The sequence below is a fragment of the Nannobrachium achirus genome, assembly GCF_963921795.1.
Source record: "Nannobrachium achirus genome assembly, chromosome: 2".
Taxonomy (NCBI): Eukaryota; Metazoa; Chordata; class Actinopteri; order Myctophiformes; family Myctophidae; genus Nannobrachium; species Nannobrachium achirus.
Window position 1 is genome coordinate 19725351 of NC_137811.1, and position 134769 is coordinate 19860119.

The 134769-nt window shown below is 43.9% G+C and overlaps 1 protein-coding gene across 1 annotated transcript; it reads left to right on the forward strand.

Moving 5' to 3' along the window:
* Window positions 1-28192: 28192 nt before the first annotated feature.
* phactr4b (phosphatase and actin regulator 4b) lies at window positions 28193-91472 on the forward strand. Its single transcript, XM_080740398.1, has 16 exons — window positions 28193-28288; window positions 45821-46003; window positions 49392-49472; window positions 51359-51693; window positions 52014-52398; window positions 62520-62927; window positions 68115-68246; window positions 71653-72214; window positions 74780-75020; window positions 77060-77186; window positions 79917-80109; window positions 81546-81601; window positions 85887-85948; window positions 88934-89071; window positions 90246-90322; window positions 91280-91472. Exons 1-16 carry the CDS (start codon window positions 28216-28218, stop codon window positions 91293-91295), a joined length of 3069 nt encoding a protein of 1022 aa, XP_080596524.1. The 5' UTR covers window positions 28193-28215; the 3' UTR covers window positions 91296-91472.
* The last annotated feature ends 43297 nt before the right edge of the window (window positions 91473-134769 follow it).

Sequence of the window (134769 nt, forward strand, 5' to 3'; positions counted from 1 at the left end):
CCAGCCGTCTCAGGCTGCTGAGTCTTTGGTAGAAGATTCTGCGTTGTGTTACACATGTCGTGAAACTGGCTTCTATTTTGCCCTTTGGTGTTTGCTGAAAGTGTGACACTTTAGTTGGCGTGTTTCTGTTTTAGGAACAGCTCAAAAGCGCTTGGCAGGCTAACGCCTAATTCAGTGGTTCGTTCTCAAACCGTTTATTTTCTGAGGACCTCGCATAACTCTGAGAGTGTGTGAAATGGAACCAAATGGACCCCGCCGCAAGGGTCCATTTGCTTCCGCTTGTCCACTCTCAGAGTTACATACTTGTACGAGTCCATTTGGAACCCCCTCAAGGAACCGTGAGGGGTCCCTGGACCGCACTCTGAGAACCACTGGCCTAATTTGATTCATGCTCAGTCACACAGCAGTGTCGCTCTCCGAGAATACTAGATTTCTTTGTCTTCAACACAGTATGAATTAGGTTCAAGAAGAAGAAGAGTGGAGATAACACTTTCTTTCCTCCACTACAGCACGTTGGAGGCTGTTTGTGTCCCCAAAACCTTCCAAGTGAAGAGGCGGGCTGTTATTTAAAGATGGCACACAAGAAACAAGCCAAGCTGCTCCCATTTCCGCTCTCCGTCGTAATTGAATCATCGCTAGTTGAGTGCGCCAGTGTGTGTGTGTGTGTGTGTGTGTGTGTGTGTGTGTGTGTGTGTGTGTGTGTGTGTGTGTGTGTGTGTGTGTGTGTGTGTGTGTGTGTGTGTGTGTGTGTGTGTGTGTTGCACTGCCCGTCCACACGCTACTAAGATTATACGGTGGGATCTACAGAGCGGTCTGCAAAGGGCCACTTTTGTGTACCTTGATTGTTGCTCTCAGGCTTCCTATTCCTGGTAGGTGATGTGCTGGTGTTTGGGATGTTTGTGGGGTGTGTGGGAACATCATGGCATAGCAGCACTGGCTTGGGGGTGGGGGGGGGGAGGACAAGGACATCCCACAATCACAGGCATGTATCTATCTACTGTACTTAATGTATGTTATATAGCTGCCATCTGTGAGAAGGACGCTGGTTTTGTAAACCACTTCCGCCCTATATATCGTCACTGTCGGGAAGAAACCTTGTATCTCCAAGTTTCAAATGTGTACGTTTTTTTCACGAAGTAAAGCCCTGCTTCATCAGACAAGGCCGTCGCACAAAAGTAGTGAAAACAGCAGATCTTCTACCAGAGTTTCGATTTTTTTTGGACGATCATAGTCATCTCTGTTTGCTGGAAACCTAATTTTGTCCAAAACTTTTCGGGAAATAAATGAATCTAAAAGTTAGAATATGGAGATGAGAGGTTTCTGCAGCTACGATATCCTTCATTGCAGTGTCTTTTTCTTTCTTCTTCTGTGTTCGCCGTGTCTCCTGAATGGCCGCTTGGTGCTGTGTGAGGTGACATTGCATAGCTCTGCTGTTGGAGCAGCGACTGGCTGCCAAAGGCCTCTAAAATATATACATTTTGTTTTTACATCATATCGTGATCGATTGGGGACTTTTTTCTTCTTAATTTTTAAGATTTGTTTTGGGGCTTTTATGCCTTTATTGGACAGTAGACTGACAGCAAATGGGGGGAGAGACGGGGAGTGACATGCGGCAAAGGTCGTCCGGATCGGGAATCAAACCGGCGACGCCACCAGGCATCCATGCCTATATGGCAATGCCTAAGTGGTCCTCCACCTGCACAGTCGGGCGGAAAGGTCTTTCTTTTACGTGGATGGATGCAGCCAGTACTCAAATGTTTTACTTAAAGGTCGTATGACATATAACTTTTATTTTATTTTTAGGCTTTTTTTTTTCAATACTAAGTTACAAGTAGTGCAAAATGTTTGAACATAGCAGATCTACAAGCTCACAACGCGACGTGATGCAACACGTAGTGAGCTTGTAGATCGTCTATTTTCAAATAGCCAACGTATAAAATAAGGCTAAAGTGGTTCATGTATGTTTTATAATATTATAATTGACCAAGTAAAAGTAAAGTAAGAAGAAGTAAAAGTATTGGAAATTGGAAATATTCAAGTAAAGTCCAATTCCCTCAAAATTGTAGTCAAGTACAATTTTGAGGGAAACAGATATTGTATAAGATCAGAACTCGTGGCCGGGGGTTGATCGGTGATCATTTCAAGCGACAAAAAAGTATCAAGAGTAGACCTAGGCCTATAAAATCCTTTTAAAATGTTATATCTTGCTCAAATTAATCATTACATCATTGCGCGAAACTAGGTCAGATCAATAATTAGCGCATCAGTCCCAGCTGGCGGTCGCTACAACAGCTGACTGGAGTAAAACACATTTTCAAAAACGTTTGTCTGGATGACTAGGTATTAAGTCAGATATTGCATCTGAAAGGGGCAGTGGTTCTTACTTTACACCTCTGGATGCAGCTGATCTGACATGTCGGAACCCAGGCACAGGGAACAAGGGGTTAACAATGGAAACAGGAACTAGGCCATAAAGATCCTTTTTTCTTTTTCTCTTTTTTTGTTCACGGGCAGCACTGTGACCATGACAGACAGGTAGCAGAGGAAGACACACAGACTGCCATCAATCAATTTTTCGTTGCAATGGCAGATTGGTCTGGCTATGCGAGGCTATAGCACACTGGCAGAAGTGTGAGAGAGAGGATTTTTATATCTCTACGTTATAACCTTTTTCGTAAATGAACGCCCTACTTGTTCATAGTACAGTGTCACACGAAAGTATCAACAGTAGCAGATCTACAAGCTCGAAACAATAGACTTACAATAGCCAGATAATACATCAACATCAATACATCAAAGAAAAAAACTTGGGTAGACCAAGCAACTATTCAGTAAAAATAAAAATAAAAATAAATAAAAAATAAAATATCCAAGTTACGTGTACGGTCATTGAGGGTAGGCAAGTTAAGTGCTATGGGCTAAGGTGGACTCTGAAGAGGTGAGTCTTCAGACCACGGCGGAAGCTAGGGAGTGAGTCTGCCTTTCTTAGTGCAACAGGGAGTTTATTCCACAATTTGGGGGCCAGGAGGGCAAAGAGTCTAGGACGTGTGGATCATTGTCCTGGATCGTGGATCGTTGTCCCTTGTAGATCTAATACTTTTTATACTTTAGAAATTTGCATCTTGTAAAGTAACAGTTTTGGACATATGAGGTCTCCACCCGACAGAGCTGGCATGAGAAGATTTGTGTAAAAAAAAAAATAATAATAAAAAAAAAAAAAAGAAGAAAGAGAAAAGAAAAGGATTTATCATTTTCTAAAGATCTTTTCAGTTTTTTTCTTTTTCGAGAATAGCCGATCTACGAGCCTCGGTTAAAGTCGTTAAACTGATTGTGATGCTGATGGTATAGTAGTAATTCTGCTAGGGTGGGAGGAGGACCCCCTGCAATCCCTTCAAGGACCCATGCTGGGGGTCCCCAGCCCCCACTCTGAGAACCACTTGCCTTGTTTTGAATCATAATATGTTTACGACACGCGGTGCTGCTGCATGCGAGTGTCATGCATGCATATGAAGCCATCATGGGTGAGTTGGAAGAAACAGGCTTAAGACTCTCAGTATGGGCTAGTATGCACATTCCTGCTCTCTCATCACCCCACCCTGCTAAATCAATTCAACTCTTGAGTGTTTAAGCAGCAATCTGGAACTTATTTTAACGACTAAAGCGTTATTTTAATCAATCTGCAATGGTAGAGTAGAGGATGTTAATACAATATATGGCAAATGGTAAATGGTGCATTTATATAGTGCCTTTATCCAAGGTGCTTTCCATAGATAGTGCATTACATTCACCCATTCACACACACATTCATGCACCGATGACGGAGGAAACCATGCAAGGCACCAACCTGCTCACCGGGAGCAATTAGGGGTTCAGAGTCTTGCTCAAGGACTCTTTGATACTAACTTTGACTCTGGGGGAGCCCGGGATCGAACTGGGAACCCTTCGGGAACCGCCAGTGTTCCAATGGCGGTTTCTCTAACCCTGAGCCACTGCCGCCCCACTATATAACCAGTATATTCTGTATACAGTGGTTGGAGACTATGGAGAGGTGGTCTCCATACTATTTCTTTGAGACCCTGGTTTCGGGTAGGAGGAGGACGCCTACTGCTTAATGAGTGGTACTACCTGAAGCTCATAAGCCCAACATCTCCCCCTGGTCAAAGCAGGGGCGTCAGTTGGGTATGGCAGGGGTATGCAGCTGCCATACCCTGGGTCCAGGGGGGAAGATAAAAGTTAGTTCTAAATATGAATCCATGAATGTCTCTTTGTCTATCTGTGCTGGTTATTATGTTGTTAAATTACAGTACACAAGGTATTATAATTATATTCTCCACACTTGTATTCTCCCCAGCTTGACAAAATGGTATATTCCCAGGTTCCGCAGGTCAGCTGCACAGGTGCAATGCATTATTATTGTTAATTGTGGCACGTTTACTTACATGCTAAGTTTAGCTGCACTTGAAAAACCATTCCAGACTGCCATATCCAGCCCAAGAAACCGTAGAAACCTGTGTAAAAAAACTGACAAAAGTCGTTTTCTTTTTTTATTTTATTTTCAGACATTGTGAAAATTGCCAATCTACATGCTCACAACGCCTCTTGTGAGCATGTAGATCGGCTATTTTCACAATAGAACCGTGTTATCCAAAATGTAATGCCTCTTTTCCATGAGGACTCCCATTTTTGCCATACCCTAACTTTTGCTGAACTGACGCCACTGGGTCAAAGTAGGATTCCCTCTTTGTTGAGGAGTGGTAAATGTTTGGTTTGCAATTATGCGAAAGACCCGGATTCGAAATCCCTGGGTGTTCTTTTCTATTTCTATGTTGGATTCATGTTTATTTTCAGACGTTTAACCACTTAAACCCTCACTACTTCATAAACTTGACCTTTGGCTTTGTACTTGGTCTGCTCTCCCCCCCAACCCCCCTCCACCAAATCTCTTCGCCGCAAATAGCAGTTCTAAAGCTCACAACGCTCACTCATGTTGTGAGCTTGTAGATCTGCTATTTTTGGTGAATGTGTTTTCGGTGAACCCCAAGGATGCTAGGGGTTCGTGTCGTTAGGGTTGGTTGCTTTGCTGATTTTACACTTGGTTGCATGGTGAAAATAGACGATCTACAAGCTTGTAGACTATTTTTGGAGCACAACCAAAGACTACTTGTCTTTTAGTTCTACTGGATCCCTTCTCCACTTGTCCCTCCCTAACATTTTAGTCTGTTTTTATTTTTTTTTTACAAAATAGTACAGTAGATACATGTAGTCTATCATAGCGTAGTTTTTTTTTCATTTTCATTTAGTTTTTCTCAGTGAAAATAATATAGTCGACAAATATCTTTGTCTTAGAGGAGGAAATCAACACTGATTCCATGCAAAACATGTTTCTGCCTCTTCCTTAAGGAGGAGAAGCAGAGAGAGTAGAGTAGAGTAGCAGTGGTTCCTTTTTCATGTCAAGGACCCCCAAAATTGACACTTATTAGCCTGCGGACTCCCATTTGAAAAGATATGTCAGGGACCCCCATAAGAGAAAACCTTTACGGCTCTGGTAGTGATTCTCAACCATTTTAATTTCAAGGACCCCCAGTTTGGCATGAATTAGGCTACGGGCCCCTATTCAATGACATTTCTATCTCTGGGACCTCAAAATTCATAATTTTACAGGTCCATTTGGTTCCATTTGTACTCTCTCAGAGTTAAATTAACTGGACTTTACGGGTCCATTCGGTTCCATTTGTACACTTTCAGAGTTGCAGACTCATAACGGTCCATTTAGCTGGGGGCCCCCTGGAACTCCCACAAGGACCCCTGGGGGTCCTCAGACCCCACTTTGAGAACCATTGGAGTAGAGTAGAGTGAGTCCCTCAGTCAGCCAACAGGCCTGTGGCAGCCTGGCCTGCAGCTATGGGCGGGAGTGTAAGAAACTTCATCTCCAACCACACGCACATCTGCAACCTCTCAGTGGTCTTTGGCTCCATGCTAAACTCTGTCGTCTCTGGTCTGCGTGCTACACAAATACTTGGATGATGTTCTTTGCTTTATAGAATGCCTTCTTTAAGAACTCTCTCTCTCTCTCTCTCTCTCTGCTCTGCAAAACACGGCTCTGTTTTCCACTTCCACGGTTTAAAATCCTCAGAGTTCACATCCGTTTCTTTGCTGAGTGTCGGGCAGAAACCTTGTATCTCTATATTCTTACTGTACCTACGTAAATTAATGCCCTACTCCTTCATCATACTCACACAGAAGTAGCGAAAAAAATTGCACCTGTGCGCATGGTATCAAACACGACACGCTACATTATCTCCTTGTATGGGCCGTTCTGTTCGTAAGCTGATGTTGGTCTCTGCTCTGCGTACTTTCTATGAGGTTAGTCTTGTGTGACTGCACCTGTTGGTACTGCATACATAGGGACAGTAGTGTTGGTATTGCATACATAGAGACAGTAGCGTTGATATTGCATACATTGGGACAGTAGCGTTGATATTGCATACATAGGGACAGTAGTGTTGATATTGCATACATAGGGACAGTAGTGTTGATATTGCATACATAGGGACAGTAGTGTTGATATTGCATACATAGGGACAGTAGTGTTGGCAATTGGCATTGCATACATAGGGACAGTAATGTTGGTATTGCATACATAGGGACAGTATAGTGTTGGTATTGCATACATATGGACAGTAATGTTGGTATTGCATAGGGACAGTATAGTGTTGGTATTGCATACATAGGGACAGTATAGTGTTGGTATTGCATACATATGGACAGTATAGTGTTGGTATTGCATACATATGGACAGTAATGTTGGTATTGCATAGGGACAGTATAGTGTTGGTATTGCATACATAGGGACAGTATAGTGTTGGTATTGCATACATAGGGACGGTAGTGTTGATATTGCATACATAGGGACAGTAGCGTTGATATTGCATACGTAGGGACAGTAGTGTTGATATTGCATACATAGGGACAGTAGCGTTGATATTGCATACGTAGGGACAGTAGTGTTGGTATTGCATACATAGGGACAGTATAGTGTTGGTATTGCATACATATGGACAGTAATGTTGGTATTGCATAGGGACAGTATAGTGTTGGTATTGCATACATAGGGACAGTATAGTGTTGGTATCTTATATATACATTCCTCCTATTGCCGCATCCCACTTCCAAGCCCATTAACGCCCCCTTTACATCGACTTCAACTCATAGGTAGTCGTTGTCTAGGACGTAAGGAATACAGCCCCTAACCCTATGCCGTCCGCTCATTCGCTAAGCACGAGAGAGAGGAGGCAACAGGGGAGGGGGGGCGGGCAAGCGAGAGAGAGAGAGAGTGAAATTTGACACCACTGTGTTTGCATGTGCAGCTGCTGCTGCTGCCTCCACAAGTGAGTGCAGAGCACGGCAGCAGAGTCCCCGCTACAAGACAAGCATCAATGATCAAATATAGAGCAGTCCTGCCTGAGCACCCGGAGGGCGCGAAGTCCTAGGAATGGAGCGGCGGCGCAGCCGCCGCGAATTTCTAGTTGCATACATATGGACAGTATAGTGTTGGTATTGCATACATATGGACAGTAATGTTGGTATTGCATAGGGACAGTATAGTGTTGGTATTGCATACATAGGGACAGTATAGTGTTGGTATTGCATACATAGGGACAGTAGTGTTGATATTGCATACATAGGGACAGTAGCGTTGATATTGCATACGTACGGACAGTAGTGTTGATATTGCATACATAGGGACAGTAGCGTTGATATTGCATACGTAGGGACAGTAGTGTTGGTATTGCATACATAGGGACAGTATAGTGTTGGTATTGCATACATAGGGACAGTATAGTGTTGGTATTGCATACATAGGGACAGTAGCGTTGATATTGCATACATAGGGACAGTAGCGTTGATATTGCATACATAGGGACAGTAATGTTGGTATTGCATACATAGGGACAGTAGCGTTGATATTGCATACGTAGGGACAGTAGCGTTGATATTGCATACATAGGGACAGTAGCATTGATATTGCATACATAGAGACAGTAGCGTTGATATTGCATACGTAGGGACAGTAGCGTTGATATTGCATACATATGGACAGTAATGTTGGTATTGCATACATAGGGACAGTATAGTGTTGGTACTGCATACATAGGGACAGTATAGTGTCGGTACTGCATACATAGGGACATAGAGACATACACACAAAGTAAAACGTACAGTAAGAGCGGTTAGCACCGCTCAAAAAATAGCCGATCTACACGTCGCTCACAAGTGGAAGTGGTTCAGTGTGTCTGTGGGTTTGTGTGTTTGGTTTGAATCCAATTAAAAGTATTAACAATAGCTTGTGACTAAATGATAACTATAGATTCATCACAGGTTCGTTATTTCTTTTCCATTTCCTGAAAAGTAAGCGTTTTGGACATACAAGGTTTCCAGTTCCACCCAACGGCGGTGATTTGTGGACTCTGTCTGAGGTTGTAGAAAACTGCGACCGAATTGGACCCACAAAGGTCCATTTGGTTGCATGTGGACACGCTCTGAGTCACGTTAACACCCAGGCTGGATTTGAACCGCGTGGGAGAGTTCTTGGTCTCAGGGAAAGTATTTTTCTTTTTCTTTTTAAAGGACATTTAATAGTAGAGTTTAGTTGTTTTTAGGGACATGTTTTGGTTGATGAGACCATGATGATGTGTCATCATCCATGGACAACTTCTGCTTCTTCTGACTGGGAAGCTCACCTTTGACCTTTGGCAGTAATTATGATGTGTGTAGAAAGAGGAACAACCATGACAGGACAATGTGTGCATGTGAGGAATGATGTTCCTCACTCTGTGTGTGTTTGATAGTCTTTTGATATCAGTGTATCCTGCTGATGTCGTAACCACACTGTGATCATGTCTATTACCCATTTAGGCCTAGAATTATTGAATGCTTTAACCAGTGACAAAATAGCAGATATACAAGCTCACAGCGCGGCACCGAGTGCCGCGCTGCGAGCTTGTAGATCTGCTATTTTTGGAAAATGTGTGCAAATCTTTGAATATATGTATTTTAAAAGCGAACGTTTGAAACTCAAACTTTGCTTCTGGGTGGTCCCTGGAACTAATTATTTTGAGATGGGGGTCCGTGGCCAAATAAATATCATTTTGGGGGTCCTTCACATGAAAAAGTTTGAGAACCACTGACATAGTAGTCTCTCAAGAACAGACTAACTGAGCTATAGTTGAAGTGAAAAGGACCTTTTCTTTGATGATGGCTGGCCAGATTGCTGACATAGAAACATAGGTTTTTCAAAAAACCTTAGAAGGATTCAAAAGACACTTATAGAATCAGGTCAAAATTCAAATTTTCACGATTTTTCAAAAATAGCAGATCTACAAGCTCGCAGCGCGGCACTCGGTGCCGCGCTGTGAGCTTGTAGATCTGCTGTTTTTCAATAGTTAATGCATAAAATAATGATACACAATAATGTGTACCCGTTCTAAATGGGTTAACCATGCATATACTCTTTGATTGATATGATATGATATAGTACTTTATTGTCAGTTCACACTGAAATTTGTCTTACGACACAGCAGTCATGTATTCAAAACATATATACAAACATTTGTAACACATCAAGGCATACGTGACACGCTGAGTCGCGGTGCAGCCCCTGTACCAGCGCACCAAACTTTTTGGGATTGCGTGTGTATGTATAAGCCAATAGCCATGCACAGTCCAGCATTATAACGTAACTATCTTCTCTTACAAAGGGCCTAATTCCAGGCCCACATTCAGAGCCGCAGACCGAGCCACAGTCATAGGTAGTAGACGGTACACGGTCAACGGTAGGCCTCGCCGTTTATTGGCTTGGAACCGACTCATTTCGCTGCTCACATTTACCTCAGCGTATGTAGCCTGTGTGTGTGTGTGTGTTTGTTAGCTGGGAGGAATGTGATTTGACGGGCGGGCCATAACTCATTGAAGACATTAATATGTAAAGACGTGCATGCTGACAATCGTCCCTCCCATAGACTGACAAGGCAGCGGCTACGGAAACAATTTCTGTTCATAGGAGATGAGATGTCGGCCGTGGCTTGTGACTGGCTGAACCGGAGGTAGGCCAGCACAACAAACTGGCACCACTGTGCGGGGAGGATGAACGGGACGTCGGGGGGAGGTGGGGAGTAGCTGAAGTTGAAGTAGTTGAAGTTGATTGACACAGGCACCTGTCAGTCATTCTGAATTTCTGACCTCATGAATTATTAAGTAGAGTTAACGTGCGTCATCGCGCATGACGTTTTTGTTTAGGGGCTGTAATTGTCTTGTTATAATACACAAACACAGGAATCTTTCCACTTCTTTTGCCATCTACTGTTAGGTATGGCCATATTATCGGTACAGATATTCAATTTTTCATTTCACTACGTCTTTAAGCTAGCTGACCCCCTCCCACCTCCTCTCCCCCCAGTGCTTCATTGTGCAGGGATTTGGCCCTCGGGATAAAGGACTTCTTAATGTGTCTGTGCTAACACTTCTGTGATAGAAAGCTATCAGTGAATGTGCTCCTCAGTGAGGGCAGTGCTGTGTGCAGTGGGTGACTGGCATCAACCAGTACGGATATACTGTCTGTAGCCAAAGTCCTGTTCTAAGGGCTTTGCCACTGCAGGCCTTGTGTATTTAGTTTCTGCATAGTGCAATAGTGCATCCTACTGTGCAGGGTGTGTATCGTCACTGTCGGCCAGACACCTCGTATCTCGTAAGTTTCAAATTTGTATGTTTCTTCGTAAAGTGATGCCCTGCTTCGTCATACAAGACTGTCGCACAAAACTAGTGAAAATAGCAGATCTACAAGCACACAACGCCTCGCACCGCGAGGCGTTGTGTGCTTGTAGATCTTCTATTTTCACTAGTTTAAATCATTTTTAAAAGGATAAATAGAACAGTTTTGGACATACAAGGTTTCCACCCGACAACAACGATAAATACTGTATTACTGTTGTATACTATCGTTCTTTGTTGATGCTGTGTTTCTGTTGTGATGCTCTCTCTCTCTTCTATTGACTCACTGCTGCATTAGACAACTTTTTTTTCCCCACGTTTTTTTTGTACTTGTTTGTATGCCTGACCACAGCAGAAATCCACTTTTACACTGTCATGGTCAGTGGGCTCTGTAATAGACTGCACGGGGTGATGTAAGGCAAGCAGGGGGAAGTGGGCAACACACAGACAGGGGTCATCAATACAGTATGTCCATCCATACACGGACAAACGTGTCTGTGGCAAGCCTTGTCCTTGTATGTGGCTAGGGCTGTCACAATTATTACATAATCGTCTAATCGTGATTTTTTTTGACATAATCGTGATTATTTTTCATAATCGTCATAATCGTTTCCATGTTGGAAAATGTTCTTATATTTAAAAAAAAAAAAAGTCAAAAATAGTGGAAATAGCAGATCTACAAGCTCACAACGCGTCGCATCGCAACGCGTTGTGAGCTTGTAGATCGGCTATTTCCACTATCAATGTTCTTTTAAGTGTAAAGTTGTAAAATATGTCAGTAATTTCTTTGTATTTTTAGGTTATGTGTCATATCTACCATGTGCAACTTCAAAGCCTACAAGCCAAACAGAAATATAATTGTCAACAACAAAAACTCAATTAAATCGTCAATCGCAATTATTTGAGTGACAATTAATCGTCATGTAAAATGTCATAATCGTGACAGCCCTATATGTGGCAAATGTCTGATTTTGTTGCGACCGTCAGGTCGCAGTTATCAAAACCTCCACCGTCTGTCAGTCTGTCTGTCTGTCTGTCTGTCTGTCTGTCTGTCTGTCGGTCACGTCACGTCACACTTTTCCCCTACTCATATCTCCGCCACCGTTGCCCCTATCCATGCCAAACTTCTGCACACACACTCCTTGGCTGCCAAACCACAACCTCCGCCCCTTATTTCTCACATGCCCCTCTTCTAGCGCCACCATGAGGCAGATTTTTGCAAAACTCATTTTTGGACACTGCTTCAACAGATTTTGCCCTAAAATCACGCAAAGCGGTACACAGTATGTCTAGAGTCCTGTCATCAACATGGATCTGTCCCAATTTTTCAAACACATACATGTGACCTGACGGTCGCTTTACTGGTTTATACATATTTTCTTGTTTTGTTCGTAATATTCAATTACTGAATGGCAAGTCTCCAGGTTTTCTTCAGAATATGTCTGACACTGATTTACTATGACATACTGTAGTACAGTGGTTTCCCAAAACGTTTTATTTCATTTTCAAGGACCACCATAAACTGTGTTATTATGTAGAACTCTAAAGGTCATTCAGGGCCCAGGCTCTTCATGTGTTTCTAGTTATTGTCTGCTCATTTGCATGTCCATGGAACAAAATAGAATTAAAAAGGAAGCCAGCATGGCGATGATACCACGGGTGAACCTCTTTCCCAGGTGTTTCGCCCAGGCGGACAGCATTTTGAGGTTATAATTTCTTTGAGGTTAGGGTTAAGGTTAGGGTTAGGCATAGTGTTTGTGAGGCTTGGGTTGGGTTGGAGTTAGGTTTAGGCATAGTTTCAGTGAAGTTAAATGTTAGGGTTTAGACCATTGGTCTTCAACAGGGGGTCCTCAGAGTTAGTACAGGGGGTCCTCCAAATCTTTGAGTGATAGAAGGTTTTCTCCTTTTTACCCTGAACCCTAGTGTCCATATTCTGAGAACTGTTGCCAAATATAGCAGATCTACAAGCTCGTTGTGAGCTTGTAGATCGTCTATTTTCGGCAAAGAGGTTTGGTGTAGAGGGGAAAAAAGCAGACTAAGTACAGAGTAAAAGGTTTATTAGGTAATGGTAATCAAGTGGTTAAAATATCTGAAAAACACAAATTGACATGAATCCAAAATACACTGATCATTAGACGCAATCAAGGCGAAACACCATGACACCGTCATGTGTTGCAGTGAGTGTTGTCCTGGCTCAACAGTATAACATCAGGGCAGGAAATGTATCCTGATGTATGTATAGTCAATAGGCTCTCTCACAGACCGCAGAGCATCACCTGACTGACATGAGGAGGTGCTAATGCCAGTGGTATGTAAAGTTAAAGTACTGTACTTTTGAGGATTTATTACCTTAGCTCTACAGTATATACATTTCGGCCATTTGAGAATAGCCGGTCTACAAGCTCACAATGCATTGGGAGCTTGTAGCTCTGCTATTTTCAAAAGACTTTTATACATTTTATAGTGTTTTGGTACTTTAAGTTTTTTACGCCAATACTTTTGTACTTTTACGCAAGCAATTTTTTAAATTCCAGACTTTTACTTGTAGCAAAGCATTTCTACATTGCAGTATTGATACTTAATACTTGAAGATGTGAGTACTTTTTTCCACCACTGGCTATTGCTGCTGTTAGCCAGAGCTACAACCAACCAACCAACCGCACTCTGATTGCTTTACAAATAAACTGAAAGCTGAGATGATATTCAAGCTCATAATACATTATAGGCATACTGCACTCTTTACTGGGAAGGAAGTCCTGAGCCATGTGCTACTCCATATTAACAACTTGGGTGCCAAACTCGTTCAGTAACGAGTTAAGGCCACTAGGGGTCACCCTGCCAAAAGGAGTTGTCTCCTTCCTGAACGAGACAACAAGGGGTTAACTGGTACAGCTCTACGTGCATGCTGCGTGCCCTGTGAATGACCCTAGTCCATACGTCACCCCGTAGCTCAGAGAGAGAGAGAGAAAATGGCTCGAGCTGGTTGCATTGATTTCCATTCTAGGCTGAAACTTAAAAAGGGCTTTATCTATGAATAAGGTGCAAAGAACGCCAGGGAAGCAGAGATCTGATTGTTTTCACGGCGACACTTTACGGCGATGGTCGGCCGCGGTATGGATTTTAGTTTCGCGAGCGTTTGTAAACAAATGGATTTTCTTCCTCAATCGTCAGTGGACACCCACGTGCACACGCACAAAGCTTCCGAGGCTCTTCAAAATAAAGCGTGAGTGAACGGCGGCAGCAGCAACAGCTAGAAATGTTAGAAACCTTAGCATCCCATGTGTTAAGGCAGGGGATATGGACAAAAACTAAATGAAATATGAATATACAGCATTTGACCAGATTCTTCGATAATATGATAATACCAATTTATTGTTATATATAATCTTTCTTTCAAGCATCTTCAGTGAGCTTGTAGATCAGTTAGTTTCGTTATTCTTGAACATTATAGCGCATAAGTGATTAAAACAAGGAAAAGACATATTCGTCATCATATTACAATATCCAAAATCCATCTCGATCTATACATAAATCCATACAGGAATGTCTAAATAAAATGAAATAAAAGCTATGAGGGACATAAAGACAAACACTGTTCCATATGGCCGACTCCTTTGGTGACACAACATAAATGTACAGTAGCTCTATGGTCTTATCTCTCTAAAAAACAGAAGTTATTTACAGAAACCGGAAGTTAAAGCGTACCTGGAACCTTGTTAGAATAGTCTGTTGGTTGTTGTGTGCATACAGACGTCACTGGGATCCCAGGAGTTTGTTATTTAGTTATGTCGGGCACAAACCTCTTATCTCTATATTCTTCTTGATCACACTACAGCGTCACACAAAAGCATCAAAAGTATCAGATCTGCAAGGTCTGCGAGGTGGTGCCATAGTTTTATACTTTTTTCTGTTTTGTATGTGTCTATGGAGTTAACTCATTGATTGCCGAGGCCTGAGTATTCAACTATCCCTAACCCTAACCCTAACCCTCATTTATAAAATGTGTAAAAAAAAAAAGAAACGCTGAAAAAAAGGTGCCATTGTGCCAAAAATAAAGTGCTTCCTGTCTGCCAATGCCAATAAAGCTCTGTTGAATTGAATTGATAAGCACAGAGGAACATGTTGTCCCGCCCCCCAAACAAGAATATCCGGAAGCACTGTCTTTGGGTCACTTAGGAAAGGCTGATCGGCGATCCGATTCTTTTATATAAATTTAATCAAATTACATTATAGGGTTTCAACTGCTTTTTCTCAGGATTCTCGGGTTGGGGCAGTAACTGATTTAAGCTTCTTGTAGATATCTTTTGATTTGAACCCTGAAAAGCAACAGTTTGGACATTTGCGGTTTACACCCGACAGAGACGATTTAGTATATTCTACTCCAGGCTTCAGCCTGGCTTTTATGTTCTTGCTATACCGTATATCATGTTATATTTATTGATGGAGCACGAGGAGCTTATCAACGGTGCATAAAATCACAGTTTGGGCTTAACAGCCTTGTAAACAGATGATGCGTGCATGCAGCAGCCAAGGTGCGTTCTGCTGTATAAACAAACACGCTGTCTGGATTGATGGCCTTGGTTCCCCATAGATCATTCCAGGGTGTGATGACACACAGCATTCACTGTAGGGGGAAAACGGTTCACAGCCTAATTAGTTGATAGAACATTTATTGCATTTTTGTAATTGAATAATCGTTTTTTGTTGATGTGCAGTGTACCGTACGTATGTGTGACTTCTTATTTTTTCTTATGTTTTTGACAGCTGGATAAACAATACTAGGCCATTTCAGGCTTTTCTGTTTGGGTTCACGTTAAACATGTGAGTGATCAGTATTTATTGATTGATTGATTGATTGATTGAAGACTTTATTAGAAGTTTGCATAGAAAAAGGTACAGTTTCATGACGGTACAGTTCACTGGTACAAGGCCAACTAAAAGGAGATCCTAGAAAAGACTAAGCTTATTTCCATAGGAAACCGTTGAAGTATCTCATATAACATTGAATGACAGACGGATAGAACACAGTACTATGCAGTAGATATAGTAAAAAAAAGAAGAAAGTAAATAAAAATAAAATAAACAGTGCAAAACATATATACAGTAGGTAATACAAAGAAGGGTCAGGGGAGGCTGGGCTAGGTTTGTTATTGCCAGTTGCGAATGGCTGCCGCCTGTAAGTGATTTTTCAGTTATACCTATTATTACCTATTATATTAATATTATCATTTAATGATTTACTACTTAATTTCACATTCATTTCCTGGTCCACTGAGTTAGGGTGTTTGTAGAAAAGGTTCTGGCAGTAGCCTTTCAATGAGCCAGTTGAACTCCCAGTCAACTCCAGCATTGCAGCCAGTCTGAAACCTCATATCCATATTAAAACTTTTCTTCTTTTCTATTTTAAAGTTTTTTTTTGAAATGTCTGGAACACTTCAGTCAAGTTTGTCCTGTCTCAGTGTGCTGCTGACCCCACACTCCATGTGGAACTCCTCAACAAGCGTAGCTTTAGTTCAGTGCAGTCCCATATTTACCCACTAGATCATACATGGGCAACTGGCGGCCCGGGGGCCACATGCTGCCCCCACCTTCACTTAATGTGGCCTGCAGGTTAATACTGGAATACCGATATATATTATTGATTTCAGCTGTTACAATTCCAAACATGACCTGCTTCAGTCTATATTAGCTTAATGACTAGTATTAAAATGTGTTTTTTTTATGTCCAATGTATTTATTTGTATTTAAGTTCATAAAGTTAACATGAGTATATAACTAAATGTGTTTAAAATTAATTCAAAATCTTACATTTCAGGATTCCAATTAAAAAATAACAAAAAATAATTCAGGATTCCAATTCAAACGAAGCAAAAATAGCCGATCTACTGCGATGCGTTTTGAGCTTGTAGATCTGCTATTTTTGCTTCTTTTGCATGAGATACTAGAATGACAAAGTAGGACGTAGCGATATGCAATGTGGCCCTCTGGAGTGAAGTTGGAAATATAGTGGCCCTCTCCATCATTAAAGTTGCCCACCCCTGCACTAGATAATGCACAGACAGACACGCAGTGTGATATCATGTTGTAGTCGGTGAGCCTACTGGGTTTTAGTTGGAATATTCTTAGCCTGGCTGCAGAGGCTGACCAAGTAGTAATAGCCTATTTGTAATATTCTGTATAATTGGTCATTTTCTTTTTTTTTATAGTTTTTTTCCCCCATTGGAGACCTACTTATGCAGATAGACTGATTCATATTTAGATCTGGTCTGTTTAATCTTCCACGTTTTTCATTATCTTCCTGTCTCCTCTGGGTGTCTCCTTGTATCCACCTCCACCTCCACCTCCCTCCCTCCACCCACCTCACTGCATCCACCCATCTCATTGTATTCACCTCTCCACCCACCTCACTGCATCCACCTCCACCTCCCTCACTGCACATATGTCCACGCAGAGATGACAAAAGTTTGGCATCGTCTTGTACTATGCAGTAGCATCAAACTACACAAAGTTACAAAAAACATTGTCTAACTGTCACACACACACACACACACACACACACACACACACACACACACACACACACACACACACACACACACACACACACACACACACACACACACACACACACACACACACACCTTTCCTTTGCCTGTCCTTCCTGTAGCCCTGTAAAAAGGCCCTCTGTTACAGCATATCTGTCGACCTGGCAACACTATAAATACGTTTTAAACGTGTTCCAGAGGTTTAATATTTGTCCTTCGGTCTATGCTTATGACCCCTCCACATGACGCTAGCTACGTTATTTTCCCCAGGAGCGTTGGAGGAGAAGAGGAGTGCTTGTTTTTGTTACCGCAACGTCCTTAAATCACTTGATAACAAGGGAGGCACAGTGGTGGCGCTGCCTTGAGGCCCGAGAGCTGCTGCTGAGTGAATGTCCAGCCGATGGCCGTGCACGGCAACGAGCGTGCTGTCTGAATTGGCGAGCTGTGGCGGACGGAATCGTTTGTCACGGGACGCAAAGCGAGCGTTCCCTTCCTACCGCTGCTGAGTCATGCTGGAGAATAATAATAATAATTTATATAGTGCTTTACAAGAACAAACAACAAAACAACTTTATTAAAGATGCAGTGCCATGATTTCTCCCCTAAAACATGATGATCAGGTATTATGATTATACTAGGAGGAAGATTTTTTCAAAAAAAAAAAACAAATCTGCTCATTATAACCCCACCAGGTGGCCTATTAGAATAATGTTAACTTCATAGACACATACAAAACAGAAACATTACAAAACTATGGCACCACCTCTTTAAGAGAATAACTATTTTAAAAGGCTAACAACTAAAAACAAAAAAACATTGGATTGGAATTAGGTGGGGAATGTGAAAAGGTGGGTTTTGAGGGAGGTTTTGAACAGGTCAAGGGGTGAGGGGCAGCTTTGACGTGAGCTGGGAGTGAGTTCCAATGCACCTGAGAAGGCCCTGTCTGTCAGCCCAGGTTTGTTTCTTCGTCCTGGGGACGTCAGGGAGGTTGGCATCACCAGACCTGAGGGAACGGGATGGGGACGTGGCAGTGAAGGAGGTCAGAGAGGTAGGGGGAGCTTGGTTGCTGAGGCCTTGTAGGTGGTGAGCACGCAGAATCTTGAAATATATTCTGTGAGAAGGCAGACCACTTATTGCGATCAAAGGTCGCAGTTTACCATGAGAAATGTCACAGCTTGTCTGTGTTTGTGTAGACGTGTGTGTAGACGTGTATGTACACTGTGGTTCTATGGGTTTGTCTGTGGTTCTATCGGTTTAAATTGTCACTCTGACATCATGCTCTGATGTCACTGTGATATCATGGGAACCACTCTTAACAGAATGGGTTTGCCGCTCTGACATCACGCTCTGCTTGATGTCCCTTTTATGCCCATATATGGAGATCGCTGATGTCATCACGAGTCACACTTGCATCATGCTCTGGCTGTATGTCCCTTTTATTCTTATATATGGAGATCGCTGATGTCATCACGGTCACATTTGCAAATTAATGACGTCCTTGTCCGTTTTATGCCCATATATGGAGATCCCTGTCCTGATGTCATCAATATTAAGGGCATATCTGGGAATGCCTGTATTTGGTAATGCCCATATATGGGCATTCACATTGTTGACTATCATGCACGGGTCTCCATAAATGGGTAACTGGTCAGATGTCGCCCTGAGGCGTCTTACTAGTTTTGAGAAAATCACTTACACTACCTTTAATCACTGTGACAACAACACTGTGAACATGAGCACTAGATAGTCCTTCTGTAGTGTCCAGTGTGGTCCTCCATGTCACCTGGGATCAGATATACGACACAACACAATGTTCCCTCGTCCCCTCGGTGAATGACCCCGTCTCGCAAATATATCCTACGTTTTGGGCCATGACCCAAAAATGGAGAAAGAAACACCTTCACTTTGAAGGACCTCCTCACGCCTAAATGGAGCAAGATGGAGGCCCCCTGGGGCCCCGGTGCTTGACTCCTAACAGTCCCACACACTGTGCTGAATGTTTGATAAGGTTGTTTATGGTGGACGATGATGCCTACACAGTCCATTGCTCTCACATTTATATTTCATTACATGTTCTCTGACCCGGTAAAGAAGCTAGGCTTCACTTTGATTTGTTGGCCACCGATATGAATCGGCCCGAGTAGTACTTTTTTTCCACCACTGAATAAAGCTGGTTGCACACTTCTGTGTTTTTTTTAGGAAATCCGAAATCCACAAAAAAAAAAAAAAAAAAAAAAACGTTTTCCAGGCCAAGGAGAGAGAGAGAAGATAGAGAGAGCAGTTGCGAAAATCGTGAAAAAAATGTGCAGTGTGCAAATGTGATTGGCATAACGTGAGGTAGATCTTTTTATTTACGTGCTCCGAAATTCGCTCTGATATTCGGCCGACATAACGCAGCAGTGTGCAAAGACCTTAACAGTTTTGGTTTGTGTGTTTTCAGAGGGGTTAGAGATGATGCAAGCGGACCACTGCGGACCTGAAGAGCCACCAGTCCTACTGCTGCTGAGGACCACTACCATCTGAGCCCCATGACTTTCTGCAGCGTACGTACATGCACTACTTTACTGCACTGAAAACCTGAATGAGAGTTCATTGAACTCAGAGAGCGGTCCATTTGGTCCATTTAAATGCTCTCAGAGTCAAATTAACACTAGATTTTACCCCAGCGAAACACTGATGCCCTGTTATAGCCTACTATATCTATCTATTCATTGCATTGCATTGTTGCATTTGTAGTCCTACACCGGCCATGTTGAGGGCCAACACAGGTGTTCTGATTGGTGTAGAACAATAGTTCTATGCCAATCAGACAAATTGACACACCTGTGTTGGTCCTCAACATGGCCGTTTAGGACTACAAATGAAAAAAGAAAACAATAAAATAAAATAAAATAAATATATATGCTCAGGAAAAATAAATCTTGGTGGACACGGCTACTCTTGCCAGATTTTGTGAGAGAAACAAACAGCCAGGTCTATGAAAACAAAGCCCACGTGAAGTGACTATATAGGCCACATGAGCACTTTAAACCTACTATACTGTACATAAAAATAAAAATAAATGCCGATCTACAAGTGACTGCGTCTCATTCTGAGCATTCAGATCTGCTATTTTCAAAAAGAGTGATGGGAGTCTGCTGAGAAAGATTAATTTGTGGCGTCCTTGTTTGATAACTGGTTTAAACAATAATAAAAAAATAATTTGGAAGCAAGCTCAAATAACTACACTTAAAAAACAAGCAAAAAAAAAAAAAAAAGATGGAAAGACGGATAGAAAGACTGGCAACACTGAACACAAGATTTCAGTTCAGAATGCAAGCCACATACTGTATCTGGAGAGCCCGATAATGTGAACATGTCTTATCCTCACCAAAGACGAGACGTAGATTACTGGTGAATTGTGCATTTAAACGATGGCGTGTCAACACCATGAGGTTTGACCTCACTGGGGTTATAGCGTTAGCATGTGTCTTACATCAAACCGTGGGCTAATCCAGTTGTTGTTGTTTTTTCTTCTTCTTTTCAGGAAGCGTTGGTCGCTGTGTGTCAGACTCTGTGATGGAAAATCGTGGTGAGTTGAGTTGAGTTCTGCATGGTGACGGTGGTTGTGGTTTGTTGAGTGCAGTGGACCCAGGAGGTGTTTATGGGTCTGTCTCGTCTCTCTGCCCACTTTTATTTGACACTTAGGTCTTACAGCAATAGGTCGTCTGTTAAGAGCAGCCGTTTGCAACCTGTGGGCCGTGAGGGTATTGCACTCGGGCGGGCCCACACATAATTGGCAAAACATAAAGATTTTACTGATAATATTAATATAAAAAAAATCACACCAGTGTGAACTGAGCGGTGGTGTGTGTGTGTGTGTGTGTGTGTGTGTGTGTGTGTGTGTGTGTGTGTGTGTGTGTGTGTGTGTGTGTGTGTGTGTGCATGCATGTACATTTCAATGCTGCTCAATAGCACCTCTCTGGTCACCCAGCGGTATTGCAGGCCAGGCTACAGCTCAACAAATATATACCGGTATATGTGTTTTCACGCCACACAAAAGCATCAAAAGTAGCAGATCTGCAAGCTTGAAACACGGCGTGAAGCGACATGTTTTGAGCTTGTAGATCAGACACTGACGCTGTTTCTAATCCTGAAAGGTAACAGTTTTGGACATAATGAGGTTTCCTGAACGAATGAAATGTTGTCTTTACAACCTTGAAATAAGAGTTTTTATTGTTGATACTGATGAATAGGAAATTAAAGTATACTATGTTAGTTCCCTATGGGTGACCCCTGGGGGAAGTACGCAGTACATAGGGTTTAAGTGGTCAATTCATTTTGGAAACGTGCTCTCCTGCACACTCTCAGTAGTGACCTGCCTCTTTGTAGTATATGCATATAGGTTCTCAATATAGAATGTGTGCGTGCACGTGTGTGTGTGTGTGTCTGTGTGTGTGTGTGTGTGTGTGTGTGTTTATGTACTGTATATCGTTGCTGTCGGGTGGAAACCTCATATTCTTTTTATTTTTATTTCAGGATTCAACAGCAAAAGTATCAAAAGTAGCAGATCTACAAGCTCAAAACATGTCGCTTTACGCCGCGTTTCGAGCTTGTGGATCGGCTACTTTTGATGCTTTTGATGCTTTTTTCGATTTACGCAAAAAACACAAGTTAGAACATGGAGATAAGAGGTTTCTGCCCGACAGCGAAGATATTAGCCGCGTGTGTGTGTGTGTGTGTGTGTGTGTGTGTGTGTGTGTGTGTGTGTGTGTGTGTGTGTGTGTGCGCGTGTGTGCGTGCGTGCGTGCGTGCGTGCGTGCGTGCGTGTGTGCGTGCGTGCCTGCCTTGCTGAAGCCTGGCCCAGTCTGCTATCCAGGTCAGGCCGGTAGGTTCTGGGCTCATGCGGATTGGCCCAGCTCTCTGTTTGGAAGCCGGCCCGGTTGTGCAGCCTGTATGTGGGGCAACAGCGAAGAGAAAAGGAGCGCTTGCTCGTCTCACACTTTGTCTCCAGCACCTCCATGTTTAGAAACGGTAGCGAACGCTTGCAGCCCCGCTCTCAGAACACACTGTCATCTAAAAGATGCATAATGACTACTGTTGGCATTTGTCATTATGCGTAGGGATGGAGCCCTAAACAAGGGTAGCTTGATAACCCGATAACAGATTTATTGAGTACCCGGTATCAATAAGCTTTGGGCTTATCAAGCTTGTTATTGAGCATAGTTGCTTATTTTGGGACGCATTGTGTCCCCAAATAAGCAACTATAGTCCACATTAGCACTTTATACCTAGATCCATATAGGCTATTTGAAAATGACCAATCTACAAGCTCACACCGTGTTGCGATTGCCAGCCTAAACCTAACCTTATTCCTAAACATAATCTCAGTTAAACTATACTGAAACCTAACCTCAATAAAACTATGCCTAAACAACCTATCCCCATTCCTAAACCTAACCTCAATAAAACTATGCCTAAACAACCTATCCCCATTCCTAAACGTAACCTCAGTAAAACTATGCCAAACTGCAGTCGAAATACATTATCATTTTGGGGGTCCGTGACATGAAAAAGTCGGAGAGCCACGGCGATAAGAGCCTCAGAGATGCTCTCAGAGAAAGGGTGCGGCGTGATGAATGCACAGCGCGCCGTGAACCGGCGGCGTGGTCGGCCAATAGCGCTCCTCCTCCGACTGGAGGAGGAGAGGAGGAGGAGGAGGCGGCACTGTGCTCTAATGGATGCCTCCTCTTAACGACTTCATTGACCTCTCTCTCCCTCTGGTGATGGTGTCTGTAATTCTTCCGCTAGAATGCATTGTAATTTGCTTGCTCTTGGCCATAATTCACTTGTTGCAGGAGGCAGGCGGTGGGCGGCACGCTTCCTCCCAGGTCACCTGACCTTCACGTCCTCTACCTCATTAAGCTTTACCTCGTTAACCACGCCCAGGGTGGATGTGGAGTGGGCCCAGGAGGACCGTCCGTCCCCTCTCCTTCCCTTTTTATGTCCCGCTGTCCCGCCCCCACTCTGCCCACTTTACAGCCACTTGTACTGGACTGAGCCACAAGCTGCTGTAACCTAGCCTGGGGCCAGCCTAGATACTAATGCATCTAGCTAACTAACTGCAGTATCATTCCCTCCTTGTTTTAACATGGGTTGGGATGTCTAGCTGGCTAGGCTAGCTGTAACCAGTAGGGGTGTAACGATACATTTTAATAGCGATTCGATACATATCACGATACATGGTTGACGATACGATACATGGACGATATTGGTTCATTCATGGCGATACGATACGATTCGATTCAATGATTCAAAATCGATATAGTAACTATTTAGCAAAGAAATTAAATCTGTGTGAAAGGTGTGGATAGTGCAGGTTTTTAAGGGAAACATGTATTATTATGGATATAAATAAGTAAACACAGTGATTATCTGCCAAATACATGGTCATTGTATATTGACAAACCTAAACCTCGACATGAACCCAGAGATTACACACATTTATCGATAGACCAGTGTAGCTATATGGAAAGGAAAAGTAATAAACCCCTCCTTTGAATTTTTTCTTCTTAAAAATGCTAAATACAATGCCCAAGTAGGTAGTATCGATACAATCGATTCTTTGCACTGCCGATTCGATACGATATAAAATAAAACGATACGATTTGATTTTAGCTGTTTTCATTTCGATCTACTTCGATTTTTTAAGTTAAAAACGATATTTCGATACAGTTACTATATCGTTACACCCCTAGTAACCAGCCTGCCTATGTCACTCTGTCTGCGACAGTGTCCGACAGAGGGTGCTGAGAACGTGGTGATGGTAATGTGGTGATGGTGAATGTAGTCCTCAGTGTAATGATGGTAAATGTAGTCCTCAGTGTAATGATGGTAAATATAGTCCTCAGTGTAATGATGGTAAATGTAGTCCTCAGTGTAATGATGGTAAATATAGTCCTCAGTGTAATGATGGTAAATGTAGTCCTCAGTGTAATGATGGTAAATATAGTCCTCAGTGTAATGATGGTAAATGTAGTCCTCAGTGTAATGATGGTAAATGTAGTCCTCAGTGTAATGATGGTAAATATAGTCCTCAGTGTAATGATGGTAAATGTAGTCCTCAGTGTAATGATGGTAAATATAGTCCTCAGTGTAATGATGGTAAATGTAGTCCTCAGTGTAATGATGGTGAATGTAGTCCTCAGTGTAATGATGGTAAATATAGTCCTCAGTGTAATGATGGTAAATATAGTCCTCAGTGTAATGATGGTAAATGTAGTCCTCAGTGTAATGATGGTGAATGTAGTCCTCAGTGTAATGATGGTAAATGTAGTCCTCAGTGTAATGATGGTAAATGTAGTCCTCAGTGTAATGATGGTGAATGTAGTCCTCAGTGTAATGATGGTAAATGTAGTCCTCAGTGTAATGATGGTAAATGTAGTCCTCAGTGTAATGATGGTAAATGTAGTCCTCAGTGTAATGATGGTGAATGTAGTCCTCAGTGTAATGATGGTAAATGTAGTCCTCAGTGTAATGATGGTAAATGTAGTCCTCAGTGTGTCTTTGTTATATGACTAACCCTAGTTTAAAACATCCTCAGTTAACCTGCTATGACCTCCATCTGGGCGTTCAGATCACATGACTCACTCAGCCTTTTGCCGGGGCTGTTCTTTTTCCCTCCTTCGTGCTACATGACTACACAAACACACGCGTAAAAACACACACGCACGCGCACGCACACACACACACACACACACACACACTCAAAACAAATTGAAAACATAAGCAGTCTTTTGCCCAGGAATGGTAGGCATTCCCTCTGTGAGTGCTGACCTGCTCTTAGAGCCAAAGTGGGAGGGAGTGAGGGTCTCTGAACGGCTCCCCCCCCACCTCCCCCAGTGGTGGAAAGTAACTAAGTACATTTACTCGAGTACTGCACTTTTAAGTACAGTTTTTAGAAGGGAGGGGGGTGAAGGAGTCCAACTCCGGGAGGGAGGGAGAGAGGGGGCGGAGGATGGTGGGGGGAGGAATCACTCAGATGGTTTACTTAACCCATTTAAGGCCTAGAATTATTGAATGCTTTAACCAGTGAAAAATAGCAGATATACAAGCTCACAGCGCGGCACCGAGTGCCGCGCTGCGAGCTTGTAGATCTGTTATTTTTGAAAAAGTCGCGAAAATGTGTGCAAATCTTTATGTATTTTCAAACTAAATATTTTGAGATGGGGGTCCGAGGCCAAATACATATAATTTTGGGGGTCCTTCACATGAAAAGGTTTGAGAACCACCGACATAGTAGTCTCTCAAGAACAGACTAACTGAGCTCCAGTTAAGTGAAAAGGACCTTTTCTTTGACGATGGCATATAGCCAGATTGCTGACATAGAAACATTGGTTTTTCAAAAAAATCTTAGAAGGATTCAAAAGACACTTATAAAATCGATTCAAAATTCTAATTTTCACGATTTTTCAAAAATAGCAGATCTACAAGCTCGCAGCGCGCTGTGAGCTTGTAGATCTGCTATTTTTCAATAGTTAAAGCATAAAATAATGATACACAAAATGTGTATCCGTTCTAATTAAAAGGAACAGTTCCACAATATAAATATCGTTGCTGTCTACTGGCGGGGGGAAAAAAAACTTAAACAAAGACCCTACTTGATCATACTACAACATCACACACAAGGCTTCAAAAGCAGCAGATCTACAATCTGGAAAGTAGCTGCTACTTTTGATCAGTGGTGTAAAGTAACTTAGTACATTTTGTGCTGTACGTAAGTACAATTTTGAGGTATTTGTACTATACCTGAGTATTTCCGATTTCCAATACTTTTACTTCTACTCCACTACATCTCGGATCCAAGTATTGTACTTTTACTCCACTACATTTATTTGAAAACTTTAGTCACTAAAAATACATTATAATATTATAAAACATATATATACCACTTTAGCCCTATTTTATACGACGCGTTGTGAGCTTGTAGATCTGCTATTTTCAAACATTTTGTACTTTTACCTTTGGTACTTTGAGTACATTTTGATGCCAAAACTTTCATACTTTTTTCATGCCAGTAGAGGATTTCTGCAAAAAAAAACGCTCCATTCTCATTGAAATGCATTGGAGGAATGGGGAATCCACTCCCATAGGTACTTTGGTGTGGCTTCAGCCTTAGGGTGCCCTCACACCAAAATACCTATGAGAGTGGAATCCGCGTTCCGCCAATGCATTTAAATGAGAGTGAAGCGGTTTCATGCCAGCAGAGGATTTCTGCAAAAAACGCTCCATTCTCATTGAAATGCATTGGCGGAACGCGGATTCCACTCTCATACTGTAGGTATTTTGGTGTGAGGGCACCCTTACAGAGTATTTCTATATTGCAGTATTGATACTTTTATTTAAGTAAAACATGTGAGTACTTTTTCCACCACTGCTTTTGATGCGTTTTAAATTTGAATCCTGAAAAGTCTGTTTTTGGACATTCCACCTGACCCGACTGAGACAATATACTCTGTTACAACTATTCTGTATATCGTCGTTGTCGGGTGAAAACCTTGTATGTCCGAAACCGTTCATTTTGCATTTATAATTTTAAAATGATTTAAACTAGTGAAAACAGACGATCTACAAGCACACAACGTCTCGCACCGCGAGGCATTGTGTGCTTGTAGATCAGATGTTTTCACTACTTTTGTGCGACGGCCTTGTGTGACGAAGCAGGGCTTTACTTTGCGAAAGAACGTGCAAATTTGAAACTTGGAGATTTCGACGTTTCCACCCGACAACGACGATATTCTGTGTATTCAGAAAAGTACAAAAGTATTGGCATCAAAACATGTACTTAACGTACCAAAGTAAAAGTACCGAGACACTTCTCCAAATTTGCCCTTGCTTGTTTGAAAATAGCTGATCTACAAGCTCACACACGACACATCACGGTGCGTCATGTTGTCAGTAGATTGGTATGAAAAATGTAGAACAACGTATGAAATGGTTTGGAGTGGCTTTCTAATACATTTGTAAATGTAGTGTTCAAAGTAACTTGTTACTTAAAGTTTTCAAATAACTGTAGTGGAGTATACAACATGTTTTGTTATACAATATTCGCCTCTGAGATGTAGCGGGAGTAGAATTATATAAAGTAACTGACATAACTGAACTTGAGTACAATACTCGAGTAAATGTACTTAGTTACTTTCCACCACATATGGGAGAGAGGGAGAGAGCAGGGGTGGGAAAAAAAAGTATGCACATTTCTTACTAAAAAAATGTAAAGTAAAAGTATCAATACTGCAATATAGAAATACTCTGTTACAATTAAAGTCTGCAAATCAAAATGTACTTGAGTACAATATTTCAACATGTGTCTCTCAGTCAGACGTAGTGGAGTAGACGTGAAAGCATTGGAAATTGGAAACGCTCAAAGTAAAGTACAAACGCCCTCGGAAGTGTACTTAGGTACTGTACTTAAGTAAATGCACTTAGTTACTTCCCACCACTGGGAGAGATGGGAGGGGAGGGGAGGGGAGAGGAGGGGAAGGGGGGCATATCTTAAGGAGATTGGAAGTGGGAGGGAGAGAGAGAGGGAGAGAGAGAGAGAGAGAGAGAGAGAGAGAGAGAGGGGGAGGAGTACACGGAGAAGAGGTACTGTAGAGAAAGAGAAACGGCAGAAGAAGAAGAAGGAGGAAAACATTAGTGAAAAGCAGTCAGAAAGGGACGTGGTCGTGGAGTCAGTCAGTCAGTCAGTCAGACGGGACGGGACGGGAGGAGAGGAGAGGAGGCTAACAGCAGGGCAGAGGAGGAGCGGGAGAGGGAGAGGAGAGGAGGGGGGCAGGTGTGGCCCTCTAGCCGACCCCAGCGTAGGCTGCACATTCCTGGGTAAGAGGACAGCACAGAGAGGGGCCCCTGGTGGGGCTGGATCATGGGACAGAGCCTTCGTCTGGAGACCCCGGCTCAGAACCCACCACAGCAGCAAGAGCACAACAACAATGGTGGTGAGTGTCAGGGACATGCAGAGAATGTTAGAGGGGCAGGGGCTGAAATATCTAAAAGGGCCTTTTGTTGTGAGCTTGGAGGTCTGCTATTTTCACTACTTGCATTCATGGTCTGGAGAGGGCACTTTTCTTTTACAGACGGATAAAAGGGCAGGGGCTCAAGCCCCCTTTGATGTCTATGTGTGCACGTGCCTGGTGAGTGTCTCCTCTCCTCTCCTCGATGGGGATTCACTCTGTACGCGATAATGTACGCAGACTTTTTGGACAGACTCTTCTCTCTCTCTCTCTCTCTCTGTCGCGTGCGCGTTAATACGCCCTCTACTCCACGCCATTAAGTAGCCTAAGTGCTGTCTTTCCCGTGGCCGTCAAGTAGGTTCGTTTTAGTTATTTCATTAAATCTCTGAACCGCAGCTCCTTCAGTGAGGTCAATGACTAGAGGAGAGGAGAGGAGAGGAGAGGAGAGGAGAGGAGAGGAGAGGAGAGGAGAAGAGAGGAGAGGAGGAGAGGAGAGGAGAGGAGAGGTTGCGTAATCACCAGTGATGTGCTGCTGCTGCTGCTGCTCTCTCTCTCTCCCTCTCTCTGTTCAGGGAATGTTAAAAAAGTTTGGTATCGTTGTTGTCCGTCAGAAACCTTCTTTATCTCTTTATTTTAACTTCTTGTGTTTTTTTTCCTCTGTAAATTATCGCCCAACTTGATCACACAAAAAGCATCAAAAGTAGCTGTTGGAGCTACTTTTGCTATTTTAGAATTTGAATCCTGAAAAGTGAACAGTTTTGGACACCCGAGAGAGACAATATACTGTACATTAGGCTGTAGAAATCATCAGTGTAAACCCTGCATCCAGAATATGGGTGCAGGGGTTCAAGTGGTTGATAAAACTGGCATTTTAAGAGTATTAGGCATTCTGTATTTTGATTATCGTGATTAGGGCTGTCACGATATGACATTTTACATGACGATTAATTGTCACTCAAATAATTGGCGATTAACAATTTAATTGTGTTTTTGTCGTTGATAATTACATTTCTGTTTGGCTTTTAGGCTTTGAAGTTGTACATGGTAGATATGACACATAACCTAAATATACAAAGAAATTACTGACATATTTGACAACGTACTACTTAAAAAATAACTTTGATAGTGGAAATAGCCGCTCTACAAGCTCACAACGCGTCGCGATGCGACGCGTTGTGAGCTTGTAGATCTGCTATTTCCACTATTTCGGACATTTTTCAACATTCACGATTATGACGATTATGACAAAATAATTGCGATAATGTCAAATAATCACGATTAGACGATTATGTAATAATTGTGACATCCCTAATCGCGATATCGTAAATCACGATGACATTCTGGTATCGTCCCATCCCTACTCGCTGCTGAGTTGGTTTGCAGGCACACACATCACACGTGACACTGTAATGTTATATATGTTGTTGTGGTGCAAGATTAGACGCACACGTGCAACTAACCATGACCCCAGACATAAATATATTTTACTGAAGAGATCAGCAGGAAGTACAGTCGGCTTGTGTCTGTCTGCGTTGGTTTCAGCTCATTTTCAGCATTATTCTTTGATGGAGTGAGATTTTCATCTTGTACGAGTATAAAGCCTGTAAATCCATCAATGAGGAATCTGCTTGTGGCAAATACATCTGCAGACAGGCAGACAATATATAGTAGCATGCTCATTTATTTATTTTTTCCTCAACTTCCGATCAACCAAATCCACATACAAATCCCCCCAAAACAGTCAACATTGTACATAACAAGTTATTTCCAAACCAGTCCGAAACTGTTACTTTTCAGGATTCAAATTGAGTATTTGTTCAGTACTTTGGTCCTATCAGGAGAGAGAACTCAAGATAAAGGACTGGAAGTGATGACACAAAGAAATGAATCGGTTCTCTCTATTGATTGGCTGAAATTTGTAACCCACCTGAAAAAGTACTTTCTGTTTTATTGGCTGGTGGAACGGGCAGACAGTACTGAGCAAACACTTAATAATCTCAATGATTACGATCAGAATGTGTAGAGCTTTACCTTTTTCCCCCCTTTATTTAAAATACCTTTTGCTATATACTGTACATAGCAACAAAAACACAAAAATGTGTTCCCGGCCTGAGGGGTAATAACACATAAAGGGGTTCCCGTCCAAATATCACTTACCCTGATAGTACGTAAGATCCCATGAGAAGCCACTTGTGCACGCAGTGCGCGCTAACCTCTGTGTGCCTCCAGTCTAGCAGATTACTACATGTCATAATGTCATAATGTGAGCCATGGCGGCCCTGCAGTGGATGGAGGTATTTCCCAACTGTTGCACCCTGCTGAAGCAGACTCTTATGTAAGGGATCTGGGCAGCTGACTGACTCACTGACTGACGGACTGACTGACTGACTGACTGACTGACTGACTGACTGACTGACTGGCTAGCTGACTGGGGCTCTTAACACTGGCCTCGCGTACCCAGACGAATCTGCCATTGCAAAGAAAAATTGACCTTGATAGATTAGGTCTCGGCTCACAAGTCGTGACTCGTGAGGAACCAACCAGGGGGTATGCAAAAGTATACTAATCCGCCAGGGTGTAAACAAAGAGCACATTTTGAAGAAACAAACCAAAACTAGAATTGAAAATTTCAATATTAAAGGTTAAATGACATTCTGTTTTTACCAATCATAAAAGTCTTTGCCCTGGTCCTAAAAACATGTTTTAAAATGTTTAAACTTGAAAATCCACTCCATGGAGCCATGGTGTCTCTCTCTGTTTAGGTGTCATGAAAAACGGTCTGTCACCTGAAATACTCTAAACTCACCACCAGGGGAGCCTCTCTCTCCCACTCATTCTAACAAAATAAATATTAGTAGGCCTATAGTGCAGTAAGTACATGTACTTGAGTACAATTTTGAGTATTAGCCCTAACCCTAACCCTAACCCTTTCCAATTTTCAATTCTTATACTTCTACTCCACTACATCTCAGAGGCAAATGCACTTTATCTCTCCACTACAATCATTTGGAGGCTTTAGTTACTAGTAACTTTGTAGATTTTGATTATTAATACAAATCAATCACTTCAGCCCTTATAGGACAGCGATTCTCAAACTATGGTACCCAAAGTGGCCACACACACACACACGCACGCACACACGCACGCGCACGCACATACAGATCTGCGGCCGCCCCGGCTCCAACACACAGATGCGTGCTTTTTTTGTTGCTTTCGCACAAGACAGTGGCTGTGACACAGACACACAACCATGGCAGCTAAAGAGGCTGAGCTGAGCTAAGCCCTGGCCTGAGGCATACGCGTCTGCATGATCAGCGGGGAATTGTGTCATTACGAGCCGAGGCGCGGGTGTTTTTTCTTACCCCGGGAACGATACATTACCGGAGCCCTGCGGTTACTATGTACCTTCGCGGAGTTCAATTTAGACCGTCGGCGCCGCGGTAACGTTCAGCTCCGCTCCGCAATGCAGAAAAACGTCATGGTCCTTTGTAGTTATAGCAACATATTTTGGCTAAATGCCTCAGTTTAGAGAAACACCTATTGCTTGTGTTATAGCGTTTTACTGTCTGCTCGCATTACTGTCTGTCTGTGTGTGTGTGTGTGTGTGTGTGTGTGTGTGTGTGTGTGTGTGTGTGGGTGCGCTGTGCACTGTCACAGCAACGACAGAGTGTCGGTAAAAGGAGGGAGGTTCCACTTAGCTCTACCCCGGGGAGCAGTGCACTGTTAGTCGGACACAGCCGACACAGAGTGTCGGTAAGAAGGAGAGAGGTTCCGCTGTGCGCAAATACATAGCGATTTTAATTATTTCACTAAAGCATAAACAGACTACTTGATATGAAGGATATTGATGTAAATAAGATATTTGAATGGATAAATGTATTGTATATGCCCATATTTACAATTAAAGGACGATATAATGTAAGAGGTCACTTCCTCAAAACTTGGGCTGTGGAGAAATAACTCTATGGGAGAAATACAGACAGGGAGACTGGGAGAGAGGAGGACTGACGACGTATGAGTCCAGTATCCAATGAACTGCGCGTTTGAGACTCATTATGCAGAAACCGGCACAAACACACAGATAGCAGGAAAACCACTGCATGTCAAAAGTTGTGTTTTTTTTGGTGTAATTGAGGCCAGGGAACATTAAAAAAAGCATAAAAAACTCAAAATTTATTTTTGGATGTCACCACCCCTTTAAGCTGTCTCACTTTTTCTTTAGCATAACAAAGAATCGCTCCATTCCAATCGCCCGACAATTGTCTGTCAATGTTCCACATTCGCATTTCTGTCTAATAAATGATTCAATCAGTCAATTTACTATGCTATAGGCCTAATCACGACCCACCCGTGGGTCAAACATTTTGTACTTTTACTTGTAACTAAATGTTGATGCCAACACTTTTGTACTTTTACAGAGTAGTTTTACTTATAAAAAGTAACACATGCAAACAGCCCTTGTTTTACTTGTAACACAGTACTTTCACTTAGGTAAAAACATTTCGCAGCATCCGCTTGTAAAAAGATTCGTCCAAAACACATGCAGGCAGTGACAAATACACATCCATGCCGGGAGCGTTTCGCTGTTTCTATGTGTCATCTTTTCGACACCCAAAGTTTACAATCCCGAAGCTCCGTTGTCGAAATGATGGTCTGTGGAAACAAAATGTTAGAAGGCGGGGGGGAAAAGTAACTAGAGTAGCCCACAAAGTCTAGAATGCTGGAATTGCGTCACGACTCCCACCGATGAGACGCACGAACGTGATGTCAGCCTAGCTCTGCCAGCCTGAGGAGTTAAAGTCTGAAATTCCAAGCGCTTACTGATCACGTGACTGCAGGACTGATTTCAAAATGCTGTGTTTGAGCAGTCTAGCTCCGCTCGACAGCTAAAAAGTATCTGCGTCTTCCAAATCCAATGACCTGGAAGTGAATGGGGCAAAACATTTTGGGATGACGTCATTTCCGGTGTGTATTCGGTTCCTAGCGACCTAGCAGCATGATAGCGAAAGGCAACGGCTTTCTCCCAAACCCCACCCTGCCAGAGTGTGATTGGCTGTCAACGCTCCAACGCAGTATGCTACAGTCCCTTTGAGACGCATCCGGACGCAGAAGCAGTCCCCTGGTCAATATTTTCTATTCTGTCCATAACGGCACATAACTCGGTAACAGCGCTGAGTTGGCTCATGCGACCTTTGCACCGCTCTGCCCGGCGATTCACTCGCTACCGCTCGCTCGGCGGGGCCTCACGGAGCTCAAGGTCGCCTGAGACGGCGTTTCTCCGTCATGGATAATAAAAAAAAGTGTCACATGCGGGATGCAAACCCGGGGTGCATGGATTGAGAGCTCCATGACTAGCCCACTAAACCAGTGGTTCTCAACCTTTTCAGGCCGCGACCCCCATAATAATCATATTTTAACGGGGGACCCCCCCCCCATCCTGACGAGCACTAAGAGTTGAGGCGTTACATTTTGTATAACACAGTTCTATTGTGAAAATAGCAGATCTACATGCTCACAACGCCTTGCAACGTGAGGCGTTGTCAGCATGTAGATCTGCTATTTTCACAATTTCTGCCTCTAATATTTGACAATTTGTCCAATGTTTAATTTGTCATTTTAGAGGTATTAAAACGTTCTTAAATTGTCACTTTACTTAAACTTTATGTTGGCTTGTTTACTGTTGAGTGAGAAAACAATGTTGCACATTAAGTTAATCATCTGGGGACCCCCCCAAAATAATTTGGGGCCCCCTCTGGGGGTCACGAGCCACAGGTTGAGAACCGCTGCACTGAGCCACAGCAGTGCTGAGAGGGGCCATTCAGTCTGTATTAAAGCGAGCCAATCACAGTACGTCTTTTCCTGGAATCAATGGGGTACATTTATTGTAATCAAATTATAGCCTTAGGAATGCAACCAAAACCAAAAAAGATTATATAAAAAAGATTTTTTTTCGGTGTGTGTTCCCCTTAAATAAGTGTGTGACTCTCTGAATCATGACAGGGCACTTTGATGGAGGAGGGGTGTTGGACGCGACTGACAGGAGGGTGTAGTTAGTGGGCGTGGCTTCCAGGGGGAGGTCCTCACTGCAGCAGCACCACCCCCCGCCTCCCCCCAACTCCAGCTCCAGCTCCCTGTCCGTCATGTCTGTTCCCCTGTTTCCTGATTGGAGGAAAGCCTTATCTAAGTTAAAAGAAAAGACTCTGATTAGAGCGTGTGAATGGAATACTGATGACAGAACCTCTTGAGTCCTAACCTCCTCCTCTGAACGCTGTCAGGCTCAATAAGCTGACACTATGAAACTATGTAAACTATTAAAGGATCCCTGGCTAAGCCTTATATGCCTTAAATTGTTGGTTCATTAAAAAAATACTGACCAATAGTGGTTCCATACTGCAGTGTTTCTCAAACTTTCAAATTTCAAGGTCTCCCTAACTCTGACAGTGTACAAATGGAACCAAATGAACCCGTTAGGGTTCCATTGGTATACTGTCAGAGTTACAGACTTGTATGGGTCAATTTAGACCCCCATAAAGGAAGCCCCAGAGTCCCTGGAATCCACTTTGAGAACCACTGCCCTACAGTATGTCCCAATGGAGGTGTCTCCATTGGGAATCACTGCTGGTCATCAGAAAGAATGTGACAAAGAAAATATATATATATCCACAGATTCAAGTCTGCATGGTTTGAGTAATCAATAGAAAAAAATGTAATTTGCATTATGATTGCACCATATAACTTAAAAAAGAAAAGAAAAGAAAAAACACAGCCTAATACAACAACAATATTTTAGACATAGTTTGTCTTTCACTCATTAGGGACTGCTCCCGTCACAAGTTGTTAATGTGTGGTCCAGCCCTGAGGAATGTATGGAATGCATGAGCTACTAAAAAACAACTTCATACTTCCATGTGCTTTTAGTAGCACATGCATTCCATACAGGGCATAGGACCACACATGGACCTATGACACCAGTAAGACTCCCTCATCGGGAGATAAGCGACCGTCGGGTCGCAGCATGATTTTAGGGCAAAATGTGTAGGAGCAGTGTCCAAAAATGTGTTTGAAAAAATGGGCCTGATGGTGGCGCTATATGGGACATATCCATGTTGATGAGATGAGTGTAGACATACTGTGTACCGATTTGCGTGATTTTAGGGCAAAATCTGTAGGAGCAGTGTCCAAAAATGTGTTTGAACCTGCGACAGGAGTCTATTGAGTGAAAGACAAACTATTTCTAAAATAAACACAATTATAAGGATCCTTTTAACCCATTTAGAATGGGAACCCCATTTTGTGACTATACCTTTCAAGACAGGAACCCCTTTTGGGGTTCTTGCTGCTATGTACAGCTGTCGTTGTCGGGTGGAAACCTTGTATGTCCAAAACCTTCCTTTTTTTGTTTTTGTGTATTATTTTAAAAATGATTTAAAATAGTGAAAATATTTTCACTACTTTTGTTAAATATGATTTGTTAGGTTCAAGCAACAATACACATGGTCATATATCAAGATTCGTTGATATATGCTCAGAACCTTGTTTTTGTGACATTAAACACCACCCTTGACTATACTGAAACACATCACAAAAAAAGAAAACTACTACAAAATTAAAACCAGGTCCAACACATTTCTTCACATTGACAACAAAGTGGTCAACTTGGAAGAGTCCACTAGGCATTTACATTCAAATTTGAAAATAGCAGATCAGCAAGCTCACAATGTGTCACATTGCGACACATTGTGAGCTTGTATATTTGCTATTTAAAAAATATTGAGGGGGAAACAAAGAAATTTGAATATTTTTGAAACATTTTAACAACATAAACTGTGTGGAGGTCCCTGGCACCACATATTTTCAGATGGGGGTCTGCGACTGTGGACAAATATGTAATCTGGGGTCCTTGATATGAAAAGATGGTTTAAAAAATATTAGAAAGTAAGCCCAACAAGCAACCATTTTTTTAGAGACACAAATTGCTTATTATAAGCAGACATGGCAACCCAGGTACATTCAGAGCCCAGAGCCTAGAACGCCAACTACTGACACTTTAATGCAAGGACAACAGGAAACCAAATGATGTTTTTTAGGCCAGCTTTTTCAGCCTCCGCCTCTTTCAGGATATGAACAGGAAGCCGGGGGCGGGGCCAGGAATAACGTGAATATTCAATTCAATTCAATTCAATTCAATCTTTATTTCAGACCCAGGGAAATCCTTATCACATTCTACAACACAAAATACATAAAATGCACATAGCCCACATTGTTCAGTTTCTGACATCCAGAGAGCTTGCTCACGACGCGCCTGTGTGGGCTTGTAGATCAGCTTTTTTTAAAGATTATTTTTTCTTAATTGTGGAAAAAACGTGGAATAACTTCTTAACACAAATCTTCACTTATCCGCGTCCAAATACGTTATCATATTAGGCGTCCTGAGAACCAACTGTTTTATCCATGTACTGTACATGACGTATTCAGTGCCCTGCGGCGCTGTGCACAGTTTCCATGAGCAGTGCTGTGTGAGTGTGTGCGTGTAGTTGTGTGCAGGGACGTGCTGGGCCCCTGATTCAGCCCGGGAAAAAGAATTGGAGAGGCCCTCATTGGCACTCATTTAAAAAATGATTTAAACTAGTGAAAACAGCAGATCTACAAGCACACAACGCCTCGCACCGCGAGGCGTTGTGTGCTTGTAGATCGGCTGTTTTCACTACTTTTGTGCAAACGGTCAAAAATGAACTTTTGTGCAGACAGTTAGATTTTTTCCTAATGGCCGGCCTGGACCGGCCGGGAATGAACCGGCCGTTCGGGAGTTGTCCCGCCTTTCCCAATGGCCAGCACGTCCCTGGTTGTGTGCGTGTGTGTAGTTGTGTGCTTGCATGTAGTTGTGTGTTTGTCTGTGTGCGTGTAGTTGTGTGTGTGTGTGTAGTTGTGTTGTGTTGTTTGAGCGTGAGGGGAAGAGGTTGTCTTTGTTCTCTGGGTGGAGCACCGTTTCCTCCCTGTGTTTCCAGCCCCCCCACCTCCACCCACCCCGTGTTCCAGAGTCACACAGCTGCGGCCAGAGAGTCCACCCACACTGGACCTCCACTCTGTCAGAGACAATGACGTGACAGAACTCAACTACTCTCTCTCTCTCTCTTGGCGTTATCTTGTGAGGAAGCCCTTTAGAAGCCCGACCTCAGCAGCAGCGTACATACCAGAGCCGGAGGCCTCCCTCCCTGAAGATTATTTTTCCTGGTGCCGAGGGAGGTTGTCAAATATACAGTATATACTGTATATACGGTCAATTAGCCGACGTACTGTTCATACAAGCCAATCTTTGAGACATACGGTCAACTTGTTATTCGTCTTTCCCATGCGGAGCGCGCCTCCGTCCGTCCCGTCTGTTTCGGATCGAGCCCTCCTCCGAGATCGTCGACCTCTGCTGGAATACTTGTACTCCCAGGACCTTTTATCCCTGACTGCCAGGACCTTTTTATTCCTGCCTTGGATCAGTTCTGTCAGGACCTTATTTCTCAGCCCTGGATGGTCAGTGTGTTTTCATCCGGAGCTGAACCCACACCACTCTCTCTCTCTGTCCATCTCTGTCCAGAGTGGGCCGTGGCCGTGTAGGAGAACCTAGGCTCGGTGGGATCACAAGGAGCTGCCTGCCTTAAAGCCATGCATCATGTGGATGTTTGGTCAGCTGGGCTGGATTCTCTAGTTTCTACCGTGCCGCTAGGGGCTTGGATTTCCATGGTTTCGGAGTAGACACACACACACACACACACACACACACTGCTGCCCCCCGAGCTCAGCATCCACTAGCTGGTGTCTTGCTGTACTGTAGTTTTTAGCAGTATAGCTTATAAAAAGCACCTGGCTTTTTCATTTTATTTTGTGGTTTTAATCGTGCCCTTGGATGAATGCTGTGCCCCCGGCGGGGGGGACAGGAGGGCTGAGGGCTTTCCTCCATGGCATGCTGCCTCAAGTCGCGCCGTCGTGGAAGCTGGACGCTGAGCAGCAGCCCTCTTCCAGGTAGACGACACCTCTCCTCTCCGTCCGGCACTCTGTGTCCACAAAGTCAGCTTATGGAGCCAAGGGAAACGGAAGAGGCTTCAACTATTTCTGTTTCTTTCTTTTGTTTCTGGCACGGCACCAAAATGGTCAGCTGTCTAGAACAGGGGTCTTCAACAGGGGGTCCGGGACCCCTAGGGGGTCCTCAGTGTTACTACAGGGGGTCCTACACATCTTTGTGTGATAGAAACTTTTTTTTCTACTTTTTTATATTAACCACTTGAACCCTAGCGTCAATATTCTGAGAACTTTATCCAAAAATAGCAGATCTACAAGCTCTCAACGCCTCGCAACGCGAGGCGTTGTGAGCTTGAAGATCAGCTATTTTTTGGCAAAGAGGTTTGGTGTAGAGGGGAGCAGACTAAGTACATTGTGCTGTCAAACGACGAAACTATATGGAATCTATGAACAGGTTGTGGGGGTTCCTGCTTCATCTCTCTCTCAACTAAGGGGTCCTTGGCCTGAAAACGTTGAAGACCCCTGTTCTAGAACATTGTACTGTGTGTGTGTGTGTGTGTGTGTGTGCGTGTGCGTGTGCGTGTGCGTGTGCGTGTGCGTGTGTGTGTGTGTGTGTGCGTGTGTGTTGTAAACGAGCTTTCCAGCATGTGGATCTGCTACTCTTGAGGCTTTTGTGTGACGTTGCATTGTGATCGCGCGTGGCGTTAATTTAAGAAGAAACGCAAGTGTTGTATACCCATATATGGTTGGATATTACACCAAGAATAATAAAGAGACGGGAGACAGGTACAGTATGGATTCACTGTAGCTTCACCTTTAGTGTAAACAAGACTGCAGGTACACGGAAGTAGAACAATAGACAGGGGGGCATGACGGTAGCACAACAGGGACAAAACTAGGGCTGTCAATAATACACAACCAATACACAACAGCAAGAAGTTAAGATTTCTTCCCGACATCTGCAATATACAGTAGCAACATAATAATAATAACAGTAATAATAATCAGAAAACTGTTTTCATTAGAATTTTTTATAATTGGTCTCAGCTCTAAATGGGTTCAATCCTGTCTTTGTTTGTTCTCGTCGTTAGACCTGACGACGTTTTGCTCAATTTGCTCACAACAGGACAGCAGCAGCCTTGCGTTCTTTCTCTTAAGTGCATTCTGTCCAGCAGGCCTGTCTGTCTGTCTGTGTGTGTGTGTGTGTGTCTGTCTGTCTGTGTGTGTGTGTGTCAGGTGGGTTTCAGCGGGCATTGCATTGTGTGTGTTTTGACCAGAGTTGTGTTGTGGGAACCAGCTCTTGTCGCCAGGACATCCTGTGTGAGGCACGGGGCCGGGCGCTCTACCTCCTCAGACCCATTCTCTCTCTCTCTCTCTCTCTCTCTCTCTCTCTCTCTCTCTCTCTCTCTCTCTTTCTCTCTCTCTCTCTCTGTGTGCTGCCTGATAAATATTATGTCTGCTGAGCACTGCTGGAAAAAAACTACTTTTTTTACTTATGTAAAAAAGTAACAATACCAAAAAGTAACAATACCATATAGTGTAGAAATACTGTTTTGCTAGTTATAGACCTGCCCTGTATTCATCATTTTACAAAAGTATTGGAGTCAAAATATACTGTACTTACAAGTAAACATACACATTTAAATAATTTGAATCTTGACCTTCAGGTAAAGAATCGCGTCAGATCCTGTGTATAGGTCAGACATGACACAATCTCAATGTCTCAATAGAATAGCAGGGAGACAAAATACAACCACCCCAATCGTATAAGTTATATTGTATTAACATACTCTACCATACAGATTGTATAAGTCATTGGTTCTCAAAGTGGGGTCTGGGGACCAGTCCTTGAGGGAGTTCCAGGGGGTCCCCAACTAAATGATAGTAAGGAAATGCACCCTTGTTGGTATGCAACTCAGAGAGTGACTGTCAATTTGATTCCACTTGTACACTCTCAGAGTTAACTTAACATTGATTGTACAATATAAATTGGGGTCTCAGAGATAGAAATGCCATTAAATGGGGGTCCGTAGCCTGATGCAATTTAAATGTTTGGGAAACACTGATACAGCCATAAAGATCTTCTCTAATGGGGATCCCTAGCATATCTTTTCTAATTTGGGGGTCCTTGACATATGAGAAAGAAGTAGTTCTTTCTCATATGCTATTTTGAGCCGTGCACCTAAAAGCCTTCATCAACTTGGAGTGTTGCGGGCTGTCTGCTTTATTGCAGATACCTTTCTCTACTAGGGGTCCTTGACATGAAAACGTTTGAGAACCACAGGTATAAGTTATATTGTATTAACATACTCTACCATACATATTGAGTAAATATACTTGGTTACTTCCCCCAGTGCAGTGTTGCTGAGGTCAGCTGGTCCCTTCCTCACAGTCCTGGGAGAGCAGAGCTGGTCCCTCACAGCTCAGCAGCCAGTCAGCTAGCTGTCAGTCAAACACTGGTGTAAAGTAACTAAGTACATTTACTTAAAGGACAACTTTAGTTTTTTACAAGGGTTCATATTTTAGATTGTAATTAAAGAATATAAAAGATGAGTCTTAAAAGTGTTTCATTTACTTCTTTCTATTATTTTAGAGATTCTTATTTCAGTGTTTGGGGGAATGCGTACAAGTGGCTAAATATGTCATTTTACACAGAATAAGCCCATTCCCAAGATACAACGCAACCTTTCATGGTTGGATGTGACTTATGGGGGCTAGAAGTGTTACTGTAAATGGTAATAAAGAAACTGCTGGTTTATTGTGTCTAAAAAGACATATTCAGCCACTTGTACGCATGCCCCCATGCGTACGCATGCCCCACATTTTAGCACGGTAAACGTGATAAAACAATAGAACGAAGCAAATAAAAACATTTTAACTCTCACCTTTTCTTTTCCCTAATTACAATCTAAAATATGAACCCTTGTTGTAAAAAAACGAAGTTGTCCTTTAAGTACTACAACTTGATGACATCACACATTGTACTTTACAATACAAACCCCCAAATCAATCCTCCAGTTCTAGGCAACACAGAAGGGGGGGAACTTTTTTCTATTTCCACACAACTCCTCTAAGGTATATTAATGACACAGTTCAATATTGAAAATGGGTGGTCTTCCACTTTTTAAGTACATTTTGATGCCAACACTTTCATACTTTTACTCAGGTACATTTTGAATTCCGGACTTTTACTTGTAACAGAGTATTTCTACATTGCAGTATTGATACTCATGTGAGGACTTTTTTTTCCACCACTGCAGTCTAACCCTATAGCACAATGCTGTCAGCCAGCTGTCAGTCAAACCCTGGCACAGTGGTGTTTTAGAGCAGAGGTCAGGCCTTCTAGCAGCAGGTCCCCCGTGGAAGGCTTTTGGCTGCGTTGGTATCCGTTGGAATGTGTGTGTGGAGTGGATACGCCTGTCAAAACCGTTACATAATCAACCTGCCCTGATGCTGCAATTCTTCTTTGAGATAATCTCAGTTATTCTTTGTCCCAAAGCTGTTACTTTCAGGATTCCCCAAAAAATCTAAAGCGTCAAAAGTAGCAGATCTACAAGCTCAACACTCGCCACTTTGCGACACGTTTCGCACCACATTTCGAGCTTGTAGATCTGCCACTTTTGATGCTTTTGTATGACGCGGTAGTGTGATAAAGTATGGTGTTTAATTTACAAACAAAAAGTTAAAATATGGAGCTAAGAGGTTTCTGCCCGACTGCAACCATTCATAATGTTCCAGTGCAGGGACTTGCAGAGAATGCTACAGAGGCAGGGGCTGACATTTCTAAAGGGATCTTTGGTGAAAATATTGAAAATATGGATTTTCGATATTTCACAACGCGTTGCGTTGTGAGCTTGGAGGTCTGCTATTTTCGGTACATGATACCACACAAAACTAAACTAAACTTTCAAAATAAGGCAATTCTCTTGAATGCTGCCTTCGGGTATGGCATGGAAAGAGTGCATTTGCGTTTCTTTCACCTTAGTGAAAACGGCATTCATGGTCTGGAGAGGGCACTTTTTAAAAGGCAGGGGGCTCAAGCCCCCTTTGATGTCTATGTGTGCACGTGCCTGTTCCAGTGTCAAAAGCACATTTAAATCATTAATCTCTGTTATTAGTGTAACAATTCATCTAAAATGTCATGATCATGACAGTTATGGAGACACGCTACAGATGTGTGCCCTACTATCTGCGTGGTTGTGTCCATGTGCGTGGCCCTGCTCCGTGGTGGAAGGCTGATAAGGGACCCCCCCCCCCCCACACACACACACACACACTGTGGAATGTGAACACTGGAGTGTGGGAAGCTCTGGCAGGGAGCCAACGGACGCGGGATCTCACCTCCTCCTCCTCTTCCTCCCCCTGACCGTGCAGGAGTTCATGACTCCTCTGCAAAAACATTAAAAAATAGCAGATCTACAAGCTCGCAGCGCGGCACTCGGTGCCGCGCTGTGAGCTTGTAGATCTGCTATTTTTTTTAATAGTTAAAGCATAAAATAATGGTTAAACCTCCTCCTCCCCCCCCAGGCAGGCCAATGTACACACGTCATCCCAGAGAGCTAACTACTAAAGATAAAATATCTGTCTAGGGTTAGGCCTAGAATTATTTCATGCTTTAACTAATGAAAAATAGCAGATATACAAGCTCTATTTTTGAAAAATCATGATTTCTCTGAATAGTCTTTGAATATATTTTTTTCTAAAAGCGAACATTTGTAACATATTTTGAGATGGGGTTCCGTGGCCAAATACATGTAATTTTGGGGGTCCTTGACATGAAAAGGTTTGAGAACCACTGATTTAGAAGAAGGATTTAGACATTTATAGAATCTGGTCAAAAACAATCAAAAAATAGCAGATCTACAAGCTCGCAGCGCGGCACTCGGTGCCACGCTGTGAGCTTGTATATCTGCTATTTTTTTAATAGTTAAAGCATAAAATAATGGTTAAAGTGGTTCAAATCTAAAGTGACACAGTTTTGAGTTCAGGCCTAAATGGGTTAAGGAACATGCTCTCTTTCTCCTTTGGTCTGTCACCATCAGTAAGTATAGGTCGGAGAGGCTTGTTGTCGGTATCAGCCGAGAACGTTCTATCGCCGCTACAATGCGCTAGACCCCTGGGAGATGGATTGCTGAGGTGGAGCGCCACACCTACCAGTACTTAACGCACGATTAGCCACACTAAAGGCCTCTCCATACTTCGACCGAAACCGCCGTTTTCGGTCAAAAGGTCCTTTTCTACCATAAAATTATATCCCTCTGGACTTCTGAAAAGCATTGGACCGAACGAGAGTTCGGAAATTTGCACGTCGGAAAACACAACTCACCGAACATTTCGGTCGAAGTATGGAGAGGCCTTAAGCCACCCTACTACATTTTACTCGACAATTAATTTCCAAATAATTGCGATTGACGATTTAATTGCGTTGCTTTGGCATTGAACATTGGAATGTAGAAATACAAAATGTCATTTCTGTTTGGCCTTTAGGCTTCGTAAACTGAAATTCCACATGGCAGGTATGACCAATATTGAAAATATACCAAGAAATGGCTGACCTATTTAATAATGTTATACTTAAATTGCGATTTAGGCGTTTATGTAATAATTGTGACGAGCCTACTTCTGTCCTTACAATTTACAATTCAGGCATTTAGCAGACACTCTTAACACATGGGATGCTAAGGTTTATAACATTTCTAGCTGTTGCTGCTGCCGCCGCTCACTCACGCTTTATTTTGAAGAGCCTCGGAAGCTTTGTGCGTGTGCACGTGGGTGTCCACTGACGATTGAGGAAGAAAATCCATTTGTTTACAAACGCTCGCGAAACTGAAATCCAAACCGCGGCCGACCATCGCGGTAAAGTGTCGCCGTGAAAACAATCAGATCTCTGCTTCCCTGGCGTTCTTTTCACCTCATTCATAGATAAAGCCCTTTTTATGTTTGAGCCTAGAATGGAAATCAATGCAACCAGCTCGTGCCATTTTCTCTCTCTCTCTCTGAGCTACGGGGTGACGTATGGACTAGGGTCATTCAGAGGGCAGGCAGCTGCACGTAGAGCTGTACCAGTTAACCCCTTGTTGTCTCGTTCAGGAACGAGACAACTCCTTTTGGCAGGGTGACCCCTAGTGGCCTTAACTCGTTACTGAACGAGTTTGGCACCCAAGTTGTTAATCCAGAGCGAGTTACAATAAGAAAGGTAAATGAGGTCATGTCTTCAAATTCATAAGAATGGTAATCTTGGATCGTAGGTAAACCAAGAACCTATCATCAGTCCATCGATATAGTATCAAACAATAAATAATCTGCTATTGAAACTATTCATACATATAGGATGCCAGGTCAACAAATGAACCTGGCATCAGTCTAAATAACTGCCCTCTCTTTAACGAGAGGGCAGTGAGGGGTCAGTTCACGTAACGGCATGAAATCTACAGCTCTGTTCCGGAAATACCAGGGGTGTTGTCAGTGTTGTAGTCATGACGACGGTCCAGTCATGATGGAGATGCCAAAGCAGCACTCATGTGACCTTAAACCCCCCCAACCACGATTTTTTTCTTTTCTCCAAGAGCAAAGTTAGAAAAGTGCACAAATCGATCTCTTATTTAAGAATGCATAAGCTAGCCTACAGTAGCAGTAAGCATTATACTCTGTATACGCTATATTTTAAAAGAAAGACTTTTCTTTAATTAATACAAAATAATTTAGTCCAATCTGTATGGTAGAGTATGTTAATACAATATACCTTATACAATCTGTATGGTAGAGTGGTACAGAGAGACAATATAACGTAGGGTGGTTGTATTTACTGTAGTCTCCCTGCTCTTCTATCGAGACGTTTAGATTTTGTCAAAGGTCATGTCTCACCTCGACACAGGATCTGACACGAATTAGGGGTTCAGTCTCTTGCTCAAGGACACTTCGACATTAACTCTGGGGGAGCCCAGGATCGAACTGGGATCCTTCTTCTTTTTTTTTTTAACGGACACTCTACCTTCAACGTTTTCAGGCCAAGGACCCCTTAGCTGAGAGAGAGATGAAGCAGGGACCCCCACTACATATCGTATAAAATTGTGTTGCAGATGTTCATCGATTTCTTATACGGCTTAGACTTGTTTGACAGTACAGTATCTTCTGTGTAGGTTGGATTAACGTGTATTTTCATACATTTAACCACTTGAACTGTCAATACCTACTAGTCTGCTCTTCTTTTCCCTGTACACCAATCCTCTGTGCCAAAAGAATAGCAGATCTACAAGCTGTGAGCTTGTAGATCTGCTATTTTTTGGCTAATGTTCCACTAGAATAGGGATGCTAGGGTTCCAGTGATTAATGTGAAAAACATGATCCTATCACACAAAGATTTTGTGCCCCCCCTTTAGTAACTCTGAGGACCCCCTAGGGGTCCCGGACCCCCTGTTGAAGACCTCTGGACTACAGGGTTCATGTGGTTTTAATAACCCAATTTCACTCTCTCTCTCTCTCTCTCTCTCTCTCTCTCTCTCTCCCCAGATGATGAAGTTGAGCAGCAGCAGCAGCAGCATGGCACACCGGGGGGTGGCGAGGGGGGCAGCACGGGCGATGGGACCCCTCCTCCCAAACGCAAGGGCAAGTTCTCCACCCTGGGCAACATCTTCAAGCCCTGGAAGTGGAGGAAGAAGAAGAGCAGCGACAAGTTCAACGAGACCTCAGAAGGTCTGTCTGATTGTCTCCTCTGATTGGTTGATCCAGTACTTTATTAACAGTATTCTGATCGGTTGATTCAATATATTAACAGTATTCCGATTGGTTGAATTGGTAGAATCTACAATAAAACGTTTAAAATATTCATAATTTAAACATTGGGTTTTATCAACTGTCATTGACATTTTCAATTTCTTCTTCAAGAAGATTAGTTGGGCCAGGCCAGGTTGTCCAACCAGGGCCTGCAAGCTTTTGGAAGTCAATCATAGCCAGTCACTAACTTTCTTTGAAAAATATAGATTTTTTTTCCCCCATTCCAAGTGGCTATGACTGACTTCCAAAAGTTTGCGGGCCCTGGTTAGACAACCTGGCCTGGTGGAGAAGATTATCTGGGCTCTGAGGAGGAGCACAGCACACCATTCTAGTTAAAGCAGGCAATCAATTCTACATGGTTCAGCCCTTCAGTAACCGTTGCCTTCATTTCTCATACATCACAGGCAACGCACTTTTGTTCAAATGCAATCCGCTGCCTTGGAGCTTTGTAACATGGTTCTAGAACGCTCTAGCGTTTTCCACCACGGAAAAGTCTACCGTTGTTTCTTGAGTGCAACCCGTGGGAATTATGTGGTAGTTTGGGTTGTTGGCTGTCATCTTTTTACCGGACAGATGGGTAAATGAAAGGTAATGCAGACTGGACTCTGCAATGCAACGCTAGAGAGAGCATTCCTCCCCCATCGGAAGCAGGAATGCGTAGAATGTAGAGAAAAACAACAACAACATCAACAGCACGTGGCTTCCCTTGGACGCATGCACATGCATGGGAGTGACAATGAAATAGCGTGAGATCACGATTTGTTTTCGGTACACTGTAGCGAACATCAATTTCTGTTAATCTTCTGTACAAATCGAGTATCGTGATGGCCATAAGACACATACAACACTATGCAAGAAAGCCTCAATACTAGGAGCAGTTCTTGGATGGCAAATCACAACCTCCGCCCCTGATTTCTCACATGGCCTTCTTCTAGCGCCACCATCAGGCCGATTTTTGCTAAACACATTTTTAGACACTGCTCCTACAGATTTCTAGCGCCACCATCAGGCCGATTTTTGCTAAACACATTTTTAGACACTGCTCCTACAGATTCTGGCCTAAAATCACGTAAAGCGGTACACATTGTCTCATGTCATCAACATGGATCCGTCCCATTTCCCATATTCCCTCCTGATTGGCTTCGATTGCCTTCTAAAGTTTGTGTATGCGACGTGGCGGTCGCCTATCTTAGGGAGTCTTACTTGTATTTATAGAAAAAACAGTGGTGGGTAATGTATTTTGGCATGCTAGAAGGAGACCAAGGTTCAGTTGCAGATGCTCTTTCATGGCGGTTTTGAAGGAGGGTAGACTAGTGGGGACTCACACTTTTTGATGGCTGGTGGTAGAGGTAAATCCACATGTTGGTGGCATAACAGTAGAATGAGTTCATCCCTGTGTTTATCCCGAATCCGGGGGGAATGAGATGAGTGCCCGTGGGCGCTTATCGCTCTTCTGATGATGGCATTGTGTTTTTTATGTCCAGCACTGTGATAGGGCTGTCACAATTATTACATAATCGTCTAATCGCAATTATTTGACATAATCGCGATTATTTTTCATAATCGTCATAATCGTTTCCATGTTGAAAAATGTTTATTGCGACCGTCAGGGAGCAGTTTACTATGAAAACCTCCACCGGCCGTCCGTCGGTCGGTCGGTCGGTCGGTCGGTCACACGTCACACGTCACACCTTTGCCCTGCTCATATCTCCGCATCAGTATATAGGGCTTGTTTGTTTATTGTATGACATCACGCCACATCATCAGCTGTGGACTCTGTGATGTCATCGTATCGCATCAGTATATAGGGCTTGTTTGTTTATTGTATGACATCACGCCACATCATCAGCTGTGGACTCTGTGATGTCATCGTATCTCCATATATGGCCATCTCCGTATATGGAGATATAAGTCGTCCATGCCCAAGTATGGGCTGGTGAGGTCAGACTTTGTGTGATGCGTAGGTTATCTCCATATATGGAGATTCAACATTCCAGGCAATGCTCTCTTCCCTGGTGAGAATTGCCCCTTTATATAGGGCTTGTTTGTGTATTGTATGACATCACGCCACATCATCAGCTGTGGACTCTGTGATGTCATCGTATCTCCATATATGGCCATCTCCGTATATGGAGATATAAGTCGTCCATGCCCAAGTATGGGCTGGTGAGGTCAGACTTTGTGTGATGCGTAGGTTATCTCCATATATGGAGATTCAACATTCCAGGTGTAACTATGGCTACCCGTATGACGTGAGAGGTGGAGGTTGTGATATTTGTGGAGATAAGCGACCAACGGTCGCTTATCTCCCGATTAGGGAGTCTTACTGGTATATATTTCTTTAAGTCAAAACTAGTGGAAATAGCGGATCTACAAGCTCACAACGCGTCGCGATGCGACGCGTTGTGAGCTTGTAGATCGGCTATTTCCACTATCAATGTTCATCTTCAAGTATAAAGTTGTCAAATATGTCCGTAATTTCTTTGTATATTTAGGTTATGTGTCATATCTACCGTGTGCAACTTCAAAGCCTAAAAGTCAAACAGAAATGTAATTGTCAACGACAAAAACACAATTAAATCGTTAATCGCAATTATTTGAGCGACAATTAATCGTCATGTAAAATGTCATATTGTGACAGCCCTACACTGTGTTAACGTTCACCTTTTATCACAGTTCCTCATGAGTCCGTTTTCCTCCCCATTGGGGCCTTTTCCACCAAAAGAACCTTGGTTCAAGAACCAGAGCCGTCCAACTTTCTTGGAACCTTGGCTCGTTCTTGCGAACCGGCCGCGAACCGGCTTGCGTTTCCACTAGATTAAACCAGATTGAACCGGAGGAACCAAGGACCTTTTGGTTCCCGAACCGTTCCGAAACAACTTCTACGGTTCGGAACCAACTCGGCTCTCGGTGGAAAAAGCTCACCTCTGGTTCATCCCATAGGCGGGAGAAAGAACCCGAACCGGTTCGTTACTGATCGAAAAGCGCCCAATTGTGTCCCCTCAGGCCGCCGCAGTGTGTCCGTTAGGTGCACTTTGAACCTAATCGAGAGAGAATTCCATTGAAAAGCCAGTTATTTTGGGCCAGTGTTAAAATGAGGCCTCAGAGTGAAACATGCAGCGACCCCGCTGAGTGAAGATCTGTGAACGTAACATCTTTGAGTTCTGCTACGCATCAGTGTATGTGATCTCAAAGCCAAGCGAAACCTGATGCGCTGACTTCAATTGTGTGTGTGTGTGTGTGTGTGTGTGTGCGTGCGTGCGTGCGTGCGTGCGTGCGTGTGTGTGTGTGTGTGTGTGTTGTGCAGTTCTGGAGAGGCAGATGTCGATGAGACGGACGCGGCAGGAGCTTATAGAACAGGGAGTGCTGAAGGAGCTCCCAGACAATGGTAAGTCTCTCTCTCTCTCTGTCTCTTATTATGCCTATTATAGCGCCACCAGGAGGCCACAGTAATCTACCTGACCTGGCGGAGACCTGTCCTGTCCTCTATCAATTACACTCCCAATGAAGCCTAGAATTCATGGAGATTTTTATTTATTTTTATTTTTATTTTATTCTTGTCACATTCCTATAAGCCAATAATTTGATGTACGGAGACTCCTCCAGTCTTCAATTTATGAATGACTGGCTTCATGGGGTATGTAATTAATAAAAAATAAGACATCCCAGCAAGCACGTCAGGACCTGGACCAATCAGTGATGTCTCGATTGGGGCCAGATCACAGCCCATATGGGGATGATCTTGACGTCATTACCAGGACGTCATATGGACTTTTTTTATTTGACAGGATTATTGTGATTGTTTGTAATGTTAGTTGAAATATGAGCATATAAGGTTATATTCTGGGACATATCTAACTAGTTATGAAATTTATCTGGCCGAGAATATCACCTGATTTCAACCAACATAAATCCTGTCAAACTAAAAAGTCCATATGACGTCCTGGTAATGACGTCAAGATCATCCCCATATGGGCTGTGATCTGGCCCCAATCGAGACGTCACTGATTGCTCCAGGTCCTGACCGTGCTTGCTGGGATTCTTTGGGTGAAATACTCCTTTAATCTTTAATAATGCATATTAAAAATGAAAAGGTGTGAGAGGGAAATTATATGATTCACAAGTCCCGAGCTGTTAGCTAGGCCGCACTCTTGTATCGCATCGCATGAGCTAGAGAAAAGTGGAAAGAAGAACAGTGCCCTCTGACGAAGAACACTGTAAAAAAATCGTCAGTGTTAGTTTTACTCTGAGAGTGTACAGTTTGAACAGTCAAGGGTTTTACGGCGTATTGCTCAGGCTCAGGGTACGGTAAGGACAGCAGAGTCATGCTGTCGCCCGGAGCCCATTTATAAAAATTAGGGCTTTGTGTTTTTTATCGCCCCGCCAGCAGCAGCACTTCCATCCGCACGGGCCTGGGGTTTAGCGACACCTCCCCTCAATCCAAGCTCTGTTTTACTGCTGTGAAATCATGACCAGGTGCTGCTCCCTATGAGGAACAACCCTCCATAAATCCTCCTTACGTTTAGCACTGCACTGCTGCAGCGTTGATTTAGTCGACTAAAACTATGACGAAAAATGTAGGTTGACTACCTTTTTTAGCTGACAAAAGCAAATGCTGTGATGACTAAAACTAAGGCTATATAGATTGACAATTTCTAAAAAACTAGACTAAAATGTTAGGGAGAGACTAGTGGAGTAGAGATCCAGTAGAACTAAAAGTCATTTTATGTTTGGTTGCGCTCGGGTATTGCACTTTGAACATAGCCGATCTACAAGCTCACAATGCGTCGCTTTGCGACGCATTGTGAGCTTGTAGATCGGCTATTTTCAGCATGCAATCCATTGTATAATCAGTCATTACGACGCCATCAAGGCCCGCCAAAATTCATTTATGTTGACAAAATCGCATGTAGATTTAGTCGAATACAATCTTGTGATATTTAGTCGACTAAAACTAGACTAAAACCGAAACATTTCAGATGACTAAAATATCACTAAAACTACACTTTATGTTATTCAAGAGACTATGACTAAAACTAAATGGACCCGTGGACCCTCATCTGAAAATGTTTTGTGCTATTGAGACCCCCATCAGAAGAGAAGATTTGTGTTTTTCAAATTATTCCGAATCCTTCGCTTTCAAGATTATATATCTGCTATTTCTGAAGAAGACACGACCTGATAAATATGACAATATCTTGTTGTTTCATAATGGATGTGTTCAATGAACTGGTGCGACCCCTAGCTCTCTCTACTCTGTGTCTGTGTCTGCAGCGGAGGCCGATGACGCGCCGCAGAGCGTCAAGCAGCCCTACGTGAAGAACGGCCACACCCTGCCTGTGGGGGGCGGGGTTGGGGGCGGCGGTGGAGGTGGAGGTGGAGGCAACATCGGGGGCGGGCACGGCGTGGGGCGGAGCCCGTGCAACCAGGGCAAGCTGCCCTCCGAGCCTGACTTCAGGATGAACCAGGCCTGGATAGCACAGCAGCAGCAGCAGATGCAGCAGCAGATGCAGCAGCAGATGCAGCAGCAGCAGCAACAGCAGCAGGATGACCGTAGGGGGCGCTATCATCCTGACGGAGGAGGAGACCGTCGGGGGGGACACCCCCAGGTAAGGGCTGCAACTGTTGGTTGTATCGTCACTTTCGTCAAGAAACCTCTTATCTTACGTTTTAAATGTTTGTGTTTATTAGTAAATGAACACCTGGAGTGCCTAACTCGTTCCCTGACGTGTTAACTGGTTACTATGGTAACCAAAAGCCCCCGCGCTACCATGGCCGGGAGTGAGCGAAAAGACTCAGTTTCCCATCATGCCTTGCAAAATATCACATCCGGCGACTTTCGGCACCCATTGACTCAAATGACCAAACTCGAATAATTGCCACCAGGGCGACTATGTGTTAATGGTGCCAGGCCTACTGTCCCCCCCAGGGTCACAGGGGAGGAGGTGGGCTGCAGGAGGACATGGTGAGGCGAGGAGGAGGAGGAGGAGGGGGGCCTCGGGCGGGGCCGCCGCTGCACACCGAGGGCGAGTGGCGCTCCAACATGGCTTGGCAGGGCCAGGGCCAGATGCAGCAGCAGGGACCCCCGGGGGTCCCCCCCCCTGGGGGGGAGATGGTGATGATGATGGACGCCGGTCACCGAGGGGGGCGGCGAGGAGGAGGCCGGCTGCACCCGGACGACGGCCAGAGGTCGCGACCCCACCTGCAGAAGGCGCCGTCGGAGGACGGCCGGATGAGGTCCCGCCCCCCCGACGCCGACTGGAGGCCCACCCTGGCCCGACACGTCTCCCACGAGGTGTGTCCCACCCGCGGAGGTGAGCCCACCGGACCCACCCCATTTGCAAAAATGGGGTCCCCCAATTATTGACTTAATGTGCAAAAAATTTTCTCACTCAACAGTAAACAAACCAACATGAAGTTTAAGTGTAGTGTATCTGCACATTTCTAAAGTGACAATTTAAGGACTTATTAATACCTCTAAAATGACAAATTAAACGTTAAGCCGATCTACATGCTCACAACGCCTCGCAACACGAAGCATTGTGAGCATGTAGATCAGCTATTTTCACAATAGAACCGTGTTGGGGGTCCCCAGTTCAAATATGATTATTTTGGGGGTCGCAGCCTGAAAAGGTTGAGAACCAATGGTGCTAAAAGGATAACACCAGTGGCGGCAGTTCAGCAAAAGCTGGTATGGCAACCAGGTATGCCAAAAGGTGCCTGGTGTGACACCAGTCATGTTGCCATACCATACCTTAGCAACAGGCATGATGATTTTTTGTTTTAAGAAGTACATTTTATTTTTTTCCCCCTGTAGCCCTCTGGATAACCCGTAAAAAAAGTTGTTTCCATTGTGGTCCCGTGTATTCAATTCATCAAGACATATAAAGAGATGCAATACTATAGGCCTACAACAGATCATCAATACTAGGAGCAATAAACGTATATTTCTACAGAAACACACACTAGACTGGGTGGGAGAATCAGCTGATGCTAATATGGCCTGATTAGCCTGTGTGCTCCCCAAAAAAAAAAGATTCCCTCAGAAACCATGGGAGTGTCATTGTGATAGAGGGCCTACCCATAAACCTCTGGAATTATTTTCAATCTAATTGCGAGTTCCTTCAAACCCTTCTCGATATACTGTACTTCGTTTGGTATATTTTATGTCCATGCATGTTTTATTCTAACTTGTAGCTGCCCGGCGGCATTGGGCTACTTGATTCGGCATTCATGTGATGGTGGGTGAAAAAAAACTTTGCGCACAGCACCCAACCAGATTGGGACCGTTGGGGAATGTGTGGCCTAGAGTGGTTCTTAACCTGTGGGACGGGACCCCGAGGTGAGTCCCCAAATAATTTTGAGAGGTCCCCAGATGATTAGCTTAATGTGCAACATTGTTTTCTTACTCAACAGTAAACAAACCAACTCAAAGTTTAAGTGTATAGAAGTATATGCACCTTTCTAAAGTTACAATTGAAGGACTTTTTAATAATTCTAAAATGACAAATTAAACATTGGTCAAAATGTCAAATATTAGAGGCTAGAAATAGTGAAAATAGCCGATCTGCATGCTCACAACGCCTCGTGTTGTGAGGCATTCTGAGCATGTAGATCTTCTATTCTCACAATAGAACTGTGTTATACAAAATGTAATGCCTCAACTCTTAGTGCTTGTCAGTGTCCTCAGTTAAAATATGATTATTTTGGGGGTCGTGGCCTGAAAAGGTTGAGAACCATTGACCTAGACCAGATCACACCGGTCAGTGCAGAATGAGAACCAGGCGTTCCGTTGCCGCGTGGAAAGCCGTGCCGCGTGGAGACGCGGGGCTGCTACTATACTTCCATTCCGATCCTCCTGCCGTCACGAGATCCGTCATGTGGCTCCAGTACTATTTACAGACTGAACGTAGCGTATGGTTGAGATCATTCTGATCCATCCGCCATGCCTGATGACTGTCATGCCTCCCGTCTGTCTGTCTGTCTGTCTGTCTGTCTGTCTGTCTGTCTGTCTGTAGGGCTGTCACAATTATTACATAATCGTCTAATCGCAATTATTTTGCATAATCGTCATAATCATTTCCATGTTGGGAAATGTTAATATAGTTTCAAACACTTTCAAAAAGTAGTGCAAATAGCAGATCTACAAACTCACACGATGCGACGCGTTGTGAGCTTGTAGATCGGCTATTTCCACTATCAGTGTTATTTTTTAAGTATAAAGTTGTCAAATATGTCAGTAATTTCTTTTTATATTTAGGTTATGTGTCATATCTACCATGTACAACTTCAAAGCCTAAAAGCCAAACAGAAATGTAATTGTCAACGACAAAAACACAATTAAATCGTTAATCACAATTATTTGAGGGACAATTCACCCTTTGTCAAGTCCTGCCCGTTGTCCCACCTCTCTTCACACCCATTGGTTGCTGTGTCTTGGTGGGACACTCGGTGGGACACTCCATCCACTAACATTTTAATTCAGTTGCTTCGTATTGTTATTCTGTGTGTTCATTTCTGATTTCAAACTTGGTTTCAGTCAAATGGAGCTGCTCAGTGTCAGTATAGTGACTGGGCATGATGTTTTTAAATGTTTTTATTTCTCCAAAAATTATGTTTTAACAAATTCAACATAAAAAAGGCGGAACCAGGGCGGGACAAGGCAGATAGAGCCTGCTGGTTGGTCAGTCAGGGACCAACCAGAAGGCTGACAAAGGGTGAATTAACCGTCATGTAGTCTCGCGTGGCCACTGGCCAGACTGTTGCCTCCCCGATTTGGGCAAATGCTCCCGGCATTGAGTCTGGCAAACGGAAATAGAAACGATGAGTGCGAGATAAAGCGGATGTGACGCAACCGCTCCCTTGGTGCAGTAGCAATAACATGTCCTACTGGAAGCGTTATGTCTCCTTTCAATATTTCTGGGGGCGTTAATTAGTCATTCTCTGGTGTTATTGGTGTTACCTCCATGATGTTTTCAAACGTTTTCTTAAACTATACACCCATAACAAGAATAGGCCGCTCGAATGACTTTGTCTGAGCTATTGTGTTTCTGTTATGTTTCCAATGGGACTACAGTTCAGTGCAGCAGCAGCTACTTCCGATACTCGCCGTTCGGGAGCTGCTGTTCCAGACTCTATATAGCATTCGGAGATTGTGGAATAGTTGTCTGGCTACGCGAGACTAACCGTCATGTAAAATGTCATTACCGTGACAGCCCTATCTGTCTGTCTGTCTGTCTGTCCGTCTGTCCTCCCGGTGTCCCGTCCTCCCCAGATATAGACGGCCCACCCGTCGTGCTCTCCCAGGGGCTCTGCTCCAGCTCTTCCTATTCCAGAGCTATAGGGGAGGGAATAGCTCGTCCTAGCTAGCTCCTGCTAATTAATGCGACACCACATCAGTGGGTCCATTACCGCCGCCCTTTTTTCTTCTTCTTTTTTTTTCTAAAGTGCCTCAATGCTGTCAGGCTCTCGGTGCTAATGGGTGCTGAGGAGCCTGACGTTTATTGGTTTAGCTTTAAACCATTAGGCTTTGAGGGGATAATATTGCCTCTTTCTACAACACGCCTGTTAGATGGCATGTTATCCTGTTGAATGGCTTTCAGCGACGCACAACAGCTCACTTTGTCTCCACCAGTTGACTTCCTTTAGTGGCTGTTAGTCTACTCTCTCTCTCGCTCTCTCGCTCTCTCGCTCTCTCTCTCTCTCTCTCTCTCTCTCTCTCTCTGTCACTCCTTTTCTTTCTGTCACTCTCACTCTCTCTCTCTCCTTATCTCCTCTCTACGCACACGCACGCACGCACGCACGCACGCACGCACGCACGCACACAGTCAAACTCTCTCTCTCTCTCTCTCTCTCTCTCTCTCTCTCTCTCTCTCTCTCTCTCTCTCTTACTTGGAGCTTACTCACTCCCTCTTTCACTTTTTCTCTCTCTCTCTCTCTCTTACTTGGAGCTTACTCACTCCCTCTTTCACTCCCTCTTTCACTTGTTCTCTCTCTCTCTCTCCCTCTCTCTCTCTCATGGTTCTGCTCCTTCCCTTCTTTCCCGTGTCCTACTTCCTCCCGTGCCTGGGTGACATCATCGCCGTCATCGAGTCCTGTCTGCAAATAAATAACCCTGAACCTAAAACTTCACTGTTGAGGAATGGCGTCATGCGTGTGTGTGTGTGTGTGTGTGTGTGTGTGTGTGTGTGTGTGTGTGTGTGTGTGTGTGTGTGTGTGTGTGTACCTGTGCGTGTGTGTGTTGTACTTGTGAGGACCCAAATGTCCACATGTATAGTAGAATTATAGAGAAATATACACTGTAAGGACAATTTCCTGATCCTGATTTCCAGTTATTTCCATAACTGGTTGTTTTATGGATTATGAAACAATCATGAACAAACTTTCACGCACACTGAGCTGCACTAACAGCTCCTACATCTGGCTTTGTCTGTATGTGCACTACTCCTGTCCCGGCTGTATGTATGTCTCGCCCCGTCCCACATTGGCCAAGCTTCGCCGGACGCTTAATGAAGCTAGACTGCACTCTTCCGAGTTGCCAACCCAGGTCACACTTGTTGGGGGAAATCTCTGTCTTTCGATGTGTCATTCTTTCGACAACCAGCGTCGGCAAGTTAGCTACTCACCGCGTCACGATTACTGAGGTTAGGGTTAGGTTTAGGCATAGTGGTTAACATTCACCCGCGTCGGCAGGTTAGCTACTCACCAGGTTAACCCATTCAGAACGGGTACACTATATTGTGTATCATTATTTTATGCTTTAACTATTGAAAAATAGCAGATATACAAGCTCACAGTGCGGCACCGAGTGCCGCGCTGCGAGCTTGTAGATCTGCTATTTTTTTTAAATCGTGAAAATTTGAATTTTGACCAGATTCTATAAGTGTCTTTTGAATCCTTCTAAGATTTTTTTGAAAAACCTATGTTTCTGTGTTAGCAATCTGGCCAGCCATCGTCAAAGAAAAGGTCCTTTTCACATAACTGGAGCTCAGTTAGATTGAACTTGAAAGACTACTATGTCAGTGGTGCTCAAACTTTTTCATGTGAAGGACTCCCAAAATGATATGTATTTGGCCACGGACCCCCATCTCAAAATATTTAGTTCCAGGGACCACCCAGAAGCTAAATTTGATTTACGTGAGACATTAGCTTTAAAAATACATATATTCAAAGATTTGCACAAATAGCAGATCTACAAGCTCGCAGCGCGGCACTTGGTGCCGCGTTGTGAGCTTGTATATCTGCTATTTTTCACTGGTTAAAGCATTCAATAACTCTAGGCCTGAACATTCACCCGCGTCAAAAGAACGGACCGTCGAACAGATGCTATGTCGCAATATCGACACGCTCCCACACTTGTTGGTGGTGACGTCACCGAGAACGCTGCTCCCTCATTGGCTAAAGGCCCTGCCTTTGTACTGTCGGACAGAAACAGACAGCACAGTACTTGCGCGCTCTATTGGCGCAAGTAATTTCATTTCATATAGAGATCAGGTTTAGGGGTTGGGGTTAAGGTTAGGGTTAGGCATTTCCAGGTTAAGTTGTGTGCGTGCCGAATTTATACTTAGTTGCACGCCAGTGTCGTGCCCCGAATATATCACAGCTGCAAGCTCACAACCAGAGCAGTCTAAGGAGAGTGGCGTCACGCTTTGAACTCGCCGCAGACCGGAAGTGGCTTCGCTTGGCGTCCTAGCGAGCCTCTGCCCCGTCCGCCCCCATTCTAGCCGAGTCATTAATTCTCTGGTAAGTAGACCAAATCACGTCTTTTTCACCATTTTAACGCATTCACGGGCCTCTCTCTTGTGCCCGGGTAGCTCAGTCGGTAGAGCTCTCGCCTTAGTACCGCAAGGTCATGGGTTCAATTCCGGGCACCGCCAACTCAGCGTATGAGTAGCACGGCTTGGCAAGTCGTGCGGCAAGTACTGGGAGCTGATGGTAGGTGTGGCGCTCCACCTCAGCAGTCCATCTCCCAGGGGTCTAGCGCATTGTAACGGGGACAGACTCCCGCGTGTTACCGGCTGATACTGACAATAAGCCACTCCCGACCTACGGGCCTCTCTAAGGTAGATAACATTATTAAAAGAGTGAAAAAGACGTGATTTAGTCTACCTACCAGCGAGTGAAAAATGAATGGGGGTGGACGGGGCAGAGGCTCGCTAAGAATGAGAACAGGCTAGGCTAAGTTAGCTTCCCAGTTCCCACCATAGAGTAAATAGGCTTTCCACGCTTACTATGGGAGTCGACGTAAGTGACGTAACTCTCTCTATTCTATGACACTGCTCACAACGTGTGGCAGTGTGACACATTGTGGACTTGTTTATCGTCTATTTTAGGCACTTTAGCGTAAAAGAAAATTGAGAAAAGCAAAAAAAAACTAAAATCCTAAAAGATGTTGATATCCTCACAAGTATAGAAATACTAAATGTGTGTGTGTGTGTGTGTGTGTGTGTGTGTGTGTGTGTGTGTGTGTGTGTGTGTGTGTGTGTGTGTGTGTGTGCGCGTGCGCGCGCGTGCGCAAGGGTGCATTAGCGTGGGAGCATGGAGGAGGGTGGTGGCGATGGTGGTGTGTGTGTGTGTGGGGAGGGTGGTGGTTGGGGTACGGGTGGTAATTACCGCCGCCTTCACTGTTTATCTTGGCAGCTGATCCCCAGATAATGTAACTCTCAAGGCACCACTATCACACACACACACACACACACACACACACACACACAAACACACACACACACACACACACACACAGCCTGGAGTGGTGAAGCGGCAGAGGGCCATCTCTCCTCGCTGCTCTGCTCCACTCGCTACAGTATCTCTACTGAAACATGGAATGCTTGGTGCCGCGCTGCGAGATTGTAGATCTGCTATTTTTGAAAAAGTCGTGAAAATGTGTGCAAATCTTTGAATATATGTATTTTCAAAGCGAACATTTGTAACTCAATTTTTGCTTCTGGGTGGTCCCTGGAACTAAAGATTTTGAGATGGGGGTCCGTGGCCAAATAAATATCATTTTGGGGGTCCTTGACATGAAAAGGTTTGAGAACCACTGACATACAGTAGTAGTCTCAACAGACTAACTGAGCTCCAGTTGAGTGAAAAGGACCTTTTCTTTGACGATGGCTAGCCAGATTGCTGACATAGAAACATAGGTTTTTCAAAAAGTCTTCAAAAGGATTCAAAAGACACTTATAGAATCGGGTCAAAATTCAAATTTATCACGATTTTTCAAAAATAGCAGATCTACAAGCTCGCAGCGCGGCACTCGGTGCCGCGCTGTGAGCTTGTATATCTGCTATTTTTCAATAGTTAAAGCATAAAATAATGATACACAATAATGTGTACCCTTTCTGAATGGGTTAAAGGAGTAGTTCAGACAAAAAAAAATCATAATTTTTGTCACATTCCTAAGCCAATAATTAGATGACCGGGTGGCTGCTCAGTAGGAGACTCAATTTATTTATTTTTAATCCCACGATTTTGTAACCCATTTTACACCCGGTGCCAATTGCCTAAGCTGTAATCCTGGGCGCAGCTCTCCCTCTGCCAAACTGGGGATGCCTCCTTCAGTGCATGAGCAGTGAGCAGGCCGCTTCTTATCACCTGACGGGGGATGAGCTTCCCCGTTTGGACGTTTAGCGTAGCGCGTGGAAGGAACACGTTATTCCAACCAGTTCCTTTACCCTCCATCAGGAGACCCGGCTGACCAGGGGGAGGCAGTACACCAGGACTATTGCAGTTACTACTTTTTTGTGAGGGTACCTACCCTAGGGGACATGGGGAGAACATGCAAACTCCACACAGAAAACTAAAAGCCCTTTCACCAACCTCACCTAGGGTGTGTGGGCACTGATGACACGGAGGAGAGAACACGCCCCCAGTGTGCACAGCGTCGCCGGCAAGGAATCAAACCCGGGACCTTCTACAGTAGCTCTGGGGCGACTCTGAGACTCCATTTATTCTCATTTGAGTCTCCTACCAGAAACTTCGCCGGTCAACACATTATTGTCTTGGGAATGGGACAAAAGAATAATAATAATACATTGTGGGACAGAAGCTTTTTTGTCTGCGACAGGCACGTGCACACATAGACATGAAAGGGAGCTTGAGCCCCTGCCCTTTTATCCGTCTGTTAAAAAGTGCCCTCTCCCGACCATGAATGCAGTTTTTACGGTGAAAGAAATGCAAATGCCCTCTTTCCATGCCATACCTGAAGGCAGCATTCAAGAGAATTGCCTTGTCCAAACTCTCCTGAACGTTAACGCATCATCTTATGTTGAAAGAATTGCCCTCACTGTGTAGAAATCCATGCCGTTACACCACATCTCCAGTATTGCCTTATTTATGCTTAGTTTAGTGTGGTATCAATCAAGTACTGAAAATAGCCGACCTCCAAGCTCACAACGCATCGCAGCGTGACACGTTGTGAGCTTGGCTGCTATTTTCAATATTTTCACCAAAAGGCCCTTTCAGAAATGTCAGCCCCTGCCTCTCTAACATTCTCTGCACGTCCCTGGTCTGTGATGATGGTGTCCTTTCTCTCTGGTTCCATTGATCCGACAGTGCTGGCCTCAATCTCTGCTGATTAGAGAGGCTATCCAATACAATACAGGCCATTTATCTGACACAGTCAGGTGGGATGAGTTCTAATTCCATTCCAGCTATTTACACCTTTTCACACGTAGAATGAATGTAGGTCAGGGTGCTTGAGAAGCAGAACTGGGACAGATGCAAAACGTAAAGAGACAATATGGGCACGCGTACTCGCGTGGTTCTCAAAGACAGTGGTTCTCAGAGTGAGGTCCAGAATGTACCTCAATGTAGCATCAAAATCAGTTTAAACCTATATGTATCGGATATACAGATCCTTCTCGAAAAATTAGAATATTGTGTAAAATTACATTTTCTTGAAACGTTCATATATTTCTTGAAACTTTCATATAGTCTAGATACATTGGACATTCAGTGAATTATTCCAAACCTTGTTTTGTTGAAACTTTGAATTTTTATGGCATACATCTCATGAATATTAAAAAAGACCATATTTCAAAATATTACAATATTACACTTGACTAGACCACTCAAAACAAGGATTTATAATAGCGAAATGTCAACCTTCTGAAGTCAGAGTTGCTTGAAGTCCAGTGGGAATTTTCCGAAGTCAGTTATAATTTGGGGTGCTAAGGCATCTGCAATGCTTTTTTACACAATATTACATTTTTTGAGAAGGATCTGTAAATGAATAAATAACTTTTTTATTTTTATTTTTTAATATTTTTGAAACATAAAAAACAAATCTAATGGGGTTCTGCAGCCAAATACATATTAAGTTGGGGGGTCCTTGACCATGGAAATTCTAGGGAACGAGAAAGACTAAATGCATCGCTATAGCGACCCCTTGAGGCTGTGCTGAACCTCACACCCAAACAGGCCAAAGTAGTCTGGCTGAACTGATATGTCATTGCTATCCTTTAGATCAGTGGTTCCCAAACCTTTTAACTCAAGACCCAAGAGAAATTAGATGTTTGTGACCCAAACTAGTGAAAATAGCAGATCTGCAAGCTCACAACGTGTCGCTTTGTGTCGTGTTTGTGAGCTTGTAGATCTGCTGTTTTCACTACCTCATTTGTTTTTTTAATGTATGAAATTTCTTACATTTTTGGAATTCATTTATGCAATTATTATTATAAAAATCTGATTGTTTTCCATTTGTAAAATTGTATTTAATTTATGAAAACTGTAGATTTTTTGGGGGGGAAATTTTCAAATCTTTTGAAATAATTTAATACGTACGAAAGCGTAAAAAAGAAAAGGAAAAAACATAAAGGGGATATTTGCTCGTGACCCATAAAAATAAACCCGTGACCCAGAAAGTGGGTCAAGACCCACTATTTGGGAAACAGTGCTTTAAGGTGGCTCCCAACCTCGGGGGGCGCCAAAGATCACATGGGGTGGCGTGTGACAATAAATCTGATCGTAACTGGTGCATTTATATAGCGCTTTATTCCAAGGTGCTTTACATAGTTTGTGGATTACATTCACCCATTCACACACACATTCACACACATGCATACATCGATGGCGGAGGAAACCATGCAAGGCACCGACCTGCACATCAGGAGCAATTAGGGGTTCTGACCATACGTTTCAACAGCGGGCAACAGTCGGCGACTCTGGGCGATGTCGTCCAAAAGATAAACTGTTCATGTCTTTGGGCGACATCGCACCAGTAGTCTCATTGATATTAATAACGCACTTCCGGAAAATACGTTTGACTGTCACCCGCTAAAATGCACAGAGAGTCTTGCTCAAGGACTTTTTGACACTAACTCTGGGGGAGCTCGGGATCAAACTGGGAGTGGTTCTCCATCCAGCCGCTCTACCCCTGAGCCACTGCACTATGGTTGTGCTTGTGATGTGACTGTGATGTGTTCTGTCTCCACAGACCCAGACAGCCACTATGTCCCCGACATGGAGTCTATGCGGGACACGCTCCGGGAGCCGCTGCCTCCCAAGCAGACCGTCATGCCGCCCAAGTGGCTGGTGAGCCCCGCCTCCCCGGAACTGGGCGGCGGGGGGGCCGGCGGCGAGGCGGGCTCGCCGCGGACTCTGCCCAACCACCACCACCACCATCACCACCACCACCAACACCACCAACACAACACCATGCCCTACTCCTCCCCCTCCGCCTCTGCGTCCCCGGCGGGGGGGCCCAAGCCCGCCCGCTCCGTCTCCGCCGGCGGCGCCGGCAGCCCCCAGTCTCCGGCCGCGGGGGGCCTCACGCCCACCTCCGCCAAGCAGCCGCCCATGCCCCCGCCCAAGCCGGTGAACAGGACCAACGCCGCCATGATGGGTGAGTACCGGACCGTACCGGACCTGGCCCGCCATGTCATGTGATCTGCACCCCCACAGTGGTTCGGGTACCACCGGTGGTCCTTGAGGGGGTTCCAGGTGGTCATCAGCTAAATGATGGAGAGTTGGTAACCAGATGGACCCTTGTAGATCTTTAACTCTTGAGAGTATAATGTCAGCATGGGATTGTGGATAGGTCTAAGAGAGAAATATCTCATCAAATGGTGGTCCTGGTGGTTGAAAACCACTACCCTGACACATTGGTTCTCAACATAGGGACCACCAGAGATCCTTGAGGGGGTTCCAGGGGGTCCTCAGCAAAATGAATGATAGACTAAATGGACCCTCATGGTCTGGAAGTCGAGGAGTATACACATGGAAACAAATGGACCTGTAAGAGGCCGTGTCGACCAGAAAGTGATGTTTTTTTTTTTGCTCTACCGTCCATGCATTTGTACGGTAAAGATGCGCTGGTGTGCTCCTTTTCCTAGCGGCCGGGCTAAGCATCGCGCTTCGAGCACGCTCGTCTGTCTGTCTAGCTTATTTTTTTCACAGAGCGCCACAAGACAATAGTTCAGCGTTTAGGAGAGGAGTGATGCTTATCAATGTCGCGTTGGATTCTGTGTCCGAACGTCCCAGTCATTCAGGACACAATGTTTACCGTTGTGTTTCAGCGAGGCTATTTGAGCGAATTATGTAGATGACAGCACGTTGAAGCAGACAAGCGGTTGATATTTGTTGCAAGCGCTCTGGACACGAAGAGCCATCCAAAAGCGCTCCCACAAATTCGTTCCGCGGACACATCAGCCCCTAAGGGTCCATTCCTTTCCGCTCGTAAACTCTGGGAGATAAATGAACACTGGAGATGCTACGGTCTAGATTGGGGTCCCAGGAATACATTATGCGTATCAAATAGGGGTCCGTGGTGGCTTAATGCATATTAAAATGCGTAGTGTTCAATTAATATGTACAACAGAGTTAACGAACCCACTTGTTAAACCATGCGTTATGCACAGTCAGGCGCTCCCTCGCTGGAACGCCGAGTCACATTTACCCACAGGCGTTCACACACACACACACACGCACGCACGCACGCACGCACGCACGCACGCACGCACGCACGCACACAAACGCACACACACAGTAGTACATGTTATTCTGCATACTGTAGTGCACACACAACACGTGCGCACTCACGGGTTAGTGCACACAAGTGACAGCACAAAGAACTCTTCTGTGCTCGCATGACAAACGACATGGACAGGCTTCTCCCCGGAGAGTCAACATAGTAAACCATGCGAACACACGTACACACACACACACACACACACACACACACACACACACACACACACACACACACACACACACACACACACACACACACACACACACACACACGCAGGCACTCCTGCATGCACGTGCGCGCGTGTTTGTTTTACTGTACTTGCGTGGACATAAGCATGTATAAATGTCGTTTTTAGCTTTTTTTTGTATTATTGGCAGCAAGTAACACCAGTATACAAAGTATAAGTCGGGTATAACCGCAATAACTTAAACTTCTAGATCTCTACCTAATTGTAAGAAGCTTTTGTCAACCATAAAACCATAATATCTCTTTTTTTGGAAATTCGCCTCACAACGACTTATTCTCAAATTCTTCTTTTACTGGTCCTCACAAGTATAGTAGAATACAACACACACGCACACACACACACGTGTGCACGGAGAGACATACTCTCTGTCCTGTATCGCGGTAACGATGCTAGGTGAACAGCTTGAGCAGCTGTTTCCCAGCTGACTGCTTAATAAGCCTGTGGACTGTTTAGTATAAGCAGCTTCACTGCACCGTAGCATGTAGCGTAGCGTAGCCTAGCGTACCCAGTGAAGAAGATGAACAGGGACTCTGGTGGCTGCTGATGCACAGATGCTGGCTTCTTGTCTCCTTGCTGTTGTTGTTGTTGTTTACTGTGGGCTTCTTTTCTCCTTGGGGGATCTTTATTCCCATCAGCAGCATGGCACGGCTGTCTCTCTCTCTTATCTGCAGGGATGATGATAGGACTGGTGCCTCGTATCTTGTTTTGATAACGCTTAATGCCATTTATCGTCGTCGTCGGGTGGAAACCTCGTATCTCCAAGTTTCAAATGTGTACGTTCTTTCGCAAAGTAAAGCCCTGCTTCATCATACAAGGCCGTTGCACAAAAGTAGTGAAAACAGCAGATCTACAAGCACACTGTGCTTGTAGATCGGCTGTTTTCACTAGTTTAAATAATGTTTTAGAATGATAAATGCAAAACGAACGGTTTTGGACATACAAGGTTTTCACCCGACAACGGCGTTATGTTGGCCTCCATAGTGTGGTGACTGAAAAATGTGTCACGGTTGCCGGCAATGTAGCTTGGAATCAGACGCTATTGACATACTGTTTAAACGGTAAAGACTAGGGGTGTAACGATACATTTTAACAGCGATGCGATACGCAGCACGATACATGGTTAATGATACGATACATGGACAATATTGGTTCATTCATGTCGATACGATACGATTCGATTCAATGATTTAAAATCGATATAGTAACTATTTAGCAAAGAAATGAAATCTGTGTAAAACGTGTAAAAAAATCTATTATTATGGAAGTAAACGCTGTGATTATCTAGCAAATACATGGACGTTATATTTCAACACATTATGGACAAACCCACCTTGACATGAACACAGAGATTACACACATTTATCAATAGACCAAGAGTAGCTACAGTATGTAATGGAAAGGTAATTAGACCCCTCTTTTAAATATTTCCCTCTTAAAATTGCCAAATACAAAGCACAAATACTTAGTTTCCATACAATCAATTATTATCGATTACCGCATTTTAAAACGATACAATACAAAGCCAAAACGGTGCGATATTTTGCTTTTGCAAACAATATAGTAGATCATTGCAAATTAAAATTTGAGATTAAGTTAAAATTAAGATTGAGTTACTATATCGTTACACCCCTAGTAAAGAGTAAAGACCTCAATGTTAAAGGTGCTGTAAGAGATATTATTTTTGGTTAAAGCAAACGGCTTACATCACCATATTGTGATGGTAATCATTGCTGTAGAGTGAAGAATAAAGGGCTGGAGAGACATGGAGAGACTCCTGTTACCAAACAAACATTCTATAGCAATGGCTATTATCAGAATATTTAACTCTTATTTTTGCAAAAGAAAATCACTTACTGTAGTGCACACATAATTTAACTCTGACGGTGTACAAATGGGACCAAATGGACCTTTAAAGGAGTAGTTCACCCCCAAAATGACTTTTTTTCTATTGATTACTCATGCCATGGAGAGTTGAGTTCAATAATATTTTTAGTTTTTTGTCACATTCCTAAGACAAAAATGTGATAATAATAAATGTACCCCCATTTGTTTTCCGGATGGGGACCCGTTTTGAAACGATGGGGGTAAATTTACTCAAATCAAATTGTTGTCTTAGGAAAAACTAGAGGGGGCACGGTGGCGCAGTCAGTAGTGCTGTCGCCTCACAGCTAGAAGGTCCTGGGTTCGATTCCCGCCGGGGGACACTGTGGGTGCTGGGGGCGTGTTCCCTCCTCCGCGTCATCAGTGCCCACACCCTAGGTGGGGTTGGCAAAAGGGCCTTTCTGTGTGGAGTTTGCATGTTCTCCCCGTGTCTCCTAGGGTAGATACCCTCACAAAAACATGCAGTAATCCTGGTCTCTATAAAGCCTCCCCCTGGCCAGCCGGGGCGCCTGATGGAGGGGAATGGAACTGGTTGGAATAACGTGTTCCTTCCACGCGCTACGTCCAACCGGGGAAGCTCCCCCTGTCAGGTGATATAAGAAGCGGCCTGCTCACTCCTCATGCATTGAAGGAAGCATGAGCTCAGTTCGGGGCCCTCCCCAGGTTGGCAGAGGGAGAGTAGAGCCCAGGATCACAGCTTAGGCAATTGGCACCGGGTGAAAAAATGGGTTACAAAAATCGTGGGATAAAAATTTAGAAAAAAAAAAGGAATGTGACAAAAACCAAAAAATATTATTGAACTCTACTCTCCATGGCATGAGTAATCAATAAAAGTCATTTTGGGGGTGAACTACTCCTTTAACTCTATGGTCCATGTGGGTCCAATTGTACACTCTCAGAGTTAAAAATGGACAATCGAACAGAGAAGATTTTCACAGTGTATTTTGTTGCTCTGGAGTCACCTGTTAGACCGGGTGCTTGTTTACTTGTCCTCAAACAGGGCATAAAATAGTCAGACACCTCACTTGGTGTTGGAGTTCGTCGCCAACGTCTAGCAGATGGAGTGAGTTGCACCACGCTGTGTGGAAATTAGCAGTGGGCGCCAGCATTTTCTGCTTCACAAACCCAGAGCACCACCAGGCCAATGACCAGACCGCTCCCACTGACTCTCTGTCTCTAGAAAATAAATAAATATATTGATACAATTACCAGTCCATTGATTGGAGCGATCCTCCACGATATTGACATTTTGTCCGGTATCCGATTATCGGCCAAAATGTCATCATCTGCGCGCGATATACTATGGACGTTAGTTAAAGGTAGGGTGAGTGATTTCATTTAAGTTTCAGTTTTCATGTAGGTGACAGGCGGGGGTCTTTCTCCAATCGTGATCAAGTGGGGGCGGGCCTTGGTGCGCGTAAGGCCCGATCCCCATTCGACCATGATTGGAGGAAGGATAGGAGAGTGGGGACTCTATCCTGATTGGAATGCAAACCAGCTTTAAAAATGTCCAAGCTGGAAAAAAAGCTTGGACATTTTTAAAGATGGTTTGCATAGAGAATACATTGAATTACCAAGCAAAGCATTAGCTTGGCTTTTCGTAGTGTGAATGCAGCATTAGGAATGCGACAAAAAACTCAAGTCAAGTCTCCATTGCATGAGTAATCAATAGAAAAAAAGTCATTTTGGGGGTGAAGTACTCCTTAAATGATTAACCGTGTGTCCGTATAGTAGCCGTAACATAATTAGCGACGGGAACATTGAAGTATCTAAAAGGTGAACACAGAAAGATTATTGAATAGGAGCAGGTCGGAGGAAAAAAAAGAGCCACATCAGTGGCGGTGCTCCCTCTGCTGGCTACACTGTGTCCATCCATATGCTTGCCAGTCATTCCATGGTAAACGTCTCCTCCCCTCCCCCCCGTCATGCAGCCTCCGCCCTGCAGGGGGCGGACCACGCCCAGCTCCCCCTCTACTGGTCCTGCTGGAAGCGCGAGTGCGACTATGATGTCTACCTGTCCCTGCCCGTCTACCTGTGCCGGCGGGCGGGAGGCCTGCGCTCAGGTAAAAGCAAAGCCACGCCCCCTCTCTCTCTCTGGTGGTATCCTCGCCCTGCCCCGCCCTGCCCCGCCCCGCCCCGCCCCGCCCCGCCCGCACGCCACGGGGCCTCCGAGGCTGCGCTCTCCTATCTCTCCTCCATCATGTCGGCTCCCTTCCAGCTGTCAACTAGTGTCCCGTTTGTGATGGCCGTCGGACGCTAGTGTTAATTAACAATGCCTATGGCCTGGAATGTTACATGACACTTTGATTAGACTGCATGAGCATAGCAAGTGCGCGCGCGTGTGTGTGTGTGTGTGTGTGTGTGTGTGTGTGTGTGTGTGCGTGTGCGTGTGTGTGTGTGTGTGTGTGTTTGTGTGTGATGCCTTGTACATAATAAAGGGAAGAGAGAGAGTGCAAGGAGTAAGGAGTGAGTGTTGCGTGTGTAGGCGTGCTTTCACCTTGGGCATGACGTACAATGAGGAAGGTTTGCTCTGAAACATTGAGTTGTGGTCTGCACTGCATCAGTTGACCCCCCCATACCCCCCCCCCCCCCCCCAGCCTAATCCACTAAATGTCTGCTCTTCTGTCTGAATGTATGAGTGGACGCATGGATGGATGGATGTAGCAGAATCACTGTTACTGTCGCACCATCATTCACAGGTGTAAAGGGAAGTAGGTGAAGTTCTTGTGCAAAGCTCCCATCATAAAGCAGTTTTCAGAAAAAAGAAAAAGTTGCAAGGAGAAGAACATTGGAAGGAAACCGAAATATCTAAGATAGATATACTGGTGGTCGCTTCGGACCACGTTTCAAGCTTGTGGATCTGCTACTTTTGATGCTCTTGTGGGACTAGACATAAGGTTCACATACAGTAGCAGCAGGTATGTACTGTAGTACATGAGGTTAGACATATAAGGTAGGTCCACATGGCAGCAGGTATGTATATGAGGTTAGTTATATAAGGTTCACATTAGCAGCAGGTACTGTATGTACAGTACATGAGTTTATAGACATAAGGTAAGTCCACATAGCAGGAGGTATGTACACGAGGTTAGACATACTTTAAGGCAGTGTTTCTCAACCACTGTGCCTGAGGACCTTTGGTGTGCCCCTGAGAAGGGTCAAGTGTGCCCCTTGAAACTGCTTGCACACAACGCCTCGTGGTGCGAGGCGTTGTGTGCTTGTAGATCTGCTGTTTTCACTACTGTTGTGCGACGGCCTTGTATGATGAAGCAGGGCTTTACTTTGCGAAGAAACATACCAATTGAATTGAAACTTGGAGATACAAGGTTTCTTCCCGACAGTGACGATGTTTACACCCCCCGTATTATGTTGGTGTGCCCATGGATTCTTGGGACATGAAAAGTGTGCCCATGCAGAAAAAAGGTTGAGAAACACTGCTGTAAGGTAGGTCTACATAGCAGGTCCACATAGCAGCAGGTAGGCCTACGTATGTACATGAGGCTTAGACTTAAGGTGCAAAAAGTAGCAACGGATCAGACGGGCCATGTAGGAAGGAATTACTACATGGCCAAAAAGGCAAAAAAACAACAACAACAAAAACAACAACCTCTACGTCAAACCTCTATGTCTAATCCACATGGTAGTTCCACAACGAAAGCAACCCAGCATAAGGGAAAAAACAAACAGTCCATCAAAGGAAAGTGTTGGAGCCTGGTGACAGGCGGTGGGGGATGGGTGGATGTGGATGTATGAATGGATGCATGGATGGATGGAGCAGGGGGAAGGGTTATAAGATACTGACTTGATTGTGTGTACAGAGGAAGTAGTAAATCTAATTCACTCCAGCAGCTTCTTCTTGCATGCTACGAGTCTGGCAGCTCTGTTCTCTTTGTCTCTGTGTGTCTCTGCTCTGTAGCATGGCTATCGGCTATGGCTTTGTACTGTTCTTAAAGCTGCTCCGTGTCCACACATTGAAAACAAAAAAGATTCTTGTTGACAACAGAAATGTCCAAATGTGCATGCGTTCAACCTCAAGGTTTGCCATTCAGCTTTCATTTGTGTACAGTATGGGTTGTCGCGGTCGCCTTTGCGCACTGAGAAGATTTGAGGTTTCCAATCCCATCGATGGCTGTGTAGAGCAGGGGTTCCCTAACGCAGGGGTTCCCAAACTTTTTTGTCTCAGGGCACCCCATAAATATTTTTTTAATCCGAGGCACCCATACATTATAAGTTTCACTCCCAGCATATCGTCGTTGTCGGATGGAAACCTTATATGTCCAAAACCGTTTGTTTTGCATTTATCATCTATAAAATATACTAAAGTAGTGAAAACAGCAGATCTACAAGCACACATCGGCTGTTTTCACTAGTTTTGTGTGACAGTCTTGTATGATGAAGCAGGGCTTTGCTTTACCAAAAGACGCACACATTTGAAACTTGGAGATACAAGGTTTCTGCCCGACAGTGACGATATTCTAGTGATTATGTTGCGAGGAAAACATTGAGATAACAGCCATTTTGGTTAGAACTGACTGAAAATATGTGTCCACATAAATTCCAAATCTATCACATGATCTCGCGGTACCCCTGGACTTCCGTCGCGGCACCCCAGGGTGCCCCGTCACCCACTTTGAAAACCCCTGCCCTAACGCTTGATCTTTTGGGCCTCGAGCTGAAAGGTTTGGGAATCCCTGGTTGAACAGCCTGTAGGCTTGGCTCTGGTGCATATTAGCCTGTAGGCTTGGCTCTGGTACTCAGCCTGTAGGCTTGGCCAGCGACCATGCCATGTGTAGGCTTAAAGCATGCATCCATGCAGAAGCAGCCGTGTGAGCCCAGTCACTACTTGAATGCATTCATGTAGAACACAGTGCGTGCATTCTGCTCACAGTGCTCTGCACAATACTGTTGCACATGTCATGCTCTGCTCACATCACGGCGTCCGGCAGCCTATATAGGGAAAATACTCCCTCATACTCTACCAAAAAAAAAAAAGTGTAGAAAAAAAAAAAGAATAACGTCTCTCTTAACTAATATGTTGTCATAAGCCTAAGATAACGTAATAATGTTGAATGAACCCAGCAAGCACGGTCAGGACCTGGGCGTCTCGGTTGGGGCCAGATCACAGCCCATATGGGGAGAATCTTGACGTCATTACCAGGACGTCAGTCATATGGACTTTTTTGTTTGACAGGATTTATGTTGGTGATATTCTCGGCCAGATAAATATCATAACTAGTTAGATATGTCCTTATACATGCTCATATTTCAACTAACATTACAAACAATCACAATAATCCTGTCAAACAAAAAAGTCCATATGACGTCCTAATGACATCAAGATCGTCCCCATATGGGCTGTGATCTGGCCCCAATCGAGACATGATCACTGATTGGTCCAGGTCCTGACGTGCTTGCTGGGATGTCTTATTGTGTAAGTGTTTTAACTCTACCCTTGCCAAACCCCAACAGCAGACCTGGCTCAAGCCACCGGAGGTGCCAGCCTGGTGCCCGCCAAGCCCTCTCCGCCCATGCCGCCCAAGAGGACCACGCCGGTGACCAAGCGCAGCCCGGACGACGCCCCCGGCCCCGCCCCCTCCTCGCTGCCCGCCCTGCCCTCCTCCTCCCCCGACGACCACGGCCTGTCGGTGGGGTTCCAGCTGCCCCCCGCTCCCCCGTCGCCCCCGCTGCCCACCCACGTCCCCCCGTCTCCCCCCTCCAGGGGGCAGCACCACCACCACCACCACCACCACCTGCACCACCAGCACTCCTACCCCCACCCGCTGCCCCAGCCCATCATCCCCATGCTGTTCGACCCGCCCAGCCCTCCCATGGACCCCCCCAGCAGCCTGCAGCGGCCCGCCCCCATCCCCCTGCACATCATGATCCAGCGGGCGCTGTCCAGCCCCGGGCCGGCGCCCCCGGGCGGCCCGCACCCGGACGGCTCGCTGCCGCGCACGGCCCACTCGCTACTCTTCGAGAACCCCCAGGACTTCCAGGGCCCACTGCCCGTCAGCATCCAGCCGCTCAAACTGTGAGTCCACTGCTAGATCCCTTTTTGGGATGTACAAACATCCCTTCATTTTGTATTTCCTGCATCTCCTTTTCTATTATTGTTGTTTCAAAAGATTACAAAAGAATCAAAACTTGCCTTTTAAATCAGTAGTTCTCACACTTTCATATTTTTCAAAACACTTTCTATTTTTTCCAAAAAATAATTAACCGGAGACTTACTGCAGCACGGCACAAAGTGATACGCTGTGTGATCTGCTATTTTTGAATAGCCAGCGCAAACATGTAAAATGGCACTGATGCTTTCACAGTTTTAATGGGATCAATTAATAAAACAAATCAAAGAAATGGATTAGAGAAGGAAAAATAAAAGTTAGCAGTTTTCTTGTGAAAATATCCGATCTACCAGTTTGGGTCCTGGGGAGACATCAGATTTGTCTTTGGGGCCTGGAGCTTAAAGGTCAGGGAACCACTGCGCTGCTTAGCGCTGTGTCTGAACTAATAGCTGCGGCTTATTTAATTACTTATCTCATTACTTAAAGCTGCAGTCCGGGACTCAATTTATCAAGAATAAAACAACAGTGCCTTAAAGCTTTACTCTGTAACTTCCACGATCCTACCGGGGGCTTCAGTCTGGGTCCAAGTGCTGAAGTGTTTACCACTAAGCCAATAGAGCATGTCTGCTTACTATGGGGAGATATTAGCTCTGGTCCATAGCGTTAGAAGGAGTTCTCCTTAACGCTATGTCACCGATGATGCCTTGCGCTCACAGCCACAGTAGCCTAAGCTGTTCAGCCTCTCGTCTGCAGTAAAAATAAAAAATACACTTTCGCTACTCACCAAAACAAAGACGGTTCTAAGATGTTGAAAGCCTATTTTCCATAGTGGGAACAATCTGAGACCCCCCACCTCATGTCTAAAATACACTTTTTAGCCAGAAAATTTAATATTTCACAGAGGTTCTAGCTGCTCCACACCGCCCTCTACAGATCTTGTCAATAGAAAATGTCATTAACCATTCCATAAACACAGAGAACAGCCAAGAATAGCAGACCTCCAAGCTCACACCGGTCGCATCCGCGACGCGATGTGAGCTTGTATGCCAGCTATTCTCTGTGCGCAATACCGTTGCACAATGATGTATATATGTCTCGCTAGGGCGCACCTCACTAGCCAACACTCAAGAGGAGGTTAAAGGTGATACACCATGCATTTAAAAAGTATTTATGTCATATTTTTTATGTCCCAAAAATGTTTTTCAAAAGGTTTGAGGCTAAATTACCACTCCTGAATAGAGAGCCTCTCTCATTTTTGAATGGCTCTCAGAGCATTTTCAGCTGCAGTACCACCTTTGGCCTGAACTGCGCCACCCCCCCCCCCCAAAAAGAAATCTTTACAAATCTGAAAAAAAAAAAAAAAGAATCTTCAAAAACGGCCGATGATGATGTCATCATCGGCAGCAAATCTGGATAGCCTGTTTTGAGAACCCGTGGGATACTTTTAACCTTCGCCTTCTCAAGAAGGTGGATAGAAGATGCTAGTGGGACCCCAAAAAAAGGTTTTAAAAAAGGAAAAGTGAAATTTCATGGTGTATCACCTTTAAATGAACTGAAACCAGAGCTACCCAAAACAACAGGTTTGGGGATTGACTTACGTACCAGCTCTTATGCCTTAACTTAAAGGCCTGTCCATCCTGTCTCCGACCAATGAACTTTTCATCGGAGAGTTCCGACTTTCCGACGTGCAGCTTTCCGAACTCCAATTCGGTGGTCGGAGACAGTATGGACAGGCCTTAAAGTTAAGGCATAAGAGCTGGTACTTAACCCTTACAGTGCCTATCCCGAACAAGTTCGGCTTTATTTCAATCCAATACAATATTTTATTTGCTATTTTACTTACCCCGAGCTGCTTGGAGCAACGTGGGTGGTCCTTGCTCGTCCAGCGCTAGCCAACGAGAGACGCTAGATGGTCCGACGATTTATTCCATTGAAAATGGTTTAAAATAAAGTTTAGAGCCCCCCAAAAAAACCTCAATATATACTGTCGGCGGCGCGACGTATTCCAGGGTGCCTATCCCGAACTAGTTCGGGATATTTAATAAAATGAATTATTTAATCGGAGGCCTCAACGAAGCCCCGGTCTAAATTTCCATCCATGGCCGGGACTTAGACTCGGCCGCATCGCGCCGCCCACTCCAATAATAAATCACATCTTTAGACAGGATTTTCTCCGGATTGTGTTCCCAGACCCAAAGAAAAAGTTTTTTGCGACTGAAATAGCTTTAGATTGGGCCTCTAAATGGGTTAGCATTTTGGCTACGTGTCAGCTAGCTTCCTCCTCTCGTCACCCATAGCATTGGCTGGAGTGAAATCCCAAGGCACTTGGGACAGTGTCGACGGAAGCTAGAGCGAAGGTCTATGGAGAAATTTCTGGCACTCTAGCGCCCCTTGTGGCCGGCGGCTGGCCGGCGGCACTGTATGAGTTAAGACAATTAAAATACAGCCCTCAGTCTCAATGTTTGTAAACAGATAATTGGTTTACTCAGCGTTTAAACGTGTTCTTTCCCTCCTCCCCCTGCCCCGACCAGCGATGAGGACGACTACTCGGAGGAAGAAGAGGAAGAGGAGGAGGATGACGAGGAGGAGGTGCCGTACGACGGGGAGATCCCGCAGCCTGAGCTGGAGCCGCGGAGCCGCCGCTGCCTGGTGGGCGAGGCCGGAGGGGGCGGAGTCACCATCATCCTACCAGAGGGGAACAACAGCAGCGAGGAGGAGGAGGAGGAGGAAGAGGAGGAAGAGGAGCTGGAGGAGGAAGAAGAAGAGGAGGAGGTAAGGATGGGACTGTTAGTGGATAATTCCACACTAGTTGGTGTTGTTTCTTCCCAAAAAGAGTGGCCAAGGTGACAGGAAATCTTGTCTATTCGCCCGACCATTTTTGGTCAACATTTCAATAGCGGTGCATCCCTAGAGGCATGTTTTCATTGCAGTTCCGGAATTTTTCCTGCAAAATAAATAATTATAATTAGCATAACTTGCCCTCATCGGCAGTAAAACTGCTGGGATCGCCTAAAATACCTCGTTTTCACTTAAAGTTATACCATGTAACTTTTTTTATAAAACAAATCTTAAAATTGTCCTAACTCTTAAATCGCTAAAGTTTTAGAACATCCACTCCGTTATTTTCAGCTTCTGAAGCCTTCTCTTTATATATTTTCTTCTAGCAGTGACAGGGGCGGGATTTCCCGGCAAAATGACGTCGTCATACACTACCGGCCAATCACAGCGCATCTTGAAGTGGGGTCGCTAGCTATCACAATAGGGCGGCCATATTTGTAGGCGCCCGTGTGTCTCTATCTATACTCGGGTGAAACACTCCGTTTCTCCGGAATGCCTGAACGCACAGGAACCAGGGACCCCTCCAAAGATAGATCTCGGCGAGGTGGAGGCAGACGCGGGGGTGACGCGGGGGTGTGAGGCCCGGTCCGCGGCGAAAAACGGCCGAAAGACGCGGACGCTACTGACCACTAGTTGAGAAACTTACACAGTATAGCTTAAACCATTGTGACGGCATGAAAACCAGTGTTGCCAGATTTTGCGAGAGAAATAAGCATCCATGTGTACGAAAATAAGCCCCAAAAAGTGATATTATCTTGGCCACACAAGCACTTTAAAACTATACGCATCGCCACATCAGCTACTTGAAAATTGCCGATCTACAAGCTCACAACAAATAAAACGCAACCAGCAATTATCAATATATACAAGCAACTTTACGGAAATCAAGTCCAGAGTCGCTTATAATTAGCAGACATGGCAACACTTGGACTGAAAGACCTGAAAAAAAAAAAGAAAAAAAGTCTCTCCACAGTTCGGTTCGGTGCGTTCACTGTGGTGGCATCGGTGCCTGTATCTCTCTCACTCTGCACGCTACAAATGGATTTAACTAAACAAAATATTCTTCATGTTCAGCAACAACAACACATAAGGACGGTTCAGAAAGGATCTAATGCAACGTGTTGCACCTGTGGGTTTTAGATTAGCTGTGGACTCGCTCGCTACTCAAAAGACTTTTAATCATCACACAACTTTAGAACAGCTTGTTTCTCCTTTCTCCAAAAGCAGCTGCCGTTGCAGGCAGCTAGCCATGGTCACAATGCGACTCTACTCTTACTATACAGCCTAAATAATTATATCCCTAATGCAAGGTGAAGCTGTATTTTATTTCTACTGTATATCCCATTCACATTCAATCCCAAATACAATGCTTTAACTGTTAATGTTGGCTCCTTACGCATCTGCTTGTCAAAAAAAAAAAAAAAGAAAAAAAAATCACGTTATGCGTTTTCACAGAAGGGAAATTTGTATTCTCACAGTAGTTTCAGCAAAAATTACTAGGTATTTTGCCGTCAAATTTCGGACTCCAAAACTTCCGGAACACAAAATAAGTGAATGGCGTGAATTTCAAAATTGCCGTGATTTTTGAAAAAAGGTTTTGCTCAATGAAAACGGGGCATAGTTTTAGAATAAAGTCAAGAGGCTTTGCTTTTTCCAAATTCAGTGTTCATATGCCTTTTTAAGAATGGACAGGATGATTATATATACCGGTATTTTTTTTTAACTCTCTTGCCGCCAAACGAACGCTAGTTCTTTTATCATTAAAAGACATCCTTAGATCCTTATAAAATCATATACCGGTAAACGGCGGTAAAAGAGTTAATACAGAATGAGTCGGTTTATAGCGGTTATCAGCCGTAACAGCAACTTTCTTTTTCTCTGAGAGATGAATAGATCCATAGCGTTGCGGAATAAACGTACACGTGATAGTGGTGATTCTCTCCCTCACTACAACGGTATGGTGCGGTCCCTAGGAGGAAGAGGAGGAGTCAGAGGAAGGAGGGGGCGTGGCCATGCACAGGGAGGACAGCGACTCGGATGGGCCCGTGCTCTACAAGGATGAAGAGTCCGACGAGGATGAGGAAGACGAGGCTCCGCCCAGTAAGCACCGTTTTCTCTCTCTCTCTGTCTCTCTCTCTCTCTCTCCCTCTCTCTCTCGCTCTTTCTCTCTCTCTCTCTCTCTCTCTCTCTCTCTCTCTCTCTCTCTCTCGCTCTGTCTCTCTCTCTCTCTCTCTCCCTCTCTCTCTCGCTCTTTCTCTCTCTCTCTCTCTCTCTCTCCCCCTCTCTCGTTGGTTCTTACACTGCGTACTGTGTGCAGCTCGTCTCTGTGCCATGAATCCGTCGCCAGTGGTGTAAAGTAACTACGTACCTTTACTCAGTCTGTTGATGTTTTTAAAAGAGGACTAAAGACTTTCCCTTTTAACAAAGCTTTTGGTTAGCTTTTAAAACCCTGCCCTTTTTAACTTGTTTTAACTTGTTTTGACTGCTCTTTGCAAATGCCTTATCCTATGTTTTTTTATTTATCTGTACTGTAGCACTTTGAGGTTTGTTGTCAAATGTAAAGTGCATTACAAATACAATTTATTATTATTATTATTATTTACTCAAGTACTGTACTACTTAAGTACAATTCTTGAGGTATTTTTGGAGCTGTGTGCAGCTCCCTATACGTGGCTGTGTGGGTCTGTCTGTCTGTGTGTCCGTATGTAGCCTGACGTAGCCTGACTTCGGCGCGTAACTAGTGCCGCACCATTTACGCCACTCGCGCAATATATACATCAAAATGTGCGGCTCGGCCGGGAATGGTGTTCTATTACCTTTCGTTCCGATCCGCCTTACCATGCCGACGTAATCGGCAAAAAACGACGCTTAATTGTCCCCATTGACTTATAATGGGACAATGCAAGAAATCACTTTCAAGTATTTTTCTCTCGTAAACCATAGGAGCTACAGTTTCAAACCTCGGAGAGGAGATTCATAATGATTTTAAGAATGAATCGAAAAATAATTACATCACTCGGCCTCATGGTGGCGCTATAACGGCCCACTTTACGTTTTGCCCCGTAACTCTTGAACCGTAGATCGGAAAATTAAAATTCTTTTTTCCCTGGATTCCTTGGGTCAAGACGCATCTCCCCATATAGGCCATTTGCGCCAGGATAGGTTTTCCGCCATCTTGAATTTTCCCCAAAACACACTTTTTGCTCCTTTTCCTACATATTTTCTTCAAATGTCACAAAAATCGGTACACATGATCTACACACACACACACACACACACACACACACACACACACACACACACACACACACACACACACACACACACACAGCTCCACTTCACACAGGTGTGATTTTTACTTTACTGGAGTATTTCCAATTCCCAGTACTTGTACTCCACTACATCTCAGAGGCAAATATTGTACTTTTACTCCACTACATTTATTTGAAAACTTTAGTTACTAGTTAGTTTGTAGACTGTGCTGTGAGCTTGTATATCTGCAATGATTGATATTCAGGAACAAACATGTACACTTTTATTGGTCTGTAACTCAAGGGAATGTACAAATATTAGTGTACAAGTACTTTTGTTCACAGAGACAGGCAGGGGAAATTACAACACCTGCATTGCTGCAGGCAGGGTAGCAATAGAATGATATAGTATATGACAATAAAAGAAAGATGAATCAACTCTGCTCTTTTCATCTAAGAAGGGTAATATAATATAATATAACCCAGACCTTTCCATATAACCTGAAACCTCACAAAACTTGTGAAGCTCTATGATGTATAGTTTTTAATTTGTTTTCATTACAACAACCAGAACCAGGGCTGTAAAAAAGGAATAATAATAAATAATGAAAAGAGAAAACTCATCTACAAAATTAGGTTCTGAGAACCAAATTTGAAAACGAGTCTTAGCGTTTGGAAACACATCAACATCCACCAACGTCAGCAGCGTTAAGTGTTGGAAAGCGTCTGTTGCCAAAAATCTGCTGGTGAATGGGTTTTTGGGTACACTGTTACATCTGCTATTGAATGGGCGGTGGGTACACTATTAAATTTGCTGTTGAATGGGTGGTGGTACACTATCACGTTCGGATAGCAGTGAGTTTGTTGTTGAAAAAGTCATCAAGCTATAGGCTATTTCTAGCATTATAGTAGCCGTCTGTCGTTGTCGGCTCTCAGGTGCATTCAGCAACCTTTTTTCACACCTTCCAACTGACTGATCTCCCAACTTCATTGGACTGCCATTCTGTACTGTAGTAGTCTGTTTGGTGGAGAGCTACCTTTAGTTCTTGTAGTGGTAATACAAAAGATTGAGTAATTTCTCCACCACTGGCTCTTGAGGCATCAATTGGGTATGGCAAGGTATGGCAGCTGCCAGCTGTCACGACTATCAGCGTTGATTATTATGTTATTAAATCACTTTAAACCAACTACAGTGCAAATTAGAACAAAATTATCGCTTTCACCAGTCATTATACGGTATTCTCCACAACATTTCTATCCCCCCTATCTTGATGAAGGGTTTATTCCCCGGTTCAGTAGGTTAGCACAGGTGCAATGTATTATTGTGAATTAGCAGCAGCGGCAATTTCTTTTCAAGTGTGGTAGTCAGTTGTTTACTTGTGCCTGCTATCTACTACTATCTACTACTTACCTGTTGCTAAGGTATGGCAACATGACTGGTGACTTGCACGCCTTAACGCACGTGCAAGACACCAGTCATGTTGCCATACCTTACTACTTACTAGCTTTTGCTGAACTGACGCCACTGCTTGCCTGCCTCACCCGGTCCTCTCTCTGTGCATGGTGTGTCCCCTCCCAGGTGCGCTGGCCAACAGGGTGAAGAGGAAGGACACCCTGGCTCTGAAGCTGTCCGCCCGGCCCTGCGCCGACCGGTTCGCCCAGGACCGGACAGAAGCCCGGGAGGACCAGCCTCCAGGCCAGACCGGCCTCACATGGCAGAGCAGAGAGCAGTGGGAGGCCATCCGCACGCAGATTGGTACCGCACTCACCAGGTAAACACACATGCACACACACCAGGGAACAGGGACGTGCTGGCCATTGGGAAAAGCGGGACAACTCCCGAACGGCCGGTTCATTCCCGGCCGGCCATTAGGAAAATAATTAAAATAAAATGTCTGCCTTTGTTCCATTTAGGGGACTGGGCGGCCAACAAAGTAAATCGTCACTGTCGGGCAGAAACCTTGTATCATCATACAAGGCCGTTGCACAAAAGTAGTGAAAACAGCAGATCTACAAGCACACAACGCCTCGTGGTGCGAGGTTTTGGACATACAAGGTTTCCACCCGACAACGACGAAATTTAACTCATGCCAGTAATTGGCCCACTGGCTTGTCACTTGTCATGATCTGAAATGGCAAATCTTTGAGTAGCAGCAGCAGCGCTAAAGAGAGAGATCTCTCTCTATAGCATGCAATGAGGGCCTCTCCAACTCTTTTTCTCGGGCTGAATCAGGGGCCCAGCACGTCCCTGCCAGGGAAACACACATGTGCACACTCACCAGGTGTAAAGACACATGCACGCTCATCAACGCCAGTGAGTTAACCAGGGATGGGCAATTATAGCCCTGCGTAGCCAGACAAATCTGCCATTGCAAAGACAAGTTGCCCTTGGCAGGTCTGCCCCTTCTCAGTTATTCACATTTCAAGTCGTGAGGAACCAACCAGGGGCCTAGTATGTAAATGTAGGTCAGGCTTTAGGTCATGAGAAACCAACCAACTGTAATGTTGTCTAATCTGTAATGGTACACTGTGTTAATACACGCTCGGATAGCAGTGTGTTTATATACAATTTGGGTGGTTGTATTTTGTCTCCCTGCTCTACTATTGAGAAATAGACACAGCATCTGACGCAAATTTTTACCTGAAGGTCAAGATTACATTTATCCCCTGAGAATCGATTATTCTAATTAATCACTTTACCTTATCTTAGCCCACCCTATCTTATACTTAAGGCCTCTCCATACTTCGACCGAAATGTTCGGTGAGTTGTGTTTTCCGACGTGCAAATTTCCGAACTCTCATTCGGTCTAATGCTTTTCAGAAGTCCCCAGGGACATAATTTTATGGTCGGAAAGGACCTTTTGACCGAAATCTTCAGTTTCGGTCGAAGTATGGAGAACCCTTTAGTTTTATGATGGTGGCATACAAATATCCAATCTACTTATCTGCTATAGGCCTAATGTCCTATCAATATATTTTGTATTTATTTTATAATCATTCTTTAACCGTATCGCCCAGCTCTTCATGTGTGCTGCTCAACCACGCTTTAGCACGCTAACGCGGCTAAACGTGAGCTGTAACCGTTACACCGAAAATAGCCACGTCGAGGGATTGGTTTCATACATTTTATTTGGCCTACTTTCTTGCCCGTGTGACACAAAGTGATGAAGGCGTTTTAAAAATAGCCCTCCTGTTTTTCCTCCTGCAGACGTCTTAGCCAGAGGCCCACTGCCGAGGAACTGGAGCAGAGAAACATCCTTCCACGTAAGTTCCTCCTCAAACATCTCAGCCTTCCTTTCCCTCAAACAACTAACAAGTTCCTCCTGTTGCTCCTCAAACATCTCAGCAGGGACGTGCTGGGCCCCTGATTCAGCCCAGGAAAAAGAGTTGGAGAGGCCCTCATTGCGTGCTATAGAGAAAGATCTCTCTCTATAGCGCTGCTGCTACTCAAAGATTTGGGCCAATTACATGAGTTATATTTCGTCGTTGTCGGGTGGAAACCTTGTATGTCTGTATGTTTGTATTTATCATTTTAAAAATGATTTAAACTAGTGAAAACAGCAGATCTACAAGCACACAACGCCTCGCGGTGCGAGGCGTTGTGTGCTTGTAGATCTGCTGTTTTCACTACTTTTGTGCGACGGCCTTGTATGATGAAGCAGCTTTGCTTTGCGATAAAATTTGAAACTTGGAGATACGAGGTTTCTGCCCGACAGTGACGATTTACTTTGTTGGCCGCCCAGCCCCCAAAATGGAACAAAGGCTGCCATTTTATTTAAATTTTTTCCCTAATGGCCGGCCTGGACCGGGCGGGAATGAACCGGCCGTTCGGGAGTTGTCCCGCTTTTCCCAATGGCCAGCACGTCCCTGCATCTCAGCCTTCCTTTCCCTCAAACAACTAACTGATGACCCAAGGCCAATGTTACCTACACAACAGGGTTTCTCAAAGTGGGTGGCCCATAGACATAGAAAGGTAGACGCCTCCATCGGCTCTGGTGCCTATGCATCGGGGGACCAAGGGAATCTGTGTGCATCGCTTCCACGTGCGTCACACATACGGACGTTGGTAGGCCAATCAGACGCAGGTGGGGGCGGGTCTTTTTGTACGCAGCCTGTAAGAACAGCTGAGCTGGGCAGCCGCACAACATCAGAAAATGGATGGATTGATAAGTCACAGAAAAGACGCGTTGTGATTGGCCAGTAGTCACTTTGGCTGGCAGCTATCCCTTGGTTTTTCCAGGAAGTCCGGACTACACTTTTTGCACGTCGCTCCCATGAGCTGCAGAGGCGAATGAGGCATCTAGCTTTTTATATCCGTGGGGTGGCCGGGTTACCGTGGCACAAGTCCAGGGGTGCCTCTATATTTGGTAAAACGGAACTGAGTTGCACTGCACTTGGTGCGATCTTTTTCGATCTACACCAAATATATCACCAAAACGGTGCAAACATGACACACACACACACACACTATCTCCATGTACTGTATGGGCCATTCTGTCTGTGACACCAGTTACTTTATGTGTGTGAGCACGGATCTAATGCTAATAGTGCTAAAGGCCCATTCCCACTGGGCCAGATAACAGATATAGAAATCTCTTTCTCCAGATATTTTTCCATTCAAAGTAGATGGTAGATACAGATAAAAAAAAAAATCTACCACAGATATTTATTTTATCTGTGGAAGATTTTTTATTTTATTTGTATCTACCCTCCACTTTGAATGGAAAAATATCTGGAGAAAGAGATTTTTTTTATCTGTTATCTGGCCCAGTGGGAATGGGCCTTAATACATACTAAAACAGACAGAGGGAAACGTAGGAGCGGTTTGCACCGCTCAAGAATAGCTGATCTACTATTTTTTGGCAAATGTTCCCCCCAGATTAAGGCTGCTGGGGTTCAAGTGGTTAAACGCCAGGTACTGCATAAGGTCATTTTCAATCCGTCCTTATGGAAATGGATATTCTGTCAAGTTTTCCTCATGACATACTGTATCTCAGGGGGAAATATTTACACATTTACACAACCGTAATATGACATAAATGTAATGTGCTATAAAGTAACAATGTAATTCAGGGGTGCCCTGAGCCAAAAAGGTTTGAGAATCACTGACTTATACAGAGTTCCCACGGTCATGAAATTCCTGGAAATATTTTGAAATTAGAAACATATTTTTCCAGTACTGGAAAAGTTTTGGAATTTATCAAGGGTCCTGAAGGTCCTGGAAAAAAATAACTATGCATTGTCTTTGGTTATTGATTTTGTCAATACCTCTACACATTAAACATTGGCCAAATTGTCAAATATTAGAGGCAGAAATTGTGAAAATAGCCGATCTACATGCTCACAACGCCTCGCAACGCGAGGCGTTGTGAGCATGTAGATCTGCTATTTTCACAATAGAACCGTGCTATACAAAATTCCTCAACTCTTAGTGCTCGTCAGGGTGCCGGGTCCCCAGTTAAAACATGATTATTTCGGGGGTCACGGCCTGAAAAGGTTGAAAACCACTGGCCTACACTACCTGTCTTTGGGCATTGCGCATAGGAGTAAGCAACTCGTTATTGAGCTGAATTATTGTTATATAGTCCTGGAAATCGGGTTAAATATTCTGGAAAAGTTTTGGAAAAGTTTTGGAAATTAATTGGTAAAAATGTGTGGGAACCTTGCTTAATACACCACTGGTTCTCAACCTGTGGGCTACGAGGGTATTGCAATTGGGCCCCAAAATAATTAGCAAAACACTACGATTTTAATGATGATCCTACTATCCTACTATAAAATAAAGAAACCTCTAGACGTATGTAACTGCGTTTTGTCCTCTGTCGGTTGATCTGATCTTGCACTCGGGATTGACCATTGCCATAATGAGGAAATTGATGAAGCCAACTTTTCCACTTTTCTTAAATGTAAGCTGTCTATTAGCGTTTCTGTGAACGGTCCTCACAGACTATGGGATCTGTAGTAGTCGGTAGGTTGCAGTCCCATAGCCAGGATTGACGGTGGGGGTGGGTGTAAATTACGGGTAAAGTATAACATTAATATTAAAAGGTGATTACCAATAAATAAGAGCTTAAAGTTGACCACGTTGGTTCCATCGATCCAAGGTTCACCACAAAAGGTACTTCGTCAGATGAATGACAGAATGAGACAACAACGGTTTCAGACAGTGTTGTTTTTGACAGCAAATTTTGATTTAGTTTTAGTCGTAGTCTTTTGAATAAAATGTAATTTAGTTTTAGTCATAATTTAGTTCCCTGGAAAGTTTTAGTTTTAGTCTAATGTAGTAGTCGACTAAATATCATCAAAGATTTTAGGCGACTAAATCTATAGTTGATTTAGTCAACTAAAATGTATTTTGGCAGGCCTTGATGACATTGTAATGGCTGATTTTTACACTTGGTTGCATGCTGAAAATAGCCGATCTACAAGCTCACAAGATCGGCTATTTTCAGCACGCAACACCTGAGTGCAACCAAACATAAAATGACTCTCTTCTCCACTAGTCCCTCCATAAAGTTTAAGTCTAGTTTTTATTTTGTTGACGAAATTGTCAATATATTTAGTCTTAGTTTTATTCATCACAGCTTAGTTTTTATTTAGTTTTTATTTAGTTTTCGTCAGTGAAAAAAAAACACAGTCGACAAACATTTTTCGTCATAGTTTTAGTCGACGAAAACAACACTGGTTTCAGAGTTGTGATATGAATGATTATTATACTATTATATTATTATATATCAAAGGCAATACAATTCATACAGAGACATGAAATGCATGTAAGCACAACCGCCAAGCTCTCTGTCAACCTCTGAATGACCATGGCTTATATACAGTAGGAGGCAGGAAGGCCTCCTGATGAGCCAGAAACACCTTTTACATTTACTCAACAATAGGCAGTATAGTAGATCTACAAGGAGACAAGTTGTTGGGAGACCAAAACACTTAATACACGTTCTCGTCTGCCCAGTCGTCTGCCCAGGAGGTAAATTCTTTGATATGTAAAATAGCCTTGACAATTGATCGATCGATCATTAACATAAGTGGTCAGATGGGTGGGGTTTTTAAAGTTTTTCAAGATTTTCAAGTGGGCTCTCGTGCATAAAAGGTTGAGAGCCACTGACCTGCTGGTTAGTTCAACTCAGAGAGCCTACACGCGGACAGGATGTTGCTGTGTACCATGAAATATTTGGAAAAGTTGGCTCTTTGCCCAATCCTTACTGGTGAGTTAAAAGTTTGTTGCTGGATTATGGATATTATTTGAGATAAAATGACACATGTAGAAACACGCAAGCTTTTTTTCCTCTCCGTTCATAATAAAACTAAAACAAAGATAACCTCACGTTGAGGTAAGCAAGCAAGTGTTCCGCTTTTGAAGACTATATAAAATGGGCTTTGATGGCTAATTTTAGACAATTGCACATTTTTGTATGTTCCCAACTAGGCTGTCGTTGGATCTAAATTAAGATCTGTTTGTCTCTCTCTCTCTTTCTCTCCCCCCGCCTTTCTCTCTCTCTATCTCTCTCTCTCTCTCTCTCTCTCTCTCCCTTCACAGCCAAGAATCCTGCTGACAGACAAGCCGAGGTCAGAGAGATCAAACGGAGGCTGACTAGGAAGGTAAGGGCAGCTTTACAATGATCACAGTGGAGGGAAAAGTACTCACATTTACTGCAATGTAGAAGTACTCTGTTACAAGTTAAAGTTCGGCAATCAAAATGTACTTGAGTAAAAGTGCAAAAGTATTGGCATCAACATATCCTTAAAGCACAACAAGGAAAAGTACTCCCTGCCGGCACTGGGAAATATCACCGGCCGTGTTCAAACTGGCAACCGCGACGGCAGGGGCAATTACCTGTAGGCTGAATAACCTGCAAATAATAATACACCCCCCGGCATTTACACAAACCTGGGCGTTTATTTGAACGAGGTGTTTAATACGCAAAATAGTGTCAGACCCCTGGCAGGTATTAGGTAGCCGACGGGTATTTGCGAAATATATGGTAGCAGAACTGTAAACAGCATGTGGTACAGTAAGACATTACGGGCACGTCCCGTTTTGCCGACGTAGCGTTAAGGCGACGTAGCAATAAGGCGAAATACAAGTGTAGCAAGCAAGCAATCAATCAATGTGTGTGTGTGCGCTGGCGTGCGCTGCTGCGCTATGATCAGGATACGGAACGAACTGGAGTTCTGTTTAAACGTGTGTGATGTGCTGTGTTTAGGCTGACCTAGGATCAGATTCAGGTCCGTTATTAGCCGTGAGGCAGCGACATGAAGAATGGCTGTGTAACTGTGAGATGATAATGCTGGTCTAAGATCAGATTTACAGCGGGGAAAAAAGAGCTTGGTGCGTGCGTAATGCATGCGTGATGCGTAGCAGCTACTCCTGCTGTCGCCTGTCAGGCTGATGAGAAAGCACTCGCCTACAAGTTAAACCAATACAAACAAACCGAAAATAGAAAATAGCCTAAAAGTATTCAGAGCCTTTCCAACAGAGTAGCCTCCTTTTGTTATGGTGAAATGTGAGCTCACCTGCAAAAGCCTGAATGGAAATTTGCATGTCGCCTAATCGGCACGGCAGAAAAGCGTGAATGGAAATTTGCATGTTGCCCTATCAGTACGGTAGGAGACCCCGTTCGTACATTTGCCCATGTTAGTACACTTCGCCTTAACGCTACGTCGCCAAAACGGGATTTTTTTGTCAGGACAGCAAAGATCCACATGGAACCAGATTTATGCTAATCCGATTTGTTATCACATTCCTTAGCCTTGTTCAGACCGCATTAAACCAAATCCCACTCCAATCTGGATCAGATTTGGAAATCAGATTTGGGCTGGATTTGAGCTGCCGGTCTCGACAAGACATGTCAAACCACTGTGGTTCAAGGTGTTCTTCATCGTTAGATCTTGTGTACAGGCAGTCACAAAAGAGTACAACACATATCTTGCTATGGTTTCTAACAACATTGTAGCAGCAACAATAACTAAGTAGTAAACTAAGCAACAACAACTTAAAACAAGAAGAAGCAAGGAGAGCCGTTTTAACGTCTTTGTGCTTAATGTGCTTGAAGGCGTTGTGTGCAAGGTTCTTACTCCTAGGTTATAAACATCTATTTTAAACATCTGTGTGCCAGTTTCCTTGGCATTGTTCAACACACAGGCTGCGTCTGAGCCCAGAAAAGCAGTGTAAAAGCTATAAAGTCGGGCACTCGGGGTGGCACAGGGATAAAGTAGTGCCACTGCCCACCAAACCACTTGTCGACAGTGTCTATGTGAACACAATTGGCCTTGTTCAGGGGGAGGGAAGCCGGTATTTGTCACTTGTACGTTCACCTAACGGGCTGGGGCGGGGAATGTTGAATGGGAAGAGGAGGATGGAGGTCCTATGTCCTCCCGCTGGGGGCTCCTCATTGGCAGTTGGGCCAGTAGGGTATGTTATTGGCATAATAACATTTTAATTGGGAGAGGTGAAAAATATTATATATATAATAATTGGCTACTCTAAAAATATATATTGTTGCTGTCTGGCAAAAGACTCTTGTCTCTGTATTTTATTTATTTTTCATAAATTAACGCCCTACTTGATCATAGTTATCATCACACAAAGGTAGCAGATCTAAGTCTGACATCACAAACTCCATATTTGGGGTGTGGTTGATCTAGAGCTCCATATATGGAGCCGGCAGAGACTTCTAGTGCTGACAACATGCTAATGTAAAACTCCATATACGGATAGAGTAGCTGACTCGTCATCGTGACATCAGCGAGATGTTGCGAGCATCCAGCCAAGCAAAATATAGGGTGTCTTTCACCCCTTGAGTTCAGATGCAATCTACCACTATCTCTAAGACTAGAACTTTCAAGATCATCGACCATGCAGCTCCCACCAAGAGAGCGTCCAGCAACCTCTGTACGAACCAGGGTGTTTGGCCTTACAACCCAAATACCCCTTGTGTTACCATGTATCATAATCTTGTATCATAATCCCCAGGTTTGACGTCACAGTTAAGTTCTTATTGGACACAACTGTGGCGGGTCCTATACTTAGACAACCGGTCAAACTAGAAAGATGCAATTTGAAATTGCGAGTGTGGTTGCTGACTATATTCTACTACAGTAAGCTAACTGTCATGTGAAGCTCGACCAATTGATTCCCTACTGATTCCCACTCCCATTGATTCCCTATTGATTCCCTATCTCTGCCATTTCCAATGGCAGCGGCAAAGTTACCCTAGAAGTCTATAAAGTTTCCCAAGGACTATAATGTGTTGCCCTGTTGGGCAACCACACTAACAAGCTATAAAGTGACCTGTGCCATTAAGCCCAGATATCGTCAATGTTGGGCAGAAACCTTGTATCTTCAAGTTTCAAAAATAGTATGTTTTTTCTAAAGTAAAGCCCTACTTCATCATACAAGAGTGTTGCACAGAAGTAGTGAAAACAGCCGATCTACAAGCACACAACGCCTCGCACCGCGAGGCGTTGTGTGCTTGTAGATCGGCTGTTTTCACGATATATAATATAGAAATGTGTGACTGTCCCATGTATAGTATGTATCTGAAGCTGAATCTGTGTGTCCTGTCCCTGTCTGTCTGTCTATAGCTGAGTCAAAGACCCACGGTGGCAGAGCTCCAGGCCAGGAAGATCCTGCGCTTCCATGAGTACGTGGAGGTGACCAACGCTCACGACTACGACCGCAGGGCGGAGAAGCCCTGGACCAAGCTGACCCCCGCCGACAAGGTAACCGGCAGTGGTGGAAAAAGCACTCGCATTGTTTACTTAAAACAAGTAACACTCCATAAGGGCGATGAGCGACCGTCAGGTCGACAGCCGTTGAGAGAAGTTATTGTTATTTTGCCTGTGGGTGCCAAGCTGGCTGTGTGTGAAAGCCTGTAGCGTGACAGTGTGACTCACTGACTCACGGACATGAGTTGGAGGTTGTCATAGTAACCTCCAACTGACGGTCGCAATCAATGCTGCAATGCAGAAATACTATGTTACAAGTACAAGTCCGGAATTCAAAATGTACAAGGTACAAAAGTGTTGGTATCAAAATGTACTTAAAGTACCAAAGAAAGAAAGAAAGTAGTTTTCGAACCGTTTAAAAATAGCAAATCTACAAGCTCCGCAGGGAAAATAAATGTGTGCTGTTCCCTGATAAATTCCGACTACACGATTCTGTGAGCCTTACCCAATGGATGAACATGCCAGACCACTAGTATGGTCCTTTAAAGAGGTGGTGCCATAGTTTTGTACTTTTTCTGGTTTTCATGTGTCTAGGAGGTTGACAGTAGTTCATTAGACCCCCTGGTGTGGTTGTTGTGAGCAATTATGCATTCTCTTTTTATTTGGGTTTTTAGCTGGAGGATGCCACCTGCTGGGTTAGACGTGCCGTTCCAAAAACACCCATACTTATTACATCATAGAATCGACCCCTCCCCTAATTACCATTCACCCAACACATGTGGGTGTGGCTAACTTCAGCTGGGTCACCACCCACCATGACAACCACGCATACCAATGAACTGGTGGGTGTGGCCACATAAAAACATAATTTTAACTCTTTCTGCACACTTTTTTTGGAAAAATTCTTCCTCCCTAGTATAATCATAATAGTAGATAATCATGTTTTATTGGGGTGAAAATCATGGCACCCCATCTTTAAGCCAGTAGTCAAACTTAAACTTCCTATTATTATGTTTTTTACAACTTCTAATTCTTTCGGGTTTTTTTCTATACTTCCTTTTTTACCGAATTCAAATGTCCTTTTATAATGTGGTTCTTTTACTTAATGTCTTATGTAAAACCCATTGATTGCCTGGTTGGTTGTTGCAACGTGCCATGCAAATCAGCCTGCCTGGCCTTGCCTAGAGTGATGATCCCATTTTGTATATTTCTGCTCTTTGTTTTTTAGGCTGCCATCCGGAAAGAGCTCAATGACTATAAGAGCACTGAGATGGAGGTTCACGAGGAGAGCAGAATCTATACGCGGTACGCACAATCGCACATCCTACCATGTACTGTATCACACTGTTTTTGTCATCGTCGATCCATTTTCATGGGAGTAATTTTGTCATTCATCATTATTATTTTATTATTTTAAAAGATTTTCTAAAGATTTCCACCAAAACCTTTCATGAGTTGAAATGAACACATTTTTCAAATTCACATTTTTCAAAAAAATAATTTCATGAACAAAATAAAAAAAGAATCAAAGAAATTCCCTAAATTAGAAAACGAATGTTTAAGAAGTAGTGACAATAGCATATCTGCAGCCAAGCTCGCAACGCGGCGCCAGCTTGCCATTTTTTGGGACATGGGCAAACGTCTGATTGTGTTTTGGGCCTTGAGCTAAAAAGTCATTAAATCAGGGTTCCCACGGTCATGAAATTCCTGGAAATATTTTGAAATTAGAAAAATATTTTTCCAGTACTGGAAAAGTTTTGGAATTGATCAAGGGTCCTGGAAGGTCCTGGAAAAAATAGCTATGCATTGTCTTTGGTTATTGATTTTGTTAATACCTCTGAAATGACAAATTAAACATTAGCCAAATTGTCAAATATTAGAGGCAGAAATTGTGAAAATAGCCGATCTACATGCTCACAATGCCTCGCGTTGCGAGGCGTTGTGAGCATGTAGATCTGCTATTTTCACAATAGAAACGTGTTCTACAAAATTCCTCAACTATTAGTGCTCGTCAGGGTGCCAGGGTCCCCAGTTAAAATATGATTATTTCAGGGTCCCAGCCTGAAAAGGTTGAGAACCACTGGCATACACTACCTGTCTTTGGGCATTGCACATAGGAGTAAGCAACTTGTTATTGAGCTGAATTATTGTTATATAGTCCTGGAAATTGGGTTAAATATTCTGGAAAAAGTTTTGGAAAAGGTTTGGAAATGAATTGGTAAAAATGTGTGGGAACCCTGTTAAATGAGACTTTCTCCCCAGGTTCCATCGACCTTAGAGTCTCCGTCCTGCTGCTGGACAATGAAGCACTTAAACACGCCGACCAGCTGGAGGGTCTTCGCTGAGGAGTCGTCGCTCTGCAGAAAAAAAAGAAGAGAAAAAACGGGCCGTCCTCCGTTTTTACATTTGTGAATGTACAGTAACAAGAGAAATCAGGGACGACCTGGAACTGAAAACAAACAAACAGGAGGAACGCTCCTCCCTTTCCTCCTTCCATTGACCTCTTAACGCTTAACGTCGCTTTCTCCAAAACGGGAGGCGGAGTGGGATGGAGCGGAACAGATGCAGTATTTCTCCCGGACGGACGGACGGTCGGGATGGGACAGGAGTGTGGGAGGAAGGGGGGGAGGAGGGACCACGTGCCAACAAACCGGAGGAGGGGGTGGGGGGGTGGGGGTGTGGCTGGCTGGCCGAGGACTTGGATCCAATCCCCTTGACCTGGAGAGGACCTTCTGTCCGCAGCTCCGCTGATGATATGTGGTATCCCTCAGGGACCGTGTTTCGAATCACAAACCTTTAAAGACTGATTTGCTCTCCGTCTCATAGCGGTGTCGTGCGCCGGAAACAGCCGACCCGCAAGCTCGGGAACGGGTCGCAGTTTGCGACCCGTTCCCGAGCTTGCGGGTCGTCTGTTTTCGGCGAGTGATGCCGCCGCGCGGCGGGTAGTGTAAATCGGGCTTAAAACGCCGCCTCATTCTATGTTGCCTTGTTCCTGCTTTTATCTCTGTATGGCACAGCTAACTTCATGTTGTTGACATAATAACATATGGTAATAATAGTAATAATAATGATAATAATATTAATAATAATGATGACGGTGACAATAATAATACACGCAGTCATAATAGGTTATAGAGACTAAAAGGACAGGAGAATGAAGACTGGGACGTGCCATTAATGAACGATGACTGGACAAGCTCTGGGATTATTGTGTGTAATTCTGTGTAATTGTATATAGATTTGCTGTGATCCCTTTTAGACTGAAGACTCTGAGAGATCCTATATTAACAAAAACTACAAAAAAACATAACAAAAAAAAAAGCCTCTGTAATGCACAAAGATATTTTATATCGTAATTCTGTTCACTTCTGACTAGTGACAGCTTTTATTTGAGCCTTCTTCTGTTATTCTTTTTTTAATTATTATTATTGTTTGGCTTGCCTGTATTTATGGTTGTGATGTGAGGTGGCCATTTGGAGCTTCAAGTTTAAGAGTCGTTCACACAGAGCGTGATGATAACTATAACGATACAATACGTCAGTTGTCAGTGAAATGTGTCTTGCGACTCAGCGGCCAATGTGTGCAACACACAATACACACATTTGACAACAAAAAAGTAACGATTTTTGATGGCTGGTGGTAAATGTATATAGCGCATTTATCCAAGGCGCTTTACATAGATTATGCATTACATTCACCCATTCATACACTGATGGCAGAGGAAACCATGCAAGGCACCATCCTGCTCACCGGGAGCAACTAGGGGTTCTGAGTCTTGCTCAAGGACTCTTCGACACTAACTCTGGGGGAGCCTGGGATCGAACTGGGAACCCTTCGGGAACCCTCTGTGTTATAATGACGGTTTCTCTTCTCCTGAGCCACTGCCGGTGTATAGGAAATGGATTGCACACAGTGGCAAGAGTTGCTATTCTTTTGCTTCATTGCATTTTAGGATGAGAAACAAACCTTTCGGCTATCCAGCCTCCTTCAGTGTAGGGCATTCCACATTTTGGTGGCATAACAGTAGAAAGAATTCATCCCCATGTTTGTGCCGAATCTGCGGGGGGATGAGATCAGTGGAAGCTCCCTCTGGTGCTGTGCTCGTGACCGTTACTACCTGTTTACTACTAACTGGACGCTCACGTTAGTTATTGTTATCGTTACAGTTATCGTGTTTGGTGTGAACGGCCCTCTTTAGCGATAGGAAAGGTCAGACCACGTTGCCAGGATAACCTCTATTGCAGGGGTCTTCAACAGGGGGTCCAGGACCCCTAGGGGGTCCTCAGAGTTACTTCAGGGGGTCCCCTAAAATCTTTTGTGTGATAGGAACTTTTTTTCTCCTTTTTTATATTAACCACTTGAACCCTAGCGTCCATATTCGGAGAACATTAGCCAAAAATAGTAAATCTACAAGCTCACAACGGCGTTGTGAGCTTGTAGATCGGCTATTTTCGGCAAAGAGCTCTCGTGTAGAGGGGAAAAAGAGTGAAAGGTCAAGTGTATTAAGTATTGACGGTTCAAGTGGTTAAATATCTGAAAACACAACATTGACATGAATCCAAAATACACTGACAATTGTGCTGTCAAACGATGAAACTATATGGAATCTACGAAAAGTTTGTGGGGGTCCCTGCTTCATCTCTCTCTCTCTCAACTAAGGGGTCCTTGGCCTGAAAACGTTGAAGACCCCTGGTTTATTGCCTAAAGGACTGTGTGGAACGCTTGTGTTCTCATCTATTACTGAATTCTGCAAACATCCCCATGCATGAGCCAAAACAACACAGAGCCCCAGAGTGCACTGGGGTCAGGAGAATCATCATTCTTCATTTATACTTTTCTCTGAATTTTTTTTCCCTTTTTTGTACTTTCCGTTTTAAAGAAAACAAAAACCCTGTCAACAAACATGCAATGCAAAAACTGTAGCCGCCGTCAACGATATAGGGTCGTGCTAGCCGTAGCTATACTAGGAGTTTTAAATGTTCTGGAAGTTATTATAACAGAATGTCTCGGTGCAGTGAAGAGGAGATCAGGGATTTAAACAAAACATCTAGATATGAATTAAGAGACCAACGACAGGGAGACGTTTTTTTTTTTTTTAGCAGGAAGTTTGTGAAACTGCGGAGGTGATGATGCCAGTAGATTACAGGGTTCTCTTTGCTGTGTTGTACATAATGATGATGTGGTTTAACTGATGCTTGTGTATATCTTGTCTTCCTATTATTTGGAAAAAGAACATTTTAAATATAATGAAAAAGTATTATAGGTTGCTATTTTTTTAAGCACAGAAATATTAGTGTATGGTTAAAAATGCTACAAGAATGGGAATATGAAAGAACCTTTTTCTGTAAAAAACAAATATAAAAAACAACAACTAAGGAGTTCTTTTTTTAAATTGAATGTGGAATTTTAGTAACCCGAGTTATTTTCTTTTTAGTTGTAAATAGTCTCATCTGGATCTAATTAAAAATCTTAAAATTCCTAAAGTCTTTGCGTGTGGTTTCCGGTTGTGGTCACGTGGCTTTTGGTCAGGCACTCTGGTCCAGTCGGGTCCAGTCGGAGAGAGGATGGGGTCCAGCCGAGACCAGACAACGGGATGGGAAAATGTTGGAGACGGACGAACCACACAATAACCGATAGATTGGATCTAAAGCAGGGGTCTTCAGCATGGGGTCCGGAACCCATATGGCCAGGGACGTGCTGGCCATTGGGAAAAGCTCCCGAATGGCCGGTTCATTCCTGGCAGGTCCAGGCCGGCCATTAGGAAAAAATAAATAAAAATAAATGTCGGCCTTTGTTCCATTTTGGGGGCTGGGCGGCCAACAAAGTAAATCGTCACTGTCGGGCAGAAACCTTGTATCTCCAAGTTTCAAATTAGTAATTTTTTTCGCAAAGCAAAGCCCTGCTTCATCATACAAGGCTGTTGCACAAAAGTAGTGAAAACAGCAGATCTACAAGCACACAACGCCTCGCGGTGCGAGGCGTTGTGTGCTTGTAGATCGGCTGAAATGATAAATACAAAACAAACGGTTTTGGACATACAAGGTTTCCACCCGACAACGACGAAATATAACTCATGTAATTGTCCCACTGACTTGTCACTCGTCATGATCTGAAATGGCAACTCTTTGAGTAGCAGCAGTGCAATGGAGAGAGATCTCTCTCTGTAGCACGCAATGAGGGCCTCCAACTCTTTTCCCCGGGCTGAATCAGGGGCCCAGCATGTCCCTGCATATGGCGACCTCAGAGTTGCAGGGGTGGGGGGCCGCCAAAAAATGTATTATTATTATTACTTGAACCCTAGTATCCCTATTCTGAGGAGAGCTTTAGCCAAAAATAGATGATCTACAATCTACATCTTGTAGATCCTCCATTAACTCATTTCCTGCGATCCCCGTCGAAACCGGAGATTTCCCGCTGTACCTCTCTGCGATGCCCGAGGAGCCCGAAGATTTAATTAGCTTTAATCATTATGAAACTATTAAAAGTATGGTCGCTGTATATAGCCACTTCGGAGACTTTAGGCCCGCCCCCTAACTGTATCCGGTCGTATTTCCTGTTTAGACCGGATCTAGGTTTCCATATCCGGTCTGAAAGCTAATCATAGCTCCCGGCCCATATGTTTTCCTTGTAAACTGCACGGCCATAGAATGTTTTTTTTTTCACACGTTTTTTTATTATTTTCTAGCTGTTTGATTCCTCTACCCGCCTGGCATATGATCCGCGCACATATCGTCTGCTATGTGCGCGAACGTGTCCACGTGTTACCATAGCGCACAGCTGGCCGTTTCCAATGTTTTCTTATGTAACACTGGCGGATACAGCAGGGGTAACAGCCTGGCAACGGTTTGTCTATTCCAATGGATTTTTTTTATTCGAAAGCTGTCATCTTGTCTACCGGTCTACTACATGAGTCGCGCACAGATCATGCACTATGCGTGCACGTGCCCACGTTAAAAGGTAAGGACAATTTGGCAGCTGCTTAGTACAGCTATGTTTAAAATGGCAGCAAAATTGTTAAATTAAAGACCAGATCAAGTAGGCTACAGAGCCAAAGGTCAAGTTTACCAAGTACTGAGGTTATACGTGGTTAATGTCTGAAAATAAATATGAATTATGAATCCAACAAACATGTATAAACAAGCAAAGTAAAAAGATGAATTTACGCAACACCGATGATGATGTGGTCAAATCTAAGATGCTATCTGAACATTTTGAATCTGCAATACAATATAGTGAGGGGGCTCTCTCTCAGCTAAGGGGTCCTTAACCTGAAAAAAAAACCCATCTAGAGCTGAATTCCTCTGTGACCAGACAGTCTGGTTTGGCCCGGGATTGTTCAAGCTGGGTGTCCCAAAGAGTCCTGACGAATACCTCTAAAACAGTGGTTCTACCTCAAAAAGATATTTGGCTCTCCATGAACCACCATTATGACTGATGTTAAAATACAGGCGCGTAGAGACCCTCCTGTCCTATTAAGCTATGCACTGTTCACACAGTGTAAGGCTACTTTTGTCCTAATAAGAATATGTAGGCCTATTATTGTTCACAGTTTTGTCAGCCAAAGTCATGCTGTACAAAATGGCAAACACCAGGTTTTAAACTCTAACTCTTTAAACTCTACAAAATGTTTTGGTTTTCAACATTCACTACCAAACTGTCCCGGTTTTCAAAAGTTAAAATAACACTTGTTTTGAGTGCTTTCATATAGATGTTTGCTCAAATAAATGTCCCCCCTGAACAGACATTTCCCAAAAATGTCAAAGCAATCGTCAAAGGTAGCAAAAATAGCAGATGTACAAGCTAGAAACATGCTGCAATGTGACATGTTGTGAGCATGTAGTTATTTTTGTGTTTGTTTTGTTTTTTTATCTGATTTAAGTGATTGACGGGTCAGCCAGAAGACAAGGGAACCACACAATACGATACACTGAATCTACAGCTTCCTCTGGCAGACAATGATAAACCAATACCTATTTTCCTAGTCTAGACCACAAACAAAAGGAAAAGCTATCACCAAAAGGGACTGAAACAAAAACTGAAATGCTACTGTCAGGAAGTCTGTGTCCAGAACCTCTGTGTGCATTGTAGGCCATACAACATTAGAATGTGAGGTTTCAGCGACACCTGCTGACAAGGTTATGTCATGACAACATATTGGTTGTGTCTACTATAGCCGGAAAAAAGACCCAAGTACAGAGCCAAAGTTCATGTTTATTGACGGTTTAAGTGGTCAAATGTCTGAGAATCCAACCTAAACACTGATGACAGCGCTTCCAAACAAGTATGAGGCTATCTATGAAATCTATGAAACAGTTTAATCTGCAACTCAATCAGTGACGATTTAAGAATCCACGGGCCCTGGCGCTTCTCCAAATCAAAGCCCCCCCCCCCGTTCAAAACACTGGCTCATTTGAGTTATTGGTTACTTTGTAGATTTTGATTTTAATTACAAATACGTCTTCAACCCTATATACATTTATTTTTGACATACATAGGTACATACCCATTTGAAAATAGCCGAACTACAAGCTCACAACGCGTCGCGTTGCGAACTTGCGATGCATTGTGAGCTTGTAGATCGGCTATTTTCAAATAATCTTTCTACATTTTATTCATTGGAAAACCTGTGAAACAGGACATTCTGCATAATGAATACGTTATCTACTATTGGTACTTTGTACCAATACTTTTGTACTTTAAATTTACTCAAGTATATTAACATTCCAAACTTCTACCTGTGGCAGAGTATTTCCATGTTGATTTGATATTTTTTTACTTCAGTGAAGAATTTGATTACCTTTCCCACCTCAAGGAACGTCTCCCTACTGCGAACCGGATCCCATCGTTCATTTCAAAGAGCCGTTCAAAAGACTCGATTAGTTCACGAACGTCCCATAGCCACTTGGACAGGTCGGGCCAAGCACGTCTGTTCTCGTCGTGTTGAAGAATCAACTGGTACAAACAGTACAAACAGATAGGAATAATAAAGAAATTATAGAACAGGTTACAAAATGTTTACAATTACAGCTTTATCTGCAGGTGAGTGTTTTCATTGGACTGCATGATTTAAGATGCTATAAAATAAGATGTTGGAAGCATGCTAGCTGTTGCTTGCTGTTAGCATGCTAACTGTTGTGCTAGTTTAGCTAGCTGTTTGCTAGCTTTAGCAACACGTTACTAAAGTTTTATGAACACAAGGTTAGACTACTTACTAATGTGAGGGCCCCTATGGCCTTATAGGAATATGTGAACCATGATCTATTGCAGTGCTTGTTTGGAGGGTGTAGTCTTGAGGCAATCAGCAGAAGGGGAGTCACCTTGCCAGTACCTCCCCAAACACTATAAAATACCTGCCTGACTAAAGCCCTTTGCACACAGGCGCGTTTAACCGCACGGATAAAACGGACAATATAATTTTTTGAAAAGAAAACAATGATTCTCTATGACCTCATGCACACCGGCTCTGAATTAGCCGTGCGACGAGTGGCTGCCGCCGTGCGTTTTTTTCTCGATCGAAACCAGTTCGATTCGTGCGTCTTGTCGCATGCGGTGAAAAACTCATCACTCCTTTTATGACTCCTTTTTGGATCCGCAGCGCCGATTCCGCACAGCCTTGCACACCAAATCCAATGCGTTTTATTCATGCCGCAAACGAAAGAAACGCAACTGTCCTGTGTGCAAAGGGCTTAACACTCTTTCTCTTCAGTCGGCGGTAGGCCACCCCAGAAGAGTTCTTCTGTTCGCATTATGTTATGTTAACCATTAGCCTGAGTTAAAGGTGGGCAGTTAGTTTCCCTGCCCTTTATTTTGGAAACGTAAGTCACTTTTTTTTTTTTGCAAATCAGTTTGTTGGGCCAACTCTAGTCTTTATTGTACTGTTAAAGTAAAGAAAATAAAGTTTCCTGGCTGGTTAAATGTAATTGTCTCCACCAGCCGAAGGCAGGGGGAGAGTATGTTTTCGCCCCTGTCCGTGCGTCCGTCCGTCCGTCCGTCCAAGTTTGTTAACAGCTAATCTCCGGCACCGTTGGCCCGGTCGCTGCCAAAATGAGCACACACACTCCCTGGATGCCAATTCAGAACCTCTGCCCCACATTTTTCAAATGGCCCTGTTCTAGCGCCACCATGAGGCCGGTGTTTGCAAAACACATTTCTGTACACTACTCCTACAAATTTTGTCCAAAAATCACGCAAATCGGTAGACAGTATCTCTACAGTCATGTCATCGACATGGATCCAGAGCCCTAGAATGAAGAGTTAGGCCAACTACGTTCACTTCATGGGGCGAGTCCAATGGCGGCTCGTGGGGAGCTTCTAAAGTGACAAATCGCGAGAATTGGTTAGAAAGCAATAGCAACTGACAGTCTCACGATAACAGAGTACATGCCTTTCATTGCCTTACTTTCAGCTGCCACACGGTGGTGCTATTGTGCATGTTAACAACGTTATGGCGACGCATTGATTAGCCAGTGACAGGGCAACAGCCCGACTTCAAGGATCTTAAACCACGTTATTTTACATCGTTTTTTGGCAATAGTGTAAAGTAAATATCAAAGAGACTTTGGTTATCCCTGTAAAATACTTTAAAATGGTTGTAATGTTGTATATTTACCTAAAAATGCCGATGTTTGCGACGCTTCTATTGAAACCAATGTTATTTAAATCTCCCGCTTGTCACTGTACAGCTGAAACATGGGTCACGTGACGCAGTTCATTTTCAGACCCCTCGGTGACACCACTCTCTGATTATACTGCTCTGCATGGATCTATCTGATTGTCCATATTCCATCCTGATTGGCGGAGATTGGCTTTCAAAGTTTGTAAGATTGGTCCGTTTTGGACAAAATGCCTCAAATCACAAACGCAGAGTGCAATTAACATGAAATCGCGCACACACGTTCCCACTAGGCAGAGGAAGAAATGCCACTTCAATTTTTTTAAATCTGCCTCATGGTGGCGCTATAACAGGCCAAATTGTGGTTTTACCTATAACTCCACCGATCAGTTTCAAACTTTGTAAGCGCACTCCCTATAGGCCAAGGAAAAAACATGTCCTTGCATTTTTCACATCAGCCTTTTATAGCGCCACCAGGAGGCCGACTTATGTAAGACACATTTTTGGATATTACTCCTTCAGATTTTACCCACAATTAACACAAATCAGTACACAGTATACAGTCATATGATCAAGACGGATCTGTCCCATATTAAATATTCCATCCTGATTGGCTAATATTGGCCTCCAAACTTTGCAGGATTGATCCGTTTCGAACAAAATGCCTCAAATCAAACACAGCGTGCAATTGTAATGAAATTGTGCATGCACATTCGCAAAAGGCCAAGGAAGAAATTACACTACAAAATGTTCAAATCAGCCTCATGGTGGCGCCATGAAAGGTCTAAGATTGGTGAAGAACCAGGGGCGCAGGAGGCATTTTAAAAGTGAAGGGGACACATCTGGGAGGTATGTGCGCGCGCATAGCGCGCGCGAAAAATTTTGGGGTATCCCCCCCACTTTTGGTGATATCCCCCCCACTTTTGCCCCGAGGAGGGGGGGACATATCCCCTCCACTTGAGCTGAATTACACAGTTGATTTCAAGGCATTTTTAAAATGAAATACACATGAATTCATTAAGTCTATATTAGATATTTTTATTGAACCACAGTAACAAGAGGAAACGTAACTTAAAATGTGTTGACAAACGAAATTGCATTTCCATTATGCATCTGTTCAAAGGTACTTACATTGTTGCTTGATTTAAAGAACGACGTTATCGTTTTTTGACCGTTTCATTTTGACTGAGAATGATGTGAGACTAGCCTACACACACCAGCAGCAGGTCCAGCACCTGCAATGACGGTCTCCTTATGCCACTGCCTGCCTGCTTGTCACTATCGCGTTGCATTAATTAAACTCATTCAGAACAGCTGAGCTGAGCTGCCGACTGCACTGTGACTGCACTGGTGGGACTGTGCCTCTAGAGGGCAGTAATATGCCTTGAAATGAGAACTACTCAGTGTGTACAGTATAATCGATCATATTTGCGGCTTTTTCTTGGACCTGAACACTGGAGGGGATATCCCCCCCACCCAAAAAAAGTGGAGGTGTTAATCCCCCCCGTCCCCCCCTACCCCCTGCGCGCATGTGAAGAACACATGCCACCCTTTTTACATTTGCCTATTATAGCACCACCAGGACGCGTGGCCTGGTGGAGACATGTGCTCGGAAGAGCACTTTTTCTAGTTGTAATTATTATATAAGTGTCGCTGTGAGGTGCGTGGGGCTACTGGGGTTAAATAAGTCGTTTAGGCCAGTGGTGGTTTTAGGTGCAAGGTGCGGCTGGCAGATTGCGAGTGTGCATACTCCGTCTCGGGGGCACGGCCAGAGAGTGAATGTGGGTCGGACTCGCCAGCCACTGGTTGCTCTTCCTGCTCCTGGTATAAGCTAGGCCTTTGCGGTGGCCTTCAGTGCGTCAACCGTCAATACCCACCGCTACCCAAGCACAGGCAGTTGGGTGGAGTTAGCGTGGGGGGTTTAAACGAGAGGGGCACTTATATTTTTGGTTTTCCAGCTGGGATAGTTATAACCTGAAGACTACTGTAGGGTTGGGATTAAGAGAAAAAAATAGAGGGGAGGCTCAATATAACTGATTTGCATTTGGCTCTTTTGCACTTGGCTCGTTTTTGCGTGCATTTAAAGGCCCTACTATCTTGCATTGGTGGCTTTGGATCAAGCCCCCAGAACCCTGGGGGCGCCCTGAAGCAAAATGGACATGGTGGCCATTTGAGGTACTGCAGTTGGGGCTTCTATTCATGAACATCATGAACGCGCATCTAGGCTTCTTTGTATTGACACGCGTTCATACCGGAAGTGCTCGTTCATGAATTAGAGCCCCAGCGCGTCCATGAACACAAACTATGACGCAAAATGCGTCACAGAAGCCAAATACAAAATACGCAGGAGGCATTTGCCTCATTGTCAAAACAGGACTGTACAGACTACAGGGTGGTCAAAGCGGCAGTGCTCAAAGCATACGAGTTGGTGCCTGAGGCTTACCGCCAGCGTTTTAGAACCTGGCAGCGAGGAAATAAGTCCTATCTGGAGTTTGCTCGCGATTTAACAATGCACTTTAATCGTTGGTGTGTAGCTTCAGGAGTAGAGAACTATGGTGACCTGTCTGACTTGATTGTACTTGAGCAATTCAAGAACTCAATCCCTGAGAATGTGGCTGTGTACATATGTGAGCAGAAGGCTCAGACAGCTGCTGAAGCGGCGGCGCTTGCAGATGATTGTGCATTGACGCACAAAAGTGTAGCTCCGGACAACCAGGGTTATGCTGGTGGATCTGGCAGGACAGGTTGTTGGGGGAAAGTATGTTCCTGGCAGGGCCAATGGGGCTGGGAGCGGACCTAGTGGCCGTGCTGATGGCGTACAGAACCCTGATAATGTCTGTCATTATTGTCACTGATGGAATTTTGATCATATTCCATATGGATAAACGGTTTTCCCCAACCATAATAAAGTACTCCACACACAAGAAATGATGAATGTCCACACCAGGGAATATGCGTTTTTTGTTGAAGTTTAGTCAGAGTTCAAATTACTGTACAGCAGTACAGTAGAGCAAAATCACCCATCGTTGCTTCTCTCTGAGTGACAAACATAATGATTTCACAGATATATGGATTTACAGAATACATTAGTCACATTCTGATTGGACAAAGTTAAACATGACAAGTACAGTAGAGCAATGGATATCAGATGTTTTCGTGTTACAGGCACCAGTCGTAATATAAGGGCAGATAGTATGTTTGGCGTTTTGTTATCCTGTGTCCTGTACATAATGACCTGATTGGCATCTCTCAGTGGTCATTCTCCTGCGTTAGTTAGTTGTTCAAAACATCATGACATTGACACTGAAAATGGTATCTATACCATGTTAAACAACAATAACATATTTTACTATCAGTCACCAACCAGGACACTGGAAAAAGCAGTGTGCAATGCTTGAGGCGCGTAATGAGAACACCTCAGGTGGGCCAAGTCCATCTGTGTTTCCGCTGATCAGCCTAGTGCTGAGGTGGTGTCCAGTGCCTTTTTGCCGTTTGTGTCAAAGGGACATGTGTCGCTGATTGTTAATCCGGAGAAGGTGCCAGTAACTATTTTGCGACACACAGGATTCTGTAATTCATTTATCCTTGCCTCTGTTCTGCCATTTTCTGGAGCAACCAATACTGGTTCGTTCATTCCTGTGTTGTTGGGCATGGAAATGTAAGTTTTTCATTGTCCTGTACACAAGTTCGTGCTCTGTTCTGATTTGTTTGTAGGTGAAGTGCGAATGGGCTTGCGTCCAGCTCTACCTGTTAATGGGGTGACCATAGTGCTGGGAAATGATGTAGCAGGGGAGAGGGTCTTTGCTCATCGGCCAGTGGTTCAGCCTATTAGGCCTGGGGCGGTATCGACATTTTGTTACCGCAATTACCGTCTTCCCATTTACCGCTGGTATTGCGGTAATTACCGCACCCCCGTATCTATTAATTAAGGTTCGGCGATAAGCCAAAATATTGCAATCATCTTCCCAAAAGTCGCCTCTCCACAGCCTGACTGCCCGAGTTATACTTCTGGCTCTGGCTTTGAAAGGAGCAGATCTACAAGCTCACAACACATCGCATCCACAACGCGTTCTGAGCTTTTTAGATCTGTGGCATTCTGTGCAGTGTGCACTGTCGGGTTACCATAGTAACGTAGGCTAGCTACTTGGGCTTTTCAGACACAAACAGCTGTGTCACAGGACGGGTAGTCAGATCGTGTACAGTGATTCTGTAAACTCACGTCACGTCTCAACTCTCAAATCGCAGTGATTGAGTGCTGCTATATACAGGTTTTAGTTACAAGACTTGACAGAAAAGGTTATAAAATCGCCGACGCGCCGCCGGACGGAGCACAACGCGCGACGCGTGTAAAAAGTAAAATAGTTTCATTTTCGGTTTTAGTCCACGCGGCCCGCGCTCCGCCAGTAATCCGTATGAATAAAAAAGAAACTGCTACAACACAAGGTATGTATTAACATCCTTGTGTCGTGTGGATTACAGAGAAAGTTTACGCTGCTCTGTACTCCTCTGCGCGGCTGCTGTGCTGCCCTGTGTAGGTCTGACTGTCTGTGTGTCTGAGTGACGTATGTGGCTTCCAAACATGTGGTACACGGCCCAGAGCAGAGCGGCATGGAGCGCATGCGGTCCTCGCTTCTCCCCTGTTTTAAAACTCGCTTGTTTTCCAATAAAAAATAGCCTTTTTTTTGTCTTTTTTTACCACGGTAAGCACACTGACACCGCGGTAGACCTCGGTTTACCGCGGTACCGCGGTACGGCGGTACGGCGGTTACCGTCGCCAACCCTACAGCCTATTCAAACAGCTGTTGATGATAAGTGCCAGGGTGAAACTGACTATCTGTGCAATCTTCCTAGGTCCATTTTGCAGCATGAGTTGGTGAGGGAGCAGAAAGCCGATCCCACACTGAAAGAGCTGTTCAATCTTGTTCTCCCCAAAAGTGAGGTGAAAAATCTTGCACAGGGCTACTTCATTGAGAATGGAGTGCTGCTGCGCAAATGTGGGCCACGTGGCCAAGGGTCGATTGGAGACCCAGTTTTCCAAATTGTCATTCCTTCCAAATTCCAAGAGGTCATTTTGCGCATTGCTCACTATGAGTCGGGGCATATGGGTGTGCGTAGAACGTACAATCGGGTTTTGGAAAAGTTATTTTGGCCCCGTGTTAAAAGTAGCGTGGCGGAGTACATAAAAAATTGGCCTACTTGCCAAAGAGCTGGAAAACGGAGTCAGTCCGTAAAAGTGCCTGCTCTGTTTCCTAGTTTGGAAAGGTCTCAGCCCGAAGTTGCAAAGGTTAAAAGGACTGATTTGTGTGGCCGTGTTCCTCTGCATGATGTTCTCATCCCAAGTTGTGGTATTGCATTTCCAGAGCGTGATAGACGCAAACGCAATAACAATTTTGAGAGATCTTGTGGTTGTGTGTCACAGTCGCACATTGCACTGAGTTCTTCTCATCCTGTCTGCATTTGTAATGCACACAGGAAGGAAAAACATGGGAAAAGTCATTGGAAAGGGCATAATGTGCCAAGGTACCAGTTGCTGAGAGAGGGTGGGGCGGAAGCCGAATGGAGATGAGTTGGGGGGGTTAGTTTTAGTGGGGCTCATGTTTATTTAATTCTATGCACATTTATAGTCTTTATGTATTTTTTTTGGTGGCACAAGATTTGGGCCAGGGTTCCCTGTGGGACCCTGTCTTGAAGGGGGGGGGGGGGGGGGGGGGGTTATAGTGTGGGTGTGTGCCTTTAACCATGATCTATTGCAGTGCTGGTTTGGAGGGTGTAGTCTTGAGGCAATCAGCAGAAGGGGAGTCACCTGGCCAGTACCTTCCCAAACACTATAAAATATGTTCTTTCGTTGCGTTTTGGAAATCCGAAATCATCGAAAGCATTTTTCAGGCCAAGGAGAGAGGAGAGAGAGAGCAAAGGACCCAGTGGCGACAGCTGCAAAAATCGGAAAAAATCAACCTTGGTCCGAAAATAAATACGAAACGGGCGGCAGTGTGCAAACGTGATTGACTTAACATGAGGTTGATTTTTTTATTCACGCACCCCGAAATTCACCCCGATATTCGGCCCGAAAAACGCAGCAGTGTGCAAAGACCTTAACACTCTTTCTCTTCAGTCCTCCTCAGGCTGCTGGAGCGGCAGGCCACCTCAGAAGAGCTCTTCTGTTCGCATTATGTTATGTTAACCATTAGCCTGAGTTAAAGATGGGCAGTTAGTTTCCCTGCCCTTTATTTTGGAAACCGTTTTTGCCTTAATTTCTTTACTTAATTCATTTTGTAAATACATTTCACACTTCTTTTGCATTTAACCTCCATGTCGTCTCCCCTTTTTGGTGGTGGTCCGGGAGCCAGACCATCACAAAAACAACTAGCCTACAGAGCGTAGGCCTATATACTGTAATGTTTAACAACTAGAACATTTGTGAAATTGCAAGTGTGGTTGCTCTGTGGTTCAAATCATATTTGAGTTTTGAGAAATGAATTTCCATTAATTTGGGTGTAAGTGCTGCATCTTGAGCATTGTAATGCATTTCTGAGCTGATTTGACCTATGTGGGACCAGAGCCTGCATGCTTTTAGTGTGTCAATGATCAGAATTCATCCAGATGCCTGGGGATCTCCAGGGGTACCCTAACAGGGCATCTATAAACCCTAACAGGGCTTAACAGTACTATACAGAACATAAGAAAATCTTCAAAGTAAATCGTTACCAAGAAATGTCTTCACCAATGTGTTTCTAAAGGTGTGTAATAATATGTACTAAAAGGTTGAAATTCAACTCCCGGGGGAAACCTCATAATTTGACCCCTCACATACTGCCAGATCTCCCTGCCATAAGTCTCCATAGACTTCCATGTAATTTATAGTGCACAGATCATGCACGCCCATGCACAGATCATTCACCATGTTTGTGCAGGCTGTTCACAGCTTTCAAACAAAAAAATCAGATTGGAAATCCGTTCAGGCATTCTTGAGAAAATAGCCATTATGTTTTACATGTTATGTAAGCAAAGATGGCTGCCCTGTATGAAAGATGGGGTTGTATGGGGGTGGAACATGCAAAATCGCGATTGAAATCATGTTTACTAGATTTAATGGGGTCAAAAAAAAAAAAAAAAAAAAAATTATAAGTAAAAGTCGATTAAAGTCGCTTGGCAGGGAAGTCCATAGTGAGATAGTTGATCTGAAAGTCGTTTGGCACTAAGTGAGTTAAAGGGATCCCTGGCTAATACAACAAATGCCTTAATACATTATAATTGTCCTCTATAACTACAATGTAAAATTAAAAACACCCAAATTATTTTATTTCTTCTAGAAATAGCGAATCATTCACTCAATAGGGGAAATGCCTGTCGCAAGTAGGGTTGGGAACCGTTTGGTTTGAACCGATTCCGAGTCTTTTTCGGGTAGGCCTACCCTTTTTCGGTTCCGGGTAGAACCGGTTCCTAAAACGGTTCCAAATATATCATTTTGTGTATTTTCTGATGACTTACCTATACTTATAATATATACAACCTATACTTATAATGGCGCAAACGCTACAAAGTTTGGTTGTACTTTAAGGAAGATGAAAATGAACACGCACACGCAATGTGCAAAAAATGTGATGCATTAATTTACCACAATGGTGGAAGCACGTCCGCTATGGGGAAACAATAGAACACATGACATTCAGGTAGGCAAGGCATACTGTGTTTGACAGTCTACGGAGGTCCGTACCAGCAGAGCCCCAGCTGGGCGCCTCGCAGGCGGGGGAGGAGGATGACACGGAGTCGGCAGCCGCCAGCCGGTTCCCTTCTCCAGGCTAGTACTATTACCAACTACCCACTACGGAGCTTGAAATAAACATTTCTGGTTCAGGGAGAGGTTTGTGTCTCTTAACATTATTTTAATTATATATATATTCTAGGCCTATATATTATTATTGACAAAGACATAAAATGGAGTATTCTGGATTACTACAAGACACTCTGTTTTTGTGTACCGTGTTCAGATCGACATTTGCACATTACATTGGATTTCCACAGGTCAAATTACTCCCATAATCAAAGTGCCAGTGTCTGAACATCTTTAGATCATCTTTGTTATGTGTTTTTGTGCTCCTCTATTAAAATCCCTTCTACCTACCTAGGATGCATGTTAACTATCGCGTTAACGGCGGTAGTTAATTTTTGGGATTATTCACGTTAAAATATTTAACGCAATTAACGCACATGCGAACCCATACATCCCATAATTCCACCAGCCGTTGCTACAGTCCAGTGTGCAGCTGAGCGGATGCGTGTAAACACAACATGGTGCAAGAACAGGTTGGCCCTATGGATGGTTTTGTGTTTAAAAGGGACAAAGATGGAATAATGCCAAGAATAATGCCTAACCCTAACCCTAACCCAAACCCTAACCCTAACCCTAACCATAACCCTAACCCGAACCCGAACCCTAACCCTAACCCAGTGATGGGCAAGCTACTTGGAAAATGTAGTAAGCTAAGCTACAAGCTACTCTTGATGAAATATAGCTTAAGCTACAACGAAGCTACCCACAGAAAATGTAGCAAAGCAAGCTACAAGCTACACGGCAAAAGTAGCTAACTACAACAAAGCTACTTTTTTATTATTTTTTTTTATCAACTTCATGATCAAGTGCAACTTTCCACCAAACAAATAGTCAGGCAAAAAATGCTCAGTTCAATTGATTATTATAAAACTGGAAAAAAAAGCCCTCATGTCTGGCTTTTTGTTTCATCCTTTCATTTACTTTTTAAATTAAATGTGGTACCTTTTCAGGCTGTGACCCCCCCCCCCCCCCCCCCCCCCCACAAAAAAAAAAATCCTATTTGAACTTGGGACCCCACCCTGACAAGCAATTGGAATTAGGAGTTGAGGCATTACATTTAGTTTCACTCTGTTCCACCGATAAATATTGTGAAAATAGCAGATCTACAAGCTCACAACACCTCGGAACACAATGCGTTTCGAGCTTGTAGATCTGCCATTTTCACAAGTTGTGCCTCTTTTACTATATTGTCAAATTGGCCAATGTTTGACCAGTTTTTATAGTTGCTAACTTTTGATGCAGTTTGGTATTTTATTTATATTTTTTAGGTATTAAAAATGTCTAAAAGGTCCTTAAATTGCCACTTCACTGTCATTAGTTAGCTGTGGACAAAAGAGTGCCCTGATCTGTGTGCTGTCGAAACAGCTGATAAGATGGATGGATGGATGGATGGATGGATAATCTTTATGCTGATAGACAGACAGACAGACAGACAGACAGACAGACAGACAGACAGACAGACAGACAGACAGTCAGTTAGTAAGTATAGTAACATTCTCATTTGAATTGATTCATGTTATAGGCCTACAATTCATTTTGTACTGTAGTGCAGATAAATGGTGAGTTGAGTGTAACGTTCACTTTGACTACTTCAGACCAGTGGTGTAAAGTAAAGTAGATTTACTGTAGCCTACTTACACTAAGTACAATTTTGAGGTATCTGTACTTTACTTGAGTATTTCCAGAGTATTTCCAGTTTTCAGTACTTTTACTTCTACTCACTACATCTCAAATCCAAATATTGTACTTTTACTCTACTAAAATTATTTGAAAACTTTAGTTACTAGTTACTTTACAGCTATGAAAGATTATATTATAAAAATATACACTACATTATTCCACTTTAGCCCTATTTTATACCTTCCTTGGCTATTTTCAAACCTTTAGTAGCCTACTTTTACTTTTGGTACTTTAAGTAGACCTAAATTTTGATGCCAATACTTTCATACTTTTACTCAAGTACATTTTGAATTCTGGACATTCGCTTGTAATGGGGACATCTACAGCGAAGTATTGATACTTTTACTAAGTACAAATTGTGAGTACTTTTTCCATCTCTGCTTTAGACAGAACAGAACCATTAGCACTAATTTAGCAGGTCACACAATGGATCAGATATGCATCCAGCCGATGGCTCATTCTTATGTTAATTCACGTCGTTGAGGCACGCTTTTTAAACGAGGTGCGAATGGTTGTTTTTGATATCGATATGCGAGGTATGTCCAGTCCGTCGTTCCGTGCACTCTATCATGCGGTGTGGTGTCCCCTTCACTGTTTCACCCGCATTTGGTTAAAGTTATAACGAGTGAAGTTCTAACATTGCAAACGTTGCAAATAACAGTTTCACTGTGTAGGTTTAGTTCCATATGACCATATCCCCTCCGTCTCTCCTTCTCCGTGTCTGACTGTCTCTGTGTGCAGTCAGTGTGTGCACGTCCGGTGCAGACAGAGAGCAGTGACTTCTTGCTATTGGGGAGGAGCCATGGATTGGAAGCAAGGGTAGATCTTCAAGCGAACACCCTGCCGAGCCGAGACACGTTGATAGCTTGTAGATCTGTCCTTTTTGGCAAATGACACCGCTGTACTATAGAAGTATAAAACGAGCTGTGATTCATGTGCACAGGCTGTACCATGGCTTTTCTCCGGGGATTTTTTCTTTTCTTTTTTGCGCACAACCTTTATTAGTAACGTGTAGCGTTTGGTGGACGCTACGTCACTACTGGGCTCTAAAAATAGCTCCGCTACGCTAAAAGCTATTTGGTTCAAAACGAGCGGCGCTACCGTGACGCTACTGAAAAATGTAGTTAAGCTATGTAGCGTCGCTACTTGTAGCTCGCTACTGCCCATCACTGCCTAACCCTAACCCTAACCCTGAACCCCTGCCCCCAGCCCAGGCAGTCCTGAGGCAGAGGACCAGGAGGAGGAAATGTCAACGGTTGAATACGTGCGGCAATACTTTGAGGTCAAGGAGGGGGAGGAAGTGGAGGAGAAGGAGGAGGAGGAGGATGTCACTGACGCCCAACCCGCCCCAATTCCTGCCCAAAGCCCTGCCGAGAGCCCTGCCGCCCCACCCGCCCACAGCCCTGCATATAGCCCTGCCCCTGACCCTGCCCAGGACATCCATGGCTTCTCCGATGCCAGCTTGGATGACTGGGATCTGGAGGAGCTGGATGCCCCTCAGGCACCATTTCATGCCCCAGCCCTGGACGTCCGAGCTGCCATCGCAGATGTCCTAGAAGAGCAGGAGCATATGCATGAGCCCTATGGGGATGTGGCTGTGGGAAACGGGAGGGCCATAAGTGCCATGGTGGCCCCCTTTGCCCAGGACGTGGAGGCTTTTTTGCGGAGGGATGGGCACCCTCCAGCCGTCCACCCCGTCTATGTGCCGCTCGAGGAGAGTGCCCAACACCTCGAGGTCGACCTGGACATAGACGGGGTGGTGGTGGAGCTGCTCAGGCCCTCCGCCCTCAGAGCAAGCCTCCACTACCTGTTCCTGCCAGATAGGGTACAGGGGGGCCACCCAGTCAAGTGGCACAGTCTGAAAAAGCACATAAAACGTGAAGAGCTTCACCCGTCTGTAATGGAGGAGTGGACCCATGTCATGGGGTCCACTCTTGCGTATGTAGATGGCGGGTGGCAACTACACTGGGCCCTGGTCCCCAGCTCCAACGCAGAGCCCAGTGGCCTCCTCTTCTCCTCTGACGCAGCACATCTGCAAACAAGCAGGGAGCAGGAGGGCTTGGCCGCGGCCATGCAGAGGCTTCTGCAGAGGCTGCCGTCGGAGGAGAAGAGGAGGCCATCTGTGCTAAAGAACTGCCTCAACGACCTGAGTAAGTTCAACGTTGTGGCTGAGGACCAGGGCTTCGTCCTGCGGCTTCTGGACGAAGCGGTCCGCCAGGTCCCCAAACCCCAGGGCTGTAAGGTCATCACGTACCTTACAAAACTGGGGTTCAAGTCACCGGCCCCTGTCAACCTCCTGGACGTGGTGCACAGCACTGATCTTGTTGAGTCGGTGTCTGTGCACCCGGCAGCGAACGTGAGGGACAGACAGGGGTCGGTGGACTTGTTGTGGTCCAGGTATGGCCTACATCGGATAATTGGCCGCAACGGAAAGCTTTACACGGCCTACAGCCTTCATGAAGCCGCCAATTATCAGGGCCTGTTGGACCACCACATCCCCGACCACGACCAAAGCCTGACCGAGGTGTTTAGGCCGGCTGTTGCTGGTGTGGCACGGTTGAACTTTGTTCAACTGTATTGTGACGGGCCACACCAGCACCAATCACCGTTTTATAAACACCCGGTGACGGCCGTGGTCATGGGGATGGGGTTGGTCCAATGGGCCCGGGCACGGAAGATGCTTCGCCGTGCCCTGGCCTACCTGGACCACTTCGGGGACCTGGCGGGCAAGATGGGGGTACAGCTGACGGCGAGGGTGGAGGGGGTGCTCAGGTTTGAGCGGGGGAGCATCCCTGAAACCCTCGCCGCCCAGGACCTCCTTGACGTCCAGAAGCTGCAGAACCTCCTACAGGAGTTTCCCATGCTCCTGCCCATCAAGGGCCCCCTGGGGGAGGGCTTTTCACAGCTAGTGGGAGCCGTGTCCAGTCACATGGTGGGGCAGCTGAGGCACCTGTTGCAGACCAGGTACCAACGCGGGGGGTTTGATGCCAGCTGGCAGTCATACCAGCTGGAAATCGCCCTGGAAGAGCTCTTCCATGGGCAGCCCAGATGCCTGCATGACTCGCAGCGACGCCTGAATGACTTGCAGTACACCGCGGCACTGGGCTGCTCGAGCACCCATTGGCAGAGCTCGACCAGGGCGAGTGGCTTCCTTTGCCTTGCTCCCTGGTCTGCAGCAGCAGCCGGCGACGACGGCATGCCCCCCATGGAGACATGGACCGGCTCCCAGGGCAACAAGGACTTGGTCAGAAGAATATGGCGTCTGATGGACTACGTCCATGCCACTGACCAAGTCCTTGGAGGCGTGCTGCTGAAAGTCCTCCTCCAGGATATCATGAACGAAGACGAGCCGGACATTGGTCGCCTGGCGGACGTGGCGAACGAGCCCCCCCTGCACACGATCAAACTGACCCAGACCTACCAACAACTGGTCAAGGAGGTGATGGATCACGCCTCAAAACACTTCCGTGTTTAACGCAGGGCAACGTTTTCGGACGGGCCCTGACGATCATACGGAACGAGGGGCGTGATCCATCCTCCTTGTTGCTGGTAGCCCTGGAAAGCCTCGGCATTGTGTGGTTCCCACAAATCCGGTGGTGGAGCAACCGCACGAGGTATGAGGCCTACTGGTACTACCCCAACTGGGTTCAGTTGCATAGGCAGGGGGCGGATCCGCACGTAGACGTGCCACAGGTGTCCACCTGGACCACGAAGATCGTTACAAGGCTACTGAATACTGGGATCCTGTACCCATCCAAGGAGACCCTCTGCAGGGAGAGAGGGTTTCCTTGGTTGCCTCAGGTGCTGAAGAGGATCCCAGAGACCATGCTAGATAACGATCGGCATTTTGTTGGCCACCAGGGGGCAGTTGGCCACCAGGGGGGCATGTCTGACTTTTCCAAAAAATGACTCCCAAACACCACTTAGGTGTTTCAGGGCGGCTTGCACCAACACGGTTTAAGCCTTAAACTGGTTTAAATCAAGGTTTATATTTTAATCAGCTTGCACCAAACCTTAAACCTAGTTTTCATTAATCAGGTTTAGTTTTAAACCATCCTTTTAATCTTCGTTTTACTTTTCATTCTAAACCTGGATTAATGTTAATCCTCTTGCACCACTACTTTAAACTTCGATTTAAACATCAATAAGGGATTAATTTTAAACTTGCTGTAGAGGTGGTTTAAATGCAAACATGCCATTGACATGAATGGGGGTCCCCCTTCTGCGAGGGAAGCCTCACAGGCAAGCTGAAGCTGCAGACAGCGTTTCACAGTTGAAAACAAAAATCTCATCATAATTGTTGTCTTCCTTGTACATCGGCTATTTTAAAATAGCGAACTATTAAATATTTACAGGGACATAACACAGTCAGTTGTCATGGAAGTGGACTTCCCAACCAATATGCAGACGTTTTAATTTTCGAAATCGCTTCATAATTGACAAAACTATCAAACTGTGGTGTATTTCTTTGCTTCCTAGTTCCTAGATAGTCGCGCATCACCGCGCCGCACCGCACCGCGCTGTAGCGAGCCGAGCGTCACCGTAGTATGACGGAGCGTTATAAAATTAAATATTTTTTGGCTACAGGCGCTCTTCTTAACATAGAAGGTGATAGGCCTGCCCACATTCTCCCCGAAGTAAATATATAAGTCACGTTAATGATATTAGGCTCAAGAGAATAGTTTATTCCAGTGTGTTTACATCGCAAATCCAAGATGGAGGACATTTAAACCATGAATTAATCGCAGGTTATAGTTTTAATCACAGGTTAAGGGTTTAATCACAGATTTGTTAAGCAATGCTTAAATTTAAGTGGTGCAACACACCTCGATTTAAAATAAATCATAGATCAACAAAACCATGATTAACCCTAAACTAAGATTTATTTAAACCCTCTTGGTGCAAGCCGCCCACAGATGATTTGGAGTCGAATGGTAATGATTTGTAGTGACACTTTTTTGGGTCCCTAAGGTCTGTACTTGAGTGCCTGTCTCCTGTTACCTAGGTCTCCACCTAGTGGTGTGCTTTTATTTTGTCAGATGTTGGCATTATGCTTTTATTTTCAAGTTCTCTGTATTAGGCCAGCAAGCTACACACCTGTTTTAATTAGTATGTTCAATTACACACCTGATAGTGTAATCAGTGGGCAGTGTGAGCACACAAAGTTTGTTTGGGAGGCAGTTTGGACACAGCTTGGCAGACAGCATTTCTTCTCCTGGAGCTTTGAGAATCATATGCCTGTAAGTTTTCTTTGTTGAGTATTTTCACCATGTTTTGTGTTTCTTTCTTGCATGGTTGAGTTATTCATGCCTTTCATGCCTTGTAGATCAGCTCTTTTCTGTAATTCATGTTATCTTGGCCTTCCATTAATGTTATGTTTGGTGTTGTTTTTACTGCTTATTTCAGTTTTACAGTGCTCTTGTGGAATAAAACACCTTATGCAAGAAAGGTTTCCTCTTTCATTGGAGAACTGTTTAGCTACCCGCCAATCTGGATCCTTTAACATTCAGGGAGGGCGTAATAGTAAAAAGGCATCTTTCTCATCAAGTTCTGCCCGAGGTAAGACTGCGCTGTAGTTTCAAGTGTCTATTATTAGAGAATGCTCATGAACCATGGCATCTCCTGCAAAGGAAGCAACTCCTCCAACTCCTGCAGATGAACAATCTCTTGTAACTGGATCAAGGGTTTCTGGTACAAGAGTCAGTCAGCGTACAACATCTTCTGTTGCTGCCACCAGGGCACGTGCGAAGGCTGAAGCAGCACGAGTTAAATTAGCCTTTGCACAGCAGGAAGCAGACATTTTTAAATGTCAAGCTGACCAGGCTAGAAGGCAAGCTGAACTGGATGCAGACCTGCACATACTCCAATCTCACAAGGAAGCTGAAGCTGCACAAGCTGAGGCACAAGCATGGGAAGAAAGAGAACCCCCACAACGGCCCCAGCTGGGCAATCTGCCACCTTTGGACCCAGTTCATCGAACACGAGAGTATGTGAAACAACAATCAGAATTGAAGTATGGCCATCAGGCACCTCACATAAATCCTACTCATGTAAATCCCCCTGAACACATGCCTTCATCAGTGCCACAGCAGGCCCCAAGCATCCATGAAGCAGCAACAGGCTACAAAGGACAGAGTGGTAACCAGCGCACTGAGCCCAGCGAGGGCAATGGTCAAGAGCAGCACACTGAGCCCAGTGAGGGCAGCGGTCAGGAGTTTAATACACCACAGGGCAGCCGTCCTGTAAGTCCAAAGAGAGAGCCTGACAGTGGACCTTATGGCCCCTATAGAGGGAAGCAGATCAACCGGGATCAGGTTCAGTGCCATCCGATCAAACAGGAACAGGTTTACCATCCTCAGACCAATCGTGATCAGGTTCACCATCCTCAGGTCACCGTGATCAGGTTTACCAATCTCAGCTCTATGTACCAGCATCCACACCTGTGGGAGCTCATCCTACAGATACCTCAGATCTAGCTAAATATCTAATGCGACGAGGCGTTAAGGCCACTTTTAACCGCACAGATTCGTCGACGATTCGGCCAGAAAACAGTCGGCTACCGACAGGCCGCCGACAGGAGCTCAATCGGCAGGTTTTCAGCAGCCGGTCGGGAACGTTATCGACCGGTATCGACGGCAAACTGGAAGACTGAACTTGCCCGGTTTTGTTGAGTCGTTCCCTGGTCGTCCCTTGCCTGTCAGCAGTGAAGGGAGGAGCGGGGGGGGGGGGCTATAGAGCACTCTGATTGGCTGTTGGTGAAACGGAAATGAGCCAACGAGAGCGGATAAAAGACAACACATAATCAGCTGATAGCTATCTGTTTGGTTAGCATTGCTGTCATAGTGTCATGGTGTCTGTTTGGATCAACGACGAGGATAATCTGGAGGAACGCTTAATTCAGATGGTGGAGGACCGGTTGGCGTTATATGATGTGTCGGATGCATCATATAGCAACAAAATTGTCAAGCAGAGACTCTGGAGGGAGATTAAGGCTGAACTCAACCTTGAAGGTATGCATTTGTGTTTGTTCTACTGTTGCTATATGCTATGCAGTGTTGCTATGAGCTACCGACACGGCTAGTTATCACGAGAATGTATAATACTGTACCGTAGGCACACTAAACTGTATGAAAGCCCCAGTTGTTTACATGCAGAGGGCGGACAGAACTATGCGTTTTCTACCGAATTGAAGTAGCCTACACAAAGGCTTACCTATAGCATCATTTGTTAGCTGGAATAGTTACGTTTGGCAGATGACAGATAGGCCCACAACACGGCCGTGTGCATTTTTGTCAATGACAAATTTGGTATCCCACATGGGTAGTTGCTTTCATTGCTAATGAACTAAATATCAAATTAAACTTGTAGTGTGCTCAAGGGATCAAACTAGACCCAATCTCTCTAGAGCTTTCTATCCATTTGACAGATTTACAAAATACAGGGTCGTATATCATATGCATGTTTGTCATTTGCTAATACAACACTTTCACTTCTCTTTCGCTGCGCACCCAGTACACTAGATACAAGAAGCTGGCCCCATCAGGTGTTTTTAATTTCTTTTATAGCACTCCAAATAAGTCTGCTGGCTTCTTGTTTTCTTTGATACATATTGTTTACATTAGCTGCTTACAATGTGCTAAATAAACTAAACCTTAAGGTGTATACTATAAATGCCTTGCCCTGTTTGTCAATCATTATTAGGGAGTGGTGCCAGCACGCTGACTGGGAGGCAGGTGTGGATTTTGGGCAGGTTGCAGTTCCTTGAGCCTCACACCAGGAGGATGCCGAGTGTGTCCAACCTGAGCTCACAGGTAACTGAACTATAATTATTGATTCATTAGAACCTGTGTTTTTAGGAAAAGGGTTATTTAATGCCCAACAATGAACTGCATGTGGGTGGGTGACGTGACGTAACGTTTTCGCTGTCCTCGGTGTCAAACATGTATAAATAAAAAATATATTTGTCAAAAACCTTCTGAATATTGTGCAGGACATTAAGCTTTATGTGAACTTACTCAAGATTAAAACATTTCATTCCTCATTTCTTCAGAATTTTCAACCAAACATGGCAAAACTCATATGGTGTGACTGTCCTGACCTTGTTTCTCAAAGTGGAAACTTGAATAAAACTAAGAAAAATAATTGCTAAAAATCATTTGAAAATGAATTTAGGCTAAAAAAATGTCTATTTGTGAGCCTATATCTTTTCAAAGTCAAAGCATAATGTTTTCAGTCATTTCTGATCAAAAACATTTTGTCCCCCAAACCAAAATCATTTGGTGTGACACTAGTTTGGACAAATTAAACAGGCAATTATTTGGACACCTATTGGCTAGAGAGGTCCTTCTTCTGTAAGGCTATTCAGCACTCCCAGCACAACTGCAAGACAGGTGTCTGAGGTGAGTTATGATTTTAACATTTTCATGAAATGCCATCTTGTTGAAACTTTGACAAACTCACCACTTTGGATGTCTGTTGGTGTGACACCTTTTCATTAAAAAAAGCTTAAGTTATTTGAAGTTTTGGTCATATTTCCATGTAGATCTAGGTTGCTTTGTTATAGCTAGCATGCTGTTAGCATGCTAATGTGTACATAGTAGCCTCAAGGTAAACCTAAATGCAGAAAACGTAATATGGTGTGACACTTAATCATAATGGTGTGACATGTCTGCTTGTCACGCCATATGACTTGATTGTCACACCATATGATTTATACTGTATTTAACTACAGATATAACAATAAATAACAAAGTTCCATGTTTCTTTTGTACATTTAAACATTTGTTTTAAACATTTTTACATAAAATGTAATTTAGCTTCATTCAGTGATACTTCAAATTCATCAGACAGAGCAGAAACCCCTTCACAGAAACCTTAACATATTGTTTCAATCTAAACAATATGTTCTCTTTGTCTTAAACTATACATTCCATTTTCTTTTGTCAGCTGGAAAATGACAAGTGCTGAGAGAACGAGAAAGTACAGGGAGAAACTAAACAATGACCCAGCAAGGAGAGAGGAGCCAAAGGGGCGAGACTGCATTTTCTACGAAGAGCAGGAGGTTGTCTGTGGCATAGCAGAACCGCAACAAGGCAGCCGGTTTGCTACCCTCACCAAATACGACTGGCTGTACAATACAGTCTAAATGTATAATCTAATCTGATCTAATACTTTTGTACTTTCACTCACTGGACTGGACAGTGGACAGTGTTAAGGTAGGACCCGAGACAAAACTAGCGAAAATAGCTGATCTACAAGCTCTCAACACGTTGTGCTGCGAGAGCTTGTAGATCAGCTATTTTCGGAGTTGCGCAACCCAGCACTCTTTAGCTAGTGGAGATGTGGTGTAATGTCATGATTCCTAATTACATTTGGACACTAAATCATTTGGTGTGACATTCCAAATAGTGAAAAATCATACCTTTATTAATGATTAAACCAAAAAAATGTTTATGGATTACATAGAGAATATTATCAGGAAGAGTCACAAATATTTGTGTAATTTTAGAGAAAGTTTTGACAGAATACATTTAAAATATGTTGTAAGATCATGAACATGGGCCTCACACAGAGTGTCGATTATGAAAAAAATATACAGATATAATTAATTTTCAAAAAACTATAGTGGATCACTGGTTAGTTATGATAAAGGACTTTGATAAAGTGAGTAACTTAAGAAAGATGTACTCCATTTTCATTTTATGAACAATTATTTTCATGTCACACCATATGACGATTTTAGGCACAAGTACAACAAACTGCTGAATAAAGTCTGATTCCAATAAAATATCTAAAAACAAAATGTATTTCCATAAGGTTGAGAGTGAGTAGAACAAAAGTAAATAACTTTTATGCCTGCAATTTAAAGTTTTTTTAAAAACACATTTTTTGGGGCGTCACGTCACTGACCCATATACTGTATGATATTTATGTCAATTGTATTTCTTCTTAAAGGAAACCACTTTAACTCCTGTGGGGTTCGCTTCATCTCCTGAGGAGAGCGCTTTAGCTCCAGAGGACAGCTTTGTAGCTCCTGAAATGGACGGACGGATCTTGGCCAGCACTCCGAGGCAGAATCAGAGGCCCAGCGGCTCCCTGGACAACTCTAACGTCACACGTGGCTCCCTGGACAACTCTAACGTCACACACGGCTCCCTGGACAACTCTAACGTCACAGAGGCTTCTGCTGCCTCTACGACTGCAGTGGGTAGGAGTCGGAAGAGGCGCCAGCTGCAGAACCCAGAGCCCACAGATATGAGGGATGATTTATTGAAGGTGATCCAGAGCAGCCTCAACAAGGCAAACGAAAACGACCCCATTGCAAATTATTGTACAGCGCTGGCGGACAGGATGCGGGAGTTAAGCCCGCTTGATCTCCTCGAACTCCGCAGCAACATTGACGGACAAGTCAATCTTTTATTGTTGGCCGCTGCCAGGCGAGCCCAGTACAACCCACAGACTACACAACCCTTGAGTGACGAGAGATGTATTCTTTTTTTTAATGTAAATAGTAGATGTGTTTGATGTGTTTATCTTCTAGATGTGTTTAATTGTTTTACTAGATGTGGTGTTGTTTTTTTGTACTTTTACTTTTGGTAAATTAAGTACATTTTGATACCAATACTTTAGAGTATGAGAACGGTGCCTTAATAACATTTCTTTTTGATCACGTATTTGCTTTTGCAGAATATCTCTTTAAAGCGTGGGATAGGAGAAGGGTGACTTATAAAGTTAAATGTTGACTTTTGTGCAAACCTTTGTGCTATGTGCAGGCCAATATTGAGATGTGTGTATCGCAGGGGTGGGTGCACCCCTCTCATCTCTGCAGACGTTTGAGTGTTTGCAGAGATGGGAGGGGTGTACTCACTTCTGTAAGGTACTCACTTCTGTGAGATACTGTATTCTTTATATTTAGCTGTTGGTGGAATTTACACTGGAATGTCTGTTTTGTTTACATGTATGTATTTGATGTGTCTGATAATCCCATATGGGATGGGTCAAATGTTGTCCAGACACGGAAATAAAATATTCATTCATTCATTCGTTCATTCATTCATTCATTGTACTTTTACTCAAGTACATTTTTAATTCTGGACTTTTACTTGTAACAGTATACATTACATTATTGATACATTCACTTGAGTACAAAATGTTTGTACTTTATCCACCACTGGCCATGCTGTTCTTTCTAATGAATCATTCAAAGTATGTAGTGCCATGTGGATTCCATTAAAAAGGCTTGCTTGTAATCGTTTTCATTGGTTATCCATATACAGATGCTAATGCAATACTTCGGGCCGGGGTGGTGTTTCATTTGGGAACGACGCGACGTCGTATCATGATTGGTGTTCATGGCAGTAGGCGGAGGTTTCTCTACTGCGTCGCATTGTTTCTCTCATAACATTACCCACGTGTGGTATTGGTTCAGGCAGCGACAATATGGAGCGCTTAGTTTAGTTGTGAAGGAACTCAAGGAAGGCTGCTCAGCACGGGTCGACTTGGCTGGATGAAAAGGTTGACACGGGCTAGCCATTCGCCATTCAGGTCCTGGTGTCCGAAATCTGTTATAGCCTATGGCATCAACGGTAAAAAAAAAAATATGTTTTTCAAGCGGGGGGGGGGGGGGGGTTGCAAAATAAATTTCCGTCTCGGGATTTTTTTTGCTTTAAGCCCTGAATACTGTCAAAATGAACCGCTGAGAAGGTCGTCCTCAAAGAAGTTCCATGAATCAGTCCAATGAGACGATGTATAAGAATGACTAATACTCAGTGGTTCTCAACCTGTGGGTCGAAGTGTCAATTTAAGGACTTTTAACGTATTCGTAGTTTACGGCCGAGGAGCCCGAAGTTTTTTCTGTCTTTCACTGCTGGCTTCTCCTACCTGTTAAAGCGGTCGCTAATCCAGTTCCCATCGTGCGTGATCTGACACTGCTATGCATCGTGTGTTCGCGTATTCCATCAGCTTCTCAAATCCTTTTTTTTTTTTTTCAATTGATCAATAAGTTCTCCGTCTGTAAGCTGCCGTGTTTACACAGAAAGCCAACGAATCGAGGATAGAGGACGGACAGCCGCTTCCGGTTTACGGTCTCAATGTTAACTGGTCCGCTCAATAATGTGTCCGTGTAGGAACCGATCACGGAGCATTAGTTCCGGCCTATTTTAATTCCGCTTCGATAATTTTTTTTATTTTTATTAAAGCTTATTAAATCTTCGGGTTCTTCGGGCATGGCAGGGAAATAATGCTCAAGTGAGCAGGGACCCCCACAAGCTTTTCATAGATTCCATACAATACTTAATAAACTTCACTCTGTACTTAGTCTGCTCTTTTTCCCCGAGGGAGAGTGACTGTTTTCCCCTCTACACCAAACCTCTTTGCCAAAAACTGCCGATCTACAAGCTCGGCGTTGTGAGCTTGTAGATCTTGTAGGTCTATTTTTGGCTAAACTTCTCCGAATATGGACACAAGGGTTCAAGAGGTTAATATAAAAAAGGAGAAAAAAAGGTTTCTATCACAAGGATTTGGAGGACCCCCTGTAGTAACTCTGAGGACCCCCTAGGGGTCCCGGACCCCCTGTTGAAGACCCCTGTATTAAACGCTTTCACATCCTTTCGTTATATTGGGGAAAAAAAATATTGATTATGAGCAAGTGATCCATTGCATCTAATGTTTTGTGTAGCAATGTTCAGGTTACACTGGTTGTTGTTGACCATGGCTTGCTTTTTTCCCAGTGTCCAGAATTAGAGGTGCCGTTCGCAGCAGAAGCAACGTACTTCACAGAGTCCCATCTTCTGCAAAAAGATGTCCAGATAATCTTGGAGGACGAAATGATAAAAAAACAAATCTTCCGGGGAACCATCTTGCACCCGGTAAGAACCGCGAGTGAGGGTAACTTTAAGTCGGTGGTTCTCAAACATTTTCATGTCAAGGGTGCCCAAGTGCCCATATTGATTCGTATTGGTTGTGGACCCCCTACTTGAAATGGATTTTGTGCCAGGGACCTCCATAAGAAAACTTTTGACAAGATATTCAACACATTTCAAAAATAGCTGAAATATAAAAAGGGCTTTAAGTGTTTAAAAGGTTCCTCATTCTGCTCACACCGTGAGCTTGTAGATCAGCAATTTTTTATTGTCCCTCCTTTAGTCTCTTAACCCATTTAGGCCTAGAATTATTTAATGCTTTAACTCGCTGCGAGCTTGTAGATCTGCTATTTTAGGAAAATCGTGAAAATGTGTGCAAATTTTTCAATATTTTACAAAAAAAAAATTTGTAACTCAAATCTCTGCTTCTGGGGGTCCCTGGAACAAGATATTTTGAGATGGGGGGGTCTGCGGCCAAATAAATGTAATTTTGGGGGACCTTGACATGAAAAAGTTTGAGAACCACTGATTTAGAGGAAGGATTTAGAAGTTGGGTCAAAGATCGGGTCAAAGATATTCAAAGACTTGCACACATTTTCAAGATTTTTCAATAGTTAAAGCATTAAATAATGGTTAAAGTGGTTCGATTCTAACGCGACTCGGGCGCGTTCCAGGTATTTGAGGGGTTCGTATTTTCATTGGATGTTTGTGCTCCCTCTTCTCCAGGAAGGTAACATAACAGAGCAGCTGCTGAAGGAGGGTTTAGCTTGCTGTGACGACTCGTCCATGGATCGGTACACCCAGGGAGCTGAAAAGCTCAGAGCAGCGGAACGGTAAACACTATACGATGCACGCATCCACACACGCGCGCACACACACACGGAAATGTAGCCAAATAATAATTATAATAGTGGTGGTATAAGAGCAGCAACAACACTAGTAGGCCTATATCTGAACTATCACTGGAGTAGTGGGAACGCCGCCGCCGCCCCCTGCAATGTTGTGGCCCTCAGCTTGGTACCCTAGACATAATTCGGCCCTTGGGGAAAACTAATTGGAGAACTCTGCCATATGTGCTGTTTCTGAGATCAGTGCAGATCTGCAAAACAATAAATAACATAATATTATGGGCTTTCTTTTGTTCTTACTTGCAACCTCTCCTCTTCCCTCCAGTCAAGGTGCATAATGGTTCAAAAGACTACTGAAGGCTACATGTGTATAAGTGTCTTCCTTCCTGTGTTTTTATCTTTAACACACCGCTGCCATGCACCATGTGGCCGTAAAGTCAATACCTACAGTTACTGTAGGTAGAGTAATCATTTCAAGATATGAGTATTGCCGGACTAGCAATAGAATACAACAGAACCTCAAGATACTTCTATAAACTGAAGCATGGATTGGCGCACACACACATTCATTGAAGCTTTGCATGCACCATGTTTCAAGAATCACATATTGGGACATGATTTGAAAATAATTTTCAGTCTTGGGAATTCTTTTGGCTTTAACCCCTGAGAACAGTGGTTCTCAACCTGTGGGTCGGGACCCCCAGGGGGGTCCCCAAATTATTTTGGGGGGTCCCCAGATGATTAACTTAATGTGCAATCTTGATTTCTCACTCAACAGTAAACAAACCAACATAACGTTTAAGTGTATAGAGGGTATCTGCACATTTCTAAAGTGACGATTTAAGGACTTTTTAATACCTCTAAAATGACAAATTAAACATTGTCCAAATTGACAAATATTAGAGGCAGAAATTGTGAAAAAATAGACGATGTGAGGCGCTGTGAGCAGGTAGATTGGCTATTTTCAAAATAGAACCGTGTTACTCAAAATCTGTTTTCATTCTCACAGACACGACTCCTTCTTCCTCCACCGAATTAATGCCCAGCAGACTCCAAAAGAAACACCCCAGAATGAAGTAATTCGCTTGCTCTAACCCAGTGGTTCTCAAAACTTAGGTGAGACATGGCAGGTGAAAACATGTAAAAATTCAAAATTTAAAAAAATGAGATTATTTAATATTTTGCTTCCTAAACATGCCTTCTTTCAAACTAATGCAAAATTAACGTTCAAAATACTCATATAGATGTTCATTTCATATGTGAAGGTGCCGAGTTAACAGCATTTGTTTTCATACATTTTTCATAAAATATAGATATATATAGACAATAAAAAATAAATAAAAGATAAATCAAAGAAACATGGCCCCCTCACATATTAGGTGGGCAGTATGAGTCACCAGAACCGAGGACAGGTATTTTTGATGAATCTAACATGATTAAAATGGAGTTTGAAGTTACAATTGGTTTCAATGGGATGGAGGTGTGTCCGATCTTTAAAGGCCGTTTTCTCAAAATGTGTTTTTCCTCATACTTAGGAACATAGATCTCCACTTCAGTTGCACCCACATACACCAAACCTTCCAGTTCTATTCTTATCTATATCCTGAAGATATTTACAGAGGGGTTTGTTGATATATCATTCATAGCCTGTTTTACATCACATTTTGTCACTAAAAACATGGCGAAAATTGGGTTTTTATGCCTGTTGACACTATTTTCTGATTTATGGAATGATACAAATAGATATCAAAAATCCCCTCTGTAATTTGTTAAGTCTCTAATATGTCAAGAAAATGAAACAATAATTTTGAACCTGGTTGTATCCAATCTTCAGATTTATGTACCTGAAAAGTATGCAAATTAGCCATTATTAGCGCATATAATGCCTAATTTGCATATCTAATGATGTAATTTCAGAAAACTTGTAATATAAAAAGTCTTAGTCTTAATGTAAGTAATCAACTGGAGAAGTTTCATTGTGATAGCTATTAGTTAACTCTTTTACCCTATTCACCTGTAGTGTCTCACCTTAAATATCCCCATAACTAATGGCACAGAATGCAAATTGGGCCATTACAGAGCCCTTCTGCAGCCAGGCAGCGGCAGCCTACAGATACAATTAACACACTGAACAAAGTCCACTCTACTTTCCTCCTACCTGTAGGATATCCTCTGTTCCAAATTAATAAAGTCTTAATGTAGTAAACAGCTTTCAAACACAATCTTGTGTTCAAGTAATTTACTTGTTTCTTTCCTTCTCTCTCTCCCTCCTATCCCCTCTCTCTCTCTGTGTGTGTGTGTGTGTGTGTGTGTGTGTGTGTGTGTGTGTGTGTGTGTGTGTGTGTGTGTGTGTGTGTGTGTGTGTGTGTGTGTGTGTGTGTGTGCCAACAACACACCAACAATACATGGCTCAAGATTGCAACAGCACTGGATCCACGCTTTAAAGAACATTCCCAAGGCAGACAGAGAAGAGGTGTGAACCACACTTGGAGGCATACTGCGTGAAGCATCACCCAGAAGATCTCCAGATTCTCCTCGCACTTCTGAAGATGGACAAACCAAGAAGAAAATGAACCTTCTTCTAGAGATGGGCTCAGAATCAGAGGAAGAAGTACAGCCTGACATAGCCTTACACAGGTACAGAGCAGAGCCCACCACAGAGGACTGCCCCTTTCAGTGGTGGGCATCTCATGCAGGAGCCCATGCCACGCTGGCCCCACTGGCTCGCAAATATCTAACCACTCCTGCATCCTCAGTTCCATGTGAAAGACTCTTCTCACTTGCGGGTGACGTTGTGCAAAAGAAGCGATCAGCATTACTGTCTGAAAATGTTGACAAGTTGGTTTGCCTCAGCAACTGGCTAAAAGATGATGAGGCTGAGAAGTGAAAAGGGCCACATGTAAGGCCAAGTTCTTTTGGTTTGATGAAAAAAAAAAGAAAAGAGATGTTTTTTTTCCATTGTTGCAAGATAAATGGCCAAGTTAAGTGTGTAACAAAAGGAGACCTTCCTATTTTATTTCGAGGAGTAGCAATGAGACGATGAAATGTTGTCATTGTACAAAAAGGGTTTAGTTCAAGTAAGAGAAATGGCTCGGCTAAGATGGCTAGTAAGTGTTACAGAAAGAGACACCATCCTATTTTGTTTTGATGAGTAGCAATGTCACGATGAAATGTTGTCATTGTACAAAAAGGGTTTAGTTCAATAAGAGAAAAGGCTTGGCTAAGATGGCCAGTAAGTGTGTTACAGAAAGAGACACCATCCTATTTTGTTTTGATGAGTAGCAATGTCACGATGAAATGTTGTCATTGTACCAACAAAAAAAGGTTCCAGTCAAATAAGAGAAATTGCTTGGTTAAGATTGCATGTAAGTGTGTTACAGAAAGAATGTTCTTAATATCACCATCCTGTTTCATTTAGAAGAATAGCAATAACAATGTTGTAGTTTTTCCAATAATACCACATCGATTGGATGTTATTATAATACATACTGTATGTTAAATGTATCCATCTGCCTTCTGTCATTTATCTTTCCTTTACCAATGATATACAGAAATAAATGGCATATTTTGGACATAGTTTGATTCGTGATTAATCACGATTAAATTATCTTTTAACACATTCCCCGCCATTTAACAATACCTTCGTACTCTATGGTGCCTCTGGTCTCCATAGACTTCCATGTAATTCATAGTGCACGGATCATGCACACCCATGCCTAGATCATGCACCACGTGTGTCCACATTGCTCACAGCTTTCAAACAAAAAAATCCGAATGGAAATCCGTTCAGGCATTCATGAGATACAAGCCATTATGTTTTCCTAAAATGTAAACAAAGATGGCTGCCATGTTTGATAGATGGGGTTGCTATGGGGGTTAAACATGCAATTTCGCGATTTCTATCATGCCTACTACATTTTTTGGGGTCCCAAAAAAAATTTGAATTTTTTTTTTTTTTTTTTTTTCAAAATGGCGGAAATTCTCGGGACTATCGGGCCTGGCAGGGAAAGACATTGAAATAATCTCGGGATTATCGGGCCTGGCATGCAATGAGTTAAGCTGTGATTAATCTGATTAAAATTTGTAATCATTTGACAGCCCTAGCCCCAGCCCAATAGAGGATTACAGGCCGGATCCAACTTGAATAGGCCAGATCCGGGTGCACAGGACTGCACCAGAATCCACCAGGCTGCTCCAGGCTCCAGCTAGACCTGTAGCTCCCTGCACATGTGATTAACCCCTGTGTACACAAGCAATAGTTTTACATTAGTTTGTGTACACGGCCAATAGTTTTACATGAACATGTCAAGGCTTTAGTACTGTACTGCCTCGTATAGCCCAACAGAGCCCAGCCCACCAGAGCCCAATAGAGTCCAGCACACCTAAGTCCAGCCCAGTAGGAGTATAGACCAGGGAAGGGGGTAGTTATCATCCCATATATTGGGCACTAATCAGCACTCTATCATCCCATACATTTGGGCCAGTTGGGCCCATCTACCCAACTAGTTGGGGCTATTTGGGGCTTATCAACCATTTGTAAGGCTGATTCAATATGTGGTCTAAGAAGAAGAAAAACATAAATAAAAAATACATTCCCTGAGTGGGATTCGAAACCATGAGCTTTGGATTTTTAGCCACCCGACCCTGCTGCTCACACCACAGGATCCACAATGGAAATGTGTCTTACATCTGATTAGTCCTACATTGGTTAGGTTTAGGGTTGGGGTTAGGTAATAAGGACTTGAGGGGGAATCGCTTTTGGCGCAAATCGCTCAGATCCTGATCCGTAAGTCCGACAGAGATGTACCATACCTCACATGAAAGGTATTTGAATACTGAACACGTCTGTCAAGGGTAGAAGTGGCCACGCCCCAAAAAACTCCCCGAAAAACGTAACCCTAGCTCCCATTGAAACCAATGTTTAAAAAAAAACGTTCTGAAACTTCGGCTACCCCCCGCGAAGTCAACCATTGCGATCAAATACTGTGACTTCCGTTTTTTGAAAACACGCTCGCTAGGGGGCGTAACAGCGGAAAAAAAAAACTTTATTTCAGTAGGAGTCTGATGTGATGGTGTCTACCCCCACTAAGTCAAGCCTTTCGCATCTTCTGATACCAGATTTGTCCAGATATGACCACCGGAAGTAGTATTTCCAGACAGGAAGTGGGCATTCCCGGAAGTAACTGTAGAACTAGGCGCATTGTTCATACACGTTATGTCACCTACCAGCCACCGTACTACTACTTGGGTCTGTATGTGCGCATGCGTGCCACTCAGTGTAGTTATTATTCTGTTGTTGTTGTTGCCAACTTGAGTTCAACTTTATACTCTTTGCCAAGAAGTACTAATAAACTCATGAATGAAACCGGAGACTATTATTGATCACCACATGAAACAGTAACCTTGGAATTTGACCACTCCCCCTGACTCATTTTGGGACGCTGAGTCGAATGGGACCAGTCCTATGTCTCTACATACAACAACCGGAAGTGGGCGTTCCTGGGAACTGCTGTCCAGGAGGGGTGCGGTTTCCCAAAAAGTGACCCCCAATGACCAGTTAGGAGCACGTGACAGACAATTTAGAGTCAAATGATCATGTTTGTAGTGAAACATTTTGGGGTCCCTAAGGCCTGGACGTTTGGTTTCTTTTTTTTTGCCAAATAAAAGTCGGAAAAGGTTGGTTTTGTCTTGCAATTTTGGAAAAATTTGGCTAGGGCATTCGCAAGCTGAGATAATTCCTATTTTTTGTGTTGAGATAATATACTATTCACATAACAGTGTCGGTCGCGGTTATTATTATTTGTTTAAAAAAAAAAAAAAAAAGTACGAGCTGATAGAGCTCACAACGTTCTACAACTTTCAAATTTGGTGTTGTGGTGTAAAATGTTTAGAAATGGGTGAAAAAACGCTTTAAAACACGTTTTAAGCTTTTCCCACAATCCTTTGCAACAAAAATATGTTTTTTAGCCTTAATTTCTGAACCGTTTGTCCGTTTTACTCAGTTTCTTTTCTCATTTGATCACACTGACCTACACTGTTCCCGTGGTCCCTAAAACTTAGCGAAATATCGCGGAAGCGTCGCGAAATTCACCAAAACTTAAATTGTTAAATTCATCTGTATTTCCGTTACCCTTTGATTGATTGAAGACTTTATTAGAAGTTTGCATAGGAAAAGGTACAGTTTCATGACGGTACAGTTCACTGGTACAAGGTCTACTAAAAGGAGATCCATGAAAAGACTAAGCTTATTTCCACTGGAAACCATTGAAGTATCTCATATAACATTGAATGACAGACAAATAGAACACAGTACTATGCAGTAGATATGTAAAGAAGAAAAAAAAAACAGTAAGTCTAAACAAACAGTATACAAAGAAGGGGCAGGGGAGGGTAGGGTTGGGCTAGGTTCGTTTTTTTACCAGTTGCGAACGGCTGCTGCCTGTAAGTGGTTTTTCAGGGCAATTTTAAAGGATGCTAGTGATCCACACTCCTTTATGACCTTCGGTAAGGCTTTCCACATTTTGGTGGTATAGCAGAAAAAAAGAGTTTGACCCTTTGTTGGTTTTGACTCTGGGTTCAGTGGGTTGAAAGTGATCTGTGGCGCTGCCTCTGGTGTTGTAATTATGGACATCCTTAATGTTTATAAAGTATTTTGACAGGCAGGCCTACTTGGGTATCATAGTGGTGTAGTGTATCTTGTACACCAGGCCCGCATTGCAAGTTGCTGTACTCTGTCATCTACTCTGAGCCACCCCACTCTTAACTGGTGAGTAGGTGAGGTGAGTCTGATAGGGAAGGTAGGACCCTAATTAGTTTAGTTTGGGCTGTTTGGAGTTTAGTTTTCAGGGCTTGTGGGGCGTCACGATACATACGTGGACTCCGTAGTCAAAGAGGGGCTGGATTATTGTCTTCAGTGTGTTGAAATTGACCATGGGGCGATCCTCTGTAGGAAACGAGTTTGTTGGTTGATTTTATTTATTACTTTAGAAGTCATCTTTTACACCGTGTGTCCGTTTGGGTTGATACTTGTTTCCACACAATCACAAAGACATTGCCTCTTTGCGTGATCTATTGGATTTGCGCTAAAGATCGCGAAACATCGCGAAAATGCGATTAGAAGTTTGCATAGGAAAAGGTACAGTTTCATGACGGTACAGTTCACTGGTACAAGGTCTACTAAAAGGAGATCCTAGAAAAGACTAAGCTTATTTCCACAGGAAACCATTAAAGTATGTCATATAACATTGAATGACAGACGAATAGAACAGTATGCAGTAGATATAGTCAATAAAAAAAATGAAAGAACAAAATACAGTAAGTCAATACAAACAGAAAGTAGGCCTATATACAAAGAAGGGGCAGGGGGAGGGCTAGGTTTGTTTGAAGGGGCAGGGGAGGGGAGGGCTGGGCTGGGCTAGGTTTGTTTTTACCAGTTGCGAACGGCTGCTGCCTGTAAGTGGTTTTTCAGGGCGATTTTAAAGGATGCTAGTGATCCACACTTCTTTAAGACATTCGGTAAGGCATTCCACATTGTTGTGGTATAGCAGAAGAACAAGTTTGACCCTTTTCTTTGAGTTGACTCTGGGTTGAATGTGATCTGTGACGCTGCCTCTTGTGTTGTAATTGTGGACATCCTTAACGTTTTTAAAGTATTTTGCCAGGTACATGGGTCTTAGTGGTGTAGTGTATCTTGTGTACACCATGCCCATTGCAAGTGAAATTTCCCGCACAGTTGTATCGTTTTTCTTAAACAAGACAGACATTTTAGCTTGTATCTTTAGTATAGCTGCGTATCTTATATTTACAACTGGCTTAAAGCCGCATCCCACTTCCAAGCGGTAGGTAGGGAGAACGTCCGATGTAGGTAGAACGTAGGGAATACCGCCCATAACTCTATCATTGGCCCCCACCCTATGCCGTCCGCTCATTCGCTAGAGAGCAAGAGAGAGAGAGAGAGAGAGAGAGAGAGAGAGAGAGAGTCTCAGGTTACAAGAGGGAAGGGGGGGGGGGTCAGTTGCACAGGGGAGAGAGAGAGAGAGAGAGAGAGAGAGAGAGAGAGAGAGAGAGAGAGAGAGAGAGAGAGAGTCTCAGGTTACAAGAGGGCACACACACACACACACACACAAACACACACACACACACACACACACTCAAAATACATGAAGAAACAGTGCTTTTTGTGGGCAACATGGCTTGGAGCAGTTGTGCGTGTGTGTGCATGTGAGCACGCGAAGCGTGCGAACTCTAGGATTCGCCCGCCAAAGGCGGGCGATATTCTAGTATTTTCAAAATGTAACTACCAACGTGTTCAGAGAGAAGTCAGCAAGATAATTAGGCCAGTCAATCTAAGCTAAAAAAGGGCCTGACCCAAAAGAAATTGCAATAGTAATGATTCAAGGTTTTTTATGATCCTTTGGGTCATCCAAATACCATGAATTATATATTTAGTGGATCAAGGTGAATTCAGGGGGTTCAAGTTTGGGTCCCTTCACTTACTATACAGGAAAAAATACCCAGAAAAAGATCTTCTTTAAGTAGCATGTGAGGGGTCTAACGAGGGGTTTTTCATGATCCTGAATCCATTGCAAGCATTTGTTTTGCACGAAAAACATTCCTCGGGCTAAAAACGGACACCACAAAACTATGGTTTAGTCATCACTTTTCTGGGGTCAGCTCCGTTTTGTGGTGTCCGTTTTTAACCTGACAAATGTTTTTTGTGCAAAACAAATGCTTGCAATGGATTCAGGATCATGAAAAACCCCTAGTTAGACCCCTCACATGCTACTTAAAGAAGATTTTTTTGGGGGGTCTTTTTTTCCTGTATAAGTGAATGGACCCAAACTTGAACCCCCTGAATTCACCTTGATCCACTAAATATAATATAATTCACAACTTTTAATATGTTATTATTAAAATAATAATGTTTTTTATGATCCCAAAGGATCATAAAAAACCTTGAACCATTACTAATGCAATTTCTTTTGGGTCAAACCTTAGATTGACTAGCCTAAATTGACCACTCAAAAGTTGCGAAATCTTGCGTAAACGCAGCAAAAATCACCAAACAAGATTGTGTTCCATTAATCTGTATCTCCATAATCTTGTACAAGTTTGACTCTTTTTTTTCTCAAAATGATCACAAAGTGAAGGTCTCTATGCGTGAACTATTGGATTCACGTAAAATAATGCGGAACATCACGAAAATGCATTTGTTTGTACAATGAAAGATTGGATCGATACAAAGCGCTACATATTCGCATTTATCTCTGCGAGCGTTGCTTTTTTTTTTATTTCAACCTCCAACGTGATCAGAGAGACCTGCCCAACTTAACTTAGTCAACGTAGTTGTAAGGTGGGCCAGTCTTACTGTTACGTTCAGAAATAACTGTATTACAATAATGCAACACTATTAACCATTTATCATTAAAGGAATATATATATATTACTGTTGTATGATTGTTCTTATATAAACCCAAATGAAAAAGGGGGACCTTTGTTGCCGGACAACGCCAGTTGGACTTTAACCAACAAACCATTAAAGGTTTACACACCACTAGGCTAAGACACAGGTTCGTAATAATACCAGGCTGGGAGAGCAATAGTGGGTACGAACACCCTGGAGAGACTGACACCACAACGTTTGTTCAGGGGGGTACAAAAGTACAAAAGATTTATTAGTCCTATACAGGGGGGTCTCTAAAATGCCAGAACCACAATAAAACATAAAAGAAAACCTAACGTCCTAAAAGGCGCCGCTAATTAAGAAACAGTTCAAATCATTTATTAATGGTTAAAATATTAATAGTTAAAAATATTATCTTTGATTCCTACTAGTAAGTGCAGGGTGCAATCATGGGTCGCTCTACTAGTGTTCGTGTTCAACGAATAGGTATAGCAAGGGGGTGGGCACCAGGGAGCCCAAAGTAGCCACACAGCTCAGCAGTATTCAACAGCATACATCCTACGTCAGATTCTGAAACACACAAGAGGAGGCCGCCAGCTTATATGTTCACAGGTGCAGAATTGGTCGTCCTAAGGTACGGTGCTTTAACTTCATGTGTCGCGATAGACAGGTACTTACACGGTGAGTGATGTATGCGTGCGACACACACAGGACCGTCCCTCTCACAGCGGGCCAGGTAGCCGTCTCAGCCGCCTCTCTCCGTCTCTCTCACAGCGGGCCAGGTAGCCGGTTCACTCCTCTCACCAGCGCACCCGTCTCTCCGTCTCTCTCTCACAGCGGCCCAGGTAGCCGGTTCACTCCTCTCACCAGCGCACCCGTCTCTCCGTCGCTGTAAACTATAAGGTTCGCACAATGGTTCTCAATCAGTGTAGCATAGCTACTTTACTCAGTCCCATGAGTCTCTCTATATGGCGCACGTGGTTCATCAGAACCCCCGGTGTCTTATGGCTCTCTCACAGCACGTCTGTCCTCTTCCCCTGCTCTGCTTGACTGAGACACACCGTCTCATTCATAGTCCTGCGTCTCGCCCAGCTGCCACTCAATTGGCCAGCCGTGACGTCACCCCACACTGCATAGGCTGCAACATGGCCGCTAGTTATCCTATCCAGAACCTCCATTCACTTAAAGTCCCGCAGTCCATTCAGAAAAAGAGAACATGATTAGGGGGAAAGGAATATTATTACAACATAAATACCATAACGAAAATACAATGTGTTTAAATAAAAGAAACAAAAAGAAAACATCATTGTAGTTAAAGAAATAATACAAAAAATGAAAAATAACAACACCTTCCTTTCATCCCTATCACACTCCCCCCTACTTTATCGTTAGCAGTCCCTGCAACGACTCAGACCTGACTATACCTGGCAGGCGGCTGCCCCAAGTTGCTCCTAGTGGAACGTCGTGGGCCCATAGGGAAAAACCCATAACACTGCACTACTGGTCTGCTCACTTCAGGCACTGGCTCGGGTGGCACCGTTGACTGTGGCGGGGACACACACAATTTCAAAGCGTTACGGTGAACAGTTCGATCCCGGCCTCCCTTCTCTGGCCTAATCCTGTACACCAGCCCCGCCTCCCCAACTGTTTCCATCACTACAAACGGCTCAGGGTCCCACCATGGAGCCAACTTCCCCTGCCCTTGTCGATTCCGATTCCGAACCCATACTCGTTCCCCTGGTATCAATGGAGGTATACCTGCCCTACGATCATAGATGCGTTTCCGTTGCTCAGCTGCCCCACCCATCCTCTGCCCAGCATGACGATAAGCCACATTCATTCGCTGCTGGTGGTCCTGTACCCAATTCCCCACTCTTAACCTGGGCTGTACTGGGGGCACCCCTAATTCAACATCAACAGGACGCCATAAATGACGACCAAACATCAAATAAGATGGAGCATAGCCAGTGGCGCTATGGGGCGTATTGTTATAAGCATGTACTAATTCAGAAAGATGTTCAGGCCACCGTTCTTGTTTGTTGGCATCTAAAGTGCGCAACAAATTCAATAACGTTTGATTCCAGCGTTCCGCTGCCCCATTTCCGGCCGGATGATACGGGGTCGTACGGCTCTTACTTATGCCATAAATAGTACATAACTGTTGCATTAACTCAGATTCAAAATTGCGCCCTCTGTCGGCATGAAAACGGGCGGGGCATCCGAATGGTTGAATAATATTAGCCCACAGGGCGCGGACAGTAGTCTGCGCTGTCTGGTCTCGAGTGGGTATAGCCCAGCTGTACCTAGTGAACAAATCAGTGGCAACCAGAATATTTTGACACACGTCAGCAGGCCTACCTAGGGTGAGGAAATCAATTGCAACTACTTCTAGTGGGTAAGAGACACTAAATGGCTGTAAAGGGGCCCGGGGCTCTACCCTCGTTTTCTGTAGGCTGCAGTTGACACACCCTTGATGGAACCGGCGTACCTCCCCCTCCATGCCAGTCCAGTAGAAGCG

Excerpts from the sequence above, each read along its gene's own strand:
- phactr4b (XM_080740398.1), top strand. The coding sequence starts at position 28,216 with ATGGGACAGAGCCTTCGTCTGGAGACCCCGGCTCAGAACCCACCACAG. Across the intron at positions 77,187-79,916 it reads GGAAGACGAGGCTCCGCCCA|GTGCGCTGGCCAACAGGGTG; the intron begins GTAAGCACCGTT and ends GTCCCCTCCCAG. Across the intron at positions 81,602-85,886 it reads GCAGAGAAACATCCTTCCAC|CCAAGAATCCTGCTGACAGA; the intron begins GTAAGTTCCTCC and ends CTCCCTTCACAG.